The 144,179-nt window shown below is 43.6% G+C and overlaps 1 protein-coding gene across 2 annotated transcripts; it reads left to right on the forward strand.

Annotated features, from left to right (window-relative positions):
• Window positions 1-10,047: 10,047 nt before the first annotated feature.
• gpr20 (G protein-coupled receptor 20) lies at window positions 10,048-61,216 on the forward strand. Of its 2 annotated transcripts, none has more exons than XM_078540980.1 (2): window positions 10,048-10,181; window positions 55,477-61,216. In XM_078540980.1, the coding sequence occupies exon 2, from the start codon at window positions 55,496-55,498 to the stop codon at window positions 56,549-56,551; it is 1,056 nt and encodes a 351-aa protein (XP_078397106.1). In that variant the 5' UTR covers window positions 10,048-10,181; window positions 55,477-55,495; the 3' UTR covers window positions 56,552-61,216. The 2 variants fall into 2 exon arrangements, with proteins under 2 accessions (XP_078397106.1, XP_078397107.1); XM_078540981.1 differs by lacking the exon at window positions 10,048-10,181 and adding an exon at window positions 43,671-44,461.
• Window positions 61,217-144,179: the final 82,963 nt, after the last annotated feature.

The raw sequence follows: 144,179 nt of genomic DNA on the forward strand, positions 1-144,179 counted from the left end.
ACCGCGTGGACTGGGGTGCTTTATCGACCCTCTTAACCACATTTTGGTTTGATGTTTGTAAGTTTTCTTTAAACTTTGTCTTTGGTTTTCAGTGACCCTAACTTAGGGGCTGTGTTTATTTTATCCCTCAATTTGTTAATTTAGTTTATTTGGTTGACTCTAAAAGAGCTAAAACGAGCCTTACACCCCTTGAACATGTTAATAAAGGACATTCTACCTGCTTAAGGTCCTATTCCAGAAATTATTCTTATTGAAAGAGTTGTTCACTCAGATAAATGATCTATATGCGGGCTAATGAATGGAGGCCCACCACTAATACGTCCTATTTAAAAATATTGACCTTAATCTGGAGCCAGGAGCTCCAGGAATGCTCCTCCTGACTCCTTAACACACTAAGTGTTGTTACGGCTGGACCCCGGGCGAGGTTCCCCCAATTTGTTATGATCCTAGACGAGGTACGCCAAATTGTTATGCTCCCGGGTGAGGAAGAATGAACTGGCTCCCCTTCTTTATTCAACCCCCTGAGTTGGTCACAACAGGGTTTTGTTTAAAAGGGACCCCTTCCCTCGTGGATACCTTTCCCAGTCCAAATGTATTTACGTTTTAAAAGGAGCCATTTTAACCAGGCTGTCTTGAGTCAAAGAAAGAGTGAGTTTATTAGTTACTAAATGAGAGAAAAAGATAATAAAAATGCAACATACATACACACAGATTAGAAATGAGGAACTGAGTCCAAAAATAAAAGTAAAAAGATCTATGAATCAGCCCTTTGACTTGTCCATGAGGAGTAGATGGTGAAACGTTGCGAACATACATACGAACAAGGAGCAGGAGTAGGCCATTCAGCCCCTCGAGCCTGTCCGCCATTTAATAAGATCATGGCTGATCTGATAGTAACCTGAAATCTACATCCCACCTACCCCCTGATAATCTTTCACCCCCTTGCTTACCAAGAATCTATCCACCTCTGCCTTAAAAATATTGAAAGTCTCTGCTTCCACCACCTTTTCAGGCAGAGCATTCTGAAGACTCATGACCCTTTGTGATTCATGCACTAAGACACCCAGATCCCTCTGCACCGCAGAGCTCTTCAATCTCTCACCATTTAGATAATATGCTTCTCTTGTATTCTTTCTGCCAAAATGGACAAATTCATATTTTCCCACATTATACTCCATTTGCCAGATCTTTGCCCACTCACTTAATGTTTCTATGTCTTTTTGTAGCCTCCTTATGTCCTCTTCACAAATTACTTTCCTACCTATCTTTGTGTCATTAGCAAATTTGTCAACCATCCCATCGCTTCATCCAAGTCATTTATATAAATTGTAAACAGTTGAGTTCCCAGCACTGATCCCTGTGGCACACCACTCGTTATATCCTGCCAACCTGAAAAAGACCCATTTATGCCTACTCTCTGCTTCCTGTTAGCCAGCCAATCTTCTATCCATGCCAATATGTTACCCCCTATACCATAAGCTTTTATTTTCAAAAATAACCTTTTATGTGGCACTTTATCAAATGTCTTCTGGAAATTTAAGTACAGCACATCCACTGATTCCCCTTTATCCACAGCACATGTTACTTCCTCAATGAACTCCAATAAGTTGGTTAAAAATGATTTCTCATTCACAAACCATATTGACTCTGCCTAATGACCTTGAGCTTATCCAAGTGCCCTGCTATAACTTCTTTCATAAAAGCTTCTGACATTTTCCCTGCAACAGATGTTAAGCTAACTGGCCTGTAGTTTCCTGCTTTCTGTCTCCCTCCCTTTTTGAATAATGGAGTTACATTTGCTATCTTCCAATATAATGGGATCTTTCACAAATCTATGGGCCTGAATTTTTCAGTCGGTGAGCAGGCTCGGCTGGAGTGGGTAGGGGCTGTCGGGAACCCGACCGCTGCCTGCGATCGGGTGCACGCCGCTATTTTAATGCGCGTCTCCCGAGATCAGCGGGAAGGGGCTGGAGGCCAATGTCCGCCGGGTCCAATGGCAACCCGGCAGCCTACTGAAAAATGGCACAGGGGGCCGTCCTAAGGCTGCCATTGACAGCGCAGATCAGCAATGCAGAACGTCACCAGCGAACACGACAAGCAGGAGGGCAGGTCGGCGGGGCGGTCGGCCCCGAGGTTTTCCGACGAGTACCTCGCTGCCCTCCTGGAGGAGGTGGCAGCATGCCAGGATATCCTTGTCTCAGGGATGGGAGGGGGAGGCCCCTCCACCTAACCAAACATGCCTGGGAGGAGGTGGCATCACGGGTCAGCTCCCATTATGTGGTGATGCGCACATGGGTGCAGTGCTGCAAGCGGTTTAATGACCTCCTGTGATCAGGAAGGGTGAGTACCGTGTTGGCATGGGTCACTTAGCACAGCAGTTAGGTGTGCCCCCCACCCCAAACCTCAGAGGTCTTAGAGTGTGAGTGCCAAATGTCAGGGAGGCAGCATCTGGGCAAGGGGGTGAGCCCTGGCTGCTTGGAATGAGTGTCTTATGACTCCAGGGTCACGAATCGGCTGAGCCCTGCAGGGTGTCCCTCAGGTGGGGGTGGCCAGGCTGCAATGGCAACGCAGGTACAGGGTGGACTAATCAATGCTCCTCTGTCCTTTCAGGAGAAGATAGCCCACAATAAAGCAGAGATGCTGTGGAGTGGCAGAGAGCCGCCCCGCCTTCTAATCCTTACCAATACGAGCAGGAGGCACTGGAGCTGAAGAGGTGCCATGCGCCTAGATTAACCGGCCGCAGTGAGGTTAGGGTGCCACCGGGAGGTAAGAGTGCAGTGCACTGGGGTCAGAATGTCTGTCATAGCAAACATTCAGCTATTGACTGTATATTGATTTGAGCCTCCAACATGGAATCCCCATTGATAGTGGAAAGACGAGGGCACCCTGATCCGGGTGCCAGGCATGCACAGTAACAGTGTAATGACTTCAACTAATCACATGTCCTTGTTCTTCTTTTCAGGCTCACCAGAATTTCCTCGCTCTCAGGAGCCTGAAGGGCTGCTGCTCACCCCTGAGGGCACAGATGATCTGGACGCACCAGCGTCACACCCTCTCAACCAGGCAGGCACCAGCGCAGATACCATCACCTTGGTGCGAATAAGATCATCGGCTAGTATCTCAGTGCACAGCGGTGAGGGCACTTCACACTCACTTGAGGTGCAGGTGGAGGCAGAGAGTGCCCAGGGTGCCAGCAGTCGGAGGACCACAGGAGACCAGGAACATGCTCAGTCAGTGGCTGATGATGGGCCTCTGGAGTCATCCCAGAGGCAGCAGATGCTGGAAGACCAGCAGGGTGTGCGGGAGGATCTGGCGGAGATACATGAGGGAAAGCGTGCCACAGTCTCCGTGATGGAGGAGCCCATGCATGAGCAATACAATGACCTTCACGGCCGAGCACAATGCTTCCGCCATGGAGAGAGTGGCGACTCTAATGGAGAGGCTCCTTCAGGAGAACAATCAGAGATTCCTGGGATGCGCTTGAACCTGCAAGCCCTCACACCACAATGACCTCAGGTGGTTACTTTCAGTGTGGGAGGTGGATTGGGCACCCAGTATCCCAGCTAAGTGCCCACCCATCAATGGTGAGCACGGAAGTCCAAAGCAACCTCACGTTGGCGCACGAGCTGCTTGTCATCTCTGCGGGATCCTCTCAGGGTGCTCTGGATGATGGCAGCAGCTCCTCCACCTCTCTGCCAGTGACTGTGGTATCTGATCAGGCTGCGGCAACTGGGAGGATGCCAGCCATGCCACAGGTCACTACCTCCCAGGCGGGGCCAGCACAGGTTCCACAGGCCGGAGGATGCCTTCCAAGGTCATCAAGCCCAACAGGACAGTAGAGTGAGCCTGTTGACGAAGTCTCCTGGCTCACCCACTGGTGCCTTGATGGCCACATGTGTGCAGTCGATTGCACGCTGGATGCGGGGGCACTCAGCAATCACTGCAAAGCCTCTGGCTCGCTTTGCCTGGCTGGCCTCGTCCACGCGGTAGTGAATGAAAATCAATGCATGCCTGAATAGAGTCTATCACCGGCTCGACACTACCACGGACAGCTGATTGGGACACTCCACAAAGGTGACCCAATGACCCTTGAAAAGAATCGGAGGCATAAGAAGTTGAGGGCCACTGTGACCTTCAGCGCCACTGGCATGGTGATTCCACCCACACAGTTGGAGCTGATCTCAGGGCCAATCATCTGACAGATGGAAGTCACTGTCTCCCTTGAGAGGCAGAGCCTCCTTTGGCATTGCACCTCAGACATATTGAGGTAGCTGCATCGTCACCTGTAAACCCTGGCAGCAGGACAGTGGCGTCTTCTGCGGCTCCTTCCACCTTGGACGTCCTGTTGGCCCTGCACCTGCCTCTCACAGGTGGCTCCCCCAGAGGCTGAATAGGGACACCTGGCCTCCTCCCTCTTCTGGCCCTCTCTTCCTCCTCAGAGGAGGTGCCTCCAGCAGAGACCACATCCCCAATCCCAGGGTAAGGGAAGGCTGTCTGATAAACCCCAAGTGTTATGACTCCTCCAGAGTCCTGAACTGAAGCCTATTATATCTGTCAAAGCATCTCTGAAGTGATATGAAGTTGTCCTGCTCACACAAGCAAATAACAGTAAGTAATGAACTAAAGTTCTAACAACTCGCATTTGCGAGCCCATTCACCCCCCTTATCCCACCTGTGGATGAGGTTTTTGAAAATGTGGCCAATTGTCGCGATGCCCTGCAAATCACACGGGCTGCACAAAATTGATGTCAATTGCTGCCTCAAGGGCTTTAATTGGCCTATTAATTAATGGCGGGCGCACCTCCGAACTCATAGCACGCCCGCCTTCCGGAATATCATGATGGCGTGCAGTGACGTCAGGATGCACGCCTGACACCATTGCGTGTCATTTTACACGCATGTGTGTCAGGCCCGCTCCCGCACACTAACTGTAAACTTCTGCCCAGGGAGTTTTTGAAAATTAAAATCAACGCATCAACCATCTCACCAAAGACATTTCTTTTAAGACCCGAGGATGAAATCCATCAGGACCTGGGCTCTTGTCAGCCGCAACTCCAACAATTTACTCATTACCACTTCTCTGGTGACTGTAATTTTCCTGATTTCCTCCCCCACTTCCATTTCCTGGGGTGGAAATTTGCCCCCGTTGGGGGAGTTGTGCGGGGGCAAGCGGCGGCGGGCACGAACCCGATCGGCGCCCCCGATCAAGGTCGCGCCGCCATTTTACGTGGGCGGGCCAATTAAGGCCCGCCCAGTGTGACGCACACCCGGAAACGCTATGCGCTCCCTGTGCAGGCAGGGGGGTGGTGGGGTGGATTCCCTGAGTCGGGGCCTGTGCAAATCTCCCTGAGGGAAGGAGTTGCCTCAGGGAGATTACTTTCACTTATGAAACATTGAAGAAAGGTGAAAAAAAAATTTAAGGACATGTTCCCTCATTTGAAACTGTCACATGAGCTGGGACATGTCCATTAATTTTTTCAAAAATTTTTATTTAGTTAATCAACACTTCATGAAACCTCATCCCGCCTGTGGATGAGGTTTCATGAAAAATATGAAGGCCGCCTGGGCTCTTCTCCTGCCCGACAACCTTAAGGTTGGACGGGCAGCATTCTTAACAATTTTAATTACTTTCTTAATGGCCTTAATAGGCTTTTGACAGTTCAGCGGCCACGCAGCCGACTCAGCTGTGCGCCCGCCGAGCTGACAATCTAAATGATGCGCTGTGACACCGGGATGCACGCCCTATGTCACCGCACATCATTTTACACGTCAGCGAGCGGACCCCGCCCCCGCTCACCGACCCGAAAATACTTCCCCTGGTTTATAGCTGCTTCTGGGATGTTACTTATATCCTCTATAGTGAAAACTGATGCAAAATACCTGTTCAACTCATATACCATCTCTTGTTTTCCATTATCAATTATCCAGACTCACTTTCTCTAGGGCCAACACTCCCTTTATTAACTCATTTCTTTTTTAAATATTTATAAAAACTCTTCCCATCTGTTTTATATTTCTGGCTAGATTTTTCTCATACACTAATTTTTCCTTCCTTATTAGTCTTTTAGTCATCCGTTGCTGTTCCTTATATTCTGTCCAATCCCCTGACCTGCCATCTGTCTTTGCAAAATTATATGCTTTTCTTTAAGTTTGACACTATCTTTAACCTTTCTAGTTAACCACAGATGGTGTGCCCGTCCCTTGGATTTATCCTTACTCGTTGGAATATATCTATTCTGTGCATTCTGAAATACCCCCTTAAATATTAGCCACTGCATCTCTAATGACTTAATCCTTAACCTAATTTGCCAATTCACTTTAGCTAGCTCAGCTTTCATGCCCTCATAATTGTCCTTATTTAAGTTTTAAAACACAGTCTTGGATTCACTGCTCTCTCCTTCAAACTGAATGTAAAATTCAATGATATTGTGGCTGCTGCTACCCAAGTTGGGGTGATTCCGGTAGCTGACTTTGGCAGTTGAGCAATTGGTTTAGAGATTCTGGGTTCTGCAGGTTAGCTGAAAGAAGTTGTCCTGTTTAATTTTTGACTGAGACTGACTTGTGACTTGCTTCTAGCAACCAGAGAGAGAGAGTTTGTGCCTGCAAGCGCAGGGATGCCTAGTTGATGTTCTTCAGCTGTGACCTTCACAGTACACACACACCAGAACAGAAGACCAGACTAGTACACAGAACTAGGTTTGCAGTTGGCTTTTTTGAACCCCTTTCCTTGTGTATTCCTGGAAGGGAAAAAACAAACAAGATCTGTTTCACCCAGATCTGTTTATTTTCAACTCAGTTCATGTTCACAGTCTGGGAGGTGGTTTTGGCTGAGATGGTAATCATTTTCCATTATCTCTGCAACCACAGGAGATTACAGGTCAGTTTTTGCGTCGCATCTTTTCTTTTGAGGTGCCTCTCCTGAAGTAAGCCATATCACACCTTTTAGATGCAACATTCTGTTCTCTCTGAATTAATTGGGGATTTTCCAGCAAATGGTTACCTTACAATCTCAGCCAGCTTTTGCTTGTATGTCCTTTTTTTAAAAACACATATCTTACTTGAAAGTTCAATAAGTCCATAAGTAATTTGGAGATAGGATCCATGGTTATGACAGTATATAGATAGAGGCACACACATTTATACTGTATATATGAAAAACTACAGACCTTTTACTAAGTATTTACCTAGTCTCTGTACATGTTTAGTCATGGATATATTTAGGATTAGGATTTCAATTAACGCTTTCGCTATTTTTAAACATAGAATCTCATAAATTAGGCAATAGGGAATAGATTGAATGCATGGGATGGTTTAGGGAATTAATTTTGTTGAAAACTAAAAACATTTTGCCCCCTATTTAGGATTATAAGCCATCTTTACATGACAAAAAAAAATACATAGTTTTCTTGAATATTATTTTTCACATGCAAATTCTATAAATCATTTTTTTTTTGTTTCTAGAACCAGGGTGCGTTCAGCATAAACAGATGTCTGGATACTGTAGAAACATAATACACAAAGAGACAGAATACAATCCTCATATTCAATTTCCATCAGGTTGACTGGGAACACTTGGGTTTGGCGAAGTAAATTTGGGAGAAACTATCCAGCCGTACCCTTAAATTGTGTGGATGACTTAGTGGGGGGAGAGGGGAGACTGTGGGCATATTAGGGGTAACTTCCTGACCTTGCTTGTTGGAGGTGTACATTGGAAATTTGACCAGTATACAGTTTTCCAATGTTTAATTAAAATGGTTGAAAAATCCCAGGAAGCAAGGTCCTCACACTGATAGGCAGTAGCCTCTCATTGGGAGTGCAAAGTCAGAAAATTACTCCTACTAACCGAACATGTCGATTGATATGTGGGCACCATTCCACTAGTCGCACTGTATGGGCCTCAATGGAGGAAGAATAGGTACCCAAGACAGTTAAACGTAATCATTAAAACTGATATTACTGCAGCAAATTGAACATAGGAATTAGGAGCAGGAGTAGGCCATTCGGTTCCTCGAGTCTGCTCTGCCAGTCACTGAGATCATGAACTTTTGATTGAGAAACCGAAATGAAGATTCAAACTTCCTAGCGGTGGCGATCTTCAGAGATAAAAAGTAGGTGAGGGCACAAAGTAAATTAAGAAGTAAAAATGGAAAATGCTGGAAGTATTCAGCAGGTCTGGCAGCATCTTTGCCAAATGAAACAGAATTAACATTTCAGAACAGTGATCTGAAGTGTCAACTGTGTCTCAGTTGGTAGCTCTCTTGCCTCTTCCTGGGTTCAAATCCCACAGGACTTGAGCACTAAAATCTAAGAGGACACTCCAGTGCAGTACTGAGGGAATACTGCATTGTTGGAGGTGCTGTCTTTTGGATGAGATGTTAAACTGAGGCTTCACCTGCCTGCTCAGGTGGATGTAAAAGATCCCAGTGCACTATTTCAAAGAAGGCCAGAGGAGTTATCTCCAATATCCCAAACAATGTTTATCACTCAATCAACATCATGAAAACCAGATTATCTGGCCATTATCATGTTGCAGCTTGTGGGAGCTTGCTGTGTGCAAATTGGTTGCTGCGCTTCCTACATTACTACAATGACTATGCTTCAAAAGTACTTCATTGGCTATAAAGTGGTTATGAAAAGCGCTATATGAATGCAAGCCTTTCTTTTTTCTTTCGCCAGAACGTGAAAGAAGTTAGGCTATTTTAACCTAACCTGCCGGTTGGAAGCTGGTGGCATCTGGTAGAAAGCTGTTTAAATCCTGCCCAATATTCCCTCTCAGTCAATTTTGAAATCTAGCCACAGGTTGATTCTAATAAGAAATAGTCTCTCCCAACTCCAGCCCCGCCTTAACACATTTATTCAAGCACACAGTTTAATCGTGAGGTGAGACAGTTTCTTCCAAGTTTACTCCACCAATGCTGTGTCCATGAGCACCTGACAGTAATTGAGCACAAAAATTAAATTCTGTCCCTTTACTAAAGTAACCAGACGCCTGTGCACGTGACTCTAAACAAAATGCTGTTTGTAGAACTTACATGAGAGAATTCATATTCAAGAAAACTGTATTCTTTGCCATGCAAAGATAAAATATGATCCTGAACAGAGGGCAAATTGCAACTTTTAGTTTCCACAAAAGCAACTCTCTCCACTGCCCCCTGCATTCAGTCTATTCCCTTTTGGCTAATTTGTGAAGTTCTAAGTTTTAAAAATAGCTTAAGCATTAATTTAAGTCCTGATCCTATATATATCAGTGACGAAACATTTAAAGGAAAATAATCCATCAAAAGGTGTTTAAAGTGTAAAACTAGCATTCGATCGGATCCCGTCAGTTCCCTGACAAACATGTTAGGTTAAAATGTCCCCTTAGCTTTGAGTTTTGAAAGTCTATAGATTATATAAAGAAAGGAAGACTCAGAGAGGCAAAGTATTTCAAAGTGTTGAGGTCCTGGGAAAGGATGAGCAAAATAAGAGACTTGGATGACATTACATCAACAGTTATGTGGGCTGCTAAATACGGAAAGTTTATTTGAAAATTTGCATTCTGCTGCAGATTGTGCTGTTGCAGATGCTGTAAATCTGGAATAATGTCTTGTTAAATTTTAAATAAGCTTTCAACAAAGTCAAATACTTTTAACACTGGATATTTTTGGTGGTGCAAATATGTCCCGAATTATTTTGTTGCTCACTTCTGTACACAATCTTGGCAAAATCTCATGCAGGCCAGTTTAAGGTGATAACTGTGTTACTTTAAGGGTTACAATTTGTGCTCAAAGTTTCATATTCTATTTCAGTCGATGTCCTTAAACTTGAAAAATGTATGTGGAGTTTATTATGTCTTTTAAAAATAATCCATTCTGTAGAGTAACAATTTCAATTCTTGTCAATTTTTTAACTTATTTTACCAGAGTCACTCACACCTTTTGGGTTTTTTTTTGTAGTTTAAATTTCATTTTCTGTAATCCTTCTATTGTTCTTCAGAGCTATTGGGTGTCTGCAGTTCATTACATTTTACCAAAGTCATGCAGACTTTAAGTGAAAGGAAAGATTTGACGTCAACTGCCTCTAAATCATGTCTTGAGTTCCTCTGAGCCAGCCAAAGGCAAGTCCAAAACGATACACTGTGTGTCACATCAGTAAAGCATCTGAAATACAGAAGGAGCCAGCTGCTTTCACTGAGGTCGACCGTAAGTGAGTTCTGCTAATGTTCACTTTGTAAGAAAAGTTTTCATAAAGATAGTCAAGAAATGTGATTTTTACACTTCTCCTAAACTGAAATTTTCTAATTATACTGAGTCCTTGTTCCTTGATGATTTTAGTTAAACTTTATTACGGATAAACTAAGTGGTATGTTGATAATGTTGTGCCTATTTAAGGTATATAATTTATTTTGCCAGTAGTTACTCAGCGTAGCTGATAGTGATGTGTTGTTATCCTATTTCTTTGGCTGTAGAGCTGGAATGTTTTAGTAAACTGAATATATTAGTGTAACGGATTCAGAGTTAGGTTTATTATATCATTGACACCATTTGCACCATTTCATTGTCTGTGTACTCGCTCACCCCAGTTAACTTTTCTACACTGGCAGTTTACAGGGACCAAGAATCATTAATAACACTGTCTATTACTCTTTTGTCGTTCATTTTTATCACAAACATGTTTTTAAATACTACCTTTAAGAATAGTATCAGTGTAGAAGAATTTTCTGTTAATAATAGTAAGTAACCTCCCAGCATTTTTAATTATTTCTTTTGCCCTGTAGAAAATTAAATGAAGCACTGAGCATCTATTGTGGAATCTTATGGATAAGTGGTATGGAACAGACCAGGATCACTAGTTATAACCACAGCAACTTATATTCTTATAGCATCCTAATGTAAAAGAAATCACTCAGTACTTTTCAAGGGGGAAAGGCGAAGACCAGCCCGACATGGGAAGGATAAAGAGGAACTCAAAAAAATCCAAGAGATTCTGTAATATGCTTTTAAAAGCAGGCGGACCATAGCACGGCAAAGTAATTTAGAGAGACAGTTTCAAATAGCAGTGCAGCCACTGGGGAAGAGGAAGTAGAAAGTACATTATTCAAGATGGAATGCACAGGGCAAGCACATATGGTGGTAGAAGTCAAAATAGGAGAAATCGTGATTGAGCACAAAAACGAAGATGAAGGTTTTGATATTAGTGCATTTGGTGAGCAAAGAGCTTGGAGAGCACAGGGATTATCACCGTTAGAATGAGAGGTGTCCTCATTGAAATATATAAGATCCTGAGGGGACTTGACAGGGTAGATGCAGAAAGGATATTTCCCCTTGAGACTAGAACCAAGGAACACAGTTTAAAAATAAGGGCTCTCCCACGTAAGACAGAGATGAGGAGACATTTTTTTCTCTCAGAGGGTCGTGAGTCTTCGGGACTCTCTTCCTCATTGCACATTTTTAAGGCAGATGTAGGTCAATTCTTGACTAAGAAGGAAGACAAAGGTTATCAGGGTAGGCGGGAACGTGGAGTTGGGGGTACGATCAAAGCAGTCATGATCTTATTGAATGGTGTAGCAGGCTCGAGAGGCCAAATGGCCTACTCCTGATCCTAATTGCTATGTTCATACGAGGGTGAACTTGAGCACTGACATGTGAATGAAATGGAGCTTATGGATGAGGAGAGGTTAATGTGGACAAGCTTTGAGAAATTCTGGAGATTTTGAATGCATGAATTTGAGTTTTTGTGGCAGCGAAGACGAAGTACTGTCAGAAGTAAGTGATTTCTGGAGGTAGGAAAATAGAGCCTCAGTGACAGACAAAAGTCAGCTCAAAATCAATCAAGGTTGCAAACTTCTTGGTTCAGCCAGAGGGGCAGTCAAGCAGCTTGATGAAGCCACAAGCCAAAGGCACAGAAGGACTGAGAATGATAGCATCAGTTTTGCTGGAGTTGAGTTGAAGGAAACTTTGGCTATCTGTGAGTTAATGTTGGGCAGATGGTCTCAAAGTACAGCAAGAGCTTTGGATTTGATGATGATTTTGAAGAGGTAGAATTGGGTGTAACATGAATGAGTGTGAGGCCAGTTTATGTCAGAAAATAGGCTTGTGGAAAGGGGGCAGGTTTCTTGAAGAGAATGGGTTTGATAAAGTCTGAAGTGTAGATGGGGAAGACAAGTGATAGGGAGTGAAGGCTGAGGTTAGAGTAGTGTATGGTGATGAAGAGGAGGCAGCAGGAACTTAGCTAACATTTTGACTTTGGTGTGAGACGTACAACTAGAGGTTTCAGGAGATAAATAACAGAGGAGGCAATAAAAGCTGTGGAAGAAGTTGAGGTTGTTCTTACTCTTTGGGATGATTCTAGAGTAATGGGACATCATAGGATAGGGAGTCAGCAGCCTTTTGTGCCTGGAGAACCTTTTTTAAAAAACATTTCCTCAAATAAAAACTATTAGAAGCTGCAAGACAAAAATGCAGTATTTTTAAACCAAATATATTGAAAGTTGACAAGAATGATATAATGCATAATTTGCACATATAATAAATGAAATAAATGTATTGAACTTATGAAACACTAGAGAAAAAATTGTAATTAAGATAGACCTAACTCTGAATTATCATGTTTTTTTTAAACGTTTTTTGTGTCTCTTTTTGTTTTTTCTTCCTACCTCCAGGAAATGCAAATTCAGATGTTGAGATTAGACTTTCACCCCATGATAATAACATGGCTTTTATTTTTCTTGACTTACTTTTTTTGGGTTTTTCTCATGATAATGCAATCTCACTGAAAAAGGTTGGAAGCCACTAATGAGATGTTAAAGAGCTACAAATTACTGACTCCTGTCCTAGAATAACATTCATAGAGAAGGAGTAGGATGATTGTATAGAACAGAAAAAGTTGTTTCAATGTTGAAGACTGGGAACAATTGAAGTTTTAAAGTTTGTTAAAAAGATAATAATCCAGGAATTGCTCCTTCAGAATGTCACACATACTGTATACACAAGACTATAAAACAGATATTTCATTGCAATAATTTACTTTGAATGCCACTATTGAAAATATACTTGTCTCTCATGCTTAAAGTGCTTAATGTTTGTTTTATGGTGCCTCTTAAATGTGATACACAAGCTGCAGTGGATGTGAGGATCTTTTTTTTTCTATGTAGTTTTCTTTCGAAAATGCAATCCTTGGAATAGCATGCATATTGCAAAATAGAGATAGAAAGAAAATATAAACACTAAAGAGTCTTGATCATAAGCTGTTTAAAAGTCCTACTAAAAAAGTTAATTTATCATTTTACTTGGCTATTTCTCTTTCGCGTACACACTTAGGCACAGCCACATACAAAGATATACACACTCAATTTCTTTCCTCGCTTTCACTATCTCTTTCACTAATCACCCTGTCTTTTACTTGCACTCAATCATTGCCTTTACTCTCACTTAATCGTATTTTGCTCTCTTATACACAGACTCAGTTTCTCCTTCTCTCACTATTCTTCTCTTTCACTGAAGTGCGTACTTCACCTTTTACACATACTCCATCTCTCTTGCTTTCTCCTTGTCTCTTGCACTTCTTTCCCTTTCTCCTCTTTCTCACTCAGTTAGGCTGTTCCTCACCCTTAGCGACTAGCAGTGAATTCCAAAAATGAACAGCTTTGAAATATTGTTATATACACAGCACACAAACAACTTCCGGCCTCAAAAATTCCACAGGGCTCCTATCACCAGAGTTAAGATGAGACAATGGCAGGGCTTCCTGGAAGTTGGAGTAAATGGCTATTTTCAGCCATTCATGTGCTTTCTCTGGGGGTTCTACCAATCTCTCAATGAAAGTTACGGCAGAGAATTTCAGGGCCTTAAACCTATAGACAGGTTATTGCCACCATTAAAATAACAGGTAAAGTAAGTGCAGAGAACACTTTAGTCATTAACACACGAATGGCTCAGTAGTTGCTGGAATGTCTCATCTGGTGATGTGTGACATGAGCTGCACATTTTACCCCACCTCCAGGTAGTACACCGCTGATTGCTGGAAATGTGAATTGATAACAGTGTCAATTAAACTCATGAGGACTCGAAACGTCAACTGTACTCTTCTCCGCCGATGCTGCCAGACCTGCTGAGTTTTTCCAGGTATTTTTTATTTTTTGTTTTGGATTTCCAGCATCCGCAGTTTTTTTGTTTTTATAGCAATGTCAATGTTGCACCTGGACCTCATGGCAGTCAATGAAACGGAAGATAGAGAAAGAAACAGTGTGAACGACAGAAAAGGAAATAGCGTGAATTAGGGTCAAATTAGAGACAGAAAGAGAAATAAAAAGAGGGAAAAGATAGAGAGTCGATTAAGAGAGAAAAGGAATACAGAAAGAAAAAGTAAGAAAAAATTAAAAAGAATAATCAGATGAAGAGGGAGTTGTAATCAAGTTGTGTTTGGAAATTGTTGACTTTGTCCTTCAGATGTTCTGAGTGGAGGCAGAGTAGGCGTGCTCATTATACAAACGTGCATGTGTTCTAAAGTATTGAACCAGCATGACCAGGAAAAGTGGAACTGAAGGAAGAGACAAACTTAAAATATTCACAATCACCAGCAAAATAAAGTACTAGGAAAACTAATGGGACTAAAGACTGATGAGTTCCCTGTACTTGATGGCCCAATGGACAGAAAGCAGGAAACTGCAGGCCAGCTAGTCTAACATCTGTCATTGGGAAAATGCTAGAATCCATTATTAAGGAGGTTGTCGCAGGGCATTTAGAAAACCTTAGTAAAATCAGGCAGAGTCAACTTGGTTTTTGAAAGGGAAATCATATTTGACAAATTTATTAGAGTTATTTGAGAATGTAACAAGCACGGTGGATAAAGTGAACCAGGAGAAGTAGCCTATTTGGATTTCCAAAAGACATTCGAGAAAGGTGCCGCATAGATTTACTGGACAAGATAAGAGTTTATGGTGTTGGGGGCTACTTATTAGCATGGATAGAGGATTGGCGAACTAACAGGAAACAGAGAATCAGGATAAATGGATCATTTTCAGGTTGACAAACTGTAATCAGTGGAGTGCCACAGGGATCAGTACTGCAGCCTCAACTATTTATGATCTACATTAATGACTTGGATAAAGGTGCTGACTGTATTGCAGACAAATTTGCTGATGATACAAAGACAGGTTGGAAAACAAATTGTGAGGAGGATACAAAGAGTCTGCAAAGGGATATAGATAGGTTAAGTGAGTGGACAAAATTTGGCAGATGGAATAGAGTAAAATGTGACAAAATGTGAGGTTGTCCATTTTGACAGCAAGAATAAAAAAGCAGAATATTATTTAAATGGAGAGTGCAGAATGCTGCAGTGTATAGGGGTCTGGGTGCCCTTGTATATCACAGAATCACAGAATTTTACTGGCACAGAAGGAGGCCATTCGGCCCATCATGTCTGCACTGGCTCTCCAAATGAGCATTATGACTAGTGCCATTGCCCTGCCTTTTCCCCATACCCCTGCACATTGTTTCTATTCAAATAATCATCTAATGCCCTCTTGACTGCCTTGATTGAACCTGCCTCCACCACACTTCCAGGCAGTGCATTCCAGATTCAAACCACTCGTTGTGTGCAAAAGTTTTTTCTCACGTCACATTTACTTCTTTTGCAAATCACTTTAAATCTGTGCCCTCTCATTCTTGATCCTTTTATGAGTGGAAACAGTTTCTCCCTATCTACTCTGTCCAGCCCCTCATGATTTTGAACATCTCTGTCAAATCTCCTCTTAGCCTTCTTCTCTCCAAAGAGAGCAGTCCCAACCTCTCCAATCTACCTTTGTAACTGAAGGTTCTCATCCCTGAAACCATTCTTGTAAACCTCTTCTGCACTGTCTCCAATATCTTTCCTACAATGTGGCGCCCGGAACTGTACACAACACTCCAGCTTTGTCTTATATAACTTCAGCATAACCTCCTTGCTCTTGTACGCTATGCCCCTATTTATAAAGCCCAGTATACAATATGCTTTATTAACTGCTCTCTCCACCTGTTCTGCCACCTTCAATGATCTATGCACATATATATATCCAGGTCTTTCTGCTCCTGCACCCCCTTCAAAATTTCACCCTTTATTTTATATTGTCTGTCCATGTTCTTCCTACCAAAATGCATCACCTCACACTTCTCCGCATTGAACTTCATCTGCCACCTATCTGCCCACTCACCAACTTGTCTATGTCCTTTTGAAGTTCTACACTGTCTTCCTCGCAGTTTACAACACTCCAAGTTTTGTATCATCTGCAAACTTTGAAATTGATCTGTACACCAAGATCTAGATCATTAATATATACCAGGAAAAACAACGGTCCCAATACCGACCCCTGGGGAACTCCACTACAAACCACCCTCCAGCTTGAAAAATATCCATTGACCATTACTCTCTGCTTTCTACTTTTCAGCCAATTCTGTATCCACATTGCTACTGTCCCTTTTATTCCATTAGCAATAACTTTTCTCACAAGTCTGTTGTGTGGCACTATATAAATGCCTTTTGAAAGCCCATGTACACCATATCAACAGCATTACCCTGGTCGACCTTTCCTGTTATCTCTTCAAAAAATTCCAGCAAGTTAGTTAAACACGATTTCTCCTTTAGAAATCCATGCTGGCTCTTCCTTATCAACCCAATTTTTCCATGTGACTACTACTTCTGTCCCAAATAATTGTTTCTAGAACCCTGCCCACCACTGATGTTAAACTGACTAGTCTGTAATTGCTGGGCTTATCCTTACAGCCTTTTCTGAAAAAGGGCGTGATGTTTGCAACTCTCCAGTTCTCTGGCACTTCCCTTGAGTCTAAGGAAGACTGAAAAATTATGGACAGTGCCCCTGCAATTTCTACTCTCACTTCTTTCAATATCCTTGGATACATCTCATCTGGTCCCGGTGCCTTGTCAACTTTAAGTGCCAACAGTTTATTCAACGCTTCCTCCTTATCAATTTTGAAACTTTCTAATGACAGAGTTTCCTCGTCTGTCACCATGGCCTGGATAGCATCTACCTCCTTGGCCCCTTCGTCCATGTGTGAATTCCCTTTCAGGTCCCTAATATGCCCTACTTCTCCTTTTACCACCCTTTTACTATTTATATGTCAATAGAAGACTTTGGGATTCCCCTTTACGTTGGTTGCCAGTCTTTTCTCATAATCCCGCCTCACTTCTCTAATATGCTTCTTTACATCCCTTCTGAACCTTCTCTATTCGTCTTCGTTCTCAATTGTATTTCTACCTGACAGATGTCATAAGCACACTTTTTCTTCTTTATCTTAATTTCTATCTCCTTTTTCATCTGGGGAGCTCTGGATTTGTTTGCCCTACCTTTCCCTTTCGATGGAATATATCTTTATTGTGCCCGAACCAATTCTTTTTTGAAGTTAGCCCATTGTTCAGCTACAGTTTTTCCCGCCAATCTTTCGTTCCAGTCTATCTGGCCCAGTTCTGTTCTTGCCCCATCGAAGTCGGCTCTCGACCAGTTAAGTATTCTTACTCTGGATTGCCTATTGTCCTTTTCTATCATCATCCTAAAACGTACAATACAATGACCACTGTCTCCAAAATGTTCCTCCACTGACACTTGATCTACTTGGCCGACCTCATTTCCAAGAACCAGGTCCAACAGTGTATTTTTTCTTGTTGGATTGGACACATGCTGCTGTAGAAAATTCTCCTGAACACAATCTAGGAACTTTTGCCCCTTTCCGCCCTTTACACTACCACTGTCCAAGTCTACATTCGGGTAATTAAAGTCATCCATTGTAACTCCCCTATAATGCTTACATCTCTGCAATTTCCATGCAGATTTGTTCTTCTACGTCCTTCTCACTAGTTGGTGGTCTATAGGCTACACCACGCAATGTAATTGCACCTCTTTTGTTCCTTAGCTCTAGCCAAATTTATTCTTCCCTTGAACCCTCTGGGACATCCTCTGTCTCCAGCACTGCAATGCTCTCCTTAATCAATACCGCCACCCCTCCTCCTTTCCTTCCTTTCCTATCTTTTCTGAACACCTTGTACCCAGGAATATTTAACACCCAGTTCTGCCCTTCCTTGAGCCAGGTCTCTGTTATCGCCACAACATCATATTTCCACATGGCAATCTGCACCTGTAACTCCCCAATCTTATTTACTATACTTCATGCATTCACATACATGCATAGTAACGCTTATTTACATTTTATTACTTTCTCCCTCACCCCAACTTCACATATTAAGTTACTATTCTCTAAAATAGTGCTATCTGTCCCTCCCAGTATTTTGTGCACCCTGGGATTCCTCTCTAATATTTTCTCTTGGTTCCCACACCCCTTCTGAGTTAGCTTAAAGCCCTCCCAACAGCACTAGCAAGTCTTGATACAACTGAAGGGGACATTGGTGAGACCACACCTGGAGTACTGTGTACAGTTTTGGTCCCTTCCTTAAGGAAAGATATAATTGCATTGGAAGCAGCTGAGAGGAGGTTCACAAAGCTGATTCCTGGGATGATGGAGTGTCTTATGAGTCAAGGTTGAACAGTTTGGACCTATACTCATTGGAGTTTAGAAGAATGAGAGGTGATCTTATTGAAACATATAAGATTCTGAGGGGCTTAACAGGCCAAGTGCTGAGTGGATATTTCCTCTTGTGGGGGAATCTACAACTAGGGGACAGCTAGGGAACTTAGGAACAGAACAAGAGTCATATTGGACTCAAAACATTAACTCTGTTTCTCTGTCCACAGATCTGCCAGACCTGCTGAGTTTTTCCAGCATTTTCTGTTTTATTGCAGATTTCCAGCATCTGCTCATCGTATTTTGCTTTTATATTTTCTTTTATTCATTCACAGAATGTGGACTTCGCTGGCTAGGCCAGCATTTATTAACCATCCCTAGTTGCCCTTGAGAATGTGGTGGTGAGCTGCCTTCTTGAACTGCTGCAGTCCTTGTGGTGTAGGTACACCAACAGTGCTGTTAGATCAGATCAGCCATGATCTCATTGAATGGTGGAGCAGATTCGATGGGCTGAATGGCCTGCTCCTGCTCTTATTTCTTATGATCTTATGATCTTTCAATGGTATATAGGAATTGCTGGATGAAAAAAGACTAAAATCCATCTAGTTTTGTCTTCTACCATTCTGGTAGCTGCATAACCGAATGAATAGGAGTATGGATGTCAAGATTAGCATAAAAAACTGCTAGGGACAATTTACTACCTGCAGGTGTGAGAGTCCACAGTCTAATTGTTCTCGTCCTGGGCCGCCAAGGTTATGTGCTTGTCAGGATCATAAATTGAGTCATTAGCAGGGTCCTTATGACATCAGTTACGAGCCCTGAATGATTACAGAGTGATTAATTCACAGCAACTGTGTAAATCCAGCAATAGCATGATATGCAATTAATTTCACTGGGGAGGTTCACGTGAGATTGCAACTATTTTGGTTTTGTTGAGGCTAACAAAGGTGCACCACAAATTGCCCAGCAATTTGTGAAGAATCAAAACTCATGGCGTATCTCTCGTCTTCACCACAAATTGACACTATTTTTTGCTAACTACTTTTATGAGCACTTTGAACCTACCATTATTTTTCCAGCAACTTCTGGACTATGCCTTTCATAGATACAGAAAAGATATATTAATGGGGGCCACAATCTTTATTGGAAAAGCTTTTACATGTGTTTTCAAACAATATCACAAGTCACATCAAAATGTGTCACAGTAACTTAAAAATATCACTTCACTTGCATGTGACATTAGAACAATGCATATACCACGCAGCTGTTTGGTCACACTGTTCAGAGCTGGGTTAAAATGAGCTAATGAGTTGAGTTGAAAGCATATTTTCTTTTATTTTTAATGTTATTTTTGCAATTCATTTTTTTCGCACGAGTTCCATTTCCCTTTCAAGCCGTTGCATCTGACAGATCATTTCCTGCTCGTGGCCAAAGTTATCTTAGGAATAATCTCACAAAACTCATAGGCTGAAAAGAAATTATCATCTGAAATAAAGCAGATGTATCTAGGGCTGAGGTGGCAGCCAGAAACGGGAAGATGTGAGAAGGAAATAAATGTAACTGTAAATTATGTTACAAAGGAATTCACATGATAAAATTTGCTGAATTTATATTTAAGGCAGCCTATGTAATGTATTGCATGTAATGCAAACAGTGCCGCAAACTGCCTTTCAGAATTTTACTTTTGGGACCAAGAAATCCCTGGAAGTTCCTTGCTGGCACAAGGAGAGTGGAGCAGAAAACTTGCCATCTTATTATTAGGCCAGAGACCATGTTCCAAATCCCAGAGTTGAGGACACCTGCATGGCCAGGGTGAGAGCATTTCACCTGCACAAGAAGGTCAGTGGCACTGTGCCCAACAGAACTTCATAGTGGCATTGTACCGTGTCAGTGTCAGAAGGGAGACCCTCAAAGAAAATCACGAAGAGCAAGTTTGGGGAAATGTATCAATGCCCTCCAGAATCAACTACTTTTCCAATTTAATTAGCCTCATTGGGACTCATGTCAGTTCTCAGCTAGGATGAGATCTGTTCCAATGTTGGTGAGACTACAACTGGAATACTGTGTGCAGTTTTGATTTCCACATTTAAGAAAGGATGCACTTGCATTGGAGGCAATTCAGCGAATGTTCCCTAAATTGGTCCCTGGAATGAGGGGGTTGTCTTATGGTGACGAGCTGAGTAAATTGGGTTTATATTCTCTGGAGTTTAAAAGAATAAGAGGTGATCTTATTGAAACGTACAAGATTCTGAAGGGGTTTGATAGAGTGGACGCTGAGAGATTGTTTCCGCCGGTTGGAGAATCTAAAACACAGGGGCACAATCTCAGGATAGGGAGCAAATCACTTAGAACTGAGATGAGGAGAAATTACTCCACCCAAAGAGTTGTAAATCTTTGGAATTTTCTACCGCAGAGGGTTGTGGATGTTCCATAGTTGAATACATTTAAGGCTGGGAAAGACAGATTTTTGGTGTCTCAGGGAATGAAGGGATATGGGGAGCAGGCAGGAAAGTGGAGTAGCAGCCCATGATCAGCCACGATCATATTGAATGGCGGAGCAGGCTCGAAAGGCCACAAGGTCTACTCCTGATCCTATTTCTTGTGTGGTGCTCTTGTATGTTCCTATAGCAGCTGATAGAGGAAGGAATTCTCAGGGTAACCCGGGACCTCACTTGAATATCCCCTTGACACAGGAGGGCAGGCAGAAGATCTGTCCATGAACCACCCCACCCCACCCCACCCCAACCCCCACCCCTCACACCCCTCCCCCAACCATGCCATCACCAAAAAATTGGCAGAACAGAAAGCACAGCCTCAGTAAAATTGCGTTCCCCCTCATTTTTCAGTCCCCGGTCCAGATTCTGCCAGGTTTCACCTTTGCCCCAATTGAAATTTTGATGACTTAAAATTATGTAGCATAGAGGGGAAGACCATTTCTCGCACTCCACTCTGCCTACTCTCTTCAAGAGTTATCTATTTTCTTTTATAGTCCTGCTTTTTACCCAATACCTTTCTTTTTTTATTTTTCAAATACTGATCTACTTCCCCTTTAAAGGTTATGATGCATTCTATTTCCATCATTGGTTCTGGTACGTTAGTCCACCTTGTCGTAATCCCCCGTATAAAAAGAATTCTCCTAACTTCTTTCAGCACTGATCTTAAACTTATGCCCTTTTGACCCTTTCTAAACTCTTTCTACAATGCTTCCTGTGCACTGAACAGAAAACAACAAAAACAGTCTACACTATCCAAAATAGTGGATTAAATGTTTAGCTTTTGTTTAATTTCTTTTCAGGTCAGCTTCCAGTTGGAAAAAATGATGTGCTCTTCAGGGTACATCCCAGTTCAGGCCAAGGCCAGAACAGACCTTGGACATTGGTTTCTTGTCTCCATTTCTTACACTTAAGTGGAGTCGCAAGAAACTAGCCATCACAGAACCAAGATTGATTTGAGTATACAATTTTTTAAAAATTCGTTCATGGGATGCGGATGTCACTGGCCAGGCCAGCATTTATTACCCATCCCTAGTTCAGAGGCTGTATTCTCACACAGCTTTTAGCAGCCATTGCTGTGTGTCTGGTATCACATGTAGGCCAGACCAGGTAAGGATGGCAGATTTCCTTCCCTAAAAAAGAACATTAAGGAACCAGATGGGTTTTCACAACAATGGCTTCATGGTCATTATTTGACTTTTAATTCCAGACTTAAGTTGAATTCAAATTCCACCATCTGCTGTGGCAGGATTCAAACCTGGGTCCCCAGACCATTACCCTGGATTTAGTAGTCCAGCGATAATACCACTACACCATCACCTCCCCCTAAACTTTGCTACAGTGATAGTCATGTTCTGATGTCTTGTAGTAATACAGCTGAATAACTTACCATAAACCTTTTATAACTTGATTGTTAGGGAACTTAGACTTTTACTAAAATAACAATATGTAAGGGTTAGTTCACACCAACAGCAAGACATAAGGCAATAGTTGAATCAAAAGATTCCACTTAGACAGGGAGCAATTACAAGAGCAATCTTCATTTATATAGAACCTTTAAGATACAGAAACATCCAATGGCATGTCATAAAGGCAAAAGAAAAATATGGACACCAGGTCAAAGATGGAGATATTAAGAGAGTGGCCAAGCTTGGACAGAGTATGGGGCAGTTTTAAAAGAAGAGAGGGTGAATGGGTAGAAGAATTCAAGAATGGAATGATAGCGTGTGGAAAGTTATTTTATCGACATTTTCCTTCCTCCTTACTACATCTTCCCCAAACAAGTTTCACAAACTTTCCCAACCAAGAGGGAAGAAGAGAACTGTCTTGATGTTTCAGTCAGTGTTACTTTTTGATTTGCTGCTGAAAGTGGTTTGAGAATGGAGCCTCAGCAGGTGAGGAGAAACCTGAAGCCTCCATCCCACAGTGCCCAAAAAAACACTCAGGCATGATCAATTGTGGAATGATGAAGTGTGTGAGAACATTCAAATATTATGTGTAAAGCTACCAACTGTTATTCTGTTTTTTTAATAAGGTAATTATATATACCATTCGGAGTTTATTACCAACGCTGGTTTGAGTTTGAGCTGCTTACTGATGATGACATTTCCTGGCAGGATTGTTTCTCAGCTGTTCCTCGTGGAAATTGCTTGTCATGCATGAAAGCTGTTCCAATCACATTTGCCCTGCCCTGTTCTTTTATCCTCTTTTTCCTTTATCTATCTATCCAATCAAATCATAAATATTAACCCAGGGAAAAATTTCCACCCCCCCCCCCCCACCCCACCCCCTCCCCCCGCCGTCAGGGTGGGAAGCGCGACAGCAGGCGCGGGTGGGCACGCCTTCAATTGGCCGCAATTTTACATGTGCGGGCCAATTAAGGCCCGCCCAGCGTGACATCCACTCGGAAGCGCTATGTGCTCCCTGTGCAGGCGGGGGGGGGGGATTCCCTCAGCCGGGAGTGCGCTCTTTCGCGCATGTGCGTAAAGGAGCGCACAGATCTCCCTGAGGCTAAGTGCTGCCTCAGGGAGATCGTCTCCAATTTAAAACTTTAAATAAAGAGGTTTAAAAAATTTCCCTGCCATGTCCCCTCATTGGGGCACGACCATAACTTTTATTGAAAGATGTGATTAAAATTTAAATACCCTCATGAAACCTCATCCCGCCTGCTTTCTCCAATGCCCACCAGGGCTCCTGGCCAGAACGCCAACCTTAAGACTGGACAGGCAGGTCCATTAATGACCTTAATTACTTTTTCAACAGCCTCAATGGGCCGTTGACAGGTCGGCGGGAGCACAGCTAACTCGGCTGCCCCCCCGCCAATCTGAAGATGGAAATGACGCGGGGTGACATCGGGAGTTCCACCTGCTCGCCGACCAGAAGATCCTGCCCATAGTTACTGCCTCAATCACTACCCCTGGAAGTAAATCCCATAGCTTCATAGCTCTGAGTAAAGAAGTCCTGTTCTAAATCTCTTACACTTAATCCTGAATCAATGATCCTCCCGCTCCCATTCCCACTCCAGATGTCTCAGCTACTGGAAATGGCCTGATTATACCTTTTCTGTTCTATCATTGCATAATCTTCAAACTTCCATCATATCGCCCATAACCTAATGAATCAGCTTGCCGCAGATGCACCCCCGCCTTCACGTTGAGGATACCCTCCATTCTGATGTGTGGCACTACCACCATGCCAAATGGGATGGATTTTGCATAGACCTAGCAACTCAAGGCTAGGCATGCATGAGGTGCTGTGGGCCATCAGCAGCAGCAGAATTGTACTCAACCACAAACTGTAGCCTCATGGCCCAGCATATTCCCCACTCTACCATTACCACCAAGCCAGGGTTCAATGAAAGGTGCAGGAGAGCATGCCAGGAGAAGCACCAGGCATATCTAAAATTGAGGTGTCAACCTGGTGAAGCTATAACACAAGATTACTTGCGTGCCAAATAGCATAAGCAGCAAGTGATAGACAGAGATAAGTAATTCCATTACCAGTGGATCAGATCTAAACTCTCCAGCCCTGCCACACCCAGTCATGAATGCTGATGGACGATTAAACAACTCACTGGAGGAGGAGGCTCCACAAATATCCCCATCCTTAATGATGGGGGAGCCCTTGACATCAGTGCCAAAGGTAAGACTGAAACATTTGCAACAATATTCAGTCAGAAGTGTTGAGTGGATGATCCATCTCAGCCTCTTCTGCAGGTCCCCATCATCACATATGCCAGTCAGTTCACTCCACATGATATCAAGAAACGGCTGAAGGCACAGGATACTGCAAACACTTGGGGCCTTCACAATATTCCGGCAATAACACTGAAGAATTGTGCTCCAATTGCCGCACCCCTACCTACTGTTCCAGTGCAGCTACAATACTGACATCTTCCCGACAATGTGGAAAATTGCCCAGGTGTGTCCTGTACACAAAAAGCAGGACAAATCCAGCCATTACCGCCCCATCAGCCTACTTTCGATCAGCAGTAAAGTGATGAAAGGGGTGCTATCAAGCAACACTTGCTTAGCAATAATCTGCTCACTGATGCTCAGTTTGGGTTCTGCCAGGGCCACTCAGCTCCTTACCTCAATGCAGCCTTGGTTCAAACATGGACAAGAGAGTTGAAATCCAGAGGTGATGTAAAAGTGACTGCCCTTGACATCTAGGCAACATTTGACTGAGTGTGACATCAAGGAGTCCTAGAAAAACTGGACTCAATGGGAATCAAGGGGAAAGCTCTCCGCTGGTTGGAGCCATACCTAGCACAAAGGAAGAAGATTGTGGTTGCTGGAGGTCAATTATCTCAGTTACAGGACATCACTGCAGGAGTTCCTCAGGGTAGTCTCCTAGGCCCAACCACCTTCAGCTGCTTCATCAATGACCTTCCTTCCATCCTAATCAAAATTGGGGATGTTCACTGATGATTGCACAATGTTCACCATGCGCAACTCCTCAGATGCTGAAGCAGTCCATGTCCAAAATCAGCAACGCCTGGACAATATCCAGGCTTGGGCTGACAAGTGGCAAGTAACATTCACACCACACAAGTGCCAGGCAATGACCATCTCCAACAAGAGAGAATCTAACCATCTCCCCTTGACACTCAATGGCATTACCATTGCTGAAACACCAACTATCAACATCCTGGGGGTTACCATTGATCATAAACTGAACTGGATTAACCATATAAATACTATGCAGGTCAGAGGTTAGGAATCCTGTGGCGAGTAACTCACCTCCTGGCTCCCCAATGACTGTCCACCATCTACAAGGCAAAAGTCAGGAGTGTGATGGAATACTCTCCTCTTGCCTGGATGAGTGCAGCTCAAGAAGCTCGACACCATCTAAGACAAAGCAGCCTGCTTGATTGACACCCTATCCAACAATATTCACCCCTCCACCATCAATGCATAGTTGCAGCAGTGTGTACCATCTACAAGATGCACTGCAGGAACTCACCAAGGCTCCTTAGGCAGCACCATCCAAATCCACAACTGCTACCATCTAGAAGGACAAGTGCAGCAGACACATGGGAACACCACCGCCTGGAAGTTCCCCTCCAGAACACTTGCCATCCTGACTTGGAAATTTATCGCAGTTCCTTCACTGTCGCTGGGTCAAAATTCTGGAACTCCTTCCCTAACAGCACTGTGGATGTACCTACACCACATGGACTGCAGCGGTTAAAGAAGGCAGCTCACCACCACCTTCCCAAGTGCAAACAGGGGTGGGCAATAAATGCTGGCCCAGCCAGTGATGCCCACATCCCTTGAACGAAAAAAAATTTAAACAAAAAAGGAGTTAGTAAAGTGAGTGTTGGTCCTCTAGAGAGTGACAGTGGGAGTTAATAGTAGGTAATAAGGAAATGGAGGATGAAATGAGCAAGTATTTTGTTTCTGTCTTCACTATAGAAAATACAATATACGTTCCAGTAATCGCTGTAAATCAAATGGTGGAAAGGAGAGAGGAAACTTGGTGAAATTACAATTACTAGGGAAGCAGTACTGAGCAAACTGATGGAGCTGTGGGCTGACAAGTGTCCGGGTCCTGATGGACTTCATTCTAGGGTTTTAAAAGAGGTGGCTAATGAATTTCCAAAATTCGCTAGATTCTGGAAAGGTTCCATCAGATTGGAAAGTAGCAAATATAACCCCCCTATTCAAGAAGGGAGGGAGGCAGAAAACTGGAAACTATAGGCCAGTTAGCTTGATATCTGTCATGGGGAAGGTGTTAGAATTGATCATTAAGGAGGTTAGAGCTGGGCACTTAGAGAAACTTCAGGCAATTGGGAAGAGTCAGCATGGTTTTGTGAAAAGAAAATCATGTTTAACCAATTCATTGGAGTTTTTTGAAGGAGTAACATGCACTGTGAATAAAAGGGAACCTGTAGATGTGCTATACTTGGGTTTCCAGAAGGCATTTAATAAGATGCCACATCAAAGTTTATTGTGGAAAATAAAAGCTCATGGTGTCGGGGGTAACATGTTAGCATGGATAGAAGATTGGTTGGCTGGCAGAAAACAGAGTGCATGCAATTATTTGGCAAGATGTGACGAGTGGAGTCCCACAGGGGTCTGGCCTGGGGCCTCAAATTTTTACAATTTATATCAATGATTTAGATGAGGGGAGTGAAGGTATGGTAGCTAAATTTGCAGATAGGTAGGAAAGTATGTTGTGAAGAGGACATAAGGAGGCTGTAGACAGATATAGAGAGGTTGAGTGATTGGGCAAAATTTTAGCAGATGGAGTATAATGTGGAAAAATGTGAAGTTGTTCTCTTTGGCAGGAAGAATATAAAAGCAGAGTATAACTTAATCGGAGAATGGCTGCAGAATTCTGAGGTGCAGAACAATCCAGGTGTTCTAATGCATGAGTCACAAAAAGATAGCAGGCAGGTACAGCAAGTAATTAAGGTGGCTAATAGAATGCTATCCTTTATTACAAGAGGAATTGAACATAAAAGTAAGGATAAAAACAAAAAACTACTGCGGATGCTGGAAATCCAAAACAAAAACAGAATTACCTGGAAAAACTCAGCAGGTCTGGCAGCATCGGTGGAGAAGAAAAGAGTCGACGTTTCGAGTCCTCACGACCCTTCAACAGAACTCAGAGGGTGGTGCGATTTTGGAACACTCTACCTCAGAAGGCGGTGGAGGCTGGGTCATTGAATATTTTTAAGGCAGAGGTAGATGGATCCTTGTTAGGCAAGGGAATCAAGGGTTGTCAGGGATAGGTGGGAATGTGGAATCCGAAACAAATACAAATAAGCCATGATCTTATTGAACGGTGGAATAGGCCTGAGGAGCCAAATGGCCTACTTCTGCTCCTATTTCGTATGATCGTCTGTATGTCTTCACTCTTCCTGAGGTGTCAAATTGTCTCTGGTTCCTTTTTAAGTTCAGAGATTCTGTGATTGAGCAATGTGAGTATGTGACACTTTACAAGATCTGTTGGCCAAATCAACACCTGGTGCTTGAAACTCACACATTTGTAAGTTTATGTTTCGATTCACTCATGGGATTTTGGCATAGCTGGCATGGCCAGCATTTATCGCCAATCCATAATTGCTCTTCAGAAGGTGGTTGTGAGCCGCCTTCTTGAACCACTGCAGTTCAGCTGGTGTAGGTAGACTCACAGTACTATGAGGGCAGGAGTTCCAGAATTTTGACTCAGCAATAGTAGAGGAATGGTAATATAGTTCCAAGTCAGGATAGTGCATGGCTTGGAGGGGAACTTGCAGATGTGAGAGTTCTACCCACTGTAGGTAAATGGACCACATCTTCCCTCTTAAGCTTCAATTCCAGAGTTTGACTTGAACCCATCCAGGTGGGGTAAAATGGTTAAGGCTCACAACTCAATACAACTCAGTATTCTTTTAACTGTTTATTGTACCACTGATGACATACAAACATCAGTACCCTGTTCCTTCAATTTCAATCAGTACCCACATGTGCTGTTCCCTTTTACTGTCCTTAATTTCAAATAGTACTCACCATGATAATCACTCAGGGAAGTATGTTCCCATATGTGCAGGTGATCAATCCTGTCTGGTTATCTTTGCAAGTTGCACCCTCTGTCCCAAAATGCACTCTTCTTAAAGTACAAAAATCACACCTGTGACAATGATTGACCTAACCCCTCCCTTTCGATCACAACATCTGAAATCCTGTATTAATTCCACATCCTGGGTTCATGAATAGCAGATTAACACACAGCGGTGTTTGATGGGGAAAATTCTGGGATTCTCATGTTGGTGAATATGTTTTACCTTTTGTAACAGTTTTGAGATCAACATTTCCAAGGGTTGGGAGAGGGATGATCCGGGCACAGTGGAACCATGGTTGTTATTTTGTAAGTCCTGTCAATAGTTTATCTGCAGGAGTTCAATGGTTAGGGCAGTCACCTAAATATGAAGAAACACATACCATTGTGTGGTTAGGTTAACAGTTTCATGAAGTCAATCCACCTGTTTGAATAATTTCATTTCAGCTCCCAGCTTGTTTTAAAATTTCATTTGAAAGCCCTATTCGTTCCTGGGATATGAAATATGGCCCCCAGCTTCTGACAATTGTCAATTTATGAACTGCTGCAATACAGTCACTTGGCCCTTTAATGTTGGCTCACTTTAGGCTAAATGCATTCTTCTCGAAGGACTGGCTACATCACTAAGTCAAAGTTGGCACAATACTGTTTCCCTGTGCTGATATTGTTAGGTGTTGTTAGTTTATTATATTTTAAAGTTCATATCAGAGAGCATACGTAGCATCTGCTTCCCCCTCCGAGCTGAATTCTCACTCTTATTAAATTCCTTTTTAGAAGTCCTTGCCCTCAACCTGTGCTCACTTTACTCCAGCAGCAGTTCATTCATGATGTGCTCTCAGCTCAAGCTCAGGGTGGCATGGTTTAGATTGAGAGTACCAGGCTTTTCACAAAGTACAGGAAAATGTAGATACTAGTATAATTTACAGGCATATACAATATTGGGAACAGCTTTGCATTACATGGTGATGGGGGATGGAGGAATGGGGGAAAAATAATCCATAATAATTCTAGTGCTGATTGATTATTTAAACTTGCTTATGTATTCGTGACAAATAACTTGAATTTACTAATATCCTAATGACCTCTAATTCATATCAGAAGAATGTTAGTCATTCAAGTAAATTATGTTTTTAAATAATATTTTCTCATCTATGTCTATACAAAATTAATGAGTGAAATAACTCTTGAAGTTAAGTGCTGATGTTGGCTCACTGGGAGCACTCTTGTCCCTGAAGTTGTGGGTTCTGGTCCAAACACTAGAGCATAAAATGCTTTGCTGACATTTCTGAGGGCTGCTGTCTTTTGGATGAGATGTTAAACTGAAGTTTCATCCACTCTCTCAGGAAGGATGAAAAGATCCCATAGCACTGTTCGAAAAAGAACAGGACAGTTCTTTTGGTGTTTTAGCCAACGTTTACCTCTCAAGCATTATCATTGAAACATTGGGCAGGGTTTTCTGCACCCACCCACCACCGCGATCTTCCAGTCTCGCCGCAGGTCAATGGACTTCTGGCTGGGGCATCGCCTCGCCCACGGTGGGCCCCACCTGCGACAGGGCCGGAAAATCCCGGCCACTATCTGGTCATTTATCACATCGCTGATTGCGAGACCTTGTTAAGTGCAAATTTGTTGTTGTCTTTGTCTGCAGAATAACAGTCACTACACTTTAAAAATATTCAATTGGCTACGAAGCCCTGAGGCCACAAAAGACAAGTTTGTTAATTTTTTTTCATGACCTGTCAAGGGGCTGTTTCTCATAACCTCAATCATGTTGTTCCAAGACACTTGATTAATCTCCCTGCCAAATTAAAGATGACTCAATAGATTAATATTTTTGAGAATTTCAAATTCAATGACATGGGGATAGGCTGTGTTTGCCAATGCCACAGCATTATCATTTAACAGGGCCTAAGGGAGTAATATGCATCACTGACTCTGTCCTACCTTTGCTGTGGCTTGCTGATACTCCCTGTGAAGCTGCTAACTAAATAAGACACTGCTAGTTCGATCACTTGTTCCAACTTCCAGGCTAATGGGTAATTCTGAGCTCTTCAAGCAATTCCATCCTTACATTGTAAATGTTAATGGAACTCAATATATCATCTGCAATATAGGATATTGGCCAAACTAGACATAAAGGTGGTAAACTTGCAAAGGTGCGGGTAAAGTAGATTACTTGATTGTCTTGAGAGTCTTGATGGAGAACATCAAGGAATATTCATCTAATTCTACTTCATAATATTAATTTTTTGGAATAGAGGCTAGCAATGACTTAATAAAAGAAGCAGATGAACACTGCAATATGTTAGCCGTGACATTGATTAACTGGCATATCTGGAATGTCATATGGAGGAATTGAGTTTATCCACTATTATCATCAACGGTCTTTTCTAGTCTTATATTGTTTTTGGAAGATAGGATATTTTACCCATAACTCCTTAAATAACGAAAAACTGATCATGCCAACAGGGCCACTTGAGGGAAAAAGCAAGCAATGCTGAGGTATTTAGCCACTGATAGGAAGGAAATATCCAATAGCAGAATGCACATCAACTTTAACATGCTTCCTTGCAACTGAGTGTGAAGTGGAATTTGCAGTGGTATGAGATCAGGATCCTGTAAACCAGATGGAATAGTGTGTGTTCCTGTGGGAACCTAATCGGGGTAGAGAGGAGAGAAAACAACTGAACTGGGGAACTATTTAAACCCAAAACATCCCAGCATTCAATAGCATGCACAGGGTTAACCTGAGCAGTGTTTGTTAACAATAATTTTAGATATTCACTGCTAAAAGGTTGATGACCCTTTTAAGTTTAAGCCTGACAAATGGTTTGGGAAACATTCCCAAACTTTACACTTGGCAGAACTTCTCTTAACAACTTCTAAAAAGCGTTTTTAAGCTTTTTTAAAGTTTTGTACGGTTTAACATGATTAATAAAATTTGCTTTCAAAAGACAAAGATGTCTTAACCCTCTGCAAGCTAAATGAAAATTAAATATCGTTATTTTCCCTTTATTACTAACTGTCACATCCAAACATCAAGACATCTTTCGCTGAAATCCATTGTATATTTTATATTTTACCCACTCCTTCTCAAGTGTAATATCTCCCCTGTCCCTCCTTATCAGAACTTTTGCCATGGTTTATATAATTCAATAGAAAGGGAACTGGAGATGGCAGATTCTAAAATGACGGTGGTAAATAGAAACAAAATAGTCATCTCCAGTTGAGGAACAAGTGTAGTGGGTGGACAGGCTTTCTCCAAAATGAAATTTGTGTGGCCAAAACATTCCTCAGAAGTGCTCAGTGCTACTTTTTGTCTTCCTCTCAGGGTGTTCGCTGATGATTGCACAGTGTTGAGCACCATTCGCAACTCCTCAGATACTGAAGCAGTCCATGTCCAAATGCAGCAAGACCTGGACAATATATCCAGGCTTGGGCTGACAAGTGGCAAGCAACATTCGCGCTACACAAATGTCAGGCAATAGCCATCTCCAACAAGAGAGAATCCAACCATCGCGCCTTGATGGTCAATGGCATTACCATCACTGAATCCCCCACTAACAACATCCTGGGGGGTTCCCTTGACCAGAAACTGAACTGGACTAGCCATATAAATACTGTAGCTACAAGAACAAGTCAGAGGCTAGGAATCATGTGATGAGTAACTCACCTGCTGACTCCCCAAAGCCTGTCCACCATCTACAAGGCACAAGTCAGGAGTGTGATGGAATACTCCCAGCTTGCCTGGATGAGTGCAGCTCTCACAACACTGAAGAAGCTGGACACCGTCCAGGACAAAGCAGCCTGCTTGATTGGCACCACATCCACAAACATTCACTCCCTCCACCTCCGATGCAGAGTAGCAGCTGTATGTACCATCTACAAGATGCACTGCAGGAATTCACCAAGACTCCTAAGACAGCACCTTCCAAACCCACAACCACTACCACCTAGAAGGACAAGGGCAGCAGATAGATGGGAACACCACCACCTGGAAGTTCCCCTCCACATCACTCACCATCCTGACTTGGAAATATGTCGCTATTCCTTCACTGTCACTGGGTCAAAATCCTGGAACTCCCTTCTTAACAGCACTATGGGTGTGCCTACACCACATGGACTGCGGTTCAAGAAGGCAGCTCACCAAGGGCAACTAGGGATGGGCAATAAATGCTGGCCCAGCCAGCGAAGCCCACATCCCGCGAATGAATAATTTAAAAAACAAAACCTGTGTTTTATTATAGTAGTAAAGGATATTCCACTGTGTTTTACTGGGTAAATGGTGAAGAAAGCTAATTAAAATACAAAGGGTTGCCAAGTGTTTCATTCAACTTAATGGCCCCTATACCTGATGGTCATTCAATATGATTATAGGCAGAAAGAAGTTATTACTCATCAGTATCTATTCGGTCAGTCAATTGGATTGTTCCCTTAGTTTAATCAACTCAATCATCTGGTTTTAACACCAGGACTACACTAACCAGTGTGTTTGGTTAGTTATAATGAGTTTCAACATAGTATTACAAAGTACCTACAACACAGGGACAGGCCATTCAGCTCCAAACATCCATGCCAGTGTTTATGCTCCAGTAGCCTCCTCACACATGTCTTCATCTAACTCTGTCAATATATCCTTCTATTTCTTGCTCCTTCATGTGCTAATCTAGCTTCCCTTAAATACATCCATAACATGAGCCTCAACTACTCCTTGTGGTAGCAAGTTCCATATTTCCGCCACTCTCTGGCTAAAGAAGTTTTTCCTGAATTCCCTATTGGAAACAGCACAAGTGGGATGATCAGACAAGGGAGAAATTAGCTGTTAGAGTTTAGGTATGATATTACTATTGCTCAAGTATTAAATAAACTATACACTGTTAGATTAATCTTATTTTAATTTTAATACTGCAAAATCATTTCTGCTGGTAAACTTTCCATAGAATCACATAGAATTTACAGCAGACAAACAGGTCATACAGCCCAACTTATTGGAGGTGGTCTTCACGGCACACAAGTGCCAGGCAATGACCTCCTCCAACAAGAAAGAATCTAACCACTGGCCCTTGACATTCAATGGCATTACCATCACTGAATGCCCCACTATCAACATCCTGGTGATTACCATTGACCAGAAATTGAATTGGACCAGCCATATAAATAACGTGTCTACAAGAGCAGATCAGAAGCCAGGAATCCTGCAATAAGTAACTCACCTCCTGACTCCCCAAAGCTTGTCCACCATCTACAAGGCACAAGTCAGGAGTGTGATGGAATACTCGCCGCTTGCCTGGATGAGTGCAGCTCCCACAACACTCAAGAAGCTTGACACCATCAAAGACAAGACAGCCTGCTTGATTGGCAACCCATCCAACACCTTAAACATTAACTCCCTCCAATACCAATGTGCTGTGGCAACAATGTGTACCATCTACAAGATGCATTGCAGCAACTCACCAAGGCTCCTTCAACAGCACCTCCCAAACACACGAGTTCTACCACCTAGAAAGATAAGGGCAGCAGATGTATAGGAACACCACCACCTGCAAGTTCCCCTCCAAGCCCCACACCATCCTGACTTGGAACTATATTGCTGTTCCTTCATTGTTGCTGGGTCAAACTCCTAGAACTCCTTTCCTAGCAGCACTGTGGGTGCACCTTCCCTGCATGGACTGCAGCAATCTAGGAAGATGGCATAAAAATTGAGTTCCGTGGTCACTTACACGGCCACTGGCAGTGAATGCCCTCAATGTCCCCTTGACACCAAATCCTGCAGCCGGTGGCATATGTAGCATGTGCTCTCTTTGGTGACACTGGTTCTCAGTCGCCTACAATACGACAGACACTGTCTATAGACCCTGGGTCTAGCGAGGTGCCTATGTGCGACAGCTCCCTGTGGATCTTCAGCTGCATGCTCAGCAGGCCCTTCCACCCCTTCGTCTTGAGGGAGATGTTCCTCCCTTTGCCAAGCCAGGTGCCTCCTCTGAACACTTCTTCTTTTCTGGTCTCTGTCAGCCATAAGGCATACCGTTAAATCACAAGGCTCCATGATCCTAATGTTCTCCTCCTGCACGATCAGAGAGAGGTGTGGGTTTACATGGGTGTACTAAGAACCTCTCTTGGTTAAGTCAGATGGCCCATTCACATGCAGGAAAGTGCTGGCCACCACTTGGATAGCCAGTGTGCAGTGCGCTCATTGGCTGTCCAAAGCCCCACCCACATCCACCCCACTCCACTTGACCGATTGCTGGCAGATTCGGCCATTGGACTGCATGCTGTACTCTCAGCTTTGGCATAGGCATTCTCCTAACCTGCACTGCAAGGCTGCACTGTTAGTTTGAACCATAATGGATACTGGTCCATACCTTAATAAAGACATCGCAAGGGGCCTCCACCAGTGACTGCGCCATGGCCACCTTTTGCAAGGAGATTGTACAACTTGGCCAGTCAGCCAGTTGCTCTGCTGTCTCCTAAAATGCTCATTCATTTGCAGGGTGAAAAGTTCTGGAGCATTTGGTGGCACTTTCATGCTTTTGCGCTGCCTGAGTGGGCAGAAAAGCTTCAGATGCCCAACTCCAAGCCTGTCAATGGAGCTGCAGCTAAATGATCTCAGGAAGAATGCTCACTTTTGACAAGCTTTTCCAAGTGTGTGGCCATTTCCCTCATCGCCCCCTCCCCCGCAGCAGCACCCGCAAATGTTTTAATCCAATTTTTCTACTAAATTTATATTAACCATTGTATATATGCCTTTTCACAATTATATGTGTGTAGGTTTGACACCAAATTAAGAAAGTAGTATTTAGCATCATTGACTATTAAAATGCTAAGGTCTCCAAACCAAGCCTTCCCATGCCCCTCCACACTCACCTCCAAGGAAAGAGTCACTCCTGAGTAGGTCTCATCTGAAGATAAGCATCTCTTGCTCAGTCTTGCACTGAAAGATCAGTCTAAATTATACGTCAAAATCAGGAGCAATTACAACATTTCTACTCAAAAGTGCCAACTGACCCACGCTGCCACACTATAACTTACATAACACATCTGCAAGCTCAAGGCAAGCAAAAGTGAGTTCCGATCTCAAGTGTTTATTTCAAATCTATTTGAGTGGGAAATCAAGCAGCATTTTTTAATGTCGTGGTTACTGTTGCAAATGATGCTACAAATCAATGCCATTCCATCTGAGTTTCGCTGTATTTTCAAATAACAAAACTGCACAAAAATAAAATCTACTTCAAAATGAAAATAAAGGCTTGCACTTACATAGCACTTTTCCACTGGGCAACTCAAAGTGCCAATTAAGTACTTTTGAAATGAAGTCACTCTTGTAATGTAGGAAACACAGCAGCTATTTTGCACTCAGTGAGCTCCCACAAACAGTGTGATAATGACAAGATAATCCATTTTTTATAATGTTGATTGAGCAATAGCTATTGTCCAGGGCACCAGGAATAATTTCCCTGCTCTTTTCTTTCTACATCCACCTGAGCAGGCAATGGGGCCTGGGTTTAATGTTTCACCCAAAAGACAGCACCTCCAACTGTGTAGCACTCCCTCAGTACGACAGAGTGATCCTGGCATAGGACTTGAACCTGGAATCTTATGACCCTGAGGAAAAAGTGTGTATACATATATATATATATATATATATATATGATATATAATTTATCCCTTACTAATTTCTTTCCTATTGGGTAGGATGTTTGTTATAGCGTATTGTTTAAGCAGACTCTGTTTGCAGATTGGTGGATTCTGTTTGCTGTAAAACAGACTGCTGTGAGGCCTGTTATAAAAGCCACCTTGATCATTGGCTGACAGAGTACAATTCATTGCATAACAATTTGCCCCAAAGAAATGGTCAGTGCTTTACATATGTAAGTGGGGGAACTAACACTTGTTTTAGGTAGTCTCTGTGAAATTGGAGACCAACCCTTTTCAAGATTTTTCAGCAGTTGCTGCAGCCTAAGCAGCAGCCACTACCAAAATCCATTCCTGTGGAGACTAGGGAAGCAGAGGTTAACACCTGGACTCCACAGCAGTCACCATTCCCATTTCTGCCTCTTCCTGAGACTTGCCTTAGGTTCACTGCCAGCGAGGCAGGAAGCCTGAAATTCATCAGTTCATGCCTAGTTCAAATGGGCGCGCTGTCCCAGCACACAGCTTTCCAAGATTATTTATCACTTCTTACCCCTTTAACTTATTTTACGCCCGGGACAATGCATCCACGATCACATTATCTTTGCCGGCAATATGAACAATCTTTACATTGAATGGTTGAAACAATAGTCTCCATCTAAACAGTTTCACATTTCGGGTTTTAAACTTTTCAATGAAAGCCAGCGGATTATGGGCAGTGTAGATTGGTGTTCCTTTGTTATCATGTCAGACATAAACTTCAAAGTGTTGAAGAGACAACAACAATTCTAGAGTTTCTTTCTGTACTGTAGAGTACTTCCTCTGATATTGATTCAGCTTCTTGGAAAAGTACCCCTCTGGCTTCTCTATCCCTAATTTATCATCTTGTAGTAGGACTGCATCTACCCCTAAGTCGCTAGCATCAATTGCCATTTTAAAAGGTTTGGTAAAGTCAAAGGCAGCCAACACTGGTTCACTTACTAAGATTGCCTTCAGCTTTTCAAAGGCTGCTTGGCATTCTGCTGACCATACCACTTTTGCCTGTTTTCTTAACAAACTAGTGAGAGGTACAGCTATTGTGCTGAAGTTAGGCACAAATTTTCTATAAAATCCACACATTCCCAAAAATTTCAGGATTTCTCGTTTAGTTTTAGGAATGGGAAATTCTATTAGAGCATTCACTTTTGCTGTTCTTGGCAACACTTGACCTTATCCTACAACGTGACCTAAGTAAGTTACCCTTGCTTTTGCAAATTCGGCTTTGGCTTGATTTATGACTAAGCCAGCCAACTGCAATTGCTTAAAAAGGTCCTCTAACTGCTTTACATGTTCTTCCCATGCGTTACTATATATTACGACATCGTCTGGATAAGCCACACTGTTAGGTACTTCAGCTACAACTTGATTCACAAGTCTCTGGAATGTAGCTGGGGCATTTTTAAACCCAAACGGCATAACTAGACATTGATACAATCCACTTGGTGCAACAAAGGCGGATATTGCTTTAGCCCTTCATGTTAATGGCACTTGCCGGTACCCTTTCAATAGATCAATTTTAGAAAAAAATGAGGCACTGCCAACCCTATCGATGCAACCTTCTAACCGAGGAATTGGGTATGAATCTGTCCTCATTACTATATCCATTTTCCTGTAGCCTATTCAAAAGTTAGTGGATCTATCTGGCTTAGGAACCAATACTACCAGTGAACTCCAGCAGCTTTGGCTAGGCTCAATCAATTGATTGTTCAGCATATATTGGATCTCTGTTTCTAACTGAGCTTGTTTCTCTGGGCTCAACCGATAATTATGTTATTTTATCGGCACTGAGTCTCCTACGCCAATGTCATGTTTAGCTAATGTAGTACATCTAGGTATATGCCTACAAATTCCCTTATACTTCATAAGTAACCTTATTAGATTTTTCCTTGGTCCTTCCTCTAAATATGAGAATACAGTTTCTAACTGTCCCAGTATTGTCATATTGGCTAGTCAAATTGTAGTAGGTTCGCTTTGGGCACTGTCTACTTCTCCTTCTACCTTGCCCTTATTGTCTCTGTCATCATCCACCACTCCTACCACCGGGCACACTTGCTCTGTCTTATCACCTTCTCTGCGACGATATTGCGCCAACATGTGACAAAACCATGTTTTCTTCCTACGCTCAGGAGAATCCACCAGATAAGTCACTTTACTAACTCTCCTAACGTAGGGGCCCTTGAATTTTGCTTTCAGGGGTTCACCCTGCAAAGGTAATAATACCAACACCTCATCTTCTGCTTGGAACATTCTAGTTGTAGCATGTTTGTCTCCCTATTCTTACATTTTGGCTTGGGAAATTTTTAAGTGCTCTCATGCTACTTTACATGCTCCTGTGAGTCTTTCTAGAAACATGGACATATAATCCAACATGGAGCTTGCGTCTTTCCACTTTAGGAATTTCTCCTTAATCACTTTTAAGGGACCTCTTATTTCATGACCATAGATCAATTCAAATGGACTAAATCCAGTAGATTCATTCGGAGGATCTTTGGTAGCAAATAGTAAGAAATCTAATCCTTTGTCCCAATCCTTTGGGTATTCATGTCAATAGGTCTTAATCATGGTTTTGAGAGTCTGATGGTATCTCTCTAAAGCTCTCAGTGTCTGTGGATGATAGGCGGTAGACTTTAGTTGTTTGATACCCAAATTGCTGATTATGTCCTGGAAAATATTAGACATGAAGCTAGAACCTTGGTCAGATTGTATTTCAATCGGTCGGCCATAACAAGTGAAAAACTGAGTTAGCTTTTCCATTACCACCTTAGCTGTAACTGTCCATAAAGGAATAGCTTCTAGAAATTAGGTTGTCATATCCATGGTTGTAAGGGTATATTGATGTCCTGCTTTCTTTTTGGGTAATGTTCCTACATAATCTACTAATACCTGACTGAATGGTTCTTCAAAAGCTGGTATGGGTATTAAAGGTGCTGGTTTGATTACATGTTGAGGTTTACCTACTATCTGACATGTATGACAAGTCTTAAAAATTGCACTACATCCTTATGAAGTCTTGGCCAGGTAAAATGCCTGTTTTTCGATGCTTGGGTTTTCCGTATTCCTACATGTTGTGCCATTGAAATTTCATGTGCTACTCGCAATATCCCCTTACAATATTTGGGCAGTACCACTATGTGATGAACAACCATCCATTCCTCATCCACAAGTCTGTGAGGGTGTCTCCACTTCTTCATCAGAACTCCATTTTTAAAGAATTGCACTATGGAACTCCTTCAGCTTCAGCTTCAGTATGAGCTGACTGTGCTAACTCGTTTAACTCTGGATCTTCTTTCTGAGCCTCAATTAATGAAGGCATGCCAAACACTTCCTCTAAATTATCCTCATACTTAAAGAAAGTTTTGGCTACTCTAACATCTGCTCATGGCATTACTTTGACCTTTGGTGATGGATTTTGTTTAGCCATTGCCCTAGTCACCACACACGATGGAAAAATACCAGGAGCTTCTTCTTGTTACTGTTCCGTCTCTTTAGCCTCTCTCGGACTTTCAGTAATTATGGGCAAAACTATAACCTTCACTCCTGCCAAATCATTCTCCAGAAGTAAATTAACTCCATCCATGGGTAATTTCTTAAACACTCCTACAACCACCGATCCAGACAACAAATCACACTCCAACTGCACTTTGTACAATGAAACCGATATATCCACTCCACTTATCCTGTTTACCAATACTTTAGCTTTCATTAAACTCTCTGGAGGGAAAACTAGATCCTTCTCCAGAAAAAGAGTTTGAGTAGCTCCTGTGTCCCTTAATATATTTATGGGTTTAGCTGCATCATTTGATGAAAAAGGGGTTATCTTTCCTTTAGACAAAAACCCTTTATAATCTCTCATCTACCTTATTTACTTCACCTACACTCACAACAGTGTTTACATCCAGACCCTTATTTGTAGTTAAAGCTACAATTTGATCCGTGGCATTTTCTTTTTGAGTTCCCTTTTCGGACTCACTCTTATGAACTCCAATAAGACCCATGGGCTCCCCATTCAACTTCCAGCATTCTGAACAAATGTGTCCCACTTTATTACAATGGAAACACTTAGGTCTTCAAGTTTCATTTCCACGCTCAGTTCCCTCCTTCCTGATCTAGGGAGGAGATCTCAAGTTATTCCCAGCTGTCCATTCTTTACCCTGGCTACTTGCCTTCCTTTCACTTTCCCACTTTCTATCTTTTTTTCAAATTTATGGTATTGATGGAAAAAAGGTTTAGTTTTATGGATCAGCTCATAATTGTCAGCCATTACAGCTGCCTGTCTAGAAGTTGCAACCTTTTGGTCTTCAATGTGGGATCTTATTACAGAAGGTAGGGAGTTTTTAAATTCTTCCCAGAGCATGATCTCTATGAGAACTGCATTGGTATTTTCAACTCCTAATGCTCATATCCACCTATCAAATCTACTTTGCTTAATCCTTTCAAATTCAATGTATGTTTTCCTAGGCTGTTCCCTTAAATTTCAAAACTTTTGCCTGTATGCTTCAGGGACCAACTCACATGCACTCAAAATGGCTTTTTTCACCAAATCATAATCCCTAGAAACCTCCTCTGACAGTGAAGTATAAATTTCTTGTGCTCTACCTGCCAATTTGCTCTACATGGGCAATGTCCAGTCTTCCTTTAGCCAGTTCATCTGTTCAGCTATCTTCTCAAATGAAATAAAGAATGCTTCAACATCCTTTTCCTCAAATTTTGGAAGAGCTTGCACAAATTTAAACTTCTCCCCACAGAGTTCTGATCTCGAAATAAGTCGTGCCTCATCTACTGGAGTTCTTTTTTAACTGTCAGCATTTTAAGCTGGAATTCTCTCTCTTTTTCTCTTTCCTCCTTTTCTAACTTCACCATTTCTAACTCCCTTTGAAATCTCCTCTCTCTTTCCTTTTCTGCCTGTTCTCTTTGGAATGCTCCTCTCTTTCTTTCTCTTTTTCTTTCTCTGCCCTTTCTGCCTGTTCCCTTTGGAATGCCTTTTCTCTTTCCTTTTCTGGTGTCCCTAGTTTCATTTTTTTTTATTTCCAACTGAATTTGAGCCCATTCCAATGAACTACCCCTTGGAGAACTCAGTCTCTCGGATATTCCTTCCAATTTCAAATGCTGTGCTATCTCTTCGATTATTCCTGCATTCCTAGCTTTGGCAGGCAATCCTACTCTTAATTTACTTGCCAATTCAATTCACCTGGCTTTTGGGATCCCTTGTAAAATTGTCAGGGACATCTCTTCCACTTGCAGGAAAGCTTTAGCAGTTTCCAGTGCCATCTTATTTTTGACAGTACAAACTTGGTGTTTCCTTTTAGCTGTTATTGCTAACTAAATCTACGCCCAAATCATTGGTGTCTTGGGAGCCCCCAAACTTTGGCATGACTCACTGGGGATAGTGCGCTGCAATATCAAGCCCCTCTGCTCCCTGAACCACGACAAATGTGAAAAGGTCAGATTGCCCCAATTCTACCTAACTGTTTAATTTAGGTTAACAGAATATGAGCACCAGGTTTGTAAACTTAATAAGTAAATAACTGTTTATTGAACAAACTGTCGTTAACCAGTGGCAAAAGAAAGAAATATGAACTGCTAATTTCTAACTCTATAGCTTAAACTCTACCCTTTCTTAAATCCCTATGCACACACATACAAGACACATAAGACACACAAAAACATGGATTTTAAGGGTGGGATAAAACAGATCAATAGCACCAATTCCAGAGTACATGATTCGATGGGTTGATTTTGACTGTTGTCTTCCAAATTCCTTTCAGTTCTTGTTGATGACACAAGGTGGTCTTCCAGCACTTTCAGTACTTAGTTCATTGGTTGAGCACTTGCCTTTCAATGTCTCCAACTGTGATTTTCCCCTTCGCCTCTTGACAGGGGTTTTCAGAGAGAGAGCAGATTATAGAGATGTGAGAAGAAAAGCCAGCTAACTATCATTATGGAATTACTGGAATCTTCCACACACAGGAGAAAGAGGTTTTAGGTCTTGTTCCTTTCAGGCTAGGAGCTATTCAGCTGCACTCAATACAAAACCTGGGCACCTGTTCAGGAGCCAATTAAAATGTTGTTGCCAGGCAGCTCCCTTAGTCCAGGACTCCTTTCCAGCACCATCCTTTCTTTCATGGCACACTCAGTTCCAGGGTTGCAACATTGTATATATCTCTCATCGTGTTCCAGTAGACATGTCTTTCAACCTGCAGCTATTGTAATTTTAATCCACAATCCAACAGAAAATAAAAAGATATGTTCTTCAAAACAGTCCAACAGAAATAATAAGATATGTTCCTTACAATAGACATAACAAAGAATGATACATTTACCTACTTCGGCACAGGGCTCTACAGTTACATGACTTTAACTATCCATTTTCACTGCAATGTGGGAAATGCTTACCTGCCACATTGTGCAACTATTCTGCGAAACTTCATAAACCCTTTGTAAACAGAGGCAATGGATTCTGACAGGCTAAGCAAGCTGTGCAGTTTAAGTTGCCACAGTACTATAAATTAAACAGAAATTCAGATTTCCTTTTTAGGGAAGTCTGGTATGTGGGCTTACAGAGGAACACTTAAACATCCGAAACTCCTTAATCCAAACAAAACAAATGAAACCTTGGGTATGGCGAGTAAAATTTGACTAACAGACAAAATTACCCAAACCTTAAAGTGATCCAGGATATGTGCACATGGCACCTTATTCAAAACAAAACATTAGAAACTGGGGAGCACAGGCTTCAGCCCAGTATGATGCACAGTATGAGCTGTTTGCTACTCCATGTTCTGGAGAGCACATTGACCTATGAACTATGTGGCCTGCAGCACAAGACATGGGCCAAATCTGTGGTGAAGTAACACTAGTTATGGAGCAGTGCGAGCAGAGTGTGTTGTAGAGAAATCATTGTAGCCTGCAGCGTCTGATGTTCCATGTGTTGAAATTCAAGGGCAGATTGTCAGGCATTGCTAGCCCGCGATTTTCCAGCCGGCATTCCCTGTGAGCATCACTCCACATAGGGAGTGGCCGACCTCAGACCTAATATGTGCACATAACACAAGGAATGAGAATACAATGTGCCAAATCTTGCAGGAGTGGTACATCTCATGACATGCACTGTTAGCTAGACTTTTATTTGCACTGTTCAGCGTGAATATAATTTGCGGTGTAACTTGCTGGGCCCTGATAATAGTGCGAGGATCATCAGCAAGGATTCTGGGACCTTAGTGCAGTAGTTCTCAAACTTTTTTGGTTGATGGATCTCTTTTCAAATGGATTAGTAGTCATGGACTCCCCCAGTCTAAATTATAACACTATATAACGTTCATAATATGAAACTGCTGCATTTAAAGGCAGCATTAATAATGCTTTTAACAAAATAGGTATTTATTTCTGTCACTTTATTATTATGTGTGTGTCTGTATTTTAACTTTTTTAAGGGTGGCCTTGTTTTACAGAAACATATAATTGCCAGAATGACAAAAAAGCAGAATGTGTTCCAAAAGTAACGTGTGTGTATATTTGTACTTTTTGTTGTTTGTTGTTGCTCCAAATGGCACTGTGAGCTTCTGCAGTTCACTACTGCAGAGTTTTCAGGCACTGTAAACAAGACTTCATTTTTACAACTCTACTCACTAACAGGGTCAGCCTTAGAAAAGATGGTACTCTGGGCAAGCTTGTAGTTTGGCACATTTTCTTTGAGTTTAAGTCTGTAGTATTTAAATATATTTTAAAATCTCCACTCTTTGAGCAAGGCTGAACTCACCTGGCATACACAACCATCACCTTGGGAACAGGCGATCATTGTGCCACTCTCAGAGATCTTCCCTACATGCCCTCCTGCTAAGTGGGACAGCCGGCCCATTCCACGTTGCACACATAGCAGCTGCATTCTGCTCGTGTCCAAGTTCTCATCCAGCCTACCTCCGGTGTGTTCATGCCCATGGCAACCTGCTCCTCCTCCCTGATCATGGCACCCTGGGCAATCAACCACATTGTCTACCTACAAGGCCCAGCCCTACACTTTCATATTATTTTCTGGATCCTCTAGAAAATCTCTGCGGACGCCCAGTTTGAGAAGCAATGCCTTAGTGAAATGATGGGATGAACAGTCCATCTCCTTGACCAATGAGATTTAGGGATTGTGAAAGAGACAGGAACGACAGAGAAAAGGAGGGTGGATTAGAATCAAATCAACTGCAGAAGGAAAAATAGAGAGAGGGAGGAAAAGAAAGATGGAATTAAGAAAGAGAAAAAAAGAAACAGAAAGGATAAGTAAGTAAAAAGTACATTTTAAATTCATGTGCAGATCTTAAATATAACAGGCTGGCTATGGGTGACCTGCTGTTTGTACAAGGCTTAGTGCCATAAATCAACTGAGATTTGCACCTCACACCATGGTCTCGATTTTCACCAAGTTGGGATGACTCGGGAACCCTTTCAAAATGGTGGGTGATCATGATTCCAGGATTCCCAATCCCATTCCTGGCTGTCTGATTTTCAGGAGTGCCTTTATAAGAACATAAGAACATAAGAAATGGGAACAGGAGTAGACCCTTCAACCCTGCTCCGGCATTCAATAAGATCATGACTGATCCTCTTGAGTTTCAATTTCCACATTCCCATCTAACCCCGACAACCATTGATTCCCTTGTCTAACAAGAATCTATCTACCTCTGCCTTAAAATATTCAATGACCCCGCCTCCACCACCTTCTGAGGCAGAGAATTCCAATGTTGCATAACCCTCTGAGAGAAAAAATTTCTCCTCACCTCTGTCCAAAAAGGGCGAACCCTAATTTTAAAACAGTACCCCCTAGTTCTGGACTCACCCACAAGAGGAAACATCCTTTTGAGGTCTACCTTGTCAAGGATCTTATATTCTTCAATCAAATCACCCCTCAGTCTTCTAAACTCCAGTGGAAACAAGCCCAGTCTGTCCAATCTTTCCTCATAAGATAACCCACTCATTCCAGGTATCAGTCTAGTAAACCTCCTTTGAACTGCCTCCAATGCATTTACATCCTTCCTTAAATAAGGAGACCAAAACTGCACATAGTACTTGAGGTGCGGTCTCACCAATGCCCTGTATAACTGAAGCATAACACCCTTACTTTTTTGTTCAATCCCTCTCGTAATAAAGGATAACATTCCATTAGCCTTCTTAATTACTTGCTGCACCTGCACACTAACTTTTTGTGACTCATGTACTAGAACACCTAGATCTCTCTGTACCTCAGAATTGTCTAGCCGTTCTTCATTTAAGTAATACTCTGATTTTTTGTTCTTCCTGCCAAAGTGAACAACTTCACATTGTCCCACATTAAACTCCATGTGCCAGTTCTTTGCCCACTCACTCAACCTATCTACATCCATCTGCAACATCCTCATGTCCTCTTCACAACATACTTTCTTACCTATCTTTGTGTCTTCTGCAAATTTAGCTACCGTGTCTTCACTCCCCTCATCTAAGTCGTTGATTTAAAGGGTGCATTATTTAAACCATTTAAAGGGTGTGGGCTGGTTCCTGTCAAAAGCCTTTTTTAAAAAGTCATTCATTCATAACTTTCTATATGTTGAAAAAAAGTCATTTCACTTAGAGGGCAATAAAAGTGTCAATCATCCAGGCTCTTTAAAGTATCAATACCAAAACCCACAAAACCTTGAAACTGCTTAAGGTTGTGTAAATAAACATTGTGAAATTGACAGCAGAGATCAGACACTCTGAGCTGTCAATCAAACAATGGGGCACAGCTGTTCCAACAAGCATAACCGTGTACCATGAAAGCCATCTTTTTTTTAACCGCTTTGCACAATTAAAGAGCGAGTCTCATTAGCCGGACTCCTTTTAAAAATCTCAGGTCATTGTGATTCATGCCTAAGGGCTTTGATTTTGATTTGTCTGTTCTGGTTCTTGATGGTGAGCTCCTTATCATGACTTGTTTCAATTGGAATGCATGGCATAAACAAAAAGCATTATGAACGTTCACAAGAATGATTCCTAGGATGAAGAACTGGAGCTATGAGGATAGATTGGTGAGGTTGGGACTGTTTTCCTTGGAGAAAAGAAGGTTGATGGAGGTATTCAGGATCCTGAGGGGTACGGACAGGGGAAATGGTGAGAAACTGTTCCCACTCAAGAGAACACCAAGAACTAGAGGGCACAGATTGAAAATAATGGGCAAAAGGAGTAAATGTGATGTGAGGAAAAACGTTTTCACCCAGAGGGTGGCTGGAGTCTGGAACAAACTTCCTGAGAGGGTGGTGGAGACAGGTTCAATTGAGGATTTCAAATGAGAATTGGATTGCTACCTGTAAAGAGAGAATGTTCAAGGATATGGGGATAAGGCAGGGGAGTGGGGCTAGGTAGAATGCTCTTTCAGAGAGCCAGTGCAGACACAATGGGCCGAATGGCCTCCTTCTGCACTGTATAGATACTGTGAAGCATAATGGTTGTCTGGCTCTCAGCCAAACCTGCTGATTGCAACCAAGCATTGCTTGATTGACAGCGCAGGTGCTCTGAACTCTGCTGTCAATTTCACAATGCTTATTTACACAACTTTAAGCAGTTTCAGAAGCTTTTGATTTCTCTTATTGATACTGAAAGGGCCTGGATGTTGACACTTTTATACCCTTACATTGGAATGACTTTTTTAAACATAGTAGGAAAGTTATGAATGAATTACTTTTTTTAAAAGCTTTTTTTTTACACAATTCTTGCTATCAATAAAGGGTACATTGGTTCTATACAGCATAAAGTGGGTCAATGAGCATGGAAGAGCCTCAGCTTTGCATAGGAGGCATGAGGGGCCACTGGGGGTGGGTGGAAGGGAAGAGCTTGGCAAGGGGCCATGAGGGGCCAGAGGGGAAGGACAGAGCTTGGAATAGGGTGCATGAGGGGCCATGGAGAGTAAGTGGGGGGCATGAGGTGGCATGGATGGGGCATGGGGAGTGTTTGGAAGGTGAGGAGGTATGAGGGGTGAGGGTTTGAGGGCCTTTGTGTTTTTATTATAACTGGGATGAAGTCCCATAGCACCAAGGCAGGCCCTTTAGGCAGCCCACCTCCACACCCAGCAGTCCCTGTGGCTGTCTCCAAACTTTATCCCGGGTCCAGCTAGCACCCACCCCCTGGCAATGAAGATCCTGGCACTTCCTCCCGAGGCAGGTAGGCCAAGTTAGGAAGTTTCCCGACTCCTGCTACCTGCCTTGAGGGTGAAAATCCAGGCCCATATCTCTTCTTTCCTTGAACTCGGTATCTGATTTGTCCATTAATAACAGCATGCATTGTGAATTCGCCCTTATTTTTCCAGGAATATATGGACCTAGGTTGCAACAACCCTTATTTTATTTTATTTCTTCCACCTCCAAACACCTTAATATTCATTATTGTTTATTTTTCTCCAGTTCCCTCCCATGCTTCCCCTCATGACATTAAATTCCAGTTACATAGAAACATAGGACTTAGGAGCAGGGGTAGGCCACTCAGCCCTTGAAGCCTGCTCCTCCATTCAATAAGATCATTACTGATCTGATTGTGGTCTCAATTCCACTTTGGCATCTGCATTCCATAACTCTTGATGCCCTTGTCTATCAAAAATCTTCCTAGCTCAGACCTGAATAAATTTAATGACCCAGCCTCTACTGCTTTCTGGGGAAGAGAATTTCACAGACTAATGACCCTTTGGAGAAAAAAATTTCTCCTCATCTCCGTCTTCAACTGTAGACTGCTTATTCTTAAACTGTGTCCCCTGATTCTAACCTCCCCCACAAGTGGAAACATCTTCCCAATGTCTACCCAATCAAATCCCCTCAGGATCTTGTATGTTTCAATACGATCACCTCTCATTCTTCTAAACTCCAATGGGTATAGGCCCAACCTGTTCAATCTTTCTTTATAAGGTAGTCCCTTCATCCCACGAATGAGTTGAGTGAGCCTTCTCTGAACTGCTTCTGATGCAACCGTATCTTTTTTCAAATAAGGAGACCAAAACTGTTCACAGTATTCCAGATGTGGTCACACCAAGGCCATGTACAGCTGCAGTAAAACTTCCCAACTTTTATATTCCATTACCCTTGCAATAAATGCCAACATTCAATTTACCTTCCTGCACCATTACTTGCTGCATCTTCATACTAACTTTTGGTGATACTTGTACCAGGAAACCCAAATCCCTCTGTACGACTGCATTCTGCAATCTCTCTCCATCTAAAATATGCTGCTTTCCTATTCTTCCCGCCAAAGTGGATATGTTCACATTTTCCCACATTATACTCCATCTGCCATATTTTTGCCCACTCTGTTAGGAACAAAGTATAGCTTTAAGTTTAATTTATATTTTCTATTTGGTGTTAAGTAAGGTTAAACCTAGTTTTAGTTTCATTTAGAGGTTTTTGTGAGCTGGATGCTGGGAAGTCGGGGGCCCTGCTTGTATACATGCATTTTTAATGAGATTTTACAACTCTTGAAGTGAAGAGATGGGATACCAATGGGTTAGCAGTTTAGTAAAGTTAAAAAAACATAAAGTGGAAAAAACTGTGCTGTTGGCTAGTGACAGGTGTCCAGAGACACACAAAGAGACGGGAAAACACAGAGGGGTGGTCAGTTAGCATGTGTATGCCAGAGAGTGCAGGCAGAAGGTCTAATCTCTCTAATAAGAAACCCTGCAAGTCTGCTGTGAACTGAGTTGAGGGAACTCGCGTGTTTGCTCTGAATTGAAGTAATAATGAGTTTAGATTGTGGTTTTTGGGGTGTCTCAAGGAGAGAAACCCCTGAAGAAAAGCATCTAGTGAATGCTCTGAAGTCTGCTGGAAAAAAAACTGTTTGAAACTGAGCTAACCCAAGCAAGAAACCTTGGTGTTGAAACAGTGGTAAATCTTCACTGGGGTTTTGTGTCTGTAAGGGTTGCTCAGATAAAAGGAATAGTGTGAGTTGAATCATTTTCTAGTATCTGTATTGAAATCTTTTCAACCTTTTTGTCTAGTATAATATAGTTAATTTATTTTTCTTGTTTAATAAATGTTTTATTCTTTATGTTAACTGTATACTGGGGGATTCTTGTGAATGTGGTCAGTAACTGACCGCCACCATTTTCTAAACAGGAACAAAGTTAGGATCTACCAAGCCAGGTTTCACTTCGGGATCTGACTTGTCCAGTATTAACATCATCTTGGATCATAACAACCCACTTAATCTGTATATATCCCTTTGCAGACTGTCTACCTCCTCTTGACAATTTGCCTTCCTACCTATCTTGGTGTCATCAGCAAATTTAGCCACCATACATTCAGTCCCTTCATCCAAATCGTTGATCTAGACTGTAAATAGTTGAGGGCCCAAAACTGATCCCTCTAGCACTCCACTAGTTACAGTTTGCCAACCCAAAAAAATACCCATTTATCCCTATTGTATGCCTCCAGTCAGCTAAACAATCCTTTATCCATACTGATATGTTACCTCCTACACCACGTAATCTTATCTTGTGTGGTAACCTTTGATGTGGCACTTTATCAAATGCTGTCTGGAAATCCAAGTACACAACCCCTACAGGTTCCCCTTTATCCACCTTGCTTGTTACTTCCTCAAAAAAACTTTAATAAATTAGTTAAACATGATTTCACTTTCACAAACCCATGTTGACTCTGCCTGATGTTATGACACAGCAGCTGAGTTGTTTAAATCCCAGAGGGAAACTTGAACAACTGTCATAACCTATATTTTCAATTGGTATGTGTGAGATGCAGCTCTGAATTCAGAAATAAAACCACCGAGCCTCAAGAGGTTTTTTATATAAAACTAAATTAGACATTTATTAAATTAACAACAAATTAAACACATATACATGTCTACAAATTACTACCATAATAACTTTTAAACAAACACCCAAATTAATCACTCCCAGGTAAATCTTCACCAAGGCAACAATAGCCATAGACTTTAAACAAACAACAGGCAAAGCACATTTGACCTTTTGAATTCAAAATGAGGTTCCTTTCAATTTGGTTCCTTTTCAAACACAGTTGTAGGCTTACAGGCTGGTTAGATATTAAATGCCTCTGACTCACACACACAAACTTCTTTCTGTCATACCTAGCTTCCCCTGTGAATGTAAACTTTCCATTGTATTACTAGGTTTTTTAAATTTTACCTCTCCTAACAATAAACCTTTCATTCCACCAATTTTATTGGGGGCTGAATTTTCCCCCTGTCGGGGGTGTTGTGCGGGGGCGGGCAGGAGCGAGCGCGAACCCAATCGGCGCCCCCGATCGGGTACGCACCGCCATTTTACGTTGGCGGGCCAAAGGGGCGCTGAGCACTCTTGTGCGGGCGGGGGGAATTCCCTGAGTCGGGGACTGCGCTCTTTCGCGCATGCACACAAAAGAGCACAGAAATCTCCCTGAGGCACGGAGGTGCCTCATGGAGATTAGTATAAGTCTTGAAAAATGTAATAAAGGTCATAATAAATTTGAAGGACATGTCCCCTCATGTGAAACTGTCACATGAGCCGGGACATGTCCATTAATTTTTTCAAAAAATGTTATTTAATGAATGAACCCTTCATGAAATCTCATCCCGCCCCTGGATGAGGTCTCATGAAAAATGCGAAGGTCGCCCAGGCTCTCCGCCTACCCGGCAACCTTAAGGTTGGATGGGCAGCATTCTTAACAGCTTCAATGACTTTGTTAATGGCCTTAATAGGCCTTTGACAGTTTGGCGGGCGTGCAGCTGACACGGCTATGCGCCCGCCGAACTGACAATCTAAATGACGCGCCATAATGTCGGGATGCCCGCCCGACATCACTGTGCGTCATTTTACGCGTCAGCGAGCGGGCCCCGCTCCCGCTCACCGATGGGAAAATTCTTCCCTAGTAATATAAACACATTGCTTGGCGTCTCCCAACTAGGTGCAAGATTTTACCCATTCCTTTGAATGCTTTATTCAACAAATACAAATTGCTCCCTTGACCCCTATGTTTCTAAACCTCTCCATATTTATATAATTCCATTTCAAACTACTATACATCAAATCACCCAGACTAGCTGGCTTTAATCCAGTTAAGACACACATAGACATACACATAGATACAGACCATACTACAAGTCCAATTTTAAAATAATTTCCAATTACATTATAGATATTAATATTTCTTCATGACACTGATCAAATTATGATTTTCTAAGCATCCTGCCATAACCTTCTTAATGATGAATTCTAACAATTTCCCTATGAGAGGTGTCAGGCTAACTGGCCTACAGGTTCCTGCTTTCTATTTTCCTTCCTTTTTGAATAAAGGTGTTACATTAGTTATATTCCATTCCACTGGGACCCTTCCACAGTCTAAGGAATTTTGGAAGATTGTAACCAATGCATCTACTATCTCTCAGCCACTTCCTTTGAGTTCTCTTACATTTCGCCAGTTCTCTTATATCATTCACATGGACGAACTGCTACGGAGCACAGATTTTTTTCGAATCGTCACAAGCATCAATCAGGGAGTGCACACACCATGACGTTAGACTGAGGAGACTGGAAGAATGGGTTACAAAAATAGAAAGATGTATTAATGAGAAACCTTTATCATAACAAAGGTATGAAGACAGTACGTAGTCATGAGTCAGATCTGAGAAAGAAGTAGGAAGGCAATTAAGAGCAAATTTATGTAAATGGGAATCAAGGCAGTAAACTCTCCACTAGCTAGACTCACACTTAGCATAAAGGAATATGGATGTGGTTATAGGAGGCCAATCACCTCAGTCCCAGGATATAACTGCAGGAGTTCCTCAGTGCAGTGTCTTAGGCCCAACCATCTTCAACTGCTTCATCAATGACTTTCAATGTATCATAAAGTCAGAAGTGGGGATGTTCGCTGAAGATTGCACAGAGTTCAGTTCTATGCAGAACTCTTCAGATAATGCAGCAGTCCATGCTTGGACTGAAAAGTCAGAAGTAACATTCGCATCACACAAGTGCAAGGAAATGATCATCTTCAACAAGGGAGAATCTAACCATCTCCCCACTCTGGGGTACTACCATCACCAAATCCTCTGCCATCATCATCCTAGGGGCAGGCATTGACCAGACCATGGCTACAGTGTGTAGCATCTACAGGATGCTCTGCAGCAACTCACCAAGGCCTCTTCAATGGCACTGCTCCAATTTATGACCTCTTCCACCAAGGAGAACAAGGGCAGCAAGTTCATGAGAACACCAACACCAATATCTGTAAATTTCCCCTCTAAGTCTCACACACATACGAACATATGAATTAGGACCAGGAATAGGTCATTTGGCCCCTCGAACCTGCTCTGCCATTCAATAAGATCATGGCTGATCTGATTGTAACATCAACTCCACATTCCAGCCTACACCTGATAACCTTTCACCCCTTTGCTTATCAAGAGTCAATCTAGCTTTGCCTTAAAAATATTCAAAGGCTCTGCTTCCACCATCTTTTGAGGAAGAGAGTTCCAAAGTCTCACTACCCTCTGAAAGAAAAAAAATTCTCCTCACCTCTGTCTTAAATGAGCAACCCCTTACTTTTAAACAGTTACCCCTAGTCCTCAATTCCCCCACAACAGGAAACATCCTCTCCACATCCACCCTATCAAGGCCCTTCAGGATCTTAAAGGTTTCAATCAAGTCGCCTCTTACTCTTCTAAACTCCAGTGGATACAAGCCTAACTTGTCCAACCTTTCCTTTTAAGACAACCTGCCCATTTCTGGTATTAGTCCATTAGACCTTCTCTGAACTGCTTCCAAAGTATTTACATCCTTCCTTAATCTAAAGTATTTACATCCTTCCTTAAATAAGGAGACCAATGCTGTACACAGTACTCCATATGTGGTCTCACAGTTTCCTGTACAACTGAAGCATGACCTCCCTACTTTTGTGTTTAATTTTCCTCGCAATAAATGATAATATTCTATTAGCTTTCCTAATTACTTCCTGTACCCGCACACTAGCCTTTTGTGATTCATGCACCAGGACACCCAGATCCCTCTGAAACTCAGAGCTCTAAAATTTCTTGCCAAATATGATTCTTTTTTATTCTTCCTGCCAAAATGGACAATTTCGCATTTGCCCGCATTATACTCCACATGGAAACATATCACTGTTCCTTCATCAGCACTGGTTCAAAACCCTGGAATTCCCTTCCTAACAGCACGGTGGGTGTACCACATCACACTGACTGCAGCAGTTCAAGAAGCTCCTCAAAGGGAAATTAGGGATGAGCTGTGAATACTGGCCTTACCAGCAATGCCCTTATGCCATGAACAAATAATAAAAAAGAAATGTGGAAATGAGGGTGATGTGAGAGTTAAGGATGGCTTTTGTCAGTAAGTATGTGAAAGCTGATCCCACTTTTCTGTCTATGGGGCAACAAGTGCACTTAGCCATCACCTCTGATACTAAGATTTGAATCCGTCCCTGATTTATTGAATTAAAACATTCTCTATGTTGTGCTGCACCACATGACAGAATCACAGAATTTTAATGGCACAGAATTTGAGGCTATTTGACCCATCGTGTCTGTACCAGCTCTCCAAATGACCAGTCTGACCTAGTGCCATTGCCCTGCCTTTTCCCCGTACCCCTGCAACTTGTTTCTATTCAAATCATCCAATGCCCTCTTGAATCCCTCAACTGAACTTGCCTCCACCACACTTCCAGGCACTGCATTCCACACTCAATCCACCCATTGTGTGAAAAAGTTTTTTCTCGCATCACATTTGCTTCTTTTGAACTTAATTTTAAATCTATGCCCTTTCATTCTTGATCCTCTTACAAGTGGGAACAGCTTCTCCCTATCTACTCTATCCAGCCCCCTCATGATTTTGAACATCTCTATCAAATCTCCTCTCAGCCACCTTCTCTCCAAGGAGAACAGTCCCAACCTCTCCAATCTTTGTAACTGAAGTTTCTCATCCCTGGAACCATTCTTGTAAACTTCTTCTGCACCCTCTCCCGTGTGCCCACATCCTTCCTATAATGTAGTGCCCAGAACTGTACACAATATTCCAGCTGAGGTCTAACGAGTGTCTTATATAAATTCAGCATAACCTCCTTGCTCTTGTACTCTATGCCCTTATTAATAAAACCCAGTATACAATATGCTTTATTAACTGCTCTCTCCACCTGTCCTCCCACCTTCAATGATCTATGCATATATACACCCAGGTCTTTCTGCTCCTGTACCCCCTTCAAAATTTCATGTCTTACTTTATATTGTCAGTTCATGTTCTTCCTAGCAAAATGCATCACGTCACGCTTCTTCGCATTGAACTTCTTCTGCCACCTGTCTGCCCACTCACCAACTTGTCTATGTCCTTTTCAAGTTCTACACTGTCCTCCTCGCAGTTTACAACACTCTCAAGCTTCGTATCATCTGCAAACTTTGAATAAAATAAATTTGGCCAGTTTCAATACAATTCCCAATGGGCCTGAGACTAAACATATAGGCCAGAATTTTACATTTGGTGTGCAAGTGCGCGCCCAACACGCCCGAGCATAATATGACCCACGATGACGTTAGGCATGCGTCCCGACGTCATCACGCACTCGCGCGATATTTCATTCGTTGGGCACGTGCCTGAGTTGGCTGCGCGCCTCCCAATAATTGAAAGGCCTATTAATGCCATTAACAAGGTAATTAACTTGAAATTTACGTTGCCCGTCCAACCAAGCGGCCTCTACATTTTTTAGGAAGCCTCATCCATGAGCGGGATGAGGTTTCCTAAAGCTAATGCACATTACATAAAACTTTATATTGAAATTAAAAACATGTCCCATCTCATGTGACACAGGCTTCCCGACTGCCCCCGCACACTTCCGCCAAGTCTGCCCGACAAGGGAAAAATCCTGGCCATAATTTGACACCAGATTGCAAACATTCAGACAACGAGGATCCAGTGAGGGTGCAAAAATAGAGCTTCACACTGTTAAAGGTTTCTGTAGGTTTTCTGTTTTTTTCATTTTTCAGTTGAAATGTTATAAAGTTTGTGATAAGGTTTGATACTTAGATTGTTAACACCCACAAATGGAAATGCATTAAGAGGGCATTGGGGATAATTTTGAACTTTGCCACCTGGAAGGTAACCTGGTGGAGCAGATCACCTTCCATTGGAAAACCCACCCAGTTCACTCACCAGAATGAAAATTGGGCTGATTCTGCAACTGGTGGATGATCCCAAAATGACCCCCATTTAGTGCTGGTTACTGGTGGTTGGCACTGCCTACCTGGTCTCAGCGGTATATTCCATGATTAGTAAAATTGTTTTTGTCTTGTTGCAGGTTACCCAAAAGATCAGCCATGCAGAATGCAACAGTTGAACCAAATCTTGCAAATGTGACCACGACTAGCCTTAGCAACGGAACTCACAACCACAAGGAACCCTACCTACATAAACTAGCGCATCTCGATGAAGCGCTATACAATGATTACTACAGTCTGTGGCTCGTCTTAATGATAATTAATGTTATCATATTTGTAGTTGGCATTGTACTCAATGGTGTTGCACTGTATGTATTTTGTTTTCGCACCAAGACTAAAACAACATCTGTCATCTACACCATAAACCTAGTAATCACAGATCTGATGGTGGGTTTCTCCTTGCCAACCAGGATAATAATGTATTACAGTGGTGGAGAATGCCTGACGTGCTCTTTTGTGCACATTTTCAGCTACTTTGTGAACATGTACTGCAGCATTCTGTTCCTAACCTGCATTTGTGTGGACAGGTACCTGGCTATAGTCCAAATGGAAGCTTCACGCAAGTGGAGGAACCCCCACTATGCCAAAGGGATTTGTGTTTTCATCTGGCTCTTCGCCATTATCGTCACCTACTCTATACTCACCACAGCAATCAAGTACGCCTCGTGTTGTCTGTCTAAGCTCTTTGCTCTGACAGTGTTTGAATACTTTTTGCCTTTAGTGATCATCACGGCCTTCACAATTAGGATCATGTGTGCCTTGGCCAAACCAAACCTTATGCAGCAGAGTAGGGAGAGGCGCATGAGAGCTGTCCAGCTTCTGGTCACTGTCCTGGTTATATTCATGATCTGTTTCACGCCCTTTCATGTCCGTCAGGTTGTGGTCTATGCAAACCCTAAACTGCCCCTTCACGTCAGCCTAATCGTATATCATGTTACAGTGACCCTGAGTAGCCTCAACAGCTGTTTGGACCCAATTGTCTACTGCTTTGTTACTAACAACTTCCAGTCCACCATGAGGAACATCTTTGTCAAGGCTGAGCCTGAACATAACAGTGGAGAGGCAATCAGCGTACACAAGAGCTCTAAGACGTCCACAGCAAAGACGGTATTTTCAAGCATGATGAATGGCCCTGCACTGGACATCGAACAATGAACAGAACATGGAACATCTTGCAAATCAAATATAAAGATCAGGCCTTTCATATCTCAAGATTTTGTCGTGACTGCTTTGTATTACATTTTGTGCCTTGATGTTCATCGTACATCATTTTGTGAAGTTAAGGTGAAATTTACTCAAGGTATCCTTTACCAGGAAAGAATGGCAGGCCTGGTTTTCTTTGTTTGGGTTATGTTCCATTAGTTGTAAAACAATATGGTGTTGGCAGACAAAGGAAAGAGAAACAAAGTTTTAATGTTTGGTTCATTGGCTTATAATATGGGAAAGAAACCCTTGGCCCTCAACCAAGTACAATGGAAAATCTTTGTTCTCCTTGCAAAAACAAAAGTGTGGTTTTCAATGTTTATAGGACTGTCTGCTCTACCCTTCCATTCTTACAACTTCACTTCAGGTGATGTGTGTATGACTTGCCTGGAAAATGTTGAAAATATTTTGTGAAACATTCTCTAATTTATTAACTTCAAACATACGCCTAAAATTTTACAAAGTCATGCAGATATAAAATGACTGCTGGAGTTATCCTTGGGTAGATGAGATGATGACATTAGTACATTCAGACCTCCATTTTCCCAGAATCTCCCTTCTTGTAGCTCAGTGTATTAGGCATATAAAATAATGAAAGGGTTAGACTCTGTATCTATCAATAGATCATTTCAGTTTAAAATAAAAACAGAAAGTGATGGAAAAACTCAGCAGGTCTGGCAGCATCTGTAGAGAGAGGAACAGAGTGTGTTTTTCTTTATTCTTTCATGGAATGGCAAGGCTAGCATTTGTTGCCCATCCCTAATTTTGCTTCAACTGAGTGGCTTGTTAGGCATCAACCACATTGCTGTGGGTCTGGAGTTACAAGTAGGCCAGACAAGGTAAATTTGCAGATTTCCTTCCCTAAAGGGACTTTAGTGAACCAGCTGGGCTTTTACAACAATCAATAATTGCTTTATATTCCAGATTTATTAATTAAATGTACTGGGATTTGAACTTGTGTGCCCAGAGCATTGGCCTGGGCCTCTAGATTACTAACTCAGTAACATTACCACTATACCACCATCTCCCCCAAATAGTTCATTAATGTTTCAAGTCCATTATGACTCTTCTTCAAAATTCCAGCACTTTCCAGTTTTTCCAGCACTTTGTTTTGCTTTTATTTTGGTGATCATTTCAGTTTGAGAAGAAGGGGGGAACCGGAGGTCATTCATTTGAACTACACAAGAGTAGGAATAGGTTTGATGTTAGGCGGCTTTTCTTTCGCAAGTGAGATTTTGGAATACATTGTTGGCTGATGAGGGCTGTCTACATGTCTTCAAAAGGGATCAGGCCCAGTCCTTGGCTGGAGCAGTGATCATATCCTATAAAAGGTGATTTTGCAGTAAATGGTCAATGTGGTCTCCTGGACTGATTTCAAACGATTGAAGGGTTCAGAGAAGAATTTTCCAGATTTATTTCTCTGTTTGCTCCTGGGTTTCCTTTTCCATTTTAGTTTGTTTTTCCCAGGATTTCACATGGCTGCTGGGGTTAGGAAGTGTCTAGCTATGATGCTTCAGTCATCCATTGTGAGTGTGAGCCAGCTGCTCCTTTCCTGCCCATCATATTGGTTCATATTTAATGTTACAGCTATTATAATTTTAAAAATTCTGCCCTATTTTCAAAAGAAAACTTTGATGCCAACCCAATGGTACACTGAGTTTGATTGGGTTAAATGGGCACCCAGAAAATAGCCTCAAATTTTGTCTCAGAAAAAACCCTAATAAGTTTTGAACTTAACTTTTACAGCTGTTGGTCTGCTCAATCACTCCCTCGCCTCCACCTTTGATGCCCAAATCCCCAGTAAAGTCATTTCTCTTCCCCATCCTGGTTGTTCCCTGTGGGATGGCCCCTGTATTCACTCCTTTTAAGTCCAAGAGGCACAGATTTGAATGTATACCATGAGTCATTTATCATCAGATCTGGCTTAAACTGAGTGCATCCTTAAAAAAAAAATTACTACTCATTATCTTCTGATCCTCTCATACTTTAAATTGACTTTTTTTTTGATTTTGCTGTCCTGAATACTTTAACCCAATAAATAAAATTCTGAGCTAGTGATACCATTTGGAATAAGATTTCCTTTTGTGTCACTCAGCGCCTGATATTTGCACTGGAGCCAAAGGAGGATGTTTATGAGAAAGGATGCCTTTCACATTTGATATGCATTGATATACAGCTGTATTGGTCCAATAAGAGACAATTATGTCGCCGAGCAGTGAAATCACTTTATGCTGTTGTGGTCCTAGGTCACTAATTATCTGAGACAGGAAATAATGCATGAAATTGAGGAAACATAAGGTGGGAACAAGATGAAGTCATTCAAAGCAGTGATATACAGGGTTTTTTGTTTTCCATTTGTAGTACAATGGCACGGTCACTGGTGTTTTGATGTTGTCCAATTTGTTTTCCAAACTCATAAAACAGGATTGTAAATTACTAGTAACTCCATGACCAGTGCACCCACTCACTCAGATGCAGTAAGAATGTGCAAAGATGTTCATCAACTGTCAAACCAGGAAGATCGTTAAAAAAAATCTAGCTACCCATCATATATTTTTGCTACCAACACAAGTTCTGTTGCATTGGTAATGCTGGAGAATGTATCAAATGAAAGTATTTGTATTTCCCTCTTATTTTCCCACTTTTCTTGCGAACAGAGCTGCCTGTTTGAGCTGCAAATCCCAAAGTTGGATTTGCAGCTCAAACAATGATGCATTCAACAGTGCATCTGAAAGCTAACAAAACAACCTGAGACCTTGCTCTGTATCCATGTGTCCAAACTGGATAGCTAATTAACAAAATGAAAATATAGGTCAGTGGACTATTGATGTTCCGGCATCAGATATCATCAGCAATGAATGGGTAAAATTTCATTTAAAAAACACGCTAAATATATCTAGGAACAAAACAATATTAGCCTTTGGCCTCCACAGATGATTTTCCAGTGTTGTCCAACTGCAGGGTATATTAAATGCATTTACTCATGGGCAGCAAGAGTTGGGATGTTTTTCTATGACACAACTCTAATAATCTTTAGAACCTGGACTTCTGATTGGATAGAGGGATATGAGTTTCCTTAAGCTTTCCAGCTCTCCAATTGCTAATGTGTCAACAATTTCACCAGTCTGGTTCCCTCATTCCATTACTGAAACATGAGCTATGGGAAGCTAAGCAGACAGTTTCGCAGTCACAAATCTCGCAAGGCGACTAAATGAGGTTTACATGTTCCAAGTATCTTGTGACGTCTGAAGTTGAGACCAAAACAGTGAGGAAATGAATGCCATCCTGCTTTCACTATCATGACTCTCATCTGCTGAGAATATCAAGGACTCCATTCAAGTACTACAGCATTAATGATTAAAGCATTTTAAAGAAGCAATCACTGAAAATGCTAGAAACCTGAAGTAAAAAATAGCAAATCCTATAAAAACCTATTAAGAGAAAGCAGATTAAGGTTTTGGATGTGGACCCTTCATCAGAACAATATAAATGTGTTGAGTATTGCCATGAACATATTCTCCATGCTAACATTTATATGGAGCAAGTTTGTGGTAGAATATATTGTGTAGTGATTTTATGTTTTAAATAGATATAACAATGTGTAATAATCTGAAGCTCATAAGGGTTACATTTATTGACTTTTGTACATAGTCTGTAAAATTCATGTGTGAACTGTTACACCTGATATCACAGGAAACATACATGTAGAAAAGTAGTGATTCATTTTTGATTTGTCAGCAAGATGTCTAAACTTTCAAAATAATTGTACCTATTAGAAATGTTTAAGTTTGTAATACATCAATTATTCATGCTGTAGCACTTTGCAAGTTGGGCTAGAAAGCAGGATACCATATGTGCCCTGCGGTTTATGTATTCAACTTTCACTTCTGTGACTGTTATGCCAGTGGCATTTAAATGGTATTGCTTGGGACCAATGTACATGAAGTTTAAGTACCAGTCACATTTGTTGCCCATTTATGTGTGCCAATATTTTGTCAACATATGTCAATATTTGTTTTTCTATATTCCCCAAAATTCTATATGATGCATCGGTGATGTGGGAATGATCAAAAAATCCAGTGTGGGGTTGGCAAACTTTATTGAAATTAAATGAATCCTTTACTACTAGCATTGAAAGTCTCCAGCTTGGCTTAGTTTGTAAGGTCTCCAAGTCTAAAGGTCATAGATTCAAGTCTCACTCCATGGAAGCTGAACTTTAGTTGGAACGCACACTGTTAGTGCAATGCAGGTGGATGTTAAAGATCCCATGGCATTACCTGCATTTGAAAAAGAACAGCAAGTTCTATTGATGCAATGTCTTTGTCAACATTCCTCACTCAATCAACAAGAAAATACAATCAACTTTCCCCTTTAGTATTAAAGAAACATGTATTAAAACATAAATAAGTTGTTGAATCACCCACCAAATGCTCCTGAATTATTACTTTTCATTAGAATTTCATACATACTTCACTAGTTCTTCAACAAATACTACAACAGGAAACAACCATTGATGTAAAATATGTCATGTATATATTGAGAAGCTATGCTATTGCTAGTGTGATGTGTACACATGGCTAATTTAGAGTTGAATTAATAAAGTTATATTTATGTTAGCATTTCCTTGAAGAGTATGGAAATTTGATCTAAAAACACCTAATGGGTAGTTGGATGGTACATGCACCAATGCAAGACAATAGTCATCCCTGGCCACTGAGTCAGGTTAACATTCAGATTGACTGAGCAGCGCAGGCACTGACCAATACTTAGCTAAGAAGGGGGCATTTTATAGACAGGCATATAGTCACTGTTAATAGCCTGTGTTTGAAGCATAACTATTTCCAATATTGACAGAATGGCTCTCTTTTATCATTCATGCTTTTGTAAGGAGTAACTGGGTATTTTAGAAAAAATATTACCAGCAAACATGAAAAAAAGGAATCTGACAAGCAGGCAAGCCTGACTGAAACTTGAAAAGAAATGCTGAAATGTCTCCAACTTGCCATAAACATATTTTTGGATCCTAGTCACCAGTTTGTTGGGACTTATGGATCCAGGTTGCATGCTTGATGTGGGATGCCGAGTTGGTACAATAGGCAGAGTTGATCAGCCAACACTTCTTAGGTGGAACACAAGACATTTATTTACAAAGGTGCTCAGCAGCTACACTTGTGCTTCCAACTCAAACCCTGTCTCCATACTACTAACTACAGACTACTGACTACAGAGGTAGCCCTCGCTATTCCTCTATTGGTTACATAAGATCATGTGATCTTCCTTTATAACATCCTTCTTAAAGGTATACTATGCATTACATAAAACCACAATTACTACATCCCTCCCCTTTTACTTGAAAACACATTTTACATTTACAAGTATAATTTTATCAAAATATCAAATTATTTACACAGATAAGTAATTTACAAATTCAGTCTTTCTGGGGGTTTACTTATGCATGTAGAACGTTTCAGCTCTACAACTCCAGGTGCCTTGCCAGGAACCTCCGTTTCTGGTGTTGTCCGAACATCAGGCTCTTCGGTGGGCACCCACAAATCTGTTTCCTCAACTCTTTCAGGCACAACAGACACAGCTGACATATCTGTACTAGGTTGAAATTGTAGTGTTCTTCAACAGGTGTTCTTTGGTGGAGGGGCCTCTCTTATGGCTCTCTCTTTCTCCTCAACCAGGTGGAGGCCCTGTGAATCTACCCGGTGACCCAGATAGATTAACTCCCTCGCCTGGAACGCGCACTTTTCTTTTGTTAAATGCACTCCAGCTTGCAAGAAACATTTTAAGACTTCTAAGTTCGTCAAATGCTCCTTTTCAGTAAGTCCTGTCACCAGAACATCATCTAGATAAACTACAACGTGGGGCAGTCCCTGCAGTAAATTTCCATTGCTCTCTGGAATATGGCACGAGCTGAGGAGGCGCTGAAAGGCAAACGGGTATATTGGTACAACCCTTTGTGGGTATTAATTGTGACAAATACCCGGGAGGCCTTCCCTAACTCTAAGTGTTGATAAGCATGACTCATACCAAGCTTCGTGTAGGCAGTTCCACCAGCCAGCTTGGCACACAGGTCTTCGATTTTTGGTATGGAGTGTCTGTCCAGCTTAGCCACTTCATTAACTATCAATTGGTAGTCTCCACAAATTTAAATGCTTCGGTCTGGTTTAAGCACAGGCACTACTGGTGCTGCCCATTCTGAGAACTGCACAGGTTGTATAATGCCCAGTTTCTTTAATCTGCCCAGTTCGGTGTCGACCTTTGCCTTCAATGCATAAGGTGCTGGTCTTGCCTTCATGAATTGGGGGGTTGCCTCTGGATCCACATGAATTTTTGCCTGCAGCCCCTGGATCTTCCAAAGTTTGTCCTTGAAGACTGAAGCATATTTTTGTAGTAGCTACGGTAACCCACTTGCTCTCAGCCCATTCTAACCTAAACTCCTTTAGCCAGTTTCATCCAAGGAGGAGAGTGGGAGAGGAGGACCCCAGGCCAGGCAGTCAACAGCACCTAGAGAAGAGTGCGAGAGGAGGACCCTGGGACAAGCAGTCAGCAGCACCTAGAGGAGAGTGCGAGAGGAGGACCTGTGACAGGCAGTCAGCAGCACCTAGAGGATCCAGTCTATCTAGAGGATCTAGCATCTAGTCTATACTCAAGTAGGAGTAAGGGTAAAATAAAAGCAAGGGTCCATATTATATTTATTTAAGATATGCCCGGGGAGCTCAGTCCCATGATTTGCACATCCTGCATTATGTGGGAAATCCTAGAATCTCCTGGCAGTCTGGATGACCATTTGTGCAGGAGGAGCCTCCAACTGGAGCAATTTGAGCTCCAGGTTTTGGAGCTTGAGCAGCAGCTGGGGGCACTATGGTGCATTCACGAGGCTGAGAGGTTCGTGGATAGCACGTTTCAGGATGTGGTCACCCTGCAGCTTAAGGAAGTGCAAGCAGAGAGGGAATGGGTGGCCGGCAGATAGAAGAAGGGGGCCAGGCAGGTAGTGAGGGAATTCCCTGGGTGCATCTCGCTCGCAAACTGTTTCTTGGCCTTGGAAAACAGTGAGAGTGACAGTTCCCCCGTGGAGGCCAACCAGAGCAAAGGCCATGGCACTCTGGGTGGTCCAGCTGTTCAGGACGGGAGGAGGAAGTATGAAAGGGCAATAGTGGTAGGGGATTCGTTAGTGAGGGGAGTAGACAGGCATTTCTGCAGCTGTAGTCATGACTCCAGGATGGTATGTTGCCTCCTGGGTGCCAGGGTCAAGGATGTTACAGGACAGCTGCAGAACATTCTGAAGGGGGAGGGTGAACAGCCATATCTTGTGGTCCATGTTGGGACCAACGACATGGGAAGAAAGAGATATGAGGTCCTGCAAGCAGACTTTAGGAAGTTAGGTATGAAATTGAAAAGCAGGACTTCAAAGGTAGAAATCTCTGGATTACTCCTGGTGCCATGCATTAGTGAATATAGGAACAGAAGGATAGAGCAGATGAATGTGTGGCTGGAGAGATGGTGCAGGAGAGAGGGCTTTAGATTCCAGAGGCTTTGGGACCATTTCTGGGGGAAGTAGGACCTGTACAAGTTGGACGGTTTGCATCTGAACAGGAACATGACCAACATCCTCACGGGAAGGTTTGCTAATGCTGTTGGGGAGGATTTAAATTAAATTGGCAGGGGGATGGGATCCTGAAAAGTAGTTCAGAGGGAAGAGAAGCTGAGATGGAATTAGAGGTTAAAACACTAGTAAGTGAGTCTGGAAGGCAGAGGAAACATAGGCTAGATAAGAAAGAAGTGAGTTTAGCTAGGCTAAATGGAATACATTTTAATGCAAGGAGGCCGAGGGCACAGATAGGCACGTGGGAGTATGATATCATAGCCGAGACTTGGCTAAAAGAAGAGCAGGATTGGCAGCTCAAAATTCCTGGTTAAAGGGTATTCAGATGAGATAGAGAGGGGTATAGAAGAGGAGGGGGGGGTTGCAATATTGATCAAGGAATCAATTATGGCAGTGAGGAGGGATGATACCTTGGAAGGATCATCAAATGAAGCCATATGGGTAGAAGTAAAAAACACAAAAGGGGTAAACAGAAGGATAGAGCAGATGAATGTGTGGCTGAAGAGATGGTGCAGGAGTGCATGGGTGTGTACTATAAGCCCCCAAACAGTCAGGGAGAGATAGAGGATAAAACATGTTATCAAATTTCAGAGAAGTGTAAGAATAATAAGGCAGAAATAGTAGGGGATTTTAACTGGCCAAATATTAACTGGGGTAGTTTTAGTGTCAAGTATGGAGGGAACAAAATTCTTAAGTTGCACCCAGGAGAACCTTTTTTAGCCAGTACATAGAAATCCCAACAAGGGAGGGGGCAGTTCTGGACCTAATATTCAGAAATGAGCCTGGGCAGTTGGAAGGCATATCAGTTGGGGTGCATTTTGGAGATAGTGACCATAACTCAGTTAGATTTATGACAGTTATGGAAAAGGATAAGGTTGGGCCAGGAATAAAGGTTCTAAACTGGGGAAAGGCTAATTTTACTAAGGTGATATACAACTTGGCCCAAGTGGACTGGGAGCAGCTACTTGCAGATAAAACTGTGTCAGAGCAATAGGAGGCATTCAAGGAGGTAATAGCAAGAGTACAAGGCAAATATGTTCCTGTAAAGAGAAAGGGGGGGGGCCAAGTCCGGAGAATCCTGGATGTCAAGGGTCATAAAGGTTAGGATTAAGAAAAAAAAGAGAAGCTTATGGCAGATGCCGAGAGTTCAATGCAGCAGAATCCCTCGAGGAGTATAAGAAGTGCAGGGGGAACTTAAAAAAGAAATTAGGAAAGCTAAGAGAGTGCATGAGAAAGCATTGGTGGGTAGAATCAAGGAAAACCCAAAGGGGCTTTTGAAATATATAAAGAGCAAGAGAATAAGTAGGGAAAGATTAGGGCTTATTAGGGACCATAGAGGTAACCTGTCTGTGGACTCGGAAGACGTGGGTACAGTCCTTAATGAATACTTTGCGTCGGTCTTCACAATAGCAAAGGATGACACAGGTATAGACATCAGGGTGGAGGACTGTGAAATATTAGAGGAAATTAACATAGAGAGGAGGTACTGACAGGTTTAGTGGCCTTAAAAGTGGATAAATCTGCAGGCCTGGATGAGATGTATCTGAAACTTTTGAGGGAGGCAAGGGAAGAGATATCAGGGGCCCTGGCAGTAATTTTCATATTCTCTCTTGCCATAGGTGAGGTGCCAGAGGACTGGAGGACTGCTAATGTTGTCCCATTATTAAAAAAGAGCGGAAGGGATAGACCAGAAAATTATAGGCCACTCAGTCTAATCTCAGTGTTGGGAAAGTTACTAGAAAGACACAGAGTAATCAGGGATAATCAGACCTTCCCTTAAATCAGGGATAATCAGCATGGATTTAAGGGAAGGTCATGTTTGACAAATTTGATCGCATTTTTTGTTGATGAGGGTAATGCATTTGATGTGGTCTACATGGACTTTAGCAAGGCTTTTGATGAGGCCCCTCCTGGCAGACTGGTCAAGAAAGTAAGAGCCCATGGGATCCAAGGCAAAGTGACACTTTGGATCCAAAATTGGCTGAGAGGCAGGAAGCAGAGGGTGATGGTAGAGGGATATTTCTGTGACTGGAAGTCTGTTTCCAGTGGGATTCCTTGGCGCTCAGTGCTGGGGTCCTTGTTTGTGGTCTACATAAATGATTTGGACTTAATATAGATATAATCAAGAAGTTCACAGATGACCCAAAATTGGTAGGGTGGTAACTAGTGAGGAGGATAGACATAAACTGCAGGGTGATATCAATCAACTGGTCAGGTGGGCAAAGCAGTGGCAAATAGAATTCAACCCCAAAAATTGTGAGGTAATGCACTTGGGGAGGGTAACAAGGCAAGAGATTGCACTATGAATGGTAGGACCCTGGAAAGTACTGAAGATCAGAGGGACCTTGGTGTGCATATCCACAGATCCTTGAAGGTAGCAGGGCAGGTAGACAAGGTGGTTAAGAAGGCATATGGGATACTTGCCTTTATTAGCCGAGGCATAGAATACAAGAGCAGGGAGGTTATGCTAAAACTGTATAAAACGCTGGTTAGGCCACAACTGGCATACTGTATGCAATTCTGGTCATCACATTATAGGAAGGATGTGATTGCACTGGAGAGGTTGCAGAGGAGATTTATCGGGATGCTGCCTGGGCTGGAGGGTCTGAGCTATGAGGAAAGATTGGATAGGCTGGCGTTGTTTTCCTTGGAGCAATGAAGGTTGAAAGGGAACCTGATAGAGGTGTATAAGATTATGAGGGGCATAGATAGGGTGGTTAGGAAGGCACTTTTCCCATTAGTAGAGGGGACAATAACCAGGGGGCATAGATTTAACGTAAGAGGTAGAAGGCTAAGAGGGGAGTTGAGGAGAAAGTTTTTCATCCAGAGGGTGGTGGGAGTCTGGAACACACTGCCGAAAGGGTGGTTGAGTCAGAAACTCTTGTATCATTTAAGAAGTATTCAGGTATTCACTTGTGTTGCCATAGTCTCCAAGGCTATGGGCCAAGCACTGGAAAAGGGACTAGTGTAGTCAGATCTTTGTTGACTGGCACGGACACGAAGGGCCGAATGGCCTCCTTCTGTGGGTCTATAAGGCTTGGCCCCTCGCCTGCTACCATCATCAAGGATTGGCTTCCGTAATGGACAGTAACTCTGCTTAGGCCTTTGACTTGGATGTCTTCACCTGTGTAAGTTTTTAATTTGGCATCAGTGTCTTCCAAATTTAGTTTATGTTCACCATAATTCACATATTTGAAGGTGTGTTCACCAATTACTGTAGTGGAAGCCCCTGTCTCCACTTCCATTCTAATAGGTCTGCCATTTACCTTTACTGTTACATGTATTGGTTCTGTCTTTCCAAACTTCAAATTAAATAATGAATAAATATCTGAATTTGTTACTTCAGGCTCTTCTATACTGTAGATCTCACAGGGTTTTTTCTTTGTTTGAAAGGCTGCCTGATTCTTTCCTTGCACTGTCTCACTATGTGTCCATTTCGATGACAATAAAAACATACAATTTTTTTAAACTGCCAATCATTATAAGGTTGCTTGTTTCCACCTCTGTTACAATTATTCCTTGTTTTCGCTGCTAAGTCATTTCTTTTTATTTTTCTGCTAGCAGTGGCTGTTTCCCACTTCCTGGCAGTCTCTTGCATTTTCACACCCTTTTTGGCTGGGGTTTCCCGCCCAACCTGAAGGACAGCCCCATTTTGCGCTCCCAGTATGGCTTTTGAGTCCCTTTACTGCGCCTTCCTTGTCCAGTGCTATCTCTAGCACCTTCTTAAAATCCAAATTTGTTTCACTAATCTCTTCTGAATTGCATTCTCATTCACACTGCACACTAAACGATCTCTGAGCATGTAATTTAAAGGTGTACCAAACTCACAATGTTCTGTTAACTGTTTCAAACTTGCCACATCTCACAGCTGTCTGCCTGGGGCCCTATTTCTTGAGTTAAATTGCATAATTACTGAGGACTTTGACTGATAATGACCCTTCATGAGGTCCACCAATTCACCAAAACTTTTAGAGTCTGGGCACTGGGTTTTTATTTTATTTGTTCATGCGATATAGGCATTGCTGGCTCAGCCAGTATTTATTGCCCATCCCAAATTTCCCTTGTTCAGAGGGCATTTAAGAGTCAACCACATTGCTGTGGGTCTGGAGTCACATGTAGGCCAGACCAGGTAAGGACTTTCCTTTCCTAAAGGACATTAATGAACCAGATGGGTTTTTATGGCAATCGGCAATGGTTTCATGGTCATCATTAGGCTTTTTTTTATTCCAGATTTTTATTGGATTCAAATTCCACCATCTGCCATGGCAGCATTCGAACACAGGTCCCCAGAGCATTACCCCTGGGCTTCTGGATTACCGGTCCAGTGACAATACCACTACACCACCACTTCCCCTGGGTGCTGTCATACTTCGAATCAAACCATAGGCTTTAGTCCCACATATAGAATGCAGGATCGCTCGCCTCTTCTCTTCCCCCGTAATGTCATTCGCTTGGAAAAAGAACGTGAGGCGTTTGACATAATGAGGCCAATCATCCGGGGCTGGATCGAAAGGATCAATTCTTCCGAATTGTAGCATTCTATGAGGGGATTGCTTCAATGATTAGGACGAAAGTTCTACTTATATTACCGTGCGAGGTACAGCCCGATTTCATTTCTCTTGATTTCTTCCATTAACTTATTTTATTCTCAAAGCCAGTTTATTGTATCTTCACTTGATCCTCACTTTTTCCTTGCTTTTTCTCGTCATCAGTTTGTTGGATCCTAGTCACCAGTTTGTTGGGACTTATGGATTTGGCTTGCATACTTGTTGTGGGTTGGCCGAGTTGGTACAATAGACAGAGTTGATCAGCCAATGCTTCTTAGGTGGAACACTTGCTGTTTATTTACAAAGGTACTCAGCAGCTACACTTGTGTGCTTTCAACTCAAATCCTGTCTCCATGCTACTAACTACAGACTACTGACTGTAGCCCACGCTACTGCTCTATTGGTTACATAAGATCATGTGATCTCCTTTATAGCATCCTTCTTAAAGGTATACTACACATTACATAAAACCATAATTACCACACATACAAACATTCCCAAAAACATCATGAACATCATTGCTTCTGGCGAACGTAAATCAGCCACATTATGAGTTCAACTGATTATCTTAAGTTGGTTGTTGGTGTGTGTGTTAGTGCACTCAGGATTGTTCAGTCCTGCTGCACTAATAATTTGGAAAAATACTTTTATAAGAAAGAATTGAGAGATTTTTCTGGACACTAGTTACCTCAAACCGAAAGTCAACAACTGCTGCCAACCTCAGGCTCCTTATTAACATAATATTTCCACAAGAGCAGTGGGCCATTATTACTTGTGTAGGCAAGGAGCTGAAAAAGGTGAAGATATGAGCCTATAGACATGCAGGATTCAAGATAAAAGCAAAATGCTGCGGATGCTGGAAATCTGAAACAAAAACAGAAAATGCTGGCAACACTCAGCAGGTCTGACAGCATCTGTGGAGAGACAAAAACAAAGTTAATGTTTCGAGTCTGTATGGCTCTGAAGAAGGGTCATATGGACTCAAAACGTTAACTTTGTTTCTCTCTCCACAGATGCTGTCAGACCTGCTGAGTTTTTCCAGCATTTTCTGTTTTTGTTGGAGGATTCAAGGTTTGACTGCCAGCCTGTGCAGTATTCAATGATTTCAATTGAATTAGGGGCCAGTACATTTGGGCAGTAATAGGGGCCAATACAATTGTTCTTAGTGAAGTCTACATTTAACATTATTAACCCAGGATTAAAATTGGAGTTTTTAACATGTGACCCTCCGGCCCCATGAGGTTCACAAAAATAAAAGAAAAAGCTTGGGAACACCTAATCCAGTGCATGAAGCAACAATTCTGCTTCAGCAAATGATCGTTAAAGCTGCACTTAAACCCCAGCGCATTAGAGAGCAAAGCCCCATATTTATGCCAAGGCAAAGAGGGAGTCTGGGTACCTCTCAATTGGAGGGAATCTGGGAAAATCTGGAAATGAGGAGCGGCTACTGAATTTAAGGGCAGAACCTCATTGTCCATTTTTTATTCAATTTCCAGCCCTGCGGCCAGACAGATTGGCAGGCTGCTGGTCGGGAAAGCTTGAGGCAGAAAGACGCAGCCAGATCGGGGCAGGGGCAGTCCCCAGTAATCAGGAAAAATCATGGTTGGAAGGTGGTTGCTTGGCAAAGACTGCAGGACAAAGGGCAGGGTTCAGACAGGCAATCCGGGAGGAGAGAAAGTTCACAAGGTTTAAGGCTTGGATTGCAGATTATTGGGACGATTAGGGCAGAAGATCTCTTTTTTATTCATTGACGGGATGTGGGCGTCGCTGGCTAGGCCAGCAGCTATTGCCCATCCCTAATTGCCCTTGAGAAATTGGTGGTGAGCTGCATCTCAAACCACTGAAGTCCATGTAGTGTAGGTACACCCACAGTGCTGTTAGGGAGGGAGTTCCAGGATTTCGACCCAGCGACAGTGAAGGAACAGCGATATATTACCAAGTCACAAGCAGTGCTATAAAAAGTACTTAACCTACTGGATCTAAATATTCCTGCCTCCATTTAGCTAATGGGTTTCCCTCACCTTGGGACAGTTGGAGCAACATCCAGCAACAGTTACAATAAGGGGATGCAGGGAGAGGAGATAACGCCTGAGTGTGACATAGACTGAGTGTGAAGTAGGAAATTTGGTTCACATGGGAACATCTGTTGCAGAGGTGAAAGGAGGTGCTTCTCTTTCTACCTTACTTCAGCCTCCAATAGTTGGTGAATCTTCTTCCTTTGGCTCCAAGCTAGAAGAGTGTAACTTTCTATTACTTTAACTGTGCAAATTAATAACTAATTGACAAATAAAATATAAATAAGGTTAGATAGACGTGGCAGGAATAGTGGTGTCCTGTGACTGCAGCTTGTGAGAATCTGTGGAATGCACTATAATTCCGGTCAACCATATCAGCAGTGTCTGCAGATTGCGCTTCAGAGAATCTGAGCTGCAGGCTAAGTTGCAGACATTGTGGGGCATCAGGGAGGGGAGGAATTACCTGGACACTTTGTTCTGGCAGAAACACACACCCATAGGTTAGGCAGAACTTTAGAGTTAGTCAAAGATCAGGGACAGGCGGGTGTGACTGCAAATCAAGCAGGTATGGGGACCCAACATGTAGTGATGGAGGAGCCCCAGCCCCTGACTTTGTCCAACAGGAATGAGGTGCCTGCTATCTGTGTGGATAAAAAGGACTTAAGGGTGAGTGGGCAAATTGACAATTGCACCATGGTGCAGGATATCATTGAAGTGGGGGGAACAAAAAGGAATGTGGTCGTGATTGGGAACAGTATAGTCGGGGGGATAGAATTTGTCATCTGCAGCCATGGTTGGTAGCTCTGAAGGTTGTGTTGCCTGCCTGGTGCCAGGATTAAGGACATCTCCTCACAGCTGAAGAGGAACTTGGAATAAGAGGGGGAGGATCCAGTTATCATGGTCCACATGGGGGCCACCAACATTGGTAGAAACAGGAATGATGTTCCGCTAAGAGAGTTTGAGAGGTTAGGATCCAAATTAAAACACAGAATATTGAAGATAATCGTCTCTGGTTGTTACTTGAGCCACACACCAATTGGCATAGAGTCAAGCAGATTAGAGAATTAAACATGTGGTGTGAGAAGAAGGGGTTTCGATTCATGGGACACTGGCATCAGTACTCAGGAAAAAATGAGATATTCCATTGGGATGCGTTCCACTTAAACCGGGCTGGGATCAGTGTCCTGGGCAATCACCCAACTAAGGCTGTGGACAGGGTTTTAAGCTATTGGGGCAAAGGTGGGTGGTGTTGAAGGAAGAGGGAAGTGTTTGGGTGAAGGGAGATTCATAAATCTGTGTGGCAATTTGGGTAAAGACAAATAGAGTGGGACAGGAAGGGACAGAGAGTTTGACATTAATTGTGCATCAGCGAATAAGGCCAGTGCAGGGAATAGTGGTTAAAAAAATTAAAGGTTATTTATCTGAATGCACAAAGCATCCACAATACAATTGATGAACTGGAAACACAATTAGAAGTAAATGGTTTAAATCTAATCATCATTACAGAGACATGCAGAAAAGTGGAGTTGAGGATTATCAGATCAGCCACGATCTCACTGAATGACGAAGCAGACTCGATGGGCTGAATGGCCTACTTCTGCTCCTACGTCTTATGGTCTTATGGGTGATCAAGGCTGAGAAATAAATATTCTGGAGTACACAATGTTTCAGAAAGAAGGACAGAATAGCAAAGAAGGAGGAATAGCTCTGATAGCAAACAATGACATAAGGATATTAGTGAGAAAGGATCTGACCTCTGAAAATCAAGAAATAGAATCAGTATGGTGAAAATTAGGAATAGCGAGAGTTAGAAAGCACCAGTGGGAGTAGTTTATAGGCCTAGTTCCTGACAGTAGTTATACTGTTAGACAGAGGATTAAACAATAAATTATTGGAGCTTGTAATAAAAGCAATGTAATCGTTATGAGGGTCTTTTATCTTCATATAGACTATGACAATCAAATTGGCAAGGATGGTCTAGAAGATGAGTTTGTAGAATGCTTTTGTGACAGTTTCCTGGGGCAATATATTGTGGAACCAATTAGAGATAAAGCTATCTTAGATCTAGTATTGTGTAATGAGGCAGTGTTAATTAGTAATGTCTTAGTAAAAGATCCACTGAGAAATATTGATCATAATACTATTGAATTCCATGTCAAGTTTGAAAATGACATACTTCAATCAGAAACAAGAATCTTTCACTTAAACAAAGCAAATTACATAGGCATTAGGTTGGGTAAATAGCCTAAAAAGTATGGCGCTAAATAAACAATGGGAAACATTTATAGAAACAATTCAAAATGTTCAACAAAAATACATTTCATTGAAAAACAAAAACTCAGTAAGTAAGACCCATCCATGACTCACTCAGGATGTTAAAGGTAGCATTAGATTATAAGAAGAGGCTTATAATGTTGCAAAGAACAGTAGCAAATCTGAGGATTAGGAGTGTTTTAGAAGCCAGCAAAGGGCCACTAAAAAGTGATTAACAAGAGAAAAAATAGAATGAGAGTAAACTAGCCAGAAATATAAAAACAGGTTGTAAGAGCTTTCATAAGTATATTAAAGGGAAGAGAGTAGCTAAAGTAACCACTGGTCCTTCAGAAGCAGAGAGAGGAGAATTTATCATAGGGAATGAGGAAATGGCAGAGACATTGAACAAATATTTTGTGTTTGTCTTCACCGTAGAAGACACAAGTTTCATACCAGAAATAAAGGGTAATCTAGGGGCTAAAAAAAGTAGGGAAATTAAGGTAATTAATATCAGCAGAGAAAAAGTTTTGAAGAAACTTAAGGATCTAAAGTCTGACAAAGAGTTTGGACATGACGGCGTACACCATAGGGTTCTAAAAGAGAATAGCTGCAGAGATAGTAGAGCACTAGCTATGATTTTTCAAAATTCCTTAGATTCGGGAACTGTCTCATCAGGTTGGAAGTTGGCAAATGTAACACTGCTATTCAAGAAAGGAGGGAGAAAGAAAATAGCGAACTACAGGCCAGTTAGCCTGACATCAGTCATTGGGAAAATGCTGGAATCTATTATTAATGAAGTCTTAACAATGCACTTAGAAAAGCACAGTGTGATTAGAACAACTCAATATAGTTCTACAAAAGGGAAATCCTGGTTGGCAAATTTATTAGAGTTTTTTGAGGATGTAACTGGTAGAGTGGATAAAGAGGGCCAGTAGATGTAGTATACCTGGATTTCCAACAGGCATTAGATAAGGTGCCACATAAACAGTTAAATAACAAAATAAAGGTTTGTGGGTTGGGGGTAATTTATTAGCATTGATAAAGGATTGGTCAATAAACAAGAGACAAAGAGTGGACATAAACAGGGCATTTTCAAGTTGGCAGGCTGTGATGGTGGAGTGCCTGAAGGATCAGTGCTGGGGCCTCAGCTATTTACAACCTATGTTAATGACTTGGAAGAAGAAACAGAATAACTTGGATGAAAAGACAGAGTAATATATCTAAGTTTGCTGATCCAAAGCTGGGTGGAAAGATCAGCAGTGGGAAGGACACAGAAAGGCTGCAGAGAGATATAGACAGGCTAAGTGAGTGGGCAACAAGGTGGAAGATGGAATGTGGGGCAGTATGAAGTATGAAGCAGCAATTCACTTGCACTTCCCTCAATTTAGTCTACCGCTGCTCCCAATGCAGTTTCCTCTACATTGGAGAGACCAAATGCAGACTGGGTGACCGTTTTGCAGAACACCTTCGGTCTGTCCACAAGCATGACCCAGACCTCCCTGTCGCTTGCCATTTCAACACTCCACCCTGCTCTCATGCCCATATGTCCGTCCTTGGCCTGTTGCAATGTTCCAGTGAAGCTCACCGCAAACTGGAGGAACAGCACCTCATCTTCCGACTAGGCACTTTACAGCCTTCCGGGCTTAATATTGAGTTCAACAACTTTAGATCATGAACTCTCTCCTCCATCCCCACCTGCTTTCCGATCCCCCTTTTTCCAATAATTTATATATATTTTTCTTTTCCCACCTATTTCTATTATTTTTAGATGTATTTCCATCCATTGTTTTATCTCTACCTTTTAGCCTATTTCAATCCCTTCCCCCCACCCCACCCCCACTAGGGTTATCTGTCCCTTGCTCGTCCTGCTTTCTACCCTTAATGTCACCATTAGCACGTTTCTTAGCTAATATCACCACCGTCAATGCCTCTTTGTCCTTTTGTCTATGACATCTTTTGGCTATCTCCACCTATCAGTGGCCCTCTATCCAGCTCTACATGTCCCACCCCCCACCCCACCCCCTTAAACCAGCTTATATTTCACCTCTTTTCTATTTTTGCTTAGTTCTGATGAAGAGTCATACGGACTCAAAACGTTAACTGTGTTCCTCTCCGCAGATGCTGTCAGACCTGCTGAGTTTTTCCAGGTATTTTTGTTTTTGTTTCGGATTTCCAGCATCCGCAGTTTTTTGCTTTTATGAAGTTATTAACTTTGGTTGTAAGAATAGAAAAGCAGAATATTTTTTAAGAGGTGTGAAGCTTGTGAGTGTTGATGTTCAGAGATACTTGGGTGTGCTCTTACAAGGCACACAGAAAGTTGCCATGCAGATTCAGCAAAGAATCAGGAAGGCAAATGGCCTGTTGGCTTTTATTGCAAGGGGATTGCAGTACAGGGATAATGAAACCTTGCTACAGGGGTTTGTTTGTGCAGATTCTGGAGGTAGTACAGCGAAGGTGACAGAGGGTTGAGCAATATGAAATGGAGAGGTGAATAATGGGAGAGTAGAGAGATCTATAATAGAAAATTGAGGAATCAGTACTAAAGTTCCATGGGCTGAAGAATAGATGCCAGAAAGATGAACACAATCCCCAGCATTTACACCATCCATTACTGATCACAGGCAGCTATCTGAGGCAAATGGAATTTGCTAACCATTTTCCATTACCATCGGCATCCATTATAAAGGCACCATTTATAATGGATTAAAGAGACGCAGTTCAATAAGTACTTATCTTGTAACTGCTGATTGGAAAATCTCTGCTGATTTAAGGTAAAGACAAGCCTTCAGATGGCTTGAATCAGCTGTTTACACCTTGCCGAAGTGCTTTTGTAATGAGATTCTGGAGGCAACTGTTAACTATTAGGAAAGATTGTTGCTACATGGAACTTGCTTTGTTTTAAAAAAATGTCAGTTTTTTCACATTTTTGTTTTATGACCCATTGCCCACCGCATATAATGGACAAATTACATTAACACCAATGTACCAGTTATAAATGGCAAGGCCTGCATGAGGAGTTGGAGGGGTGAGTAATAGGAAACGAAAGGATGTGTAATAGGAAATAGAGGGATGAATAAAATAAGGTAATGGGGTGATATGGAAAAGTTAGTGTTAGAAGGCAGAAAAGTAAGCAATGGGACTTAGCAGGGTGAATAAAGGTGATGGAGGAATCAATGCATGGCTGCCTTATCATATAATCAGCTCCCTCTCTCCTATTGCACAACGCCAATGAGTTAATCATGCACAACAGTCATTGGAAGCAATGCCTCAGAATGAACCATTGGTAACTTTCTATAATCCAAACATTTGGGTTCTTCTGACAGTTAGGTATTTGAGCTTGTTCCACTGTTTAAAGTTGATTGTTTCAAAACCAAATGTCTATCATGAGTTACTGACTCCTGGCGAAATTATGAGAATTAACTTTGAATCAATCATTTATAGTGTCTAAATACAAATGTTCTGTGTTGGAGAAGGAAGCTGAGATAAGCCTGAAGAATGAGAGTATAGCTATGTGCTTCAATCAACTAACTCACTGACATCCACTCTACCACTAAACCCTTATGTGCACAACAATGGGCAGCAGGCAGTTCACACAAAATCCCAATGCCCTCAATAATAGGTATGGCTTATTTTTTCCCTACTTTCCACCCCTTTCCATTTGTAACCTCTGAGGCACAGTCCAATTGTGCTCACTCCCTTCTGGTACCTTATCTAAGTAGGCATTCTCCATACATCAGTGTCAGCAGGCTATTGAGCCATAAAGACATGCAACAGGCAATCCATTTAAGAGCCTCTTTTAGTTTTTCCATTTCCTCCTCACCACCCCCTCCACCCACACCCATCCTTTTCTTGCTTCTGCTCCTGAAGACACTGGCTTTTGTTGAGGCATGGTATCATGCCTCTTTATTGCCCAATGTTTATACTTCAGCCTGTGTTTTCTGAGTCTTATGCCCAATTTCAGGTGGTTCCAGTACAGAATTAAACAGTGAGGTGTTAAGCCTTGTCCCTGTCACTGAAAATGCCATTCACAATTTTCCATAGGAAGTTCCATTGCCAGGGTAAGTGCTGTCCACATTTGGGTGGACAAATTAAAATGACTTGTAAATTAAGTCCCGATGTCAGACATTCAATCTTGCAAGTCAGATACCTGTTTGCCATCTAATATTGAGCATGCCAGTATTATGCAGGTATCTTCCTTCCGCTCACTGGAACTGCCCTCATTTGGTTCCAGACATAACTATCCAAAAAATGTCTAACCTTCCCATCTGCACATGATCACAGAAATTTACCTAGGGTCCATCCTTAGCCTTTTCTTTTTCCCTATATGTGTTTTGCTCCTTGTGACATCACTGATCACTGACTGTCTCTCCTCTTTGCTGCAACCATAGAGACCATCCATTTAGGAAGATGATGCTGAAGGAATAGAGAACAAAATATAACAGTCTGTAAGCAACAAGATGGATAAGTGACCACATCACGTTTTAAATGTTTAGAATTAATAGTTAATTCTCAAACTTATCAGTCTGTGCAAATGAACCTTTCACCCTTCTTCATCCTAACCCTAATCTTTGATACTTCTATTGAACAGCTGACATCAGGTAATCTTAATTGGGATTTGGCTACTCCTGGTCACAGATACCAGGGCCTCCCAATACACAGCCAACCATTCACATCCAGTGAGAAAAGGTCAATAGGTTCCAGAAACACCTCAATATAACACTGTCAGTATGTATAAAATAACCCCTGACCCTTTCCCCAATCTGGTACAATAGGGAATTCACAGATGGATTCAGAGAATGGGTCAAGAAAATGATCACCAGCCTTTAACACAGGAACATAGCACATAGAAGCCGTGGTAAAACAATATAGATGGGTTGGTGGAGTGGACGGTAAAGTGGCAGATGGATTTTAACATAGAGAAGTGTGAGGTCATACATTTAGGGAGGTCAAACAGTTACAGGGATTACACAATAAATGGGAATATACTAAGAGGGGTAGATGAAGTGAGAGACCTTGGTGTACAAGTACACAGGTCCCTGAAGGCAGCAATTCAAGTAGACAAGGTTGTAAAGAAGGCATATGGAATGCTGTCCTTCATTGGCAGACGTATAGAATATAAAAGTTAAGGATATAATGTCGGAATTGTATAAAACACTGGCGAGGCCACAACTGGAGTATTGTGTGCAGTTCTGGTCAGGAAGGATGTACTGGCTCTGGAGAGAGTGCAGAGGAGGTTTACAAGAGTGTTGCCAGGGTTAGAAAAGTGTAGCTACGAGGAGAGATTGGATAGGTTGGGGTTATTTTCCTTAGAACAAAGAAAGCTGAGAGGTGACTTGATTGAGGTGTACAAAATTATGAGGGGAATAGATAGAGTGGACAGGATAAAATTGTTTCCCTTGGTGGAGAATTCTAGAACCAGGAGATATAGATTCAAGATAAGTGGCAGAAGGTGTAGGGGTGACATGAGGAAGAACTTTTTTACGCAGAGGGTAGTGGGTGTCTGGAATTCGCTGCCCAAGTTGGTGGTAGAGGCAGAAACTTTAAACTCTTTTAAAAAGTGCCTGGATCTGCACCTTAAACGCTGTAAGCTGCAGGGCTATGAGCAGTGTGCAGGATGGTGGGGTTGGAAAGGGCACCTGGGTGTCCTAGGGCTGGCATGGCCAAGATGGGCCATATGGTCTCCTTCTGTGCTGTAACTTTTCTGTGGTACTATGGTTCTAGGCCATTCAGCCCTTCAAGCCTTCTCTTCCATTCAATAAGATCATGGCTGACCTGGTTGTGGTCTCAATTCCACTCTATGTCTGACCACCATAACCCTTGATTCCCTTGTCTATCAAAAATCTGTCCAACTCTGCCTTGTTTACATTCAATGACCCAGCCTCCACTACTCTCTGGGGAAGAGAATTCCACATGCTAATTGTAGAGTAAAGGGTTAATGGTTATGTTAATGAGACAATGATGTTAATAATGATGAAAGCAGGACATCAAGGTCAGATGACCAAGAGGTTCCAAGACAGCAAGACGCAGTATGTCCTGGGAACAATGTACTTACCATGAGGTCTTTGCAACTAGTGTAAGTAAGTAGTTTCAAGAAAAACTATATGCTGACAATCTTCAAGTCACTTATAGAGTAAGTGAAACCTCATCAAAACACTAATGACCCTCTGAAAAGAAAAACTTCTCCTCATCTCAGTCTTAAAAGAGAGACCTCTTACTCTTAAACTGTGCCGGCTAGTTCTAGTCTGTCTCACAAGTGGAAACATCCTCCCGGTACCACCCCGATTGATTCCCCTCAGGATCTTATATGTTTCAATAAGGTCAGCTCTCATTCTTCTAAACTGCAATGGGTATAGGCCCAACCTGTTCAGCCTTTCTACACAGGATCCCAGTGAATGGGACTAGGTTATGCCCTTCTGACAAATTCTAGCTACTCAACATAACCTATCCCGGGGCATCAGCCCTAGCTTAGTGGCATCATTCTCACCTGAGAGTTAGATGGCGGTTTGAAGCCACTTTCCAGAAAGCTGAGCATGGAATCTAAGCTGACAGTGCAGTGCAGTAAAGGGGGAACTGCACTGTTGGAGATGCTGTCTTCTGGATGTGACGTTAAACTGAGGCCCCATTTGCCTTCCGAGGTAGATGCCCATGGCACTATGCAAAGAAGAACAGATTGTTCTCTCAGTGTCTTGGCACTTATCTCTTAATCAATCTTACTAAAGCAGATTATCTGGTCATTCATCTGATTGCTCCACATTACATCGGAACCTACACTACGAAAGTATTTCATTGGCTGTGAAGAACTTTGTGATGTACAGAGGTTGTTAAAGGTGCTGAATAAATGCAAGTTCTTTTCATATTTCTTTAATCCTTACATTAAGCAAATCCTCCAGGAGTGAGCTAGACAAAAGACTCCATGGGCAAGATTTTGAGATCTTGGGGTGGGGGGGGGTGGGGAGGGGGGTGGGGGGGTGCGGGCAGGCCCGGAAGCAGCCGGGAAACAGGCCGCCACCAGCGATCAGCCCTCAGCCACAATTTCACACTGGCGAGCCAATTAGGGCCAATTTCATGTGGCTCCGCCCTGGCCATAAAGGGGCAGGCAGGGTCCTGTTGGCCGCCGGGTCCAATGGTGACCTGGCAGCCAGTTTAAAAGCGGCCCAGGAAACCCCTGGAAGGCTGCCATGGAAGGACGCCTGTTCTGCGTTCCCAATGGGTTCGAGTGCAATGGATATGGCAGGTGGGAGGGCAGGTCAGGTGGGCACTCGGCCACCCGCTTTTCCAACAAGTGCGGAGCCATCCTCCTGGTGGAGGTGGCTGCCAGGAGGGACACCCTTGTACCCAGAGATGGAAGGAGGAGGCCTCACCAAGAGGGCTTGGGAGGCGGTGGCAGCGCTGGTGAGCAGCCATGATCTGGCGTTGCGCACATGAGTGCAATCCCCGAAGCACTTCAATGACCTGCTGCACTCAGGAAGGGTGAGTACCATGTTGGCATGGGTTAGTGTTCAGAAGTGTTAAGGTGTGGCTGACCCCCATGGACCTCAGGGGTGCTAGAGTCTGAATGACGCCACACCTGGGCAAGGGGGTGAGCCCTGGTTGCTTGGTCTGAGTGCCTTGCGGCAGAGGACCATGACTCAGATGCACTCTGCGAGGTGTTCCTCAGCTGAGGTTAGCCAGACTGCAGTGGCACTGCATGTAGAGTGTGGACTAATCAATGCTCCTCTGTTCTTCCAGGAGAAGACAAGCCAAAACCAGGCAGAGAGGGCATGTACAGGCGGAGGGCACCAACCTCCTGCTGCACAGCACACAGCAAGACCACGAGGGGCTCGAGAGCAACAGGGCGTGGAGAGGCGGGGATGCCTGACGAAGGTAAAAGTGCAGTGCACAGAGGTGGGAGTTTCAGATTGTATAACCATTTTAGTGTAGTGTCTTCACTGATGTGAGCCTCGAACCTGGAGTCCCCATTGATCAATGGAAGACGATGACACCATGATGCAGATCTCCGCTGTCTCACCAGGGTGCCTGGCATGCACAGTGACAGTCTGATGACCTTAACTAATGATATTTCCTTCTTCTCCCTTTTAGGTTCACCAGCAGGTGGTCGCTCTGTGGACCCAGAAGGGCCACTCCTGACACTGGAGGACCATCGAGCTTCACATACCTGCATCACACCCACTCTCTAAAGCAGGCACTAGCACAGGTACCAGCCCCTCGGTGGGCATTAGTTCAGCGGTTAGTATCTCGGTGCACATTGGTGAAGGCACTTCACAGTCACTTGAGGTACAGGCAGAGGCAGAGAATGCCGAGGGCTCCGGCAATCGGAGGACTGCTGAGGACCAGGACAATGCTCAGTCAAAGGCTGATGATGAGACTCTGGAGTCATCCATTAGGCAGCAGATGCTGGATGTCCAGTGAGACGTGCAGGAGGATCTGCCAGAGATCCATGAGGGTATGCGTGCCATGGTGTCTGTTATGGAGGAGTCCATGTGGAGCATCAGCACTGCGTTGACCCTCATGACCCAGCACACGGCCTCCTCCATTGAGAGAGTGGCAACTCTCATGGAGAGGCAGCCCCAGGAACGGAATCTGGAGTTCCTGGGGCTGTGCTTGGACCTGCAAGCCCTCAGATAGGCACTGAGCTCATGTGGGGGTGCACTACAATAGCTCCCAGAGCTGCAGTTGATGGCACCCTGGGCACAGGGGAACCCAGCAATCGTTGCAAAGCCTCTGGCTCACCCAGCCTGGCTGGCCTCGTCCATACAGTAAAGAATAAAGGTCAGTACCGACCTGAACAGAGCTTCTGTCACCAGCTTGACACAACTGTAAACAGCTGATTGGGAGATTGCACACAGAGCCCCCACTGAGCCCTGGAAAGAGCTGGAGGCATAGAAGTTGAGGGCTGCTCTGACCTTCAGAGCCGCTGGCATGGGGTGTTCACCCACACAGTCAGAGCTGATCCCAGGCCCAGTCACCTGACAAATGGAGGTCACGGTCTCCCTTAAGAGGCTGAGCCTCCTTCAGGATTTCACCTCAGATATATTGAAATATATGAAATGCATCGCCGCCTGTAAACCCTGGCAGCAGGATAGTGGCATCTTCTGCAGCTCTTTCCGCCTTGGACTACCTGCTGGCCCTGCACCCCTTGTGCTGTGCCTCTCCTCCCACAGGTCCCTCCCCTGAAAGCTGCATAGGGACACCTGGCCTCCTCTCCCTTCGGTCCCTCCCTTCCTCCTCAGAGGAGGTGCCACCAGCAGAGACCATTACCAGGGTAACAGAAGGCTATCTGATACCTGGAAGGGTCCACACAGTCAAAATTCTCCAGGGTACCAAGGAGTCCTGAAATGAAGCCTGGAAATGCTAACAACGAAGCCCCGAACAGAGATGAAGCTGTCAAGTACCAATAAGTCACCAGCAGCAAACTGTCTACCAAACCCCTCAGTACTCACACTGGCAATGCTGCTGACCCTTTTTATCTCGCCCTTGGAGGAGGTTTTTGAAAATGTTGGCTGGCCGCCTGCCCATTTTGCCCGTGCGACGAGCGCGAAATCGCACGAGCAGCAAAAAATCGCCTTCAATTGGACTGTTAATGGCCTTAGGCAGCCTGTTAATTAATTGCGGGCGTGGCTGCAGAACCCGCACGCGCCTGCCAAGCGAAATATCACACGAGTGCACGATGACGTCAGGATACTCGCCCGCCGTAATCGCGTGCTATTTTACGCCCGATCGGGTCGGGTGCCCACCCACAGAACGTAAAATTCTGCCCCATGTGCCAGCCTCTTGGAACTTTTTCCTCGCTCTCTGATGGACTCCTTGGAGGAGGTTAGATTCAGCCATGTATGCCTCCCAGTCAGAAGACAACACAGAAATCCTGAAAGGGCATGGAATGTGACCTGGCACATCAGATAATAAAGCAGCAATGGAGAACCATGTGGAAGGTGACCCTCACAATTCATGTCTGCAGCAGATTGTATGAGGGATAACTCAAGGTAATACTGAAACTCAGAGACATGAACAGTTAAAGAAGACAAAGCGCAGTTTGGATTTGGTTACATTTTGAAATACAGCAGTATTTATAATAAAATAAAAGGTGTGGCTATGGGTACCCGCATGGGCCCCAGCTATGCCTGTCTCTTTATGGGGTATGTGGAACATTCCTTGTTCCAGTCCTACTCCGGCCCCCTCCCACAACTCTTTCTCCGGTACATCGATGATTACTTCGGTGCTGCTTCATGCTCTCGTCAGGACCTGGAAACATTTATTAATTTTGCTTCCAATCTCCACCCCTCCATCATTTTCACATGGTCCATCTCTGACACTTCTCTTCCCTTCCTTGACCTCTCTGTCTCAATTTCTGATGATAGACTGTCCACCAATATCCATTACAAGCCTACCGACTCCCACAGCTACCTCGACTACAGCTCCTCACACCCCGCTTCCTGTAAAGACTCCATCCCATTCTCTCAGTTCCTTCGCCTCCGTCGCATCTGTTCTGATGACGCTACCTTCAAAAACAGCTCCTCTGACATGTCCTCCTTCTTCCTTAACCGAGGTTTTCCACCCACGGTCGTTGACAGGGCCCTCAACCGTGTCCGGCCCATATCCCACGCATCCTCCCTCACGCCTTCTCCTCCTTCCCAGAAACATGATAGGGTCCCCCTTGTCCTCACTTATCACCCCACCAGCCTCCGCATTCAAAGGATCATCCTCCGCCATTTCCGCCAACTCCAGCATGATGCCACCACCAAACACATCTTCCCTTCACCCCCCCTGACGGCATTCCGTAGAGATCGTTCCCTCCGGGACACCCTGGTCCACTCCTCCATCACCCCCTACTCCTCAACCCCCACCTATGGCACCTCCCCATGCCCACGCAGAAGATGCAACACCTGCCCCTTCACTTCCTCTCTCCTCACCGTCCAAGGGCCCAAACACTCCTTTCAAGTGAAGCAGCATTTCACTTGCATTTCCCCTAACTTAGTCTACTGCATTCGTTGCTCCCAATGCGGTCTCCTCTACATTGGAGAGACCAAACGCAAACTGGGCAACCGTTTTGCAGAACACCTGCGGTCTGTCCGCAAGAAAGACCCAAACCTCCCTGTCGCTTGCCATTTTAACACTCCACCCTGTTCTCTTGCCCACATGTCTGTCCTTGGCTTGCTGCATTGTTCCAGTGAAGCCCAACGCAAACTGGAGGAACAGCACCTCATCTTCCGACTAGGCACTTTACAGCCTTCCGGGCTGAATATTGAATTCAACAACTTTAGATCTTAAACTCCCCCTCCCCCCATCCCCACCCCGTTTCTTCCCCCCCCCCCTTTTTTTCAATAATTTATATAGATTCTTCTTTCCCCACCTATTTCCATTATTTTTAAATCTAAAACTAAAACCTTGTTAGTCTTTCCACCCCACCCCCACTAGAGCTGTACTTTGAGTGTCCTGTCTTCCATTCTTAATTAGCACTTTTCTTAGACAAACATCACCACCTTCAACACTTCTTTGATCCTTTTGTCTGTGACATCTTTTGATTATCTGCTCCTATCACTGCTTGCTTATCTCCACAATCACCACACCCTCAACTTCTCTCTCCTCCCCCGCCCCCCCCACCTTAAACCAGCTTATATTTCACCCCTCTCCTAACTATGCTTCAGTTCTGCCGAAGGGCCGTGAAGGCTCGAAACGTTAACTGATTTCTTCTCCACCGATGCTGCCAGACCTGCTGAGTTTTTCCAGGTAATTCTGTTTTTGTTTTGGATTTCCAGCATCCACAGTAGCTTTTAGCTTTTTGTTTTTATCTCAATATTTATATTGTAATGGTCATCAAAAATAACTAAGAAAATCATTCAATTTCAGGATTACTTTTCTATGAACTTGAAATGTCCAACAATTTTTTTTACATTCTTTCACAGGATGTGGGCATCGCTGGCAAAGCCAACATTTATTGTCTATCCCTCATTGCCCTTGTGGAGGAATGTCACTACAGCCTCTATAGTAAAAGTACACCCACAGCTCAGTTAGAGAGGGAAGTGCAGGGTTTTGGCCCAATGACGTTGAAGGAGTGGTGATAAATTTCCAAGTCACGATGGTGTGTGACTTGGAGATGACATCTGCAGCTCTGGTCCTTCCAGGCAGGTTTGGGAGATGTTGTCAATGAAGCCTTAACAAAGCTCACTGCAGTGCATCTTGTAGACAGTAGACATAGTGCACCAGTGGGTGGAATGAATGTTTAAGGCAATATTAAATACCAACTGACAATAATAGCTTCAAAACAATAAAATCAGTAACAGAAAATCTGAAACCAATAATTGTTTTGCTTTAATTTCTCTTCACGCGGTTGAAAAGGTCAAGTCTCATATGAAAAGTCTAGCATGCTTATATGTTTTCAATTTCAATATTTTAAAATTTATACCCCCTCTGAATGTAATTAATTGTGAAAATTTAAACTTTTAAGATATCCAAGCACAAATAATGCTACATGAGTGCAATTATCAAACTGCCATACATAGAGTACCAAACACACTCTCAATTCACATTACAGCCAGTTTTGTTGGTTTTGTAAGCAAACACAACAGTCAATTTGCACACAGAAAGGTCCCAAAAACAGCAATGAAATAATTATTTGAAACAATGCTTTGAGATAATTCACATACACTTGAGTTGTCTGATGGGTCCTCAATTTGATGCTTCATCTGAAAGTCAACAACTCTGACAATTGCAAGCATGGATTGTGCAGTGAGGCTTAAATCTACAACATCCTAACTCAAAGGCGAGAGTCATCATTATTGCAATGCCTGAAAGTGGTCCGAGCATTTGCTGATCTTGGTCATTTTTAGCAGCTTGTTTTTTAGAATAGGATCATAGGACTTAGGAGCAGGAGTAGGCCATTTGGCCTTTTGAGCCTGCTCTGTCATTCAATTAGATCATGACTGATCTGGTTGTGGTCTCAACTCCACTTTGTCATCTGTCCCCCCATAACTCTTGACTCCATTGTTTCTCTCTAATTCACAACCCTCCTCCATGACTAAGCATTATGGCTTGGCATGTGCAGTTATGGTTCCATCAAAGACACTACTGATGATTCCCTCCTGTAGTAGCTGTAACTTTAAGGAATATAGTGACTGTAACTTTAAGACTTATTGTACTGTGTAGTATCACATGACAGTGTGAACAAGTCAACCTGAAGCACGGGGAACCTTAGGGAAAGAGTTTTTGTCTAGTTGTGGATCTTGATGGAAGCATGTAACTGCTGCTGAAGCCCTGTAAATAAAGTTCACTGTTTCTTAGGGTCCAGAGGAGGTTCACGAGAATGATCCTAGGAATGAAAGGCTTAACATATGAGGAACGTTTGAGGACTGTGGGTCTATATTTGATGGAGTTTAGAAGGATGAGGGGGGATCTGATTGAAACTTACAGAACACTGAAAGGCCTGGATAGAGTGGACATGGGGAAGATGTTTGCATTAGTAGGAGAGACTAGGACCCGAGGGCACAGCCTCAGAGTAAATGGAAGACCTTTTAGAACGGAGATGAGGAGAAACTTCTTTAGCCAGAGTGGTGAATCTATGGAATTCATTGCCACAGAAGGCTGTGGAGGCCAGGTCATTGAGTGTATTTAAGACCGAGATAGATAGGTTCTTGATTGGTAAGGGGATCAAAGGTTACGGGGAGAAGGCAGGAGAATGGGGTTGAGAAACTTATCAGCCATGACTGAATGGCGGAGCAGACTCGATGGGCCGAATGGCCTAATTTCTGCTCCTATGTCTTATGGTCTTATGGTCTTATGAGAAGCCTGTCTGGAAAATCAAGTCTACGGCGACAAGGATAAATTGGTTCCGGCACTGTCCCTCACACAGTGAATGTGAGTATCCTGTTTTAAACAGGAGAAAAGGAAAATATACTCACCAGATATGCCACTTTTTGGGAGGATCGACCCCTTCGACTCATCCACAGAGGATTGGAATCAATATATGGAACATCTCGGTTTCTTTCTCCAAGCAAATGAAATAACAGTGGAGGAAAATAGGAAACCAATTCTCCTAAGCGACTGTGGGAGTAAAATTTATAATTTAATCCATATTTTGATGGCCCTGAACTCTCCCGATCTGAAGACCTTCAGCAAATTGGTAGACCTCATAAAAGGTCATTTTCAACCCAAATCCTCCGTAATCAGGCAGAAGTTCAAATTGAATTCGAGAGTAAGAGGCCCAGGGGAGACCATAGCAATGTATGGAGTGAAGTTGAAACAGCTAACTGAACATTGTGACTGTGGGGAGACCCTAAATGATTTGTCAAGGGATCGTTTGGTCCATGGTGTGCATGATGAGGCCAGTCGATGGTTATTAGCTGAAGTAAATACTGATTTTAAAAGAGCATTGGAAATAGCGCTTGCGATGGAAAGCGCCTAGCAGGATTCACAGGCCTCACAGAGTGTACAAAATGGCACGGTTTTCCAGCTGGGGTGGGAACAGACCACCGGGCGTGGCGCGAAAACCAGCGAGTCAGCCGCGAAGCGAAAGACAGTCCCTGCTACCCGGAAATTTAAAACATATACAGGAGACAACTCAGTAGCAAATCTGAAAATGAATTGTTACCAATGTGTAAGTAACCATATCCTGAAACCTGCCATTTTAAAGGGGTGGACTGCCATTATTGTCATATTGTCAAAAAAAAACACAGCGAGACTTCGGGAGAGAGAGGTTAAAATAGCGAGACTTCAGGAGAGAGAGGTTAAAACAGTGAGACTCAAGTAGGAGTAAGGGTAAAATAAAAGCAAGAGTCCATATTCTATTTAGTTAAGATATGTATGGGGAGATCAATCCTGTGATTTGCACATCCTGTGCTATGTGGGAAATCCTAGACACTCCTGGCGGTCTGGATGACCATGTGTACAGGAGGTGCCTCTGACTGGAGCAACTCGAGTTATGGGTTTTGGAGCTTGAGCGGCAGCTGGGGGCACTAGAGTGCATTCACGAGGCTGAGAGGTTCGTGGGTAGCACGTTTTAAGACGTGGTCACCCCGCACCTTAAGGAAGTGCAAGCAGAGAGGGAATGGGTGACCGTCAGACAGAAGAGGGGCACCAGGCAGGTAGTGAGGGAATCCCCCGAGTGCATCTCACTCGCAAACTGTTTTTCGGCCTTGGAAAACAGTGAGAAAGACGGTTCCTCTGTGGAGGCCAACCAGAGCCAAGGCCATGGCACTGTGGGTAATCCAGCTGCTCAGGAGGCAGGGGGGGAGGAAGAATTGTGGAAGGGCAATAGTGGTAGGGGATTCATTAGTGAGGGGAGTACACAGGCACTTCTGCAGCTGTAGACGTGACTCCAGGATGGTATGTTGCCTTCCAGGTGCCAGGGTCAAGGATGTCACGGAACGGCTGCAGGGCATTCTGAAGGGGGAGGGTGAACAGCCAGAGCTCATGGTCCATGTCGGACCAATGATTTAGGAAGAAAGAGAAATGAGGCCCTGCAAGCAGACTTTAGGGAGTTAGGTAGGAAATTGAAAAGCAGGACTTCAAAGGTAGTAATCTCCGGATTACTCCCGGTGCCACACAGTAGTGGGTATAGGAACGGAAGGATAGAGCAGATGAATGCGTGGCTGGAGAGATGGTGCATGAGGGAGGGCTTTAGATTCCAGGGGCATTGGGACCATTTCTGGGGGAGGTGGGACCTGTACACGTTGGATGGTTTGCACCTGAACAGGAACGGGACCAACATCCTCACGGGGAGGTTTGCCAATGCTCTTGGGGTGGATTTAAACTAAATTGGCAGGGGGACGGGATCCTGAAAAGTAGTTCAGAGGGGAGAGAAGCTGAGATGGAATTTGAAGTTAAAACACTATTAATGAGTCTGGAAGGCAGAAGAAACATAGGCTAGATAAGAAAGAAGTGAGTTTAGCAAGGTTAAATGGAATCTATTTTAATTCAAGGAGCTTGAGAAATAAGACAGACAAGCTGAGGGCACAGACAGGCATGTGGGAGTATGATATCATAGTTATGACCGAGACTTGGCTAACAGCAGGGCAGGATTGGCAGCTCAACATTCCTGGTTATAGGGTATTCACACAAAATAGAGGGGGGTCTTCTGGGTCATGATTGGCTAAAAGAAATTAAACCAAATTGGCCTGAAATTTTCTAACTGAGAGCTGGAGGACTGCCAGTAGTTTCCTAAAGAAATATGACAAGGTCTTTCAAGAGAAACTGGGGAAAATCAAGGGTTTTCAGGCTAAGATCTATGTTGACTCTAAAGCAACTCCTCATTGTTTTAAAGCCAGGCCTGTGCCTTATGCCCTGAGTGAGAAGATTAACATCGAATTAAACCATTTAGAGAAGCTCGGTGCTGTTCAGCTGGTTCAATTTTTGGAATGGGCAGTACCCAAAGCCCCTGTCTTGAAACCAGATCAGACCATCCATATCTGTGGGGATTATAAATTAACAGTAAACAAGGCTGCCAAGTTGGACAAGTACCCTATCCCCAGGATCGAGCATCTGTATGGCAAATTAGCAGGAGTGAGAAGTTACACTAAATTAGATATGAGTCATACATATCAGCAGCTGGAACTGTATGATATATCCAGAGGATTTGTAACTATAAACACACACAAAGGGTTGTATCAATACATGTGCCTACCTTTCGGTGTTTCTTCAGCCTGCACGATTTTCCAGAGGTCGGTGGAGAGCTTGCTGCAAGGACTACCTCAAGCTGTGGATTACCTGGATAATGCCCTAATAACTGGGTCAACAGAAGCAGAACACTGGGAAGAAGTTTTAAAACAATTCTTGGAAGCAGGGGTGCACTTGAAAAAGGAAAAGTGTACCTTTCAGGCAAGTGAAGTCATTTACTTGGGCCACTGGGTGGATGCCCAAGGGTTAACCCTGGTAGAAGAAAAAGTGAAAGCTATGAAGGAGGCACCCTCACCTACAGATGTCGCAGAGCTCAAGTCAGAATGGTACGGTAAATTACTATGGTTGATTCCTACCCAACTTATCAATGGTCTTAGCCCCTCTACGTTCATTATTAAAGAAAAACCAACACTGGTCTTGGAAGTCACCTCAAGAAGAAGCCTTTACAAAAGTTAAACAGCTCTTGCACTCTTCTAACTTGTTAGTACACCACAATCCGACGAAAAAATTGGTGCTAAATTGCGACGCATATCCCTATGGCGTGGGAGCGGTATTATCTCACAAGATGGACAACAGTTCAGAAAAGGCCAATAGGCTATGTATCCAGAACCCTCTCTATGGCTGAGAAGGGTTATTCACAAATTGAAAAAGAAGAATTATTGATTATATTCGGAGTTAAAAAATTCCATCAGTGTACATGGCCAACACTTTACTACAGTTATCTGATCACAAACCGTTCTTGAGTCTGTTTAGCGAAGAAAAAGATATCCCTCTCATAGCTTCTGCAAGATTCAAAGATCGGTTTTGATTTTATCAGCATATGAATATACTTTTATGCACAGACCAGGGATACATATAGCCAATGCTGATGCCAGACCCTTGTAGGAGATCATTGAAATGCTCCAGCTTCCCAAGAGATTGTATTAGCAATGAATTTCCTGGATTCTTTGCCACAACTAAGAAACTGGATGAACCGTGATCCAGTCTTGTCTAGAGTTCGAGACCAAGCGTTGAAAGGATGGTCCCGGGAGCCAGTCCCCGAAGAATTGAAGCCATTCTTCACTCGAAGGAATGAACGGAGTAGTCAGGGTGGTATCCTATTCTGAGGTGCACAAGTCGTCGTTCCTTCATGAGGAAGGGAACCGCTCTTAACTGAGTTGCAGAGCATGCATCCTGGAATTTCCAAACTGAAAATGCTTGCAAGGAGCTATATCTGGTGGCCAGGAATAGACGGTGATATAGAATAAATGGTTAAAAACTACCTCCAGTGCCAGCAACTACAGAAATTGCCTGTTGCAACCCCACTGCACCTGTGGGAATGGCCTGGTTGACCCTGGGTGAGACTGCATATGAATTATGGTGGTCCACTTCTAGGAACCATGTTTTTACTAATAACCGATGCACATTGCAAATGGTTAAACGCATACGAAGTTAGATCGCCAACATCAGGTACAACTATAGAAAGGTTACGCCAAAGATTTTCTGTACATGGATTGCCGGAAGTCATTGTCTCAGGCAATGGTACTGCATTTACTAGTGCTAAATTTCAAAGATTCATGAGCCCAAATGGTACCAAACAGGTAAAGACAGCACCGTATCATCTGTCACCTAATGGATTGACCGAGAGAGCAGTACAAACTTTTAATACAAACTTTTAAAGTTGGGATGAAAATATTATTGGGAGGATCATTGCGGACTAAACTTTCATGCTTTTTGTTTCAGTATAGAGCGACCCCACACACAGTAACCATTGTAGAACCTAGGGTGTGCCATTCATTGTGTATTCCCTTGCTATGTGGGAGGGCTAACACGGTAAGGGAATACACAATGAATGGTAGTAGGGAGTACAGGGGATCAGAGGGACCTTGGTGTACATGTTCATAGATCCCTGAAGGCAGCAGCACAGGTAGATAAGGTGGTTAAGAAGGCATATGAGATACTTACCTTTATTAGCTGAGGCATAGAATATAAGAGCAGAGAGGTTATGTTGGAGCTGTATAAAATGCCAGTTAGGCCACAGCTGGAGTATTGTGTGCAGTTCTGGTCACCACACTATCAGAAGGATGTGATTGCACTGGAAAGGGTGCAGAGGAGATTCACCAGGATGTTGCCTGGGCTGGAGCGTTTCAGCTATGAAGGGAGACTGAATAGGCTAGGGTTGTTTTCCTTAGAACATAGAAGGCTGAGGGAGGACCTGATAGATGTATACAAAATTATGAGAGGCATAGATAGGGTAGATAGGAAGAAACCTTTCCCCTCAGCCAGGGTGTCAATAACCAGGGGGCATAGATTTAAGGTAAGGGGTAGGAGGTTTAGAGGGGATTTGAGGAAAAACATTTTCACCCAAAGGGTGGTTGGAATCTGGAACGCACTGCCTGAAAGGGTGGTAGAGGCAGGAACCCACACAACATTTAAGAAGTATTTAGATGAGCACTTGAAATGCCATAGCATACAGGGCTATGGTGCAAGTGCTGGAAAATGGGAGTAGAATAGATAGGTGCTTGATGGCCGGCATGAGCATGATGGGCTGAAGGGCCTTTTTCTGTGCTATATAATTCTATACCTCCATGACTACTACAGGTTCAACACCTTCAGAATTATTTATGAAGCATCACCTTCGCTCAAGATTAAGCCTGGTACTTCCCAATTTAGAGGGGAAGGTACAGAACAGTCAAGGGAATCAAAAAGTGACTCATGATTTGCATAGTCGAGAGCAAGGATTTACTGTCGGTGAAACAGTATTTGTACGAAACTTCGGTGGTGGATCAAGTTGGTTACCTAGTGTAATAGTTTCTGTGACTGGACCATTGTCATACCATATAGAAGTGGAGGGCCGGATCACCAGAAAACACATGGATCATTTGAGAAGAAGGGAGATACCCCAACGAACCGATGTTCTACCTGTAACCATTGTAGAGCCTGTGGTCCCCGTTGTGATTGATCAACCAAGGATAAACATACCAGATGTCACTGTCGGAGTGGACAACACTGAACTGCCTGGGCCTAAGGAAGTAACCGACGTTGCCGCGGTTCCAGAAAATGAAGATTCAGTAAGAGATTCTAAAATCGTGGAGCTATGACGTTCTACCCAGATCAGGAAACCACCTGAGAGACTGAACTTATAATTTCATAACCTGCGTATATATTTGTAATGTCATGAATTTGTTGCTCTTGTAAATACAAACAGCAAAAAAAATTTAAAGGGGGAGGAATGTAGTAACTGTAGCTTTAAGGAACATAGTGACTGTAGCTTTAAGACTTATTGTACTGTGTTGTATCATGTGACAGTGTGAACGAATCATCCCTAAGCGCAGGGAACCTTAGGGGAGGAGTTTTCATCTCGTTGTGGATCTTGATGGAAGCATGTAACTGCTGCTGAAGCCCTGTAAATAAAGTTCACTGTTTCTTATGAGAAACCTGTCTTGGAAATCAAGTCTATAACATTTCCCTTCCTACGGTGAAGCATGGTGCCTTACCACAAAACCACAGCTGTGATTGGACAATCTCAATATAGGAAGTCACTGGGTGGACTCCATGCCCCAACACTTCATAGGGTATCACATCAGTACTCAATTATTCTCAATCTCTGTGCACATTCTCCTCCCCAAACAACTTATACATTTACATTACTTTGTGCTTTCTATTTCCCTGGGCCTCACTTCAAAGACAGGGCTGCTCCGAGAACTCTGCCAGTCTGCTTTTGAGCCAGGTACTAAGAGTTTGTCTTGGGTGAATCGATTTCTGACTCATTTCTCTGGGGCACTTTCACTTAGAGAAACAAAAACAATCTCGAAATACAACTCTCTCCAATAAATAAAATTTATTTGCCAGCATTATCATTGCAAGCCATTTCCCAATGGACTGAAACTGCGGGTCTAGGCTGTCACCTGCAGGAGAAAAACTGTACTACAGAACTTAGTTAAACCAAAACAAAAACAAAAATACCTGGAAAAACTCAGCAGGTCTGGCAGCATCTGCGGAGAGGAGCACAGTTAATGTTTTGAGTCCGAATGACCCTTCAACAGAACGAAGTAAAAATAGAAAAGAGGTGAAATATAAATTGGTTTGGCGGGGAGGGGTGGTGTAGAGCTGGATAGAGGGCCAGTGATAGGTGGAGATAACCAAAAGATGTCACAGACAAAAGGGCAAAGAGGTGTTGAAGGTGGTGATATTATCTGAGGAATGTGCTAATTAAGGGTAGAAAGCAGGACAAGCAAGGTACAGATAGCCCCAGTGGGGGTGGGGTGGGGTGAAGGAATCAAAAAAGGCTGAAAGGTAGAGATAAAACAATGGATGGAAATACATTTAAAAATAATGGAGGTAGGTGGGAAAAGAAAAATCTGTATAAATTATTGGAAAAAAAGGGCAGGGGGAAATCGGAAAGGGGCTGGGGCTGGAGGAGAGAGTTCATGATCTAAAATTGTTGAACTCAATATTGAGTCCGGAAGGCTGTAAATTGCCTAGTCGGAAGATGAGGTGCTGTTCCTTCAGTTTGCATTGAGCTTCACTGGAATAATGCAGCAAGCCAAGGACGGACATATGGGCATGAGAGCAGGGTGGAGTGCTGAAATGGCAAGTGACAGGGAGGTCTGGGTAATGCTTGCAGACAGACCGAAGGTGTTCTGCAAAGCGGTCACCCAGTCTGCGTTTGGTCTCTCCAGTGTAGAGAAAACCGCATTGGGAACAGTGAATGCGTAGACTAAATTGAGGGAAGTGCAAGTGAAATGCTGCTTCACTTGAAAGGAGTGTTTGGGCCCTTGGACGGTGAGGAGAGGGGAAGTAAAGGGGCAGGTGTTGCACCTTCTGCGGTTGCATGGGAAGGTGCCGTGGGAGGGGATTGAGGTGTAGGGGGTGATGGAGAAGTGGACTAGGGTGTCCCAGAGGGAACGATCCCTGTGGAATGCCGCCGGGGGGGGTGGAGGGAAGATGTGTTTGGTGGTGGCATCATGCTGGAGTACGCAGAAATGGCGGAGGATGATCCTTTGAATGTGGAGGCTGGTGGGGTGATAAGTGAGGACAAGGGGTACCCTATCATGTTTCTGGGAGGGAGAAGAAGGTGTGAGGGCGGATGCGCAGGAGATGGGCCGGACACGGTTAAGGGCCCTGTCAACCACCGTGGGTAAAGTAAATTCCTCTCTCCTCACCGGTTTCCTCTACATTGGAGAGACCAAACGCAGACTGGGTGACCGCTTTGCAGAACACCTTCGGTCTGTCCGCAAGCATTACCCAGACCTCCCTGTCGCTGGCCATTTCAACACTCCACCCTGCTCTCATGCCCACATGTCCGTCCTTGGCTTGCGGCATTGTTCCAGTGAAGCTCAATGCAAACTGGAGGAACAGCACCTCATCTTCCGACTAGGCACTTTACAGCCTTCTGGACTGAATATTGAGTTCAACAATTTTAGATCATGAACTCTCTCCTCCATCCCCACCCCCTTTCCCATTTCCCCCCACTTTTCATCCAATAATTTATATAGATTTTTCTTTTCCCACCTACCTCCATTATTTTTAAATGTATTTCCATCCATTGTTTTATCTCTACCTTTTAGCCTTTTTCGATCCCTTCCCTTCACCCCACCCCACCCCCACTAGAGCTATCTGTACCTTGCTTGTCCTGCTTTCTACCCTTAATTAGCACATTCCTTAGATAATATCACCACCTTCAACACCTCTTTGCCCTTTTGTCTGTGACATCTTTTGATTATCACCACATATCACTGGCCCTCTATCCAGCTCTACACACCACCACCACCACCCCTCCCCCCTCCCCCTCCGCTCCCGGCCCACCTTAAACCAGTTTATATTTCACCTCTTATCTATTTTTACTCAGTTCTGTTGAAGGGTCATTTGTACTCGAAACATTAACTGTGCTCCTCTCCGCAGATGCTGCCAGACCTGCTGAGTTTTTCCAGGTATTTTTGTTTTTGTTTTGGATTTCCAGCATCCGCAGTTTTTTTGCTTTTAACTTAGTTAAACCATTTTGACTCTGCTCATATTCCAATAATGTCTATGTGAAAAAAGCAATGAAGCTAATAAAAAAGGTTCCGAAAAAGAGTCATACAGACTCGAAGCATTAACTCTGTCTTTCTCTCCACAGATGCTATCAGACCTGCTGAGTTTTTCCAGCATTTTTTGGTTTTATTTCTAATAAAAAAGTATGTGGGGTAGCAGATATCAGATTCATCTGTAGGCAGCTGTCATATGCAAGTGTTCTCGATATGAAGAGCATTTTAGGAGAATTGGCTAAAGAACTAGAGTCAAGATGAGGAGAATAATTTGTGCAACAAGCTGTTATGATTTGGAATGCACTGCCTGAAAGAAGCAGATCCATTAATAACTTTCAAAAGGATATTAGACCTGAAAAGGAAAAAAAATTGTCTCATGAGGAACAAGCAGGAGACTGGGACTAACTGGACAGCTCTTATAAAGAGTTCGAACAAGAATGACAGGCTGAATGATCTCCTCCTGGCAATGCCAACATTTATTGTCCATACCTAATTGCCCTTAGAAGGTGGTGTGAGCTTCCTCCTTGAACCTTTGCAATCTGTGTGGTGTAGGTGGACACACAGTGCTGTGCTGAAGGGAGTTCCTGGATTTTGACCTAGTAACAGTGAAGGAACGATGATATATTTCCATGTCATGGTGGTGTGCGGCTTGAAGGGGAACTTGCAAGCAGTGGTGTTTCCAAGTGTCTGTTGTGCTTTTCTTCTTGTGGTAGAGATCATGGGTTTGGAAGGTGCTGTCAAAGGAGCCTTGTTGATTCCTGAAGTGCATCTTGTAGATGGTACACGCTGCTGCTACTGTGTGTCAGTGGTGGAGGGAGTGAATGTTTAAGCTGGTGGTTGGGGTGCCAATCAAGCGGACTGCTTTGTCCTGGATGGTGTTGAGCTTCTTGAGTGTTGTGGGAGCTACATTCATTCAGGCATGTGGAGAGTAATCCATCACTCTCTTGACTTTTGCTTAGTAGATGGTGGACAGGCTTTGAAGAGTCAGGAAGCAACTTATTCGTCGCAGATTTCCCAGCCCCTGACCTGCTCTTGTAGCCACATTATTTATATGGCTTGTCTAGTTAAACTTCTCATCAATGGTAAGCCTCCAGGATGTTAATGGTTGGGGACTTGGCCATGGTAATGCCAGTGAATATCAATGGGTGGTGTGAAGACTCTCGCTTGTTGGAGATGATCATTGTCCAGCACTTGTGTGGTGAAAATCTTATTTGCCTCTTGTCAGCCAAAGCCTGAATGTTTCCAGGTCTTGCTGCATGTAGGCACAGACTGCTTCAGTATCTGAGGAGTTGTGAAAGGAACTTAACACTATACAAACATCAGTGAACATCCCCACCTCTGACTTATGATGGAGGGAAGGTCATCGATGAAGCAGCTGAAGATAGTTGGGTCTTAGATACTACCCTGAGACCCTGGGGTGATATGATTGGCCTCCAAGAGCCACAGCCATTGTGTTAGGTATGAATCCAGCCAGTCAAGAGTTTTCCCACTGATTCCCATTGATTTCAATTCTACTCGGGCAATTAGAGAGAGCAGAGTTTACTGGAAATTGTGAGAAGCGGGTTTAAGTGGGGGTTAAGATTAATCAAAAAGTAATGGGGTTGCTGGCCTGTTCATCCTCCCTGAAATTCTTGCATTCTTAACCTACTGGACTTTTCATTATAAAATGTCAGGCAGATAGAAATCATCCATCTGGATGATATTATTGGTTATTTGATTCCTCTTTTACCTTACAGATTTCCTCTCCCCGCCCCGCCCCGCCACCAGGTTTTCATGGATGCTGGGCATACCCATATCACTTCCATACCCACCTTCCAGGGGCCCCTATTCAACAATAACTTGTATTTATATAGCACCTTTTTGAAGCAGAAGTCTGATTTTGGTAATTTAATAAAGAAAAAGGGGCAGTCTTAATGGGTTCACTTAGATTAATAAAATGTTTTCCACTTCATTGTAAATGAGCCACTTTTATATTTGGGCCATTATCGCATCCAAATTAAGGCAAATATATAATGAGAAACAACAACGACTTATATTAAAATAGCACATTTAACACAATAAAATATCCCAAGGTGTTTCACAGCAGCACTATAAAGTACAATTTGACACCAAGCCCACACAAGGAAGTACTACAGCAGATGACCAACAGCTTGATTAAAGAGGTAGGTTTTCATGAGTGCATGAAAGCAGGAAGACGAGGTAGAATGGTGGGGAGATTTAGGGAGGGAATCCTGGAACTTAGGGCAAAGGCAACTGATCATGGCGACTGGGGTAATCTGATGTGTAATATACCTTTAAGAAGGATGTTATACCTAAAGATCACATGATCTTGGTATCCAATAGCAGAGTAGCACGGGCTACCTCCGTAGTTAGTAGTCTGTAGTCAGTAGCTAGGAGTAAGAGTAGCGTAGAGATGGAGTTTGAAGTGTAAGCACATGTTTAGTTGCTTCTGAGTATCTTTGTAAATAAACACATTGTTTCTACCTATGAAGTGTCTGCTACTCAACTCTATCATTAGTACCAAATCAGCCACCCCTTACAACAAGCGTGCGAACAGGATCCAACAAACTGGTGACTAGGATCCAACAAACTGGCGATGAGGATTGAGCAAGTTAAACAGAAGCAAGCAAGAGAAACAATATCGGCACTGTACCTCACACAGCAATGGTAAGTAGAAGTTCCGTTAAAATCATCAAAGTAACCCCCTCACAGCATGCCGCAATTTGGAAGAATTGATCCTTTCAATCCAGCAAAGGATGATCAGTCCCACTACAATGAGCATGTCTTGTTCTTTTGACAAGCAAATGAGATTTCGGGGGAAGACACGGGCAATCCTCTTAAGTACATGTAGGAATAAGGCTTATGGCTTGAGTCGAAGTTTGACAGCATGCAGTGCCCCAGACTGGAGAAATTTTGATGAATTAGTGGACCTGGTGAAGGGCCACCACCAACCAAAGCCCTCAGTAATGGTGCAAAGATTCAAGTTTAATTCAAGAATTAGAGCTCCGGGGAAGACAGTTGCAAGCCATGTGCCAAGCTTGAAACAATTAATGGAGCATTGTGAGTTTGGTACACCCTTAAACAATATGCTTAGGGATTGTTTAGTGTGTGGTGTGAATGAGGACACGATTCAGAAGCGATTGTTATCTGAATCAAGTTTGGATTTTAAGAAGTCGCTAGAGACTGCACTGGCAATGGAAAGTGCAGTTAGAGATTCGAAAGCCATACAGGACACAGAAAATGGCGTTGTCCTCCACATTGGGTGGGAAGCCCCAGTCAAAAAGGGCGTGAAAATGCAAGACTCTACTGACGGGTGGGAAACAGCTCCTACTAGCAGGAAAATGAGAAAAAACGACTTAGCAGCGAAAACAAGGAGTAATATCAACAGAGATGGAAATAAACAATCTTTTAACAATTGGCACTTTAAAAAAATAGAATGTCTTTATTGTCATAAAAACTGTCACATAATGAGACAGTGTAAGGGAAGAGTCAAGCAGACTTATAAACAAAAGAAAAAAAATGAGATCTACAAGGTAGAAGAGCCTAAAGCAACAGATCCAAATACTTATTCACAGTATAACTTGAAGGTTGGAAAAACAGAACCAATCTATGTAACAGTGAAGGTGAATGCTAGACTTGTTTGAATAGAAGTGGACACAGGAGCTTCCAGTACAGTAATTGGGGAACATACTTTCAGATATCTGAGTAATGAGGAACATCAATTCAATTTGGAAGAAACAACTGCCCAATTAAAAATATACACAAGTGGAGACATCCAAGTCAAAGGCATAAGTAGTTAATTATGGGAGTCAATCGGTAAAGCTACCCTTGACGGTAGTAGCAGGCGAGGGACCAATTGAATAAAGACATAACTGACTAAAAGAGATCAAGTTAGAATGGGCTGAAACTTTCCAATTGAGAGAAAGTGGGTTACCAGAGCTACTATAAAAGTACGCCACAGTTTTCAGAGAGGAACTTGGGAAGATCAAGGCAAAAATTCATGTGGATCCAGAGGCCACCCCCCAATTCATGAAAGCCAGACCAGTACCTTATGCATTGAGAGAAAAGGTCGACACCGAATTGGACAGACTAGAAAAACTGCACATTATACAACCTGTGCAGTCCTCAGAATGGGCAGCGCCCATAGTCCCCGTCCTTAAACCCAACCAGAGCATCCGTATTTGTGGAGACTACAAATTCACGGTTAATAAAGTAGCTAAGCTAGACAGACACCCCATACCAAAAATCGAAGACCTGTGTGCCAAGCTGGCAGGTGGAGCTACCTACACGAAGCTTGATATGGGTCATGCTTATCAACAATTAGAGTTAGATAATGTCTCCCATGAATTTGTCACAATTAATACCCACAAAGGGTTATACCAGTACACTCAATTGCCTTTAGGCATCTCCTCAACTTGTGCCATCTTGCAGGGAACAATAGAAAATTTACTGCAGGGACTGCCCCAGGTTGTAGTCTATTTAGATGATGTTTTGGTGACAGGGTTCACTGAAAAAGAGCACATGGCAAACTTAGAAGAAGTCTTAAAATGTTTCTTGCAGGCTGGAGTGCATTTAAAAAAAGAAAAGTGCATGTTCCAAGCGAAGGAGGTAATCTATTTGGATCACTGGGTAGATTCACAGAGCTTCCACCCAATTGAGGAGAAAGTGAGAGCCATAAGAGAGGCACCTACACCAAAGAATACCTCAGAACTCAAATCATTCCTAGGAATGGTCAACTATTATGGGCGTTTCTTACCAAATTTGTCTACAGAACTAACATCCCTACATTATCTACTCAAAAAGAACCAACATTGGTCTTGGGAGGTGCCCCAGAAAGAAGCTTTCATAAAGGTCAAACAGCTGTTGCACTCATCCAACCTATTAGTGCATTATGACCAGAATTAGTGTTGACTTGTGACGTATCCCCCGACGGAGTGGGAGCAGTGCTCTCCAGTCAGATGGATGATGGCACGGAACGGCCTATTGGTTACATATCAAGAATGCTCACCTAAGCGGAAAAGGGTTACTCACAGATCGAGAAAGAAGGCCTGTCAATCGTCTTTGGTGTTAAGAAATTTCACTAGTATGTACACAACCGCCATTTTACAACTGTTTCAGACCACAAGCCATTGCTAAGATTGTTCAGCGAGGGCAAGGCTATACTGCCCATAGCCTCAGCAAGAATACAACAATGGGCTTTAATCCTGGCAGCATATGAGTATACTTTCATACATAGGCCTGGTAGTCAAACTGCAAACACCAATGCACTTAGTTACTTGCCTTTACAAGAAAAGGATGTGGAAGTCTTAATCCCTGTTTAAGAAGGGAGTGAGGCAAAAGATGAGAAATTACAAGCCAATTAGCCTGACCTCGGTCGTTGGTAAGATTTTAGAGTCCATTATTAAGGATGAGATTTCAGAATACTTGGAAGTGCATGGTAAAATAGGGCAAAGCCAGCATGGTTTCATCAAGGGGAGGTCATGCCTGACAAATCTGTTAGAATTCTTTGAGGAGGTAACGAGTAGGTTAGACAAAGGAGAGTCAATGGATGTTATCTACTTGGACTTCCAGAAGGCCTTTGACAAGATGCCGCACAGGAGGCTGCTCAGTAAGATAAGAGCCCATGGTGTTAGATGCAAGGTACTAGCATGGATAGAAGATTGGCTGTCTGGCAGGAGGCAGAGAGTGGGGATAAGGGGGTCCTTCTCAGGATGGCGGCTGGTGACTAGTGGGGTTCCACAGGGGTCAGTGTTGGGACCACAACTTTTCACTTTATACATTAATGATCTAGATGAAGGAACTGAGGGCATTCTGGCTAAGTTTGCAGATGATACAAAAATAGGTGGAGGGACAGGTAGTATTGAGGAGGCGGGGAGGCTGCAGAAGGATTTGGACAGGTTAGGAGAATAGGCAAAGAAGTGGCAGATGGAATACAACGTGGGGAAGTGTGAGGTCATGCACTTTGGTAAGAAGAATAGAGGCATAGACTATTTTCTAAATGGGGAGAGAATTCAGAAATCTGGAGTGCAAAGGGACTTGGGAGTCCTAGTCCAGGATTCTCTTAAGGTTAACTTGCAGATTGAGTCGGTAGTTAGGAAGGCAAATGCAATGTTGGCATTTATTTCGAAAGAACTAGAATATAAAAGCAGGGATGTGCTGCTGAGGCTTTATAAGGCTCTGGTCAGACCATATTTAGAATATTGTGAGCAGTTTTGGGCCCCATATCTCAGGAAGGATGTGCTAGCCCTGGAGAGGGTCCAGAGGAGGTTCACGAGAACAGTCCCAGGAATGAAAGGCTTAACATATGAGGAACGTTTGAGGACTCTGGGTCTATACTCGATGGAGTTTAGACGGATGAGGGGGGATCTGATTGAAACTTACAGAATACTGAAAGGCCTGGATAGAGTGGACGTGGGGAAGATGTTTCCATTAGTAAGAGAGACTAGGACCCGAGGGTACAGCCTCAGAGTAAAGGGAAGACCTTTTAGAGCAGAGATGGGGAGAAACTTCTTTAGCCAGAGAGTGTTGAATCTATGGAATTCATTGCCACAGACCTGTGGAGGCCAGGTCATTGAGTGTATTTAAGACCGAGATAGATAGGTTCTTGATTGGTAAGGGGATCAAAGGTTACGGGGAGAAGGCGGGAGAATGGGGTTGAGAAACTTATCAGCCATGATTGAATGGTGGAGCAGACTCGATGGGCCGAATGGCCTAATTTCTGCTCCTATGTCTTATGGTCTTTTGGTCTTATGAAAGTCCAAGTTCCACAAGAACTTATTTTGTTGTTACATTTCTTAGTTTCATCACCAGTTTGCGCTCGACAGATCGGCAACTGAACAAGTAGGGACCCAGTCCTATCACAAGTACCAGAATATGGTTGGTCACAAGAGCCTGTATCTGACAAAGTGAAACCGTACTTTAACAGAAAACATGAAATAACCAGCCAGAATGGTATCTTATTGTGGGGAGCATGAGTGATAGTACCTCCAAGGGGAAAAGAGCTATTGCTAATTGAGCTACATAGCACACATCCAGGAATATCCCGAATGAAGGCCACAGCACGCAGCTACCTATGGTGGCCTGGGATGGATGGTGAAATAGAGAGTTTTGTGAAGAATTGAATGCAATGTCAGCAACTGCAAAAATTACCTTCAACAGTTCCATTACACCCTTGGGAATGGCCAGGAAGTTCATGGGTGCGATTCCACATTGACTATGTAGGACCTTTCATGGAAACAATGTCTCTGCTCATTGTTGATGCCCACTAAAAATGGATGGACATATATGAGGTGAAATCAGCAACGTTCTCTGCTGAAATTAAGAAATTACATCAAAGTTTTGCCATTAACAGGCTACCAGAGGTACTCATTTCTGATAATGGCACGACATTTACAAGTGCTGAGTTACAGCGGTTTATCAGCCTCAACGGTATCACTCATGTAAAAACGTCACCATACCACCCTTCCTCAAATGGACTGACTGAAGGGGCGGTTCAAACATTCAAGGTTGGCATGAAGAAATTAGCTGGAGACTCCTTAACAACCAAGTTAGCACGCTTTCTTTTCCATATTGGACCCACCCCTCACACGACAACAGTGTCGCACCTGCGGAATTATTCATGAAACGCCATCTCAGGACGAGATTGAGCTTAATAATACCGAATTTAGGGGGGAAGGTGGAAAGGAGTCGGGGAAGTCTGGAAACTAGACACGACTGGCACAGTCGCGAGAGGAAATTTAACATGGAAGAAACGGTATACGTGAAGAACTTTGGAGAAGGACCAAAGTGGTTACCGAGTGAAATAAGTGCAGTGACTGGACCTCTGTCTTACACGTGGAAGTGAAAGGCTGAGTCATACGGAGACATGTGGATCATCTAAGGAAGAGAGAAACTATGCACCAAGAAATGATTCCACCAGTGTTCGTGACCGGGTCAGCGTTTCCTGTTGAGGGAACTCAACCCAGTTCAGACACATCTGTTGTTCCTTCAAGAGTGGAGGATACAGATCTGCAGGTGCCCACTGAAGCACCTGATGTTCAGGCAAGGCTGGAAAAAGAAGTTCCTGACGAGGCATCTGAAGTTGTAGAGCTGAGACCCTCTACATGCATAAGGAAACCCCTAGAAAGATTGCATTTGCAAATTACTTATCAGTGTAAATATTTTGCTATTTTGAGAAAATTGTAAATATAAAATGTATTTCTGAGTAAAGGGGGAGGGATGTGGTAATCTGATGTGTAATATACCTTTAAGAAGAATGATATAATGGAAGATCACATGATCTTAGTATCCAATAGCAGAGTAGCGTGGGTTACCTCAGTAGTTAGTAGTCTGTAGTCAGTAGTTAATGGTAAGAGTAGTGTAGAGATAGAGTTTGACGTGTAAGCGCATGTTTAGTTGCTGCTGAGTACCTTTGTAAATAAACACAGAGGGCAGAATTTTTCCGTCGGCGAGCTGGGGGCGGCCCCGCCCGCCGACATGAAAATGACGCAGGATGACTTTGGGAGGAACCCCCGACGTCATCCCGCCCCATTTAAACATCCAGGAAGGCGGGTGGACAGCGAAATCAGCTGCCCGCCTGCCAACCTGACAATGGCCAATTGAGGCCATTGACAGGGTAGTTAAATCAATTAAAGGCCCTGCCCGTCCAACCTTAAGGCTGGCGGGCAGGCCAGGAGCCCCAGCGGGTTTCTGAAAAAACATGAAACCTCATCCACCGGCAGGATGAGGTTTCATGTCGGTTTTAAAACCTTTAATAAAGTTTCTGTGATATTTATTAACATGTCCCATCTCGTGTGACATTGTCACATGAGGGGGACATGTTAATAATTTTTTTATTTTTCTATTTTTAAACTTTCTAAAACTTTCAGCGCTCTCCCTGAGGCAGCACTTAGTCTCAGGGAGATGTGCGCTCTGTCGTGCGCATGCACAAAAGAGCGCACTCTCGCATTTGGGGAATCGCCCCCGCCCACACAGGAAGTGCATAGCGCTTCCCGTCGGGCAGCCTGCTGGGTGGGCCTTAATTGGCCCGCCCACTCAAAATGGCGGCGGGTCCCGTTTCAGCGGAGGCAATCGGCTGCCCGCCCACCGCCGAGCCGGTGGGGCCCGCCCACCCATCAACGGCAAAATTCTGCCCAGAGTTTCTACCTATGAAGTGTCTGCTACTCAACTTTATCATTAGTACCAAATTGGCCACCCCTTACAACAAGTGTGCGAACAGGATCCAACAAACTGTTAACAAGGATCCAACAGCCACCAATGGTGGAGCAATTAAAATCAGGGATGATCAAGAAGCCGGAATTGGAAGAGCACAGATATCTCAGAGATAGGGAGAGGCAAGTCCATGGAGATATTTGAAAATAAGGATGAGAATTTAAAATGTAGGTGTTGTTTAACTGGGGCTCAATGAATGCCAGCGAGCACAGGTGTAGTACGAACTTGAAATTTTGACATAGGAGCCATTACAGTTCATCCCAATTGTGTCCACAGATGCACAGTTCCAAAAGCAATTATGGATAGCAATCAGAAGCAGGACCCCACCTAGTTTTACCACTCCTGAGGTACTGGAACCAATTATAGTTCTCCAACTGACAGCAGTTAACTCAACATGCAGTGGAATCTACCCAAAACTGGATAAGGGCCCAAGCAATGTTGAAATAATATCCACAATATTCAGCTACAGCAACAGTAACATGGGGCGGAATCATCCCAGGTTTGCACGAATTGCAGTAACGGGCAGGTAAAACCCGCCGGCCGCAATGGCATGTTCTCATGCTGCATCGTCCCAAACCCGCCACATTACTTATGCATTCCTGGGAAACACACCATTTCCAAGGTGGGCAGGCTCTCATTCGCCCGCCACGCCATCACCTCGCTACTTCAGCACACCGGGCATCATATTTAAAGTCCAGCCACATGCACACATCTCAGTGCTCCCAGCCCACGACTACTGCAGGGAAGATGTCCAGGAAAAGCAAAACTTCTGCAGCCCCCAGATCTAGTGACACATCACTGGAACACCTTTTGGATGCTGTGGAGGCCACTGTGTTGTCCTCTACCCCTGCTCTGGCCGCAGGATGGGCAGTGGCATGACTAACCAGGCTTGGCAGGCGGTGGCAGCTGTGGTCAGCGCCAACGCCCTTCAAAAAGACAGCCACCCAGTGCCACAAGAGAATGAATGATCTCCTCCATTCCGCCAGTGTAAGTCACTCTTCTCACACGCTCAACTCACACACTCACAAACCCATTACGCATTCACAGGGACCTCACTCACCACCAGTTCAAGGGACATCTCCATTCATTCTCTCATACACAACTTAATAGTCCTCATCCCATCCATGGGACCACTCACTACCCACACATGCCAGGCATACTTATGATCTGGCAGGCATCCCACTTACACATTCTCCATCTCTATTCATGCAGGACAGGCTGGCACACAACAACACAGAGAAGTCGCAGACTGGTAGAAGAATGCCTGAAATCAAGGTCCTCACGGGCTTTGAAAACAGAGCCATCCAGCTGGCCGACAACGACCCACACCGGTCCCGTGCTGACGGTGAGGTCGGCACTGCTCTACCATATGAGGATCCAGCAGTGCAACATCCATCAAACAACCATGCTGTGGCTGATGTGTCATGTTTCACAGGCCACTGTCCATGAACTAATTTTCTCCCCTTGCCTTCGCAGGCACATCTGGGAAACAACTGACAGAGTCCACAACCCAGGGCCTCCAATCAAGCCCTGAAGAAACCTCTGAAGAGGAATCTGAAGGCACCCTCCCTGAAGTCCCATCACAGCGCTCACCCATACCCACCACCAGTGCGGAGACACACACCTCAGTGGGTCCTAGCCTTGGGATCACAATCTGGTGAGCACACTGCACTGTCTGATCCACAGCAGGCGGCGGCAGGGACTTCCCAGGTGGCCAGCACTCAGAGGAGTGCTGGAGGACAGAAATTTGCTGAGTCCAAGACAGATGAGGAGCCTCTGGACTCAGTCATTTCACAGTTGCTGGAGCTGCAAAGAAAAACTCGGGAACATCAGGAAGGAATGTCCGCTGCACTCCTCAGATTGCAAGGCATGATGGGGGAGTCCATCCGCCTTCAGGCTGAGGTGATAACGCTGGTATACCAACACACCGAGGTCAACACTGATAGGATGACAGCCGCCATGGAGACTTGGTCCAGGACGTCGCTCCTGCACTGCTACGCGGACTCAACTCCATTGCTGATGCTATAGTTGGCCTCCAACAGTGCGTACGTGAGAGGGGTGCAGGTCAACTCGATTTCCAGCTACCCCTTCTCCTCAAGGAGTCAGCCTGGGGCCCTTGGGTACCCGCAGGGAGGAGGCAGGTGTCCCCCTGGGGCCTTCCATCCAGGTGACTCCGGGAGTGTCCAGCCCATCCAAATACCCTCTTCCTGTGACCTCAGCAGCACCAGTCCACAGGCCAAGAAGGGTGTCACTGCCACACAGCAAGACCCCAAAAGCAGGCTGGGACCCATCAGGTCTTAGCCTTCCAGAGGATGCCCACCAAGGTCATCACAGGCAGGATATAGCTGTCAGCAGGCTTTCCGGCCTCCACTGTGGTTGTCCTGGAAGCACCAAGATATAGCGGCAGGGTTAGGAAAGTTAAGAAGATGTCGTTGCACAGCCTGGGCATGGGTGTTAATCTCTGTTCACTATTGTCAACAAACTCCCAAGAATGTCACCCTTCCTATGGCTCCTTGTTTTGATGAGCAGTGTTCGTGTCACCCAGATGTGAAACCTTTCTGCACAAGATAAAGGCAGGTGTCTCAGTCCAGGGCCTCTTATCTGTGCTTTGTGCAGCCTTCGAACCAAAGTGATGGTCCAGCCTCACACTCCCTGGGCACATTACTGATGCCTGCAACTCGACGGTGCTTGTCATTGCTGCCAGGACGTAATGGGCAGGCGCCATAGAGTTCCATCATTCTCTCTGTGTTCTCTCAGCACCTTTAAGGTGGGGCTGGCCCCCATCTTTTCAGCATCTGTGATGCTGTGTTCCTAAGGGAGTCAGGTGCTGAAGGCAGACAAAGGATCAGGTGCTACTAAAGTTTCATGGCTGCGTCTCTATGATATGCCCCTGATCACAGAGCGCAAGCGAGCTGCCCTCGGCTAGACAGGAGTCAAATATTCTCAGAGGCTATGTGAAGATCTGTGGAGTGTCGTCATTGCATGTCATCATCATCCTCCTGCAATCGAGCGACTATTAAAGCCTCCAATGCATCTCCATGACAGGTGTGTTAGCACAGGGTATGTGCACTGCCATAAGCCAGACTGGAATCAAACATTCACAGATGCAATGTGAAGATCTATGGGGTCTCCTCACTGCATGTTGTCATCATCCTCCACAAATCTAGCAGCTATGAGGGCCTCCCAAGCACACCTGCCTCATCTGGTCAGTGTGAGGGCCTCATTCCAACATCATCGCCTTCAAGGTCCTCCTCATCCTCATCCTTCCTCATCCGAGGAGATCTCCAGCTCCTCCATCTCCTCCTCAGCTAGCTCCTCTGCCTGTTGCTGCACCAGGTTGGAAAGTGCACAGCAGATGATGCATGACACCCTCTGTAGACTATATTGCAGGACTCCACCAGACCAGTCCAGGCACCGGAACCTCATTTTCAGCATCCTGATGGTTTGCTCCACCAAGTTACAAGTTGCAGCATGACCCTCATTGTACCTTCACTCTGCTGTAGTCTGAGGCTGCCGCACGGGTGTCATCAGCCTCGTCCTCTGCGGGTAGACCTTGTCCCCAAGGAGCCATCCCTGTGGAACCTGGAAGACTTCAGGGATCTATGACTGACCGAGGGTGTAGGAATCATGCACACTCCCTGGAACCATGTGCAGACCTGCAGGATGCATTTCTGGTGGTCGCACATCAGCTGCACATTCAGCAAATGGAACCCCTTGCGGTTGATGTAGTTCACCATGTGTTGTGACGGAAATCTGAGCACCATGAGTGCAGTTGATCACACCCTGCACCTGTGGGAAACCCGGGATCTGGGCAAATCCAATCTCACTTGCATCCTGGCTGTCCTGGTCCTGGGCGGAATGCACAAAGTTGTGTGCCCTCGCGAAGATGGCGTCCATGACCTCATGGATGCATTTGTGGGTGGAGGCTTGTGATATCCCACAGAGGTCACCTGTGGAGCACTGAAAGGAGCTTTTATATGTTATAAACAAATATGTTCAAAGAAAATGGGGAAAAAACACTTTTTAACAATGCCCCTGTTATTCTTCTCCTGCCATTTGCTTGGACCAGTGTCCAAGAAATTCATCTTTAATCCCTGAAGACTCTAGGGCAATCTTGGAGGGTTGGCAATGGCCAAAATCATCTTCCAACCTATGAGTTCCAGCAGGACAGGGAACGTGATGTGCTCAGTTCCCCTCTTTCAGCTGCCAGTTCCAAGTGGTATTAACCAGGAGAAAAACACCCATTCACAAGATGCACTGCAACAACTTGCCAAGGCGTCTTCCAAACCTGCGACTTCTGAGAAGGACAAGGGCAGCGGATGCATGGGAACACCACCACCTACAAGTTCCCCTCCAAGTCACACACCATCCTTATTTGGAACCACTGTAACTGGAGCAAAATCCTGGAACTCCCTTCCTTCCTAACAGCACTATGAGTGCACCTACACCAGATAGACTCACCACCAACATTGTAAGGGCAATTTGGGATGGGCAATAAATGATTTCCTTGCCAGTGACGTTCACATCCCATGAACGACAAAAAGTCCTGGGAAATGATACATTCCCACAGGGATGGCCTGACAACATAATTCACAACCAAAAAAGAAACACAAAGCAAAAACCGTTTTGAAATCCTGCTTTTACTGTACCTCCTCCCTTTGATTATTATGGAGCCCTGACTAGCGACCTGCAATTCTTTGACTTGTCATGAGGTGGCAATGTCAGCAGAGAAGCAAGCATTTCTTGGTTTCAACATTTCAATGACAGCCGTCTCAGGCTTTTCAAATAGGAACATGTTAACTATTCATTCAGGGCCCTGTCACTTGCAGTATCTATTTAAGTGGCAATAAAAGAAAAACTGCCGATGTTAAGGGTCTGAAATCATATGGAATGCAATCATAGAATGGTTACAGCATCAGAAGGAAGCCAGTTGGGTCTTCATGTCCGTGCCAGCTCTCTGCTGGTGCAACTCACCTGGTCCCATTCTTGCACCTTTCCCTGTAGTGCTGCATTTTCTTTCTCATCAGATAATTACCCAATTCCCTTTTGAAAGCCAAGACTGAATCTGCATCCACCACCCTCAAGCAGTGCATTCCACATCATATTCACTCACTGTATAAAAAGGTTTTTCGTCATATTGCCTCTTTTTTTGCCATCCACCTTATGTCTGTGCCCTCTCTTTCTCAATCTTTCCGCCAATGGGAACAGTTTTTCCCTATCTACCCTGTCCGGACCCTTCATGATTTTGAACACGTCCATCAAATCTGCTCTCAGCCATCACAGGGTAGCCCCAGCTTCACCATTCCACGTAACTGAAGTACCTCATCCCTGGAACCAATCTCGTAAATCTTTCTGCACCCTCTCTAATACTTTCACATTCTTCCTAGACTGTGGTGCTCAGAATTGGATACTCTATTTGAGGCTAAACCAGTGTTTTATTACTTTCTTGCTTTTGTACTCCATGCCTCCGTTTATAAAGCACAGAATCTCGTGTGCTTTATTAATCATTTTCTCACCTGCACTGCCATCATCAGTGATGTGTGCACATATGCCCTCAGAACCCTCTGATCCTGCACCCCCTTTAAAATTGTACCTTTTATTCTATATTGCCTTTCCTCATTCTTCCTACCAAAATGTATCACTTCACACTTCTCTGCATTAAATTTCATCTGCCATGTGCCCACCTATTCCAACAGCTGGAAGTCTATCGCTATCCTCCTCCACAGTTTCACCTGCCCATTCCAACAACCTATGTCCCCTTGAAGTTTATCACTAACTTCCTCCACAGTTCACAATACTAAGTATTGTGTCCTCTGCAAATTTTGAAATCTGCTCCCTGCACACCCATTATGTGGATCAAGAAAAGCAGTGGTCCTAATACAAACCCCTGGTGAACCCCACTGTATACCTTCTTCCAGTCCGAAAAGCAACCAGTCACCACTACTCTGTTTCCTTTCATTAAGCTAATATTGTATCCATGTTGATACTGTCCCTTATATTCCATGAGCCAGAACTTTGCTTTCAAGCCTGTTGTGCGGCCCTGTGTCAATGTCCTGGGGCTGAGGTGATTGGCCTCCAATGACCACCACCAACTCCCTTTGTGCTAGGTATGACTCCAACCAAATGAGAGTTTTCCTCCTGATTCACATTGATTTCAATTTTATTAGGACACGCGTGGTGAATTGCTGCCTTGATGTCAAGAATAGTCACTCTCAATTCACCTCTGGAATTCAGCTCTTTTGTCTATGTTTGGAAGGGAGCAATGAGGTCTGGAGCCAAATGTCCCTGGCATTATCCAACAGAGCATTGGTAAGCAGAGTTTTGCAGAGTAAGTGCCAACTGATAGAACTGTTGACAAAACCTTCCATCACTCTGCTGATGATCGAGAGTAAACTGATGGGGGGGAAGTTATTAGCTGGATTGGATTTCTCCTGCGTTTTGTGGACAGGACGCATCTGGGCTTGCCTGAAAGCTGCATGCAGAGCATGGAGACTACACTGTCTAACATGGAGCCAAGTGATGAGCTCCATCAACACCACAGTGGCACCGGTGATAGAACAGCTTATGACAGTTTTGGCAGCATTCTTGATGAAAATTGGGTAGGTTCTATGATGAGCAGGCAATTCAGTCTGGCAGATTACTACCCATGTAAAGAAGACAAAAATTTATTCCATATCTCAAAATTCAACCTACAGCCTACATCCTTCAACCTATGTCCCTATGTTTTCTACCTCCCCAGTTCTCTCTCCTCCTTCACATTAACTGTTTAATATACTGTAGCACAAAAGTAAAATCAGCTTATCTGCATCAAAATTAGACAGCTGACAGCTGTGCATGCAGGCCAGAGATTTGGTGTTTCGGATGCAGCTTAATAGGTTTCTAGATTAACACAACATGTGGTTTGCAATGAGGTGTGTAACAAAAACAGAAAATGTTGGAAACGCCCCTCTGGTCAGGCAACAAACTGTGGAGGGAACAGAGAAATTGGTGTTTCAACTTCGGGTAGACATCAGTATCATTCTACCCAATTACCGGACATCAAGGAGGTTACCAGTGTAGTAGTTGGCAGGGTCTACATTCAATCTGAAACATAAACAGAAAAATATTGGAAAAACTCAGCAGGTCTAGCAGCATCTGTGGAGAGAGATTCAATCTGCGCATTCAATCTGCACAGGTTAAACCCATGGGGCCTGGTTTACTTTGGCATCTGGCCTCTCAGGTGAGAGTAAAGATCCTGTGGCACTATTCAAAGAACAGGGGAGTTTTCCCACTGTCCTGGTCAATACTTATCCCTCAATCACAGCTAAAATCAGCTTATCTGCTCATTTACTCCATTGGTGTTTGTGGAGCTTGCTGCGCACAAATTGAGTGCCAGACTTCCTACAAAACCAACAGTGACTACACTTCAAAAAGCCTCATTGACTGTAATGTGCTTTGGGTTGTCTTGAGGCCATGAAGGGCGCTACATAAATGCAAGTCTTTCCTTTTTCTTTCTTTTCTGTCAGGCATGTACGTTCTCTGACAATCTCCTGCACTTGGCAAGTGACAATTTTGAGACAATGGATTTTTAAGTGTTTCATCTTTTAAAATGGAACCAATTTTCACATTTACCACCAGTGTTGGTAGATTGGCTGCCTGTTTTAAACACTGCCTCATTTTCATTCCCATTGACATGAAATTGTGCACTAATAAAACCTAAGGCCACTCCAATATCTCCCACTTATCCGACGAAAATTTATCCCATTGTGTTCTATTTATCCATCTGCTATTCCATAACTTTGAAATGCAGACGTGTTTTGTTTTCCACTGATTTTCATGCCTTTACGGAGGAAAGCTGACATCAGCTCTCTCTTTTTACTCAGCTAGAGTCACCTTTAATATAAATATCTTGCAGTCAGAAATCATAGAGCCGCCCACTTCTTTCATACTGTCAGCAGCACATGAGCAGTGACAACTGATTAATCATAGCTTCCACTTAACAACCAAATGAACATAGGGGAGATGAGGGGAACTTTCTTTATTTTCCGATGCATGTTGTTATGATGCGGAATGCATTGCACTGGAAGCAGATTCAATCGCAATGTCCAAAAGGGAATTGGACATATACTTGAAAAGGAGGAAAGCTCAGGGTTGTGGGGCAAGAGCAGCGGGAATGGAATTAATTGGCTAGCTCTGTTAAAGAGCCCTTCCAGGCATGTGGGGCCGAATGGCCTCCGTCTGTGCTGTATGATTCTATGATTGTGAACTGGCTTCGTCGTGATTTGTTTTATTAAAAAACTTAAGTGAAGGACTAAGGCATTCATCAAAGGAAATCTGCAGAGTTGGAATGATGATAGATTTCCCACAAATGGTCACAGATGGTGAGGAAACATTGTGTTCAGGCGTTGTGCATAGCAGATGCCCGCATGACACCCATCTGATGCCAATGACACTTCAGGGGTCGGTTCTAATTGCGTATTCAAAGTGTGCTCCCAGCATGCAATATCTGGCCATTTAAGCAGCAATTCAATTTTAATGCAGGTAAATCTTTGGATGAGGATTTTGTGACTTGTTTTCCATCTGTATCACATGCAAAGCGGGGCCTTCAGATACTTTGATGATGTAATGGAACTGCTGCCTCTATTGACACAAAGTGAGAGGAAGGAAAGTTGCTCAATCGGGCATCTCAAGGGCACAATTCCCATGGGAGAGAAGTCAATGGCACCTAGCAGCAGCTGTTTTAATGTGTCAATTGGGAGTGCACCATTCAGCGGCCAAATTTAAGAGATGCTCTCAAAAACTACAGAAAATAGTGACCTGCCACTACCTTATAACCAAGTGGATATAAGATGTCTTATCAGTAATAGCACACATCTCACCTCCAATTCAGAAGGTCATGTATCCAAATCCAACTCCAGCACATAATCTAGGCTGCACTCGAATTCAGTACTGAGGGAGTGCTCCACTGTCAGAGGTGCTATCTTTCAAATGAGACATGAATCCAAGGTCCTCTTGGCCCTTTTGGGTGAACTTAAGACCCCTATGAAGCCATTCAAAGGAGATCCCTCCCTAATATTTACCTTTCAACCAAAAACACCAAAAAAACAGATTATCTCATTGCTGTGTGTGAGACCTTGCTGGGTGAAAATTAGCTGCCATTCTTACTTTAAAACAGTGACTACACTTCATTGGCTGCCCCTTTATGTTTTTGAATCCTACTTATTTAGCTCTGTTTTAAACTCAATACTGCATTTCTTACTGATCTTTTCTTGCTTTTATGCATTCTTTTATTTCTTTTTACATATTGACACAATGTTCTCTGAATTCCATTTTCCTCACTTCCATTAAGTGTTTTCCACATCTGCATTTTAGTTTAATTACCTTATAAGAGCTGTTGGCTTTGTTGGTGTTTTTCTTTTGCACTATGATCTGTTCCTCTCAGTAGCGCCATCAGGTGCCAATTACTCTACTGGGACTGCTCACACCTGCTAGTCTCCTCAATATTCCTCCCCTCACTTCCCCACGGCTCCACCAACTTTCCCACTAAATCCACATTATTTAATTACGATGTGCACAATGTCAAAATATCTCATTAGGCCCACACTAAGATGCTTGCTTCTCTTACAGGGCAAGCTGCTGCTTTATACAAGGGAGCAGGTGTGAATAGTATGAAGGAGAACTTACTGAGGAGACTAACCTCCATTGAAGGGCACTGAGTAGTTCAATTATGGATACAGGAAAATTGTACAAATGGATATCACGGAAATGTTGCAAAACAAGATCTAAATAAACAACAGGAAGGGAGCAAATTGCAAAATTAAGAGGAAGTGTGTATATCTAGATAAGAAGCTTGGAATGAACTTAATAGCTTGCACTTACCAAATCCTTAATTTGTTTCCCAGGAACCTTCCTAAAGCATGGAATAGGAACCACCTTAACCCCCAAAAATGGGTGGGTTTGGGGCAGGTCGGATGTTCAAATGTAAATATGCTCAAACGTGGGATCCAACCTGCATCAAATGCCAGTTTTGATGGAGGTGAGATGAGGATATGGCCAAACAATCCATTCCCAGGAGGGATTTCGCTCACTTAAATATTACCATAATGCTGTATGCCTTATTCATTGATAGGAAGTGAATGATGCTAGCAAGGCCAGGGTTTGTTGCCCATTCCTAATTACTCTTGAGAAGGTGGTGGTGAGTCACCTTCTTGAGCCGCTGCAGTCCATGTGGTGTAGGTACACCCACAGTGCTGTTAGGAAGGGAGTTCCAGGATTTTGACCCAGCGACAGTGAAACAAATGGTGATATAGTTTCAAGTCAGGAAGGTGGGAAACTTGGAGTGGAGCTTGGAGCTGATGGCGTTCCCATGAATCTGCTGCCCTTCTCCTTCTAGGTGGTAGAGATTGCAGGTTTGAAAGGTGCTGTCAAAGAAGCCTTGGCAGGTTGCAGCAGTGCATCTTGTAGATTGTGCACACTGCAACCATTGTGCACTAGTGGTGGAGGGAGTGAATGCTTAAAGTGGTGGATGGGGTGCTGATCAAATGGTTGCTTTTTCCTGCATGGTGTCAGGCTTCTTGAGTGTTGTTGGAGCTGCACTCATCCTGGCAAGTGGAGACTATTCTATCACATTCCTGACTTGTGCCTTATAGGCAGTAGAAAGGCTTTGGAGAGTCAGGAGGTGGGTCATTCGCAGGACGTTTAACCTTTGAGCTATTAAACAGTCCGTGAGACCCTGTTTGTGATCCACAATCAGGGCTGTTCATTGCTAAACTGCAAAGCCTGTGTTGAATCTAACCTGTTACAGAAGATTGGCGAGGTCAGCCGGCAAGAGCCTGGCTCCAAGTGCAAATGTGAGTTCCCAAAACTCTTCGCATGACTGAAAAATACACATCCCTATTCACACAACGTAAGTTCCCCCACACACCCATGACAAATGTGGGAGTCATCTCCCCAGTCACACAACCAACAACACTCAAGAAGCTTGACACCATCCAGGACAAAGCAGCCCGTTTGATTGGCAACCCTTCCACAAACATTCACGCCCTCCACCAACGACAAACAGTAGCAGCAGTGTGTACCATCTATAAGATGCACTGCAGAAACTCACCAAGGCTCCTTAGGCAGCACCTTTGAAACCTACAACCGCTACCATCTAGAAGGACAAGGGCAGAAGATACATGGGAACACCACCACCTGGAAGTGCCCCTCCAAGCCACTCGACATCCTGACTTGGAAATATATCACCGTTCCTTCACTGTCACTGGGTCAAAATCCTGGAATTTCCTCCCTGTCAGCACTGTGGGTTTACCTACACCACAGGGGCTGCAGCAGTTCAAGAAGGCAGTTCGCTACCACCTTCTCAAAGGCAATTAGGGATGGGCAATAAATGCTGGTTTAGCCTGTGATGCCCACATCCCGTAAATTAAGTTAAAACAAAACTGCATGGTGTTCTGGAATGCTCCCAGTCCCAAAACTGAACGGGTCCATCCATATCTGCATTGACCTGACACAGGTCAATAAAGCCTGTAGATCCCATCTCCTCAGTAGACGAAAGCCTGACTAAACTCTCAAGGAGCACAGTATTTTCAAAGCTGGAAGCCAACAGTGGCTTTTGGCAACTCCCTCCTGACGAAGGGACCAGGCTGCTGACAACGTTTATTTCCCTCTTCAGCAGATTCTGCTTTAACAACCTGCTGTTTGGAATCATGTTGATACCAAAAGTACTCCAATGTACAATGTCAGTCATTTTGCAGGACCTTCAGGGGTTCATTTGCCACATGACAATGCATTGGTTCGTGGTGCAATAGTGGATGAACATGACAAGAGATTCACAGCCCTCTTAGAGCACTGCAGGAAGCACGGCTGATGCTGACTGACAAATGCAAGTTTTCCAAAATAGCAACTTGATTCCTGAGCAGCAGCGTCAGCAATAAAATCATCCTGGCTGACCCACAAAAAACCAAGGCTATCAGTGAGTTCCCAACCTCATCCTCAATACCAGATCTCCAGCGATTTGTGGGGATGGTGAACCAGCTGTCAAAATTACTAATGAATTTGGCACAGATCACAGAACCCTTGAGACATCTACTTAAGAAAGACCAAGCATCGTGCTGGGACTTATGTCAAGAGCAAGCATTCACCCACATCAAGGTAATGCTGCTCTCTACAGACATTCTGGTCCACTATGACCCATCCCTGCCTACCAGCATAGCAACTGGTGCTTCATCTACAGACCCAGGAGCAGTCCTGTTCCAAGAACAATTGAATGGAAGTTGCCGACATGTGTACTATGCATCCAGAGGGCTGTTGGGCACAGAGATGGAGTACACTGTCATAGAAAAGGATGCCCTCGCATTCACATGGGCATGCGAGAAGTTTTCAGACTACATCAATGGACACAAGGTTACAACTGAAATGGACCACAAGCCACTAGTCTCCTTATTAGCTAAGAAGGAGCTAGCAAAGATGCCTCCCAGAATCCAGAGGTTTTGCCTGCACCTCATGAGGTTTGCCTATGAGACAGTATACGTCCTAGGTAAAAACCAAACAACAGCAGACGCACTCTCAAGGGCTACAGTGGGCCTCCCAACAAAACAGGATGTCATTCTGATCAAACAACTGGAAGCGTACAGCCAAGTGACAAGGAGACATCTGCCAGCGACCACAAGTAAACTCCAACAGATCTGCCAGGAACAAATGCATGATGAGGAGTGTGCCCACATCTGCAGATACTGCCAATAAGGATGGCGTCTGCAGAGACCAAACGGAGGGACCATCAAAACTTGGTTCAAACAACAAAAACCCTATACGATTATACATGACCTCCTGGTCTACGATGAGGGGATGGTCATCTGTAATGACTTGACGTAACGGACAGGTTTCATCCAGAAACAGGTAACTTTATTACAGATGCTACATGTTTCAACCAGGTCCTTGACAAGAGAGCCACCCCCACCCCCGGATTACCCACGCTTAGGGCTTATTGGTCAGAGCCTCCAAAAACCATCTGATAGGCAGTAAGAGAGGCTATAACTTCAGTTACTACATTTGCTCCCCCTTTAGTTTTTTTTACAATTTCTATTTACAGAGAACATTTGAATATCCCACAATGTATACATATATACAGCTCAGATAATTAAAGATTAAGTCTCTGAGGCGTTTTCCTTATTAGAGCGGCGTAGCTCTATCACTTGAGGTTCTTCCACTAGATCAACATGATCAGGAAGGGCAGCACCAGATACATCATTAGAAAGTGGCAGTTCAGGGTTTGGCAACCCTACAGAGACATCGGGCATGTCTATCTTAAATCGATCTGTCACCTCAGGGATTAATGGTTTGACTTTAATCACAAGGAGAATAGCTGGTTGTTGGATTGTCTCATCTTTCCTAAGATGGTCCACATGTTTAAGAACAACTCGGTCTTCTAATTCCATCTGGAAGGAAAAGGGACCAGTTTTTGTGACAATTGTACCAGGAACCCAACTAGATCCACTTTCAAAATTCCGCACAAAAACTGTGTCTCCTACAGTGAATATTCAAGCTTTGCTATGAATATCATGATTCAATTTTTGATTACTCTGATTCTTCTCTACCTTCCTCTCTAAGTTTGGAAACATCACATTTAACCTTGTACGTAGATGGCATTTCATCAATAATTCAGACGGCATTGAACCTGTAGTTGAATGAAGTGTTGTACGATAATTGAGGAGTGGGAAAGTCGAGTTTCTAGAGTACCTTCTGATAGCCTCTTCATTCCAGATTTGAAAGTTTGCACAGCTCTTTCAGCTAAACCATTTGATGAGGGATTATATGGTGCTGTTTTAATATGTTTGATTCCATTTAAACTCATGAATCTCTGAAACTCTGAACTGGTAAAGACTGTACCGTTATCCGAAACAATAACTTCCGGTAGGCCATGTAAACCAAAACATTGACGCAGCTTTTTGATAGTTGCGCTTGATGTCAGTGATCTGACTTCATACACAGCCATCCATTTAGAATGCTCATCTATAATCAATAAAAACATGGTACCTAAGAATGGTCCCATGTAATCAATATGCAGTCTAACCCAGGGTCGACCAGGCCACTCCACTCTCACGAATGCAATGGAGCTAAAGCAGGAAAATTTTGTTGTTACTGACAATGGCGACAGTGCTTGACCATGCTTTCAATGTCACTGTCAATGCCTGACCACCAGACATAGCTCCACGCAAGCATTTTCATCTTCAATATGTAATGCGCACTGTGAAGCTCTGTAAAGAGTGGTTCTCTTCCTTGCGAAAAGATGACAACCCTTGATCCCCACAAGAAGATTCCACCTTGACAACTTAAACTCTGTTTTTTGGCTATGGAATGATCTCACCTCTTCAGACACTGGTGAATTTGACCACCCTTGCAATACAAGGTCTCTGACTTTCAACAAAATTAGATCTCTGTTAGTCCAATTTCTAATTTGCTTTGCACACACAGGTGAAGAATCCGAGAAATTCAATACAAGCACAACTTCTTGTGGCACTGGCGCATGTGTAAGGCTATCTGGTAACAGGAGATGACTGAGTGCGTCCGCATTTGCAATATGCAAGTCAGGGTGGTTCATAAAGGTATACTCATCCGTAGATAATATCAAAGGCCAACGTTGAATTCTTGCTGATGCTATTGACGGAATGGCTTTATCCCCACTGAATAAATATTATCTATGGATGAGTATACCTTTATGCACCGCCCTGACTTGCATGCTGCAAATGCGGATGCACTCAGTCATCTTCTGTTACCAGGTAGTATAAACCATTAATGGTTTATGGTCCTACACAATGGTGAAATGTCGACCATGCGGGTACTGGTGAAATTTCTTCACTCTGAATATCACTGATAAACCTTCCCTTTCTAGTTTGCTGCAGAGAGGGTTCTTGAGACATAGCCAATTGGCCTTCTGATCCATCTTCCATTTTATGTGATAACACAGCTCCCACACCGTAAGGAAAGACATCCCATGTTAATACCAATTCTTTCGATGGGTTGTAGTGTACCAATAAACATGATGAATGTAATAGCTTCTTAACTTTCACAAAAGCTTCTTCCTGTTGTGAATTCCATGACCAACAATGCTTCTTTTTTAACAACAAGTGTAATGGTGCTAACACTGTTGACAAGTTTGGCATGAAGTAGCTATAACAGTTGATCATGCCTGGAAAAGGCTTGAGTTCGGTTACACTGGACGGAGAGAGCACATCTTTGATTGCCCTAACTTTCTCTTCTACCAGATGCAAACCCATGGCATCCACCTTATGACCCAGATAAGTAACTTATGGCATTTGGAATGTACATTTCTCTTTCTTTAATCGTACACCAGCTTCCAAGAATCTTCTTAGCACCTCTTCCAGGTTTGCCAAGTGTTTGGTTTCAGTTGACCCTGTGACCACAGCAGATGGTGGCATTTGAATTCAGTAAAAATTAGGAATTAAAAGTCTAATGATGTCCATTGTTGATTGTCGTAAAAACCCATCTGGTTCACTAATGTCCTTTAGGGAAGGGAATCTGCAGTCCTTACCTGGTCTGGTCTACGTGTGACTCCAGACCCGCAGCAATGTGGTTGACTCATAAACGCCCTCTGAACAAGGGTAATTAGGAATGGGCAATAAATGCTGGCCTAGCCATACCCACATCCCATGAATGACTAATAAAAAAAAATATAGGTATACTACCATTTGGAGAAATCCTTGTAAAAGACTCTCCATTGTCCTTTGGAAGATTGCACATGCAGAAGATATTCCAATAGGTAGGTGAGTATATTGGTACAGGCCCTTGTGCATGTTGATGGTTACATACCCTCTAGACCTGCTATCCAGCTCTAACTTTGGTAACCACGGCTCATGTTCAGTTTTGCATAGAATTTTCCTCGAGCTAGCTTTGCATAAAAGTCGTCTATCCTAGGTTTAGGATATTTATCTAGTTTGGCTGCCTTATTCATGGTCAATTTATAGTCCCCACAAAAGTGTATCGTTTGGTCAGGCTTCACCACTGGGACTATGGACGCAGCCCATTCTGAAAATTGGACTGGTTGGATGATGCCTAGCTTTTCGTCCTAGTTCTGCATCCACCTTCTCCTTTAAGGCATAAGGCACAGGTCTGGCCTTAAAGAAACGGGGTGTTGCCTGAGAATCCACATATATTTATGCTTGCAAGCCTTTTAACTTCCCTGATTCGCCACAAAATACACCGTCATATTTCCTTAGCAGCTCAGGAACTCCTGTTCTCAAGTGAAATATTTCAGACCAGTTAAGCTTGGTTTTTTTGTAACCAGTCTTGGCCCAGGAGACTAGACTAGGTCCTTCACCTGTCACTATGATCGCTGGAAGCTGGGCTGTCTGTTGCCTATAGGACATTGGTACTGCAGCGATGCCATTTACCTATATGGATTCTCCAGTGTACGTCTTCAATTAAACCATAGTTCTCTCCAGTATCAGTGGCTGGGTACATTCATTATGGCAGTTAAATGTGTGTTCTCCCACCACTGTGGTTGAGGATCCCATATCTACCTCCATTATTAGTGGCTTCCCATTAACTTGTATTGTAACAGTAATAGGTTCGATTTTTACAGCTGTGACATAGTACAGGGAATAGATATCGGTATCAGCAGCTTCAGGTTCTGTTGTATTATTCACTACAATCACATTGGTTTGCTGCCTTATGGACTGCTTCAATTTCGCCCTGAATTGCTTTATTATGTGACCTTTCTTATGGCAGTAATGACATTCTGCTTCCTTGAATCTGCAGGTGTCCGGTACGTGGTCACCCCCACATCTATAACAGATTAACCTTGGAGTCACTGTTGAAATGCTTCTACTAGGCCTTTTCATTTTTCTAACAGCAGACATTGCCTCTTGTTTTGCTGTTGTGTCTCTGGTTTTCACGTCTCGCCCGTTGGTAGGTTCCCACCCCACACAAAGAACAGCGCCATGTTGCGTGTGGTGTAAAGACTGCGATTCTCTCGCCGCGCTTTCCATGGCTAGTGCTATTTCCATGGCGCCTTTCAAATCAATGTTGACTTCTGCGAGTAAAAGATGCTGAATGGCATCGTCGCCAATGCCACAAATCGGTCCCGCCTCATGTCATTGAGTGTATCTTCAAAGTCGCAGTGTTGAGTCATCTGGTTCAACTTCACTATATAGGTTGCGATGGACTCTCCCGGGGCCCTTACTCTGGAATTAAACTTTAAACTGCATTATTACGGATGGCTTCGCTGATAATGCACTTTAATTCATTAAAGGATTCAGAATTGGTGCGTTCAGGGCCGTCTGGCTGTGGATGAGATTGTATGTCTTGCTACCACATACACTCAAAAGGATGGCTTTCTGCTTCTCCTCCACGGTAATTTTGTTCGCTACGAAATAAAAACCAAGGTGCTCTACATACTGGCTCCAGTCTTCCATAGTCACATCGTAAGGGTCACTTCTGGCAAAGAGTGGCATGATTGGTGAGTATTCCTTTCTTTTTTCTTAAGATTTTATGTTAACAAGGTGAGGTGCAGCATTAGAGCTATTTTACCCTCATCACCAAATGTAATGACTTGACATACCGGACAGGTTTCAACAAGAAACAGGTAACTTTATTACAGAGAGCTTTTCAGATGCTACATGCCTGAACCAGGTCCTAGACAAGAAAGACCTGCCCTCCCCGGATTATCCGTGCTTAGGGCTCATTGGTCGGAGCTTCCAAGAACAATTACATGAGCCCTGATAGGCAGTAGGAGAGGTATACCTTCAGTTATTACACCATCCCAGTTTCACCGCAGCCAGAGATCCTTCAAAAAATATACTAGGGTCACTTGGGCATCACCAAGGGCAGGGGCCCAATCCGCTGTCAGGGGGCCAGGCATTTTCAAAGCGATTGAACATATCATTGCAAACTGTCAGGTGTGTGCGTTGCACAGGTAGGACCAAAGAGAGGCCCTCATCCCCCCACAATTCCCTACCAGGTCATGGGAGAGGCTAGGCATTACTTGCTCATCTTCAACAGCAAATCGTTCCTCATAGTCCGATAACAGCCCACAATTTTCAAATGAGTGCTTTGCGCACTTCACCAACACATCTGGCTTCCACCACTTCACCAGCTCGCTGAGATACCCATAGGCAAATGGGGAAGCTGAAAGAAGGTCCACACAGTAAAAGCCCTCCTAAAAAAGAACAAGTCTTCCCTACAGCACTGCTAATTTATAGGTCCACCCCTTTACGATGCGGCATGTCCCCATCCGAACTCAGGATGGGCAGGAAACTCCACACACAACTTCCAGTCCTACCAAAAAAAGCTCATACCAGGGTTGCTAACCAAGAGGAGGAGGCATTGCATTATTAGTTAAGGAGTCAGTTACTGCAGTAAGGAGAGATGATATCTTGGAGGGGGCATCGAATGAAGCTTTGTGGATAGAGTTTAGGAATAAAAAAGGGGCAGCCACATTGTTAGGTGTTTATTATAGACCAGATAGTCAGCAGGAAATTGAGGAGCAAATATAGTGCACAATTTGCGGAGGTGTGTAAAAACAATAACAATAAGGTAATTATATTAGGTGATTTCAACTTTCCCAACATTAATTGGGATAGACATAGTGTTAAGGGCTTAAATGGAGTGGGTTTCTTGAAATGTGTACAGGAGAAATTTTTAGGTCAATATGTAGAGCAGTGCTGGACCTAATTCTGGGGAATGAAGCCGGACAGGTGGCTGAGGTGGTGGTGGGCGAGCATTTTAGTGATAGAGACCACAGCATGGTACAGTTTAAGTTTGTTATGGACAAAGAAATCGACAAGTTGCAAAAAAGTGTTTTGGATTGGGGGAGAGTGGATTTTACTAAAATAAGGCAGGATCTGGCCAAGGTAGACTGGGAACAGCTACTTGTGGGGAAATCTACAGAGGAGCAGTGGGGGGGCGTTCAAAAAGAAAATGGGGAGGGTACAGGCTCAATATGTTCCCTCTAGGGTGAGAGGAAGGAGTAACAAGCCCAGAGAACCATGGATGACCAAAGATATTCAGGTTACGATGAGAAGGAAAAGAGAGGCTTTTAGCAGGTACAAGGGAAGCAAATCAGCAGAGTCATTAGTGGAGTACAGAAAGTGCAGGATGAAGCTTAAGAAAGCAATTGGGAGAGCAAAGAAGGGATATGAGATAGCTCTGGCTGGTAAAAGTAGGGAGTACAGAAAGTGCAGGATGGAGTTTAGGAAAGCAATTAGGAGAGCAAAGAGGGGATATGAGAAAGCTCTGGCTGGTAAAAGTAGGCAAAATCCCAAGATGTTCTATAAGTATATCAATGGGAAGAGGATAACCAGGGAACGAGTAGGGCCCATAAGGGACCAAGGGGGAAATCTATGGGTGGAGCCAGAGGACATTGCCAGAGTGTTAAATGAATACTTCACATCCATCTTCACCCAAGAGAATGAGGATGAAGGTATGGAATTCGGGGAGAGAGACTGCGAGGTTCTTGAGCAAATTGAGTGACAAGGTATTGAAGGTGTTGGCAGGCTTAAAAGTGGACAAATCTCCAGGTCCAGGTGATTTGTGTCCCAGGCTGCTGAGGGAGGCAAGGGAGGAGATCGCAGGGGCCCTGACCCAAATTTTCAATTCCTCTCTGGCCATGGGGGAGGTGCCAGAGGACTGGAGAACAGCTAATGTGGTTCCACTATTTAATAATGGTTGTAGAGATAAGCCAGGGAACTACAGGCCAGTGAGTCTCACGTCAGTGGTACGGAAACTATTGGAGAAAATTCTGAAGGAGAGAATCGATCTCCACTTGGAGAGGCAAGGTTTGATCAGGGATAGTCAGCATGGCTTTGTCAGACGGAGGTCATGCCTAACAAATTTGTTTGAATTTTTTGAAGAGGTGACCAGGTGTATAGATGAGGGTAGTGCAGTTGATGTAGTTTATTTGAATTTCAGCAAAACCTTTGACAAGGTCCCACATGGGAGACTTATAAAGGTGGCAAATGCACATGGGATACAGGGTAATTTGATAAGGTGGATTCAAAATTGGCTTAGTTGTAGGAGACAGAGGGTGATGACAGAAGGATACTTTCGTGACTAGAAGCTAGTGTCCAGTGGCGCACCACAAGGATCTGTGCTCGGTCCCCTATTATTTGTCATTTATATAAACGACATAGATGACCACGTGGGGAGTAGGATTAGTAAGTTTGCAGATGACACAAAGATTGGCCGGGTGGTTTAACAGTGAGGTTGAGTGTCTTGGGCTACAGGAAGAAAGAGATGGGATGGTCAAATGGGCAGATAAGCGGCAGATGGAATTTAACCCTGAAAAGTGTGAGGTGATACACTTTGGTAGGAGTAATTTGACAAGGAAGTATTCAATGAACACTAGGAAGTTCTGAGGAACAAAGGGACCTTAGCGTGTGTGTCCATAGATCTCTGAAGGCAGAGGGGCATGTTAGTGGGGTGGTGAAAAAGGCATATGGGACACTTGCCTTTATCAATCGAGGCATAGATTACAAAAGTAGGAAGGTCATGTTGGAGTGGTATAGAACCTTGGTGAGGCCACAGCTGCAGTACTGTGTGCAGTTCTGGTCGCCACATTATAGGAAGGATGTGATTGCACTGGAGGGCGTGCAGAGGAGATTCACCACGATGTTGCCTGGAAGACTGAGGGGTGACCTGATCGAGCTGTACAAGATTATGAGGGGCAGGGTCAGGGTGGATAGGGAGCAGCTGTTCCCCTTAGTTGAAGGGTCAGTCACTAGGGGACATAAATTCAAGGTGAGGGGCAGGAGGTTTAGGCGGAATGTGAGGAAAAACCTTTTTACCCAGAGGGTGGTGACGGTCTGGAATGCACTGCCTGGGATGGTGGTGGAGGTGGGTTGCCTCACATCCTTTAAAAAGTACCTGGATGAGCACTTGGCACATCATAACATTCAAGGCTATGAGCCAAGTGCTGGTAAATGGGGTTAGGTAGGTAGGTCAGGTGTTTCTCACGTGTCAGTGCAGACTCGATGGGCCAAAGGCCCTCTTCTGCTCTGTGATTCTGTGATTATCAGGACGTCAAAGCAAGAGAGCAATCTTACAGGCAAAAGCAAGCTCCCGCCTACAACAGAAGGCACCATAACAGACACTTGCCACACTTACAGAACTGTGACAAGGTCTGGATTAAAGACCTTAAGAGAAAAGGTACTGTCATTAGAAAGAACAGGGACCAACCTCACTCCTACCTGGTTTACACGGCGGAGGACACAGTCAGCTGAAACAGGGGGACTCTCCTCCTCATCCCTAGACTGCCCATCCCCACTGTGCAATGGAGAGCTATCAAGGAACATATCCAGATGCCAGAACAACCTCCAAACCTATAGGAAGAACCAGCATCAACAGAGCCCAACACTCTTCCAACAGTAGTGCTAAGATATAGAAGTGTTATAAGGACTCCAGACTGCCTGAACGTTTGAATTCAGGATCTGAAGTGGGGAGATGGGCAAGTGATAATGTAGTAATGACAATGTAAATGTATGATAGTAATAACAATGTAATAAGGTAAACTATAATGCCTTAAAATGCATTGGATAAAGATTTGGAGGGAGGTGTAGTATAAGAGTCTGGCAAATGTAGGGTTAATGTGGGACTGAGTACAGTGCCACCCACATAGTGATATAAGAGGCACATGATCCACACCAAAGGTCAGGGCCAGTCCATGGTACAGGGCCATGTGTACCAGCAAGCATGAAGACAGCTCCTAGCTTGTACCCTTGACTGTATATCTGTACGTGGTTCTAAGAGCCAATAAAGACTTACAGTTAACCTACTTAATACAATGAAGGCTTCTTTCACCTACCAAACAGTACCCAACAGTCTACAGCAATCCGCTCTCCGACTATCCGGCGAACAGAAGATTAGGCCATTATAAAAGATTATCCAGATACACACTTCTTGTGTGCCACATTTAGGTTGTTTAGTTCTTCTAACGACATCTCATTATCTTATTATAATTTCCTATGTTATTCACCACTTGTCAGGTTTTCCAGAGGGTTACTTACCTATTAACTCCTGTCAAGCAAACTGCCGGAATTGTTTACTTTTTGATACTAACTGTATGTTCATCTGCCCACACACCTATAAGTGACTTGCTTGGCTTACTGTTTCCACATAAAACAGGCTGGGATCGGATCGGTGAAACATGAAGGAAGCCAGGATTGGATCAGAGAAATGTAAAACAGGCCGGGGTCAGAGCGGAGAAACATATAACAGGCTGGATTGAAGTGGAGAAAAAGAAAGCAGGCCAGAATCATGGCTGGCTGTGAGTCTGAACTGAACAGAGGGGAAAAAGAATCTCAAATTGACATCAAAGGACCAGGAGTCACATAGTGTGAGTATACCAGTAAGCTTTTAATTTAATTTAATCAACTATAAAATAAAATTCAATCGATAAATTAGTATAAAAACTAAAAATTAGTCCAATTTGATCATTTATCATATAATTAAAAGCAGTCCTCAGTTAATCATTTAGAGATAGGGAATAAAGTTAGAATTAAATAATAAAGGATAATAACGTTAAAGAAGTTTGAATTTTTGAGTAAATTGAAATCTAAGGTTTTTAGATAATAAGAGTCAAATAAAAACATCTCAGTTAACCTCCCTATACAATAAAGTTACATTAGAACATGAGAAGCAGCTGGTTGGTGAGTAGTTGCTGAGTCTTTATTTATTGAACTGGTAAGTTGTAAAGTCTAATAAACAGAGGCTTGGCAGGGTAGCTTAGAATGATGGAATGTGCATCCTGTTCCATGTTGGAACTCCAGGGCGTTTCTTCTGTCCTGATGTGCACATATGCAGGAGTCCTGTCAGCTGCAGCTGTTTGAATTCTAGGTTTCAGAACTAGCATCTGGCATCACTGTGGTGTATCCGCAAGGCTGAAAGTCTCATGGATAGCATGCTTATAAATGTTATCACCCTACAGCTTAAGGGTATTCAGGCAGAGACGGAATTGGTGGCCACCAGGCAGTCATGAATGACAAGGCAGGCAGTGCAGGAGTCCCCTGAGTGCATCTCACACTCCAAGAAGTATTAAGTTCTGAATACTGGTGAGAGTGATGGTTTATCTGGGGAGTGCAGCCAGAGTGTAGTCCATGGCACCATGGTTGGCTTAGCCGTACAGGGGGTTAGGAAGAATATTAGGAAAGCGATGGTAATAGAAGATTCTATAGTTAGGGGAATGACAGGTATTTCTGCTACAGGCATGAATCCAGGATGATATGTTGACTCCTTGGTGCCAGGTCAAGCAAGTCACTGAGTGGCTCCTGAGATCTCTGAAGAGGGAGATCGCAGCCCATGACTATACAAATGACATAGGTAGAAAGAGGAATATGGTCCTACAGTCAGAGTTTAGGGAATTAGAAAATAAACTAACAAGAAGGGCTTCAAAGGTAGTAGTGAATGTGCGGCTGGAGAGATAGTGCAGGAGGGAGGGCTTTAGATTCCTGGGAGATTGGGACTGGTTCTGGTGGAGCTCTGCAATATGGTCCACAGAGGGTGTCACACATCGTTGTTGTCTACAGCATCCTTTACAACCTGGTGTTGCAATGGGGAGAGGAGCCTGTTGAGGAGGAGGTGGAGGTGCTGGACGTCTCCTCCAATGACGAGGACATCAATGATGATGAGGGTGAGGACGTCCTCTAAGGCGATGATGACAGGGATGAGGCCCTCGCATTGGTCAGACAAGGTAGGCACGCTCGGGAGACCCTCATAGCTGCTAGATTTGTGGAGGATGATGATGACATGCAGTGAGGAGACACCATAGGTCCTCACTCAAGTCTGGCTTATGGCAGCGCACATACCGCCTGTGATAATGCTCCTGTCATGGAAATGCAGTGGTCCCTAATCGTCGCTCGATTGCAGAAGGATGATGATGACATGCAGTGAGGACACTCCATTGATCTTCACATATCCTCTGAGAATGTGTGACTCGTGTCTCATCAAGGGCAGCTTGCTTACGCTCTATGATCAGGGTCATATCATAGAGACGCAGCCATGAAACTTTATAAGTATCTGATCCTTTGTCTGCCTTCAGCATCTGACCCCTTCAGGAACACAGCATCACTGGTCACAGATGCTGAAGAAATGGGAAGCAGCCCCACCTTAAGGTGTTGAGAGCACACAGAGAGAATGACGGAACTCTGTGACACCTGCCCACGTCATTCTGGCAGCAATGACAAGCACTGTTGAGGTGCAGGCATCAGTAATGTGTCCAGAAAGTGTGAGGCCAGACCATCAACTTCTTCACTCAGTGGTTGGTGAACCTATGGATTTCTCTACCACAGAAGGTTGTGGAGGCCAAGTCACTGAATATATTTAAGAAGGAAATAGATTTCTAGACTCTAAAGGCATCAAGGGGTATGGGGAGAAAGCGGGAATGTGGCATTGAGATAGAGGATCAGTCATGACCATATTGAATGGCAGAGTAGGCTCGAAGGTCCAAAGGACCAACTCCTCCTATTTTTCAATGTTTCTTCTGTGCTTCTATCACTTGGGTCCGAAGACTGCACAAAGCACAGAGAAGAGGCCCTGGACTGAGACACCTTGTGTCTTGTGCAGAAAGGTTTCACATCTGAGTGATAGGAACACTGCTCATTAGAACAAGAAGCCATAGGCAGGGAGACATTCTTGAGAGTTTATTTACAATAGTGAACATCAAGTGATTAACACCCGTGCTCAGGCTGTGCAACTACATCTTCTTAACTGGAGGTGTCAGCTGTGGCTCAGTTCATAGCACCCTCGCCTTTGAATCAGAAGGTTGTGGGTTCATGTCCCACTCCCGGAAACCAAGAACTGTGAATGTACTCGAAAGAGTTACAATCTGTGACTGTTGATAACTCGAAAGAGTTACATCTTCTTAACTGGAGGTGTCAGCTGTGGCTCAGTTCATAGCACCCTCGCCTTTGAATCAGAAGGTTGTGGGTTCATGTCCCACTCCCGGAAACCAAGAACTGTGAATGTACTCGAAAGAGTTACAATCTGTGACTGTTGATAACTCGAAAGAGTTACATCTTCTTAACTTTCCTAACCCTGCCACTACGTCTTGATGCTCCCTGGACATCCACAGCGGAGATGGAGGCAGCTTGTTGACTGTGACGCCCTGTCTGTGATGACCTTGGTGGGCGTCCTCTGGAGAGCTGAGACCTGGAGGGCCCTGTCCTGCTTTTGGCGTCCTGCCATGTGGCAGTGGCACCCTCCTTAGCCTGTGGAGCTGGAGCTGCTAAAGTCGCAGGATGAGGGTATTCGGATGGGCTGGACACACCCTTCTCATGTACACACTGTTGGAGGTCAACCATGGCGTCAGCGACGGAGTTCAGACCGCGCAGCAGTGCAGGAGCAACGTCCTGGAGCAAGATCTCCACGGAGGCCGCCATCCTACCAGTGTTGACCTCAGTGCATTTGTATGCCATTGCTATCACCTCAGCCTGAAAGTGGACAGGTTCCTCCATCGTGCCTTGCAGTCTGAGGAGTGCAGCGGACATCCCTTCCTGATGTTCCCGAGCTTGCCTTTGCAGCTCCAGCAATTGTGACATGACTGAGTCCAGAGGCTCATCATCTAACTCAGACTCAGCAAATTTCTGGCCTCCAACAGATCTCCAAGTGCCGAACACCTGCGAAGTCCCTGCCGCCACCTGCTATGGATCAGAAAATACAATGTGCTCGCCAGATTCTAATCCCGAGGGTACTCTACAGCTTGGTCCCACTGAGGTGTGTGTCTCTGTGCTGGTGGAGGGTGTGAGTGAGCACTGTGACAGGGCTTCAGGGAGGGTTTCAGCGGATTCCTCTTCTGAACTTTCCTCGGGGCTTGATTGGTGGCCTTGGGTCGTGGACTTTCTTGGCAGTTTCCCAGATGTGCCCGTCAAAGCATGGAGAGATAACTAGTGCATGGAAGTGGCCTGTTAAACAGGACAAATCACTGACAGCATGGTTGTCTGATGGATGTTGCACTACTGGATCCTCACTTGGTAGAGCACCGCTGACCTCACCATCAGCCCAGGAATAGTCCAGATCCTCGCCGGCTAGATGGATGGATCTGTTTTCAAAGTCCGTGAGGACCTTGATTTCAGGCATTCCTTCATCAGTCTGTGACCTCTCCCTATTGTTGTGTGCCAGCTTGTCCTGCATGAATAGAGATGGAGAATGTGTAAGCAGGACGCCTGCCAGGCCAGATGAAAAGTATGCCTGGCATGTGTGCCTGGTGAGTGGCCCCATGGACGGGATGAGGACAATGAAGGTGTGTGTGAGAGAGTGAATGGTGATGTCCCTTGAACTGGCAGTGAGTGAGGGCACTGTGGATGTGTGATGGGTTTGTGAGCGTGAGGTGAGAGTGATGAGAAGAGTGACTTACCTCGGCGGAATGGAGGAGATCATTCATCCTCTTGAGGCACTGGGTGTTGTCCTCTTTTGCAGGACATTGGCGCTGACCACCGCTTGCCACCACATCCCAAGCCGGATTGGTGATGTTGCTGCTCATCCTGCAGTCAGAGCTGGGGTAGAGGACATCACGATGGGCCTCCACTGCATCCAAGAGGCACTCGGGGGACGCATCATTGCAACTGGGGACTGCAGTCTTCTTGCCTTTCGGGGCCATGTCTTCCGTGCAGCAGGCGTGGGCTGGAAGCACTGAGAGGTGTGCATGCAGCTGCACTTTAAATATGGTGCTTGGCATGATGAAGCGGCGAGCTGATGGTATGGCGGGTGTATGAGAGCCCGCCTGCCATGGAAACGGTGTGTTTCCTGGGAATGCATAATTAATGTGGCGGGTTTGGAACGATACAGTGTGAGAAGCCACCATTGTGGCCAGCGGGTAAAATGATGTCTTACCCGCCCGCTACCGCACTTAGTGCAAATCTGGGACAATGCCGCCCTAAGTGTCAGAAATCTGGAGAATTGCAAATGGTACAGCCTTGTCCAAAAAAGGTTGTGAGGATCAGCCCAACAACAGCAGGCCAGTCAATTGAAACTCAGTGGCGGGAAAGCTTTTAGAAACAATGATAATTCAGGACAGAAATAACAATCACTTGGACAAATGTGGGTTCATTAAGGAAAGCCAGCATTAACTAGTTAAAGGCAAGGTTTTTGATGAGGAAACAGAGGAGATTATTGAGCATAATGAGGTTGATGTGATGTACATGGTCTTCCAAAAGGCATTTGACAAAGTGCCACACAGCAGGCTTGTCAGCAAAGTTAAAGCTCATGAAATAAAAGAGACAGAGGAAGCATGGCTACAAAGTTGGCTGAGTGACAGGAAACAGAGAGTAGTAGTGAATGGTTGTTTTTCAGTCTGAAAGAAGGCACACAGTGGTTTTCCCAGGTGCCAGTGTTAGGATCCCTGATTTTTTGATTGATCTCCTTGCAGTAGAGAAGATTAAGAAGAGATTTGATAGAGGTGTTAAAAAACACGAGATGCTTGGGCAGAGTAGACAGGGAAAAACAGTTCCCATTGGAGGAAAGTTCAAGAAACAGAGAGCACTGATTTAAGGTGACCGACAAAAGACCAACGGTGAGTAAAACCTTTTTACTCAGCGAGTGTTAGGATCTGCAATGCACTGCCTGAGACTGTGGTGGAGGTAGATTCAATCGAGGCATTCAAAATAGAATTGGATAATTATCTGAGGAGAAACATTTTCAGGGCTATGGTGAAAAGGTGGGGCAATGGAGCTAGGTAAGTTGCTGAATGGCCTCCTTCTGTGCTATAATGATTATGTTAGTCTATGACTCACTTATAATGAAGGGCCAAAAGCTGGAAATTTTGTTTGGAGAGTACAGGCACATCTAGGGCCACAGAACATAAATTGTAGATCAGTGCCCAAATTAGGGATAAACCACCTGATGTTACACCCAGCGGTGCCTTTGGCAGGGAGGCAATCTTGAAAAAAATGTTCTAATTGTAACAGATAATTTTAAGGTGTTACCTTTTATTACCCGTGATCGAATATATGTGTATGTGGATGTGTGTATTTTCTTATCCTCAGAATGATCGAGTCAATTTACATAACCCAGCAGCAAGCTTTGATATTTTAAAAAATAAGAAGGCTAGTTTATTTCTCACACACTTACCCAGGAGGTTAACAAAAACATGAAACATGGCACCTCACTCGTACAACTCACTCACACTATCACACACACACAAACTAGATACAGTTGAAGGTAAGACAGCAATTATAAAAATAAAATTTAACTCAGTCTCTAGTCCGGTGCAGGCCCGATGTTTCATGGTCGAGATGTTACTTTAGTTGAAGTGAAGGTCTCAAAAATGCAGAGATTTCTCAGTAGTTGTGATGGTTCCTCGAGTTCACCTGCCCGGAGATTGTTTAGATGGGCTTGAAGATGGAACAGGGTGGAGAACAGAAAGAGAGGCTTAGTTGCTCTTTCAAGATATTGTAGATAGTTACTATGCCGCTTAACTGGCTGCAACAGTTGATGGCTTTGCCAGCCAGACCCTCTCTCTCTCTCTGATGGAATTCTGTCTGTGTCTCTGAAGATGCCTCAAAAGCAGTTTGAATTTTCACTATACCTTTAGCAGAGAGCCAATATGGCCATTATATCATGTGACCTCACCTCACTGTCATGCCATCAGCTCAAAGAAGGGACTGTGGTAATTTAATTAGCAGTCTGAAGTCTTCTTCCCCTATGGTTTCTTTTAGGTGGCTAAAACCTTTAGATTTCACAAGGCAAATTTGCTTAGTTGGTGGATGTGGTGCTAATCAAGCGGGTTGCTTTGTGCTGGATAGTGTCAAGCTTCTTGAGTGTTATTGGACCTGCACTCATCCAGGCAAGAGGTGAGTATTCCAGTTTCTGGTCAATAGTAATCTCCAGGACGTTGATAGTGGGGGGATTCAGTGATGGTAATGCCATTGCATTTCAAGGGGTGATTTTCTCATGTTGGAGATGGTCATTGCCTGGCTCTTGCGTGGCGAGAATGTTACTTGCCACTTGTCAGCCCAAGCCTGGATGTTGTCCAGATCTTGCTGCACTTGGACAAGGACTGCTTCAGTATCTGAGGAGTCGTGAATGATCCTGAACACTGTGCAATCATCAGTGAACATCCCCACTTCTGACCTTATGTTGGAAGGAAGATCATTGATGAAGCAGCTGAAGATGGTTGGCACTAGGACACTACCCTGAGGAACTCCTGCAGTGATGTCCTAGAGCTAAGATAACTGACCTCCAACAACCACAACCATCTTCCTTTGAGCTAGTTATGATTCCAACCAGCGGAGAGTTTTCCCTCTGACTCCAGTGTTGCTAGGGCTCCTTGATAGCACATTCGGTGAAATGCTGCCTTGGTGTCAAGGGCAGTCATTCGCACCTCACCTTGGGAGTTCAGCTCTTTTGTCCATGTTTGAACCAAGGCTGTAATGTGGTCAGTGGCTGAGTGGCCCTGTCGGAATCTAAAGTGAGTGTCAGTGAGCAGGTTATTGCTAAGCAAGTGCCGCTTGTTAGCACTGTTGATGACCCCTTCCGTCACTTTACTGGTAATCAAGATTAGACTGATGGGACGCTAATTGGCCAAGTTTGGATTGGTCCTGCTTTTTGTATACAGGACATACCTGGGCAATTTTCCACATTGCTGGGTCAATGCCAGTGTTGTAGCTGTACTGGAACAGCTCGTCTAGGGGCATGGCAAGTTCTGGTGCACAAGTCTTCAATAATACCTTCAGTATTATTGCCGGAATATTGTCAGGACCCATAGCTTTTGCAGTCTCCAGTGCTTTCAGCCATTTTTTGATATCACGTGGAGTGAATCGAATTGCCTGAAGACTGGCATCTGTGGTGCTGGGGACCTCTGAAGGAGGCCAAGATGAATCATCCACTCAGCATTTCTGGCTGAAGATTGTAGCAAATGCTTCAGCCTTATCTTTTGCAATGATGTGCTGGGCTCCCCCATCATTGAGTATGGGGATATTTATGCAGCCTCCCCCTCCAATGAGTTGTTTAATTTTCCCCCACCATTCATGACTGGATGTGTCAGAACTGCAGAGCTTAGATCTGATCCATTGGTTGTGGAATCACTTAGCTCTATCTATCACCTGCTGTTTATACTGTTTGGCACCCAAGTTTTCCTGTGTTGTAACTTCACCAGGTTGACACCTCATTGTAGGTATGCCTAGTGCTGCTCCTGGCATGCCCTCCTGCAATCTTCATTGAACCAGGGTTGATCCCCTTGGTGGTAATAGTAGATTGGGGGATATGCCAGGCAATTAGGTCACAGATTGTGGTTGAGTACATTTCTGCTGCTGCTGATGGTCCACAGCGCCTCATGGTTGCCCAGTCTTTAGTTGCTAGGTGTGTTCAAAGTTTATCTCATTTATCACAGTGGTAGTGCCACACAATGTCTCCACAAGGACTGTGCGGTGGTCACTCATACCGATACTGTGATTGACAGATGTATCTGCGACAGGCAGGTTGGTGATGTCAAGTGTTTTTTTCCCTCTTGTTGGTTCCCACCTGCCGCAGACCCAGTCTAGCAGCTATGTCATTTAGGACTCAGCCAGCTCGGTCAGTAGTGGTGCTAAGAAGCCACTCTTGGTGATAGACATTGAAGTCCCCCACCCAGAGTACATTCTGTGCCCTAGCCACCCTCAGTGCTTCCTCCAAATGGTGTTCAAAATGGAGGAGCACTGATTCATCAGCTAAGCGGAGCAGTATGTGGTAATCAGCAAGAAGTTTCCTTGCCCATGTTTGACCTGATGCCATGAAACTCGATGGGAGCTGGAGTCAATGTTGAGGAGTCCCAGGGCAAATCCCTCCCAACTGTATACCACTGTGCTGCCACCTCTGCTGGGTAAGTCTTGCTGGTGGGACAGGACAGGGATGGTGATGGTGGTGTCTGGGACATTGTCGGTAAGGTATAATTCCATGAGTATGACTATGTCAAGCTGTTGCATGACTAGTCTGTGAGACAGTTCTCCCAATTTTGGCACAAGCCCCCAGCTGTTAGTAAGGAGGACTTTGTAGGGTCAACAGGGCTGAGTTTGCCATTGTCGTTTCCAGTGCCTAGGTTGATGCCGGGTGGTCCATCTGCTTTCATTCCTTTGAGGCTTTTTAGCGGTTTGATTCAACTGAGTGGCTTGCTAGGCCATTTCAGAGGGCATTTAAAAGTCAACCTCATTGCTGTGGGTCTGGATTCACATGTAGACCAGGCCAGGTAAGGGCGGCAGATTTCCTTTCATAAAAGGACATTAGTGAACCAGATGGTTTTTTACAACAATCGACCATGGTTTCATAGTCATCATTAGACTTTTAATTCCAGATTTTTATTGAATTCAGATTTCACCATCTGCTGTGATGGGATTTGAACCCTGGGTGTCTGGATTACTAGTCCAGTGACAATACCACTAACCCACCGCCTGCCCCCGTATGTATATAGTTACGTGTCATTAATAAACAGTTATTGTTCAACCATACAAGCCTCTAGACATCTTCATGAGGCAACATACAACCTTACAACACTCAAGACCTTAATCCCAGCACTGACCACCAGGTGAATCCCATGTCCCCTACCAGGGCATGCTGTCATATGGTGTAATGCTACCAGATCCCTTTAAGGTCCAAGACTTTGGGAACTCACAATGTAGAGAGTTTTCGCCTAGCCTTCCACATATTGATGCTGGCCTTATAAATGGTTGACAAAGGCTCCAATCATTAAGGTCCAAAGAAATAGCTATGTTAAATCAGGAGCTGAATTATCCATTACATGCCTTATTTTAAGGTCCTTCTAGTGCAATCCCACCAGAGTTATGGCAGGAATATGCTTTAAGGGCTAAGGGCTTCCATGTCTTTTGTTGTCTTTGGAGGTAATTTTAATCTCCAGGATGAATGGGAAGGGTTGATTTTTTTTTAAATCGTAAACCCGACCCCAACCTGCCACAAACATGCTTACTTCCAGCTTTGCTAGGACAGGTAGACACAGACAAATAACCTACTCCCGAGAGGTGGGTCAGTAATTATAACATGTTAATGAGGCTGCATGCCTCAGATTTTAGCAGCCGGTTGAATGCAATGGCTGTGGAACGATTTCCACAGAGTTTGGGAAACTTGGCATCTAAAGGAAGGTGAGAACTGCTGGTTCCAGTAGCTAAATGCTTTCCCAGCATTGCTTGTGCGCCAGAAGGAGCAGGAGCCCTTTCTTCGGCTTCAAGCAAACCTTCAGGGATTTGCTACCTTCCCAAAACAGACTCCTGTTATCCACAACCCATCATCTTCAGACTTCCCTGTGATTTCCAGACCCATTCCATTCCCTATTGTGTTAATATAATGATGCCTTAGTCTTATTTACTGTACAAGACACAAGGCACCAATCACTCATAAGGGATTGGGTAAACACATTGTGAGTTTGTTTATTAAGACTAGGCACGTGCGACCAGTTATACATGGTTATAAAGCTTGAAGACATCAGGGCTGTGTGCCTGTGCTCTGCTCAAAGTAAAAGTGAAACTAAGATTGGATCACATGACACATTTCCCTTCTAGTGCTGTCACGCTGCTATCCCTTATTGCTGCACGCCAGGAAGATCAGAAGTCCTTTCTTCAGCCTCAAGCAAATCTGCGGTGATTTTCTACCCTCCACAGACAAACTTCTGTCCTCCACAACCCATCATCTTTAGACTTCCTTGTAATGTCCAGACCCACCCCACTTCCCACCTCCTGTTATCTCCCCAGCCCCAACCCTGCAAACCCACCCTCCATCAATCCTCTCTGGATCCTGGCTGTGGCCTTCAAATGAGGCTTTCCCACACAGCAACCAGCTGGCCTCTCAGTCAGGCCGGCTGCCAGGAAACCGAGTGCAAACTTTCAAATGAGGTCCTGACATTAAATTCAGCAGGATATCCGCCTTTCCTGTATTCCCACAGGTCCCGGCCATTGACAATCACTCCATTCCACCCCATCTCCCTGTATATACAAGGGCCTTTGGGTTTTGTCTTTCAGATGCTGACTGGTCTAAACTCCCAAACTGCTCTGTTTGATTTGTTTTCTTTGCAACTTTGCAAAAATGTAAGAATCTACCAAAGCAAAGTTGAACCAAAAGACAGTCTTGCTACAAAGTGAGAATAATAAGTCGATCTTTAAGTTTGCTTAATTATTCCTGTACAGCCCTGTGCCAACAATACTGCACGGTATGTTGACACTCACACACCAACAATCTTGGTGTGGCACCAGCACCAAAGATCCTCTAAAATGATAGCAAAATGGCCTTAACACTTCAACTTAAGTTGTGGCAATCTTATTTTTCGGCTTTCTTTAATTGGGGGACGGAAGACAACTAAGAGTTCTAACCAATATAGGGTCACAGACCACTTTATCTTCAACTGGCCAAACCCATCATTAAGAACATTATTAAGATTACCAGAATCTACTCCAAAAGAAATAAGTTTTAGCCTGTTGTCAAAATTTCCAAACAACAGGATAAAATGCAGCAATACCCAAAAATCGCAGAGCCAATCAGCAGCAATGCTTTTAGATTCAACGTTGCAGTTATCATCTTAAGTTTCTGGTTGAACCCTTTTAATTTAATTTAGCCTGCCTGTAACAAAGCCCGCTGGTCAATATTTCTATCAGTAAGAGCTTCCTACTGGTGGTATAGAGACTTTCATCATACATACTGTGAAATAAAAATGCTCTTCTTATCACACCCAACTATGGTTAATACTGTCGGTGCTACAGTCTATCATGATCTCTACTGAAGTTAACAATAATGACCGAAGTCAACACCGAACAATGTGAATGTTTAGAAAATCTTATGGGGCTAGGAATTTATGTTGGTCATAATAACAGGGAAAGGTATTTGGGGGTAGAAATTGGCATGACCATTTTTCCAATGTGATAAGGACACAACAAGGGCCAATTTCTGCATCCACTGTTCTGCGTCCCAAGAACATGCAAAAAATGTCCAACCCAATCTTGGATCAGACCATTTCCCCGACATCTGGGACAGCTACTTAAAACAGGTCTTAGGCCCCTAGAGAATGCTAATGGCAGGCCTATTTTAGTAAAAATTTGGTAAAATTGGGTTGTTTTACCAGTCCAAGCATGGATGTGGCCTAGCGAGCAGCCAAAACCAAAAAGGTAGTGGCCCAAGTTTGCCCTCCTTTCAGCTCTATGAACCCTCCCCCGACCCCCAAAAACCCATCCTGAAACCCTTGAAAAATGTTCCCTTACCCACTATTTTAATACAAATATTAGCACCTCCACTAAAGTGGTAAAGAGAGGAAAGTCAAATAAACACTCATTCACCAATGTTACCAACAGTAGCTTTTAGACTACAATCAACAGCAACCTTCAGCAAGGCAAACGTTAATGAACTGCAAGGTCTAAAGTGAAGGTATTGTAAAAATATTGTTAAATGTATTTGAAAATTCAAATAATTGAGTAGTCATCCATTTTCAACCTCATTTTCACCCCCTCTCTTGAATCAGAGATCATTTCCTTCCCACCAACAAATTTGCATTTTGTTTAATGAATAATCCCTCGGAAACAGCAGAAACATGACAGCTTTACAAGACTGTGTGAAGTGCGTCATGTACTGCCAAAATAGATGTCAGGTGCCGGAACAAAATGCTCTCAATAAAAGGCTGAGCTTCATTAACTTAACATCCAGTCATTGATGTGCCAGTGGCAATTTAAACAACCTCTGGTAACCAATGCAATCATTTTAGAACTATACACTCATTGAAGTAATCTTGAAAATCATAATAGAAAGAAATAATAACAGATTTGAAGCAGAAATTGGTGAAACACAGTCTGGATTTAGATCTGGAGTAGGAACAATAGAAGGGATATTTAACCTAAAAACAATCTTCGATAAATATCTAGAAATAAACATGAACATACATATACAGTATGAAAAAGCATTTGATCATGTTTATCACCAAAAGCTAATAGACGAGCTGCTGAAATGTGACATTGACAGCAAAGATGTGAGATTTATCTAAAGCCTATATTGGGACCAAATAGTGAGCATCAGGCTAGAAGATGGACAAGTGTACGACAGGGCTGTGTACTGTTGCCAAAATTATTCAATCTGTGCCCAGGACAAATATTCAGAGAATTAGATGTGCTTTCAAGGGTAAAACTTGGAGGCAAGGACATAACAAACTTGCGGTACGCTGATGACACTGAGCTATTTGCAGAATCAGAAGAGGCCTAACGAGATATCGTAGATCAAGTAAATTCTAAAGGTTTAGAATATGGATTGAGTATGAACACAAAAAAGGCAATAGCAATGGTAGTTTAAGGAACACTTCAGAAGAAATTAAAGTGAAACTTGAAGTGGATGGTATCACACTGGAACAAGTAGATAAGTTTGTCTATTTAGGACAAATGGTAACAGAAGTTGGAAGATGTGATGCCAAAGTCAGAAGGAGGATAGAGATAGCCAGAAGTAATTTTGTGAAGATGAAGAATGTTTTAACAACAAGAAAACTCAAGCTTGTAGCAAGGCAAAGATGCTCCATTCTATCCATTTTCCTGTACGCCTCAGAAACCTGCACAATAAATAAAGATCTGTGGAAGAAAATAGAGGCCTTTGAAATGTGGGCGCTAAGATGTATGCTAAAAATTCCATATAGAGACCATAAGACAAATGAAAAAGTGCTTGAAATTGCAAGAACAAAAAGAACTCTAAAATATGACATCAAGTATTTTTGGCCATTTGATCACAGTTGAAAACTACCGAGATCACTTCTAAAGGGCAAAGTGGACGGCAAAGGAAAGATTTAGGTGTAGTTGGATGATAGACGTCACAGAGTAGTTGAAGGTGAGCTACAGTGGATGTGTGAGGATGCAGCAAGACAGACGAGTGTGACATACCATGACAGCAGATCCCCTGGTAGGAGTTGCCACAAGTAGCAGCAGCAGGTAATCATGTAATAACTGTCAGCTGTATATCAGTGCATAGCACACTTGCCTCTAAGCCAGAAGTTGTGGGTTCAAGCCCCACTCCAGAATTTGAGCACAAAAAATCAAGACTGACACACTAGTGGAATACTGAGGGAGTGCCACGCTGTCAGAGGTGCTGTCTTTCACATGAGACCCCAAAGATCCCATGGCACCATTTTGAAGAAGAGGGAGCAAGCTATCCATGGTGCCCTGGCCAATATTTTTATCCCTCAATCAACATCATAAAACTTGATTATCACATTGCTGTCATTATCACACTGCTGTCATTATCACATTGCTGTGTGTGGGGCCTTGCTGTGTACAAATCGTTTCTTACCTTACAACAGTGACTATGCTTCAAAAGCACTGTACTTTATTGGCTGTAAAGCATGTTGGGATACCTGGTACTCATAAAAAAGTGCTATATAAATGTAAGTCTTTTTCTTTCCTATCAAAAAAGGCATCCTTGATAATGCTATCAAACAGCACTAACGCAACAACAAACTGACCACTATTGCTCAGTTTGGGTTACACCAGGACCACTGCAGCTCCACACAGCCTTGGCCTAAACATGGGCCCAGGGTTTTCTGGTTGTCGGGTGGGCTCGGTGGGCGGGCCAGGGAGCATTCGGGAAGCCAATTACCACCCGTGATCAGGCCCCAGCCGCAATTTCACGCTGCTGGCCAATTAACGGCCAGCCAATGTGAATCACACACTGCAGCGTTCAGTGGGTGCATGCAGTAAAAGCTCCCTGAGGCACAGAGCTGTCTCAGGGAGCTCAAGGTTTTTAAAATAAAAAGTAAAGATATTAAAGGCAGTGCCTCAGGGAGATCGTCTCCAAATGTAAAAATGCTAAAAATAGAAAAATAAAATTTCCCTGACATGTCCCCCAATGTGAAACTGTCACATGAGTCGGGACATGTCCATCACTTTTAGTTAAACTTTTACTAAATTTTTAAAAACTTACATGAAACCTCATCCCACCCATGGATGAAGTTTCATGCTTTTTCTGAAGGCCGCCAGGGCTCCTGGCCTGCCCACCAACCTTAGGGTTGGACAGACAGGTCCATTAATGATGTTAATGAGTTTGTCAATGGCCTCAATAGGCCATTGACAGGTCTGAAGGCGCACAGCTGGTTCAGCTGAGCTTCTGCCAAGCTGAATATTGAAATGATGCAGGGTGACGTCAGGAGTTCTACAATCTAAATCTGGCAAGGGTAAATGAATCAAATCTTGTTTGGCAACTACAATTAATTTGTACTCTACTGTAGTTCTTCAGAGTAGATATGTTGGTGACACAAGGTGTAGCACCAAGTTAAATGAGTCTCACTGCAATGGATATAACATAGATGTATTCAGATCACGTAAATTGTTAAACTGATGCTAATAATGTTTGCTTTCTCCTCCCACAGGCCATTCCCTTGCTTGTTGACTACAAAGATATATCTGTTGGCGATAATTGCCCTGCTGTTAAACAAGCAAATAAAGGCCAGTTGCTCAGGGCTCTTGTTTTCTTTGCCCAATCACTCCTACTCTCTAGAAGAAAACAAGATATATTTCTGTAACACATCAGGCAATAAATTCAGTCTTGATTTTTCACTTTGGTGGAAAAAGACAGTGTAAAGTTGATGTAATGTAATATTCCCACCTGTGCCAGGGGAGAACATGGTTGTTCAAGGTCTCAGGCAGTAGCAGGAGCGTAGCGTGGTCAGCTGATCAGGGTAACAGTTGAAGAGAGCCAATTTATTCAAATATATTAACATTCGTGGGGTTTGGGAGTGAAATCAATCACACTCCACTTTGCAATGCCCTCCTCTAAGAGGCTTATTATAAAATTCTCTCCATCATGCTGTAATAGTGACAGCAATGCGACATCATTCTGTCATTACTGCCCATTTTCAATAGACCCCTTTGGCAGATGTGTTCAGCCCTCACTACTATTACCGGCCAAAAATCCCAGAAATGAAATGATCAGTAGAAATCTGTCAGAACACCTGAGATTCTGCATTCCTCCTGATCCACTTGAAATTGGGTTACCCTTCCTGTTAATTCTAATTGTTGACGTCACACCAAATCAACCCCCATTTCTGCTACAACAGTAACAGTCATGAATAGCAGTTCATCTGAGCAGATTCACTCTACTTCAATCAGGGGTCAGGTGGGAGACCTGACACAAACCTGCTGCTGTGTAAATGCATCCTTAGTAGCTGAAATGAATCCAATTTATTAATTGTGAACTCCTGACATTAGATTTATTTTTGTTAAACATAATTATTTACAGGAGGAAATTATAATATAAATATCACTGCTTTTTTTTTTGCAGAGTTTTGATGAAAAATTCTAACCATACTTTTGGATTGGTTTTGTTGGTTTCTATTTTTATTTCCAATAACAAAGAATTATTCTGAGCGGTTATGAGGGTGCTCCATTATAATGGCTGAAGTGTGCTGACATGTTTGGAATGGAACTGTCTGGATAGGAGTGTTCACAATTTGATCCCTGATTTCCCTATGCCACCTGGCCTCAGTCAAAATGCTTTTTGGATCCATTGGACCAAGGACAGAAAATAATCCTGGCATCCCACTCCTTACAGATCGATATTCCTTATGGAAAGTGCAGATGTGTGATTGCCAAGAAAGGCAGGTTTAGGCTTAGCTACGATAATCAAGAGTTTAAGAGTGCACGTGAGGAATAGTGACTGGGCCGGAGTGGGCTGGACTGGAGCGCGCTGTGTACCCTTGACCCCCAGACCCAAAATGAGCCAGGAGAGGGAGCTTTTGCTTAAACTTACTGAGAGTATGAGCTCAAACTTTACCCTCAGTCTGTCTGTTACAAGGGAAACCTAGTTAATGCTCGCCTCCCCGCAATCTCTTGCCAGTTCAGGTGGCATTCCCACACTGTTTGGAAATGCACCTGTGAGACAAATCAAAATAACTGATGACTGCAATACTTTCCCAATAAGTCTGGACTCCGGCATCCGTCTATTATGCACGACTGCTCTGTTGCTAAACCCACTCTTTCACGGCTTGTATGAAGGCATTGTTTGCTCACAAGTGATTAATGATTTCTGCAGCCAAGCAATAAAGAGTAATGACTGCTTTCCTTTCTGGCTAAAATAAAGCTTGCCAACATCCATATCCAAAATGTCTGGGTCTCGGCTGGGGCAAGTCATTGGAACAAAAGCAGCAGCTTGTCTGTAGCACTCGACTGTTTGTGAATGGGATGGTGCTGCTGGGAAAATGGAATCTGCACAGTTTTGGTGAGTTAAGCAAAAATTCTCCTAATACTCATTCTCCTAATACTCTCTCTCTCTCCTCTTTTCCTGAAGACTGGGGGTTGTGGCGGTGGGTGCGGGGCGGGGGGGGGGGGGGGGGGGGGAGGGCGGCGGGTGTTGAAAATGCAGCTGTTTTCCAGTTGGAAAATGGATGGGAACAGCTCAAATTTAAGAACCAATCTCTCACGT

Source organism: Cetorhinus maximus, chromosome 4, assembly GCF_964194155.1.
Source record: "Cetorhinus maximus chromosome 4, sCetMax3.hap1.1, whole genome shotgun sequence".
Classification (NCBI taxonomy): domain Eukaryota; kingdom Metazoa; phylum Chordata; class Chondrichthyes; order Lamniformes; family Cetorhinidae; genus Cetorhinus; species Cetorhinus maximus.

Coding starts and splice junctions, on each gene's coding strand:
- gpr20 (XM_078540980.1), top strand. CDS start 55,496: ATGCAGAATGCAACAGTTGAACCAAATCTTGCAAATGTGACCACGACT.